The 134841-nt window shown below is 38.2% G+C and overlaps 2 protein-coding genes across 2 annotated transcripts; one reads left to right on the forward strand and one right to left on the reverse strand.

Annotated features, from left to right (window-relative positions):
* The first annotated feature begins 6865 nt into the window (after window positions 1–6865).
* On the forward strand, window positions 6866–9250 carry LOC114250742 (uncharacterized). Its single transcript, XM_089728590.1, has 2 exons — window positions 6866–7063; window positions 7714–9250. The coding sequence occupies exons 1-2, from the start codon at window positions 6881–6883 to the stop codon at window positions 7888–7890; spliced, it is 360 nt and encodes a 119-aa protein (XP_089584716.1). The 5' UTR covers window positions 6866–6880; the 3' UTR covers window positions 7891–9250.
* Window positions 9251–25455: 16205 nt separating this feature from the next.
* On the reverse strand, window positions 25456–107583 carry LOC114250745 (uncharacterized). The gene is made up of 4 exons (XM_028184736.2): window positions 107387–107583; window positions 94552–95228; window positions 74701–74939; window positions 25456–30832 (listed from the first exon to the last, which is right to left on the reverse strand). The coding sequence occupies exons 2-4, from the start codon at window positions 95144–95146 to the stop codon at window positions 30428–30430; spliced, it is 1239 nt and encodes a 412-aa protein (XP_028040537.2). The 5' UTR covers window positions 95147–95228; window positions 107387–107583; the 3' UTR covers window positions 25456–30427.
* Between the last annotated feature and the right edge of the window lie 27258 nt (window positions 107584–134841).

Genomic DNA, 134841 nt, shown 5'->3' on the forward strand with positions numbered 1-134841 from the left:
CTCGATATGTAAGAGCGAGGGAGTATCGAGAGGGACAACGTGCAGGGCCCGCCTATAGTAAATGGCAGTCCCGCCTTTGGAGGCGGTGAGTCTGTCATTCCTAACCATGACGTAATTCGCGACTTTCGGGTCACGACGCGAGGGCTTCAGACAGGTCTCCTGCACTAACAAAATATCTACAAGATTGTCGCGGAGGGATTCGAAAATTTGATCGCGTTGCCGCGCGAGTCCGTTAGCATTGTAGAATGCTAACGTAAGGGAATACGGTTTTTCTCTACCTTTTTGCGCCATTGATTACCGGTAAAGAATTTTTATAACGTGCGAGACACGGACTCGTAGACGTCCATGCCGCGAGCCGCTGTTCGGGGGTTACCGACCTACGGATAGCATCTGCGAACGATCGCAGACGGTCAAAGTTTACCGCGGTGACGAAGTCGCGCACGAGCGCGAAGTCGTTGACGACTGAGGGTTGCGGGGGGCGGTACGCGGGCGCGGGGCGAGGTGCGAGCAGGGGCTGAGGCGCGTGACGTGTCGCAGGCGGGAGCTGGGGTACGTTTTGTGTTCCCTCCTTCGTATACGGCAGCGGTTTTTTCCACGCCGAGACGGTGGGAACCGCAGCCGGTACGAAGGCTGGTTTCGGCACTGAAGGCGCCGAAGTCTTTGGGTCGACGGTTCGGGGGGCTGGGTGGTTCGGGCGTTTACGTGGAGCCCTAGGACATCCGCGGTAGTTTGCCGGGTGCCCTTGCTTAAGGCATAGGACACAGCTTGGGGGTTCCGTCGCGGTTTCCCTAACACGCGAACATTCTGTGGTTGCGTGATCGCCGAGGCATTTCACGCAGCGGGGGCGCGCGTGGCAATTACGCGCTGAGTGGCCATAGAGCTGGCACCTGTGGCACTGCCCGGGAGTACCACGTTTATGGGGGGCTTCGATGGTGACCCCGGAGAGGCCGCATATCGTTTTGAGACATGAGATTCTTTTCTTTGCCTCCGGGGTTGATTCTAGCGCGACGAGAATCATATTGTACGGCTGTCTACCGCGTCCGCTGTGCATCCGGTGCACACTAATTATTGGGAGGGACTGACCGATCAGATCCTCCTTTACGTAGTCTATGTCGAGTTCCTTGGGGACTCCACGTATCACTACGCGGAGTTCGCGGTCCTCCTGAAGAGCATAGGTGTGATAACCTATGTTCTCCTTTCGGAGGTAAGCAGAGAGGGCCCTATGGTCGCCCGGCGTTGCGACCTTAATCTGAATCCCATGCGCGACGTTACGCGCATGGGTAAATTTAATTTTGTTGGCCTGAAGGGCCTGGGATACGCGATTCCACGCTGACTTCTCCTGGAGTATCAGCGGGGGCGGGACAACTGTTTTAGGCGCGGGCGCGGTTTTTGGGCGCGGCGGTGGGATTACGCGGCGGGCGGAGTCCGACTCCGGCGTTACGACTACCTGCGGTCGGGAGGCGGTCGCGGACTTGGTTTGCTTCATCATGGAGCTCCGGGACTCCACGACGCGAGTACGCTTTTTACCGCGCGTTACAGTTTGGAACCCATCCGAGGTTCCGGGTTGAGGGCTAGTCGCGGACTCGAAGTTCATCTCCGATTCGGTATCGGAGCCTGAACTAGACGCTATTGAGGTCGCGACGGACGAAACTGACGTGATTGACGCGGGCGCGGGGGTAGCGGGGGCGGGGGCGTTAGACGCTACGGCGGCGGCGTGCGTACGTGCGCTTGAACACGGACCGGCGGCGGGGCACGCGAGGCATGCCTGCGAGGCATGTTTGGCGACGGCGGCGAGAGATGCGGGGGGAGAATATTGACCAAATGAGGCTTCGAATTCGGGCGCGATTGACGGATATTTTTCCCGAATGAAGTCGATGAAAAGTTTTTCCTCCATCTTTACGTGATTTTCGCCCGGGGGGGGCGGCCCCGGGACTTAAACACGCGCTCGCCTTGCGGCGAGGCCCCTGCGTCGGTAACACTAAATTGGCCGAAGCGATTCTAGGAATTTTAGAAATTTTAGTAAATAGAATAAATAGAATAGAATAAGAGTGAATAGAACCACTGCACAGTTCCCGGGCGGCAATGCCTTGCAATTAGGCGCAGGTACAAATTCCGAGAAACACTTGGGCCACAGATGTGCCACGAACAATGATCTATTATCACCGGTAGTCACTTCCGACAAAACAATGAGCACGTCCACGCGCGTCGGTTGCTCAAATCGGAATGTTACTGGTAGTAGGACCTCGCGTGAGTCCGCACGAATAGGTACTACCACCCCACTTATTTCTGCCGTGAAGTAGTAATGCGTTTCGGTTTGAAGGGCGGGGCAGCCGTTGTAGCTGTACTGAGACCTTAGAACTTATCTCAAGGTGGGTGGCGCATTTACGTTATAGATGTCTATGGGCTCCAGTAACCACTTAACACCAGGTGGGCTGTGAGATCGTCCACCCATTTAGATGCCCCGTTTGCTTAGGCAATAAATAAATAAAAAACTAATTAGTATAATTAGACGGTACCTATCTTAAATTGCCCAGCAACATTTCGTAAGTATCTCATAAAACTAACAAACCCTGCTAATGTGAGTGTAAACTTGACACCGCTGACGTCTCGCGTGACAGCTTCCTGTCAAACTGACACTCCGTATCCTAACACAACAACCGGCCGATGATCTAGTTGACTGTTGTTTCAAGTTTTTGTTCAACCTTTCAAGAAAATACAACTCTGATTAAAAATATGTGTGAATTTGTTCTGTATGCAATTATTGTAACTATTTTTAACGAAGGCCAATCATCATTCTCCTACCCTTCTCCAAGTCACCTGGAGTCGACACATCATGTTTTCTCCTTCCATAATCACACCCCTCTTACACATATCGTCTTTCACGCAATCCATCCATTTCTTCTTAGGTCTACCTCTTCCTCTATATCCTAGTTAACACTCTCTTACCAACCTCATTTTCATTTCGTCTCATCACATGTCCATACCATCCTAAACGCGCAATTTGAATCAAGGCAAATGGGGTCTTATACATGGTCTCAATGGTCTCTGAACATACCTGTGCAATCCTCACGCCATTCACACTCGGGAGAATATAAAGGTTTATAATTGTTGATCTTAGAGTCAAAATTTCAATATGAACTATATAAACGGTGTTTATTGTCTTTGTAGGCAGAAATGCATACAATTCGTCTGTAGGTGATTGAACACTGACCACACACTGGTCATGGGTCATTGGCAATACCAAGGTCAGAACCAAGCTGCTGCCTACTCGGGACCTCATTTGTTAAGGGATATGTCGTAGTGCTCTAGGAACACTAGGGACTTTATTTCAGGGCCGCATGGTATGTGGCCAGGATGATCTCTGGAAACCAACTGTCGAAGAACACAATGGTCCCAGACAGCGGGAGTGCGGCTATAAAAGGAATATGACTGAATGTCTCAAATAACTCCTCAGGGCACTTCCCATGGAACATATTTGACATTAATTTGAAAATACTGAAAAATCAATAAAATGTTATTTATATATTTATTTAAAGCTCAAAATTTATAAAGTATAAAGCTTAAACAGTACAATGCGGTCATAAAATCAGAAACGGACGAAGTAAGAGAAACATCAAAAGAAGAAACAAAGTATTCCTGCCTATGGCGCATTGCATTGGATATACTACTGGAGATATAACCTAAGGAGAGTTGATGTCAGGCAGACGACTGATCATGAAATTCATGCAGAATTTCTGGAGCATGAATAGAGAGCACAATGCGATATAAGGGTGAGAAAAATAAGACTTCCGCTTAAAATACGGTACAAAACGAATATCGCCGAAAGTATATCGAACTAGAATGTCTAGAATATCTATCTAGCATATCTATCTATATAGAATATCTAGCATATCTAGAACACTCGAGAAGTACAACGCCATCTATTGTCAGATAGCAGAAACACTATCTACTATCACTACAATATCTAGGTATAATTATATCGAGTGCACAAGAAAAACCGTGGTACACGAGGAAGGCGACGTGTTGTGAAGAGCACCACCACCCGGACTGATGACCATGACCACTCTGCCAAGAGTGCAAACAATAGCTTCAGACGTTATATGTTAGTATGTTAGCATGTAACGGAATCTTTGCTCATGATTTTGACCCACTTCAAAACGTCGGATTAACTCGAAATTTGGTATCCTTATTAAGGACCGATCACAACTCAAAATTTAAATTCAACTAAAAAATGAAAAATAAATAATAGTTTAAAAAAACTAACCTAATCCGCTTTTATAGAAAATTGAACTAAAAATAGAAAACAAATTTTAATAAATTTGAATAAAAAATTTTGTAAGAAAAAATGATTTTATTGTAAAAAAGCGTGGGGTGCATGGTATCAGAAGTTAAAAACAATTTTATGAACAGATATGAGTAGAAGGGTTATTTTGGTAATATCCTGAAAAGCACCCCTTAGTTGGATTTTCTATAAAAGCGTATTTTGTTAGTTTTTTTAAACTATTATTTATTTTTATAAAAAAAACACTGATTTACGGCGTCAAAGGCCTCGTGTCACCTTAGAAGTTGAATTTATATCCGATTGCGGGCTCCTAATGAATCAGTAACTAACTAACCAGATGAATAATTGTTTTCATTTCCTTTAAAAAACATACGTTAGCCAGACCAAGATCTCCTTCGGTCTGATACAGAGATTTTTTTTTTTATTGCTTAGATGGGTGGACGAGCTCACAGCCCACCTGGTGTTAAGTGGTTACTGGAGCCCATAGACATCTACAACGTAAATGCGCCACCCACCTTGAGATACAAGTTCTAAGGTCTCAAGTATAGTAACGACGGCTGCCCCACCCTTCAAACCGAAACGCATAACTGTTTCACGGCAGAAATAGACAGGGTGGTGGTACCCACCCGCGCGGACTCACAAGAGGTCCTACCACCAGTAAAAGAATTACTTTCATTTAGCTTTGATTATTAAATAAAAAACGAATGTATTTTCATTGTTGATATAAAATAACTATGAAGAATAGTTCTGAAACAATTGTCATTGTATAAAAGTAAAGCTTATAATATGTTATGTTGATGACTAAGCCTCCGCGGTAACGGACGCCACAACATTTAAGCTCGGTTCACATGGTCTATCCTTACTTAGTTAAGCTAAATTAAATATACTAGAGGTCCCGCAGTAGTCGAAATTCGACTATAATTAATTGGAATTGTAAGTTTGTACTCTATTATGATTGTATTTTATACTTCTATAATCACAAATTTCGCCAAGACTACACTATAAAAAAATATTAATAAAGACAAACAATGTTTAATCTATTCTCAATTTGACAACAGACGTCAAGAACAAAAGTTTGACAATAAATAGTATGTCGTGTAATAAAAATGAAACCCGTAAAATTATAATTTGCGTAATTACTGGTGGTACGACCTCTTGTGAGTCCGCACGGGTAGGTACCACCGCCCCGCCTATTTCTGCCGTGAAGCAGTAATGCGTTTCGGTTTGAAGGGTGGGGCAGCCGTTGTGACTATACTGAGACCTTAGAACTATATCTCAAGGTGTGTGGCGCATTTACGTTGTAGATGTCTATGGGCTCCAGTAACCACTTAACATCAGGTGGGCGGTGAGCTCGTCCACACAGCTAAGCAATAAAAAAAAAAAAAAAGTATGCATGCGTGTGTGCGTCAAATACATGGTATGTAGTGTGTGTAATGTTTTCTTTATTGATTTAATGTATCCTGTATCCATTATTTGAAAAAAAAAATTAGCTTTGTGCACTTCTTCTCTGTATTCTGTATAAGTGTAGAAAATTTCATAGTCCTCCGTCCGCGCAATTTTCGTAAAAAGGGTTACAAAGTTATTGCTTCACGTATTAATATATAGATTCTTGAATTTTGTTCAAGGCGCAAATTTTTGTTTGGAACTAATGGCTTGATACTTTAACACGTTCGCAGCGTTCACAGTTCTGTTGTTCAGTAAATCTCTTTCCTACCCTTAAGGAAATTGTAGTTATCGCCTTAGAGAAATCTAGATTTTTCTTAGTCTCTTCTCAAAGGGAGACGAGGCTATAAGACCTCGTTTCGCATTTAATCTTGTGATCTTGCCTGATCCATCATAAATGAAAGCTATCCAATACTCAAATATACGGCACTCAAAATTTCAATAATTTTACTAGAAAAATATTACCTACCTTAAGAATGGACCTAACTAACATTAAAACTACTGTCAACGTATGTAAAGTTGGTAAAATAAGGTAGTTCCAGAGAAGTTTGACAAAACGTTAAGTTTTTTTTTTATTGCTTAGATTGGTGGACGAGCTCACAGTCCACCTGGTGTTAAGTGGTTACTAGAGCCCATAGACACCTACAACGTCAATGCGCTACCCACCTTGAGATATGAGTTCTAAGGTCTCAGTATAGTACAACGACTGCCCCACCCTTCAAACCGAAATGCATTACTGCTTCACGGCAGAAATAGGCAGGGCAGTGGTACCTACCAGTGCGAACTCACAAGAGTACCACCAGTAATTACGCAAATTATAATATTGCGGTTTTTGATTTTTATTACACGATGTTATTCCTTCACTATGGAAGTTAATCGTGAACATTTGCTAAATACTTATTTCATTAAAAAAATTGGTACCCGCCTGCGGGATTCGAACACCGGTGCATCGCTCAACACGAATGCACCGGACGTCTTATCCTTTAGGCCACGACGACTTCAAAAGTCTAGCCATGTAAAGCAATAAAAAGGCCGCAATTCCTAAATACATCGATGACTCACAAGCCTCCGTAATTAGTCGAATTCATTAAAAAAATATGTAACTACAATACACGCTACACAAACATACCACATAATTGACAATATGTGTTTGAAATGTCGCGTATTGTGCCCCAGGCAGTTGACACAACTGAGGCGAAGACAGTTGAGTACATAACTGACAGCTCATTGATGGTGACATTCATATTTAATGAGCGAGCTAGGAAACGACTCAGTGTAGTCCAAAACTTCAACCGACTCGCATTAAAAACAATGAATATTTATAAACATTACTTGCTGGTGAGTTTATTTTCTTTTTTTTATTGCTTAGATGTGTGGACGAGCTCACAGTCCACCTGGTGTTAAGTGGTTACTGGAGCCCATAGACATCTACAACGTAAATGCGCTACTCACCTTGAGATATAAGTTCTAAGATCTCAGTATACATACAACGGCTGCCCCACCCTTTAAACCGAAACGCATTACTGCTTCACAGCAGAAATAGGCAGGGTGCTGGTACCTACCCGTGCGGACTCAGAATATATAAATCGTTCGAGTTACGTATTTTATTATAAGATTAGTTCATGGCTCATCTAGTAGTAAAGAATACTGCATCAAAACATTAATACACCTGAGATATGACCTACCACTAGCTAATAGCGGTAGGCAGCGGCTTGGCTCTGCCCCTAGCATTGCTGAAGTCCATGGGCGACGGTAACCACTCACCATCAGGTGGGCCGTATGCTCGTCTGCCTACGAGGGCAATAAAAAAAATTCTATAACTTTGCATATAAAAAGAAAACTTGACTAACTCTTACCATAGTAGTACCGTGGTGCTATGACTTAAAACAATTGATAATTAGCCTGTTTGTAGCGTTGGCACTAACTTTGGTTATGGCAGTAACCACGTACCGGCCAAAATTAATTTAATATTTTTTTCCATTTTATAGATATGCCTGCTGCTGACTTGGAGTTTAGCAGTGGGATACAAAATATTGGAGCCGAATTACGATTTCAAAGAAGACGAAAAAGATACGAATGCAAACAACGAATTCAGTAGTAATTATGAAGGGAATCCCATACTAGCGGTGTACCCCAACGTCCAGCCCTACGTCATACCTCCATAGACAAACGCAAAAACCCTTCGATCTCCGATCCTGTTTGTTTAACCTGTAATACGGTAGTTTTTCTGCAAATCGAAACTTCGACTTCACATTCCAATGCAAGCGAGTTCCGAGGCATGCTGTCCAAGGGTCTTAACATCCTAACCTACCCGAGTCAAAATATAAGCGCTTGGCAACAGACCACAATTTTTGAGTAACAGAACGCTCGAGTCGCTGTATACAAGTTTTGCTTCAAACCTAATTTTTTTATTAATATCAGACAGGAATTTAATAGCAATTCGAACATTTTGATAAATTTCATGGTAACGTTCTAAATATGCCATCCCGCTTTGGGATGAGCTCCCCTCTACAGTGTTTCCCGAGCGCTGTGACTTGCTTTTCTTCAAACGAGGCTCGTGGAAGTACTTAACGGTAGGCAGCGGCTTGGCTCTGCCCCTGGCATTGCTCAAGTCCATGGGCGACGGTAACCACTCACCATCAGGTGGGCCGTATGCTCGTCTGCCTACAAGGGGTATAAAAAAATAAAAAATAAAAATAAGAAAAAACGTCACAATGTGGTCACTGGTGGTAGGACCTCTTGTGAGTCACTGGTGGTAGGACCTCTTGTGAGTCCGCACGGGTAGGTACCACCACCCCGCCTGTTTCTGCCGTGAAGCAGTAATGCGTTTCGGTGTGAAGATCGGGGCAGCCGTTGTAACTATAATTGAGACCTTAGAACTTATATCTCAAGGTGGGTGGCGCATTTACGCTGTAGATGTCTATGGGCTCCAGTAACCACTTAACACTAGGTGGGCTACCCATCTAAGCTATAAAAAAAAAGTCCAGGAAATGGCGAAGGTTTGGTCGAAATCTAGGCGAGGGAACTGTGATAGACAAGTTTTATTTGTTCATCATAATTTTGATTCTGCTGTTGTAATTTATTGAATAGTATTTAATCAGGTAACATAGTTCTAAGCGCATAAATTTTATATCTAAGACTTTTAAACTGAGCACGTAATCACACTTATTTTAATACCAGTTAGAATATAACAAGCAGTAACATAGAAGCTTTATGTTTATTTATTTGTAGTTTTGAACTTAACTTTATTATTTATTAAATCGCTTGATTTATGAAACCTAAATATTATATTTGTAAATATTTCGATGAGGTCACGCGTTATCAACTATCGTTAATGATTTGAGATTAGCTGTTTATAGAGTATTTACTTAATAAGTCGCGATTGTTCTGAATGACACATTTTTAAATTATATTTTGTGATAATTGCAATGACACAGATAAGATGTTTGAATATTTTGTGTGCATTTATTGAGATTTGTTTTAATTTAGTTCATATTTTCTTTAATATATTAATTTTTCTGAAAAGCGTATATTTTATTTCCCATGTCTCTTCATTGTATATGTGTAAAGAAAGTCTACATTGACTCGAGTTTTGCCGCGCTGCCGCTGTTTGAAAAAGATTTAAAAGATAAAGTGGAATTAACATTCCATAAAGCATCGGTGACAGAAATGCTCTGAGGAATTGTTCGAGATGATACCGGCATCTCGTTTTTACCATCGCACCGCCCGCCACCGGAGTAGAGTTCATCCATACTACCTGGAGCCACTGCGGTCATCCACAGTGCGTTTCCAGAGGTCTTTTTTGCCACGTACCATCCGGCTATGGAAAGAGCTCCTCCACGGTGTTTCCCGAGCGCTATGACATGTCCTTCTTCAAACGAGGCTTGTGGAGAGTATTAAACGGTAGGCAGCGGCTTGGCTCTGGCCCTGGCATTGCTGAAGTCCATGGGCGACGGTAACCACTTACCATTAGGTGGGCCGTATGCTCGTCTGCCTACAAGGGCAATAAAAAAAAATAAAAAAAGATGTCGCTGATTGAAGGACAAAATGAAATTGTTTACTCTTTAAAATTATGACACTCTTATTCAATCCAAATATATTTTAAGCGTCGTCGTTTTGTTGTATCTACATTTTACTGTAGTGTATTGTGACTGTGGGTAATTACTCGTTGCGACATTTTTATTTATTTTTGTAATATAATATAAGAAATGAGAGCTTAAAAAAAGAACAAAACAACCCACAAATCCGTATAATAACTTTTAATTAAATATTGATTGGAACCAATTCTCCTTATATTATTGTGCGCGCGGCACAGTTACATTACCCACAGCATTTAACTCACAAGAGAAATAATGAGGATCACAGAGCCGTCAAATAAAGGGAAATCTGAAGGTAGCGCCAGCTATAAGAGTGGAAGGATATTATACATAGAAAGGAATATGATGTGGCCAAAAAACCCTGAATATAAATGTAGATGATAATTTGATGAAGGGACATCCTAAAAAGTCTTAGAAGGACTGTGTGAAAGAGAATACGTGAGAAGAGGGCGTGAGTGATGACTTCTGGTAGGCCTGAATGGAAAAAGAGGACATGCTAAGCCCTGGGCCCTGAGTGGGATAGGAGTAATTCTATCGCAGATATAACCGCTGTTTCATGTGTTTAATCTATCATCGTATCCAGGACTCTGGCGATGCTCACGTCGAGGACACGAGGAGAGCAACTGATATTAAACAAATCGAAACAAAAAATTTAGTCACTTTTCTAAATGTAAACATGAAATTTTGTTTGCATTAAATAATTATTGCAGAATGTTAATAAAATATGGTTGAGTAATAATAAAATGCAAAATAAACTCGTCTACCGCGACCAGTTGTCCATACAATAGCACGAAGCATCACGTAACCAGTAACATTTTTACTTTTATCGCGTAGGTAACAAGCAATATGAATTAAACTCCCCGATGATGTGTCGTTTCAAATATATTTGTTGAATGTCAAAATTCTCTAAGACTGTTTCCATGAAATGGATAGTTCTGATGACCCGCCGACGAAGTATACTGAATTGGCTAGTGTAACAAATGTCTAATTATAAATAATTGTTTTTCTATTAACACTGTTTTTTTTATTGCCCTTGTAGGCAGACGAGCATACGGCCCAACTGATGGTGAGTGGTTACCGTCGCCCATGGACTTCAGCAATGCTAGGGGCAGAGCCAAGCCGCTGCCTACCGTTTAATACTCTCCACAAGCCTCGTTTGAAGAAAGACATGTCATAGCGCTCGGGAAACACCGTGGATGGGAGCTCATTCCATAGCCGGATGGTACGTAGCAAAAAAGACCTCTGGAAACGCACTGTGGATGACCGCAGTGGCTCCAGGTAGTATGGATGAACTCTACTCCGGTGGCGGGCGGTGCGATGGTAAAAACGAGATGCCGGTATCATCTCGAACAATTCCTCAGAGCACTCCCCATGGAACATACGGTACAAAATACAGAGGGAACCGAAGTCCCTCCGAGAGGAGAGGAGTGTGCAGACCAGTGAGCTTAGTGCGACTTTTTAACGTTTTCGATAGCGTAAAAGTTAACAAAAAATCGTATGCATTCAGAACAGCGCCCCTAGTGGTAAACGTAGACAAACTTTCTAACTACAAATAAATTTGAGTTAACTTTTACGCTATCGACAACGTTAAAAACTCGCAGTAAGCACAATACACGTCGCATCAAATCGACGCGACAGCGACGGTGGTACAAAGGGATGGACGAGCTCGCAGCCCACCTGGTGTTAAGTGGTCACTGGAGCCCATAGACATCTACAACGTAAATACGCCACCCATCTTGAGTTAAGATCTAAGGTCTCAGTATAGTTCAACGGCTGCCCCACCCTTCAAACCGAAACGCATTACAGCTTCACGGCAGAAATAGGCGGGGTGGTGATACCTACCCGTGCGGACTCACAAGAGGTCCTACCACCAGTAATTACGCAAATTATAATTTTGCGGGTATGATTTTTATTACACGACTAGCGACCCGCCCTCGCTTCGCTTCGGAAACATTAAAACACACATGAAAACAAAAAAAAAAAAATAAAAAAAAAAAAAGTAGCCTATGTTCATCAGGGACAAGGTCGGCTTCTAATGGAAAAAGAATTTTTCAAATCGGTCCAGTAGTTTCGGAGCCTATTCGAAACAAACAAACAAACAAATCTTTCCTCTTTATAATATTAGTATAGATATAGATGTTATTCCTTCACCGTGGAAGTCAATCGTGAACATTTGTTAAGTACGTATTTCATTAGATAAATTGCTACCCGCCTGCGGGATTCGAACACCGTTTCATCGCTCGATACGAATGCACCGGACGTCTTATCCTTTGGGCGACGACAACTTCACAAGATATCCATTTGCAATAAATATCAATATATATCTACAAACTTAACTTAAAAATGGCGTTAGCGAGATTCAGGCATCCGTCAAATGTCTTGTATTCTATGATGGCTACTGCCACAGACTTACAGCAGCTTATAACAATAAATGAATGGTATTAAAATACAATGAATACATAATACTACATATTAATTAAATCAAACACAGCGTGACTACGGCCAAAGGAATGCTTAGTGAATGAAACGAATACATTCATAAATCTCATAATAGCCATTCTAACGCACACCGCTTGTGTTCTTTAAATACAAGGCACAAGTTAATCTCACAGAAACATGTTTGCACAATTGTAAAGGAAATGACTCACTGATTTTCATGCATCAATAGATTTGCAATTTTAATTAGCTACTAATTGTTTCTTGTTTAAAATGTATATTGTAACTTGAAGCGTTCCGAACTGATCCATATTTATTATAGATTATAATATATTTTTGCGTACATTTTAAAAGACAAATAACTTTACTCTTATCATTGCATACATACATTATCTCTCTTCAGGTCATAAAATCTCATTTCTGCAGGATAGCCGTCGGAGCGCTGTGGTATGTGAGGAATGTTACTCTTCACGACGACTTATATCTAGAGCCTATACGTAAGTATCTTAGAGAAGCGTCAGAACCCTAATTTGAAAAAGCAGCGCGGCACGATAACCCTCTTATCGTGGCCACCGCTCACTACATATCCGACGCAGGCGACAAGCCAAAGCAAAGCGGCCGTCGCCCAAAACATGTCTTATCGGATACTCCGGATCCACTCTTGGTGCTTTTAGGCTCTTCCATCGCACGGTCACCGTCCTCGTCGAAATCATTGATTACGACGAAGAGTTTCACGTCCGAACTAGCCCATAGACACAACCCACTGAGTTTCTCGTCGGATTTTCTCAGTGAGTCGCGATTCCAACCTGGTGGTAGATTCTACGAAGCACTGTTCTTGCTAGGGCCAGTGCTATCAATTCTCTCAACTTGAGCCCGTGAGCTCACCTACCGGTCAGTGAGTAGTTGAAATAGCCCTTAGGCTACTAACGATTAGGTAAGGGGAAAAACACTGCATAGCACATTAGTTATAAGGAATACAAAAATAAAATGAAATTCGATCGTATATATCAGCGGATGGATGGAGAAAATATCTTTGTAGCTCTCTACAAGACTTTAACAAAATTATCTCTAGGTGCCACCTAAATTTATGATGTTTTTTTTATTGCTTAGTTGGGTGGACGAGCTCACGGCCCACCTAGTGTTAAATGGTTACTGGAGCTCATAGACACGTAACACTCTCTCTACGACGTAAATGCGCCACTCACTTTGAGATATAAGTTCTAAGGTATAGTTAAACTTTGTGTATCAAGGAGGCTTGCGGCTCTACGTTGTCCTGTCTATGAGCTGTGATAACGACTTACTATAATGTGGACCGTCAGCTCGTCCACTAATGCATTAAAAAAATATAACGAAAGGACACTATGTAATCCGACTCTTAAAGGCCAGTCCGCAGTGCCTTAAGTAAACAAATATGTATGTATGTGTATAGATATGAAATAATAACTTTTTATTGACATAATCCGAACATAATTTATTTATAATCAGATTCCATATGAGTGTTCATTTATTATGATGATTCCTTGTTTTGTTTATTTTAATACGACCTTTTAGAAAGTCTCGTGCTGTTAAAGCGTTTTTAAAAATATACCAAAATTATTAAGATTTACTTCAGACATTTTTAAAATGTTTTCACGAAAAATTGTTGCAATGATATAGTAAGTAATACGGTGCCAGGATATTTATATTATATATTCTTAGTTTAACATAAACATTGTTATTGCACTAGAAAGATTAAAGAAAAATTAACGTTTATTTTTGTCTGGTGTGCTGACCAATTCATAAAAGGTAATCGGACTTTTTGGCGGGAACGCGAGGAGTGAAGTTGTGTGATTTGTTTAATTTTGTCTATTTAGTGTTTCTTCAGGTTTAAATGTGTAATAACGGTGGTTTATTAACTATTTAATATCTGTGAAAGTGCACAAATGTGGGAAAATGTGGGAAAATGAAACAAAGTCGCTGGACGTAATTTCTCGGGATCCTCCAAAAAGTCCATTGAAAAAATTTCAGTAGATGACCACCATTTTACTGAGATTATATTTCATCCCATAACATCTCATCGCATTTCATTTCATCCCAGTTGATTAATGTCTCAAATGAATCATTTTATTTCATTTTATTTCATTCCATATTATCATTTTTGATAAAATAAGAATATAAATTAAAATATTTAAGACATGACTTAAAAGTCTTAGCTACCAGGTCATAACATTCCTTAAAAAAATATCCACAACTTATCCACAAACAAGAGTCATATACAAACTGACTGACATCCGATGTCACAGTCGACATAATGTGTTCGATTGACGAGCTGTCGTCTGTAACAGAATGTGAACGACAAATACCAATCCTATTGAATTTGCACACAAATAATATCAATTACAATACAAACCGTACGAACTGCGAATGTTTACTAAAAATTATGAGTTATACAAACAATATTCAATCTTATGTGCTACAGAATTAGAGTGCTTAGAAAAGGTTTTGATAATTTTGGTTGTGTTATCGTATTATTCAATTTGCTAGGGCCGTATTTAGGATATTTTTCGGGTCGATTTTGTGGTGCTGTAAATAAATGTATTTTATTTGGCCAATTTCAAGAAAATAAACTATCCTTTGTTTGTCGTTGACCACTCAGATCTAAGACCTATGAACTTAATCAGAACAAGATTAGCGTTTTAATTCCGTGTTCTTTAAAATTATCATCTTAATGTTTTCGTGATCACGGACGACTAGGTTGTTATTTGTCGACAGCTGAAAATTGGGCTACCTCCTTGTAAGTTTACGAGGTTAATTTTATAAGTTACAGTATTTAAAATAATGACCGTATCTTGGAACGCAAGCTCTAGCGAGATATTTCTAGAACCGAATCGATAAACTCAAATGTCCAGCGCGCCATACTTAATCCCAGTTCTGTTTCACTTGTTTGACGGTGCTTGGATATCGAAAGGCGTAAAGAAGGTATCATCACAGACGACTGACCCCCCACACAACCTAAATCCGGCCTGCAGATAGGACAAGCAGAGTGAAAAGTGGCACCGATCTATTACCGGTAATCGGCTTTGCCAGACGTGGTCTCTGAATGGGATTATATCGAAGTTAGGGATAATGCCCGCCAATATCATACCAGCGTGTATTGCTGTGTACGATATTTGGTATTTATTGGCAATGCATGGAACTACAAAGACGGTTTTTCCGATGATTTCGACCTCATGACTCATGATGGGTCGGCATTTACTTCATTGTGTCTGTGGTACTTTGAGCTTCTTTAGTCTAACTGATAAGACACTCCGTGTATTTATGTCGAGTGAAATACTGTCGGTACCGAAATTAATATCCTAATTTTTTTTTTGTCTTCACTCTCTATGACCAGCATATGATAGAGTATGTCGTGCGTCCATACGGAGCACCACTAGATCATGTAAATTGAGGCTTCTGTCACATTTCGGAAGATGGAGGGACACCTGGTGTGATTTACTCGGTGATAAACTCCAATTTCTACTTAGTACAATGTGGCCAGCTCTGGTTAGCTGGGTAACTCTGCTAATGCCGGTCCCAAGCCCGGATGAGGAAAGAGGAGGGTTGAGTTGGAGTTCAACCTTTCCACCGTAAAACAGTCAACGCCGAATTTCTGGCGGGGGTTAATTATCCGGACCCAAATGAGGCTTCAGTGACCTTGAAGAACTAAATCTCTTCCAAAAGCACTGCAGTGTAAAGAGACGGGAACCCAACATTTTCCCAAGAAAGCCTCATGAGGCCACGACCCCCAGGGTTGAGGACTATCGGTGCAAGGAGAGGCCATGAGCGCGTCGTTTGCTCATCTAAGCCACACAGTACAATAATCCACATATTGTTTACATTTACAACAAAAGTATCAATTTATTATTGAGAACGTAATCCTCAATAAAGTATAAATATGAGTCAAAACGCAGAAATCAACAAGGATCATGGTTTTTTTAAATAGAATCACACACATCTGTCGTCCCAAGTTCGATACCCAGTGAATGTAACGATTTGCGACAATTTGTCGGGCTGTGTGCATTGTGCGCGTCGATTCAGTATTAATGTGCTTACGTAAAGCCAGATATTCATGCTATGATTGAATTTATATCTGTCTGTTAAAACTGAAAGATGTCATTTGTTTCGCATCCTCTTTTATTGTTTTATATGTGTCGCTAGATGCAACGGTTCGAATCCCGCAGGCAAGTACCAATTTTTCTAATGAAATACTTTTTTTTTTCGAGTGTAGGCAGACGAGCATACGGTCCACCTGATGGTAAGTGGTTACCATCGCCCATAGACTTCAGCAATGCCAGGGGCAGGGCCAAGCCGCTGCCTACCGTAGGTACTTAACAAATGTTCACGACTGACTTCCACTGTGAAGGAATAACATTGTGTAATCAAAATTAAGCCCGCAAAATTATAATTTGTATAATAACTCGTGATAGGACGTCTTGTGAGTCCGCACGGATAGGTACCACCGCCCTGCCTATTTCTTCCGTGAAACAGTAAAGCGTTTCGGTTTGAAGGGTGGGGCAGCTGTTGTAACTATACTGAGACGTTAGGACTCATATCTCAAGGTGGGTGGCGGCATTTACGTTGTGGATGTCTATGGGCTCCAGTAACCACTTAACACCAGGTAGGCCGTGAGCTCGTCCACCCATCTAAACTATAAAAAAAAAACAAAAAAAACAGTATCATACACAATATCATTGCATTTAAGTCGTGCATTGAATAGATAGCTTTATTCGTTCTACATCATTGTACGTTGTAAAGGTGTTACATTCAAACACAGTAAGTGGCCCGGAATTAATTAATTGTTATTGCTCTTAATTTTTGTGTACTACTACAGCTATTACACCTGGGTAGATCGGCGCTTCAAGATGCGTTGGATTTCTGAGAGTCATTAAACTTAATTATTTGACTCCCCTTAGATTTTTGTCTATGCACGATGAGTATACGGCTGTTTTTATGGTAAGTGGTAACAGTCGCTTATGGACTTTGGCAATGTCATGGACATAGGCAAGTCGTTTCCTAAGGTGTAGTTGGTAGGTTAAAGACAATGTCAATGATATCACTCACTTCGAGATAAGAGGTCGGAGTGTGTAATTATAAGTCATTCTCGTAACGTATTTCACTACCGATGGCCCTAAGCACGTCATTACGGATCCTCCTGATCCATTAACGGTGCTTTTAAGTACCTCAAGCTCCAGTCACCGTCCTCGCCGAACCCGTCGCTTGCGATGAAGGGCTCGAGGAGTAAATTAACCCATAGACACAGCCCACTGAACTTCTCGCCGGATTTTCTCAGTCGGTTGCGTTTCCAATCCGCTGGTAGATTCTGTGAAGCACTGCTCTTGCTAGAGCCAGTGTTAGCAACACTCCGGTTTGAACCCCATGAGCTCACCTACAGGTTAAAGAGAAGCTGAAATGGCCTCTCAAGGCTATCAGCATAGGTAGGAAAAAAAACTACCGTTGCAATTGTATCGCTCAATGTGCTTAATGCGAGTTTTTTAACTTGTCGGAACAGTTGGAGTTGAAACAGCGGCAAATGAAGGAAAGTTGTTCCAACTCTATACTTTGAGTTAGCTTTTACGCTCTCGAGAACGTTAAAAAACTCGCTCTGAGCACACAGTACAGTCGACATGATGACTACAACTAGAAACCAACATACTACATACGGACGACGCGGCGACGTTTCCCGACGATGCGGTATCCACGTAAATTCACATCTCTCGTTCACAATTAAAACTCAGAATCAACCGTTGGTTGGATAACATACGAGAAAACAAAACGAGTAATTTATGTTAACCCAAGCTATATTATTTAATTAGGGTATCCATGTTGTTTCCCCATTAAGGACGGGGTTGGAGGAGGTCCGAAGATTTACCGGCGTCCGACACCGAACCCGCTAATTGGTCACCTCTTTGTTGTGAATACAGTTTAGAGAGCAACAGCAGTACAACTTTGATAAGCGTTTTAATTTTATTTTGTTTGACGATAGCGGCTTCATTTCGATAAAGCGGCACGGCACGAGAACCCTTTCATCGTGGCCGCCGGTAACTACATACCCGATCCTGCGGACCAAATGGTTAACAGTCGACGTCGCCCAAAACACGTCATCTCGGATCCTTCCGATCCACTAACGGTGCTTTTAGGTACCCCAAGCACTGGTCATCGTTCTCGTCGAGCCCGTCGCTTACGACGAATCGGCGAGTAAATTAACCCTCAGACACAGTCCACTGAGTTTCTCACCGGATCTTCTGTGGGTTGCGTTTGCGATCCGGTGGTAGATTCTGCGAAGCACGGCTCTTGCTAGTGTTCATGTTAGCAACATCGTCAGGTTTGAGCCCCGTGAGCTCACTTACTATCCCGGCGACGCTGACATGGTCTCTCTGGACCATCAGCTTAGATAGGAAAAAAAAAGGTAGTGCCTCATCTCTGTCATTGCTGAGGTCCATGGGCGACGGTAACCACTCACCATCAAATGGGTCGTATTCTCGTCTGCCTACAAGGGCAATAAAACAGTCGTTAAAATATTCTCTGATTGCTAAGTCTAAAACTAAGTCGCTCTAAAGCATGGTCTAATAGATTCAGGCGGAAATTTGCGCAAAGGTATTGGAATCCGTCCATTGCGTGTTCACAACGACACCGTAAATGGATTATTAACTAGGTAATCATTATTCAACTTAAAAAAATGAGGTTTCTTAATTTGACGGTATTTTAAGTAGGTACTCTAGAACTTTTGTCTAAGTGAACCGTTATTGATGATCCTTTTTATTACAAAATTAATGCTCCTCGTGTGGTCCCGTTTGAATATTAATTGAATTAAAAAATATTAATTGGTTAATAATCTTTGGAGTTATCCTTAATACTCTGATCAACTAACTTCGATTGCATTGATGGTATTCTCAATTAGTATTATATAACTTTTATGTGTACAATCACAATGAGAGACCACGTAGACCCACTCTCCCATAACGGACCTTCCCCGCTGCTTTACATTAGACTGTGGAGGTCGACATCACTACCCTTGTTAACAAGAACCAACAATTATTTATCAAGAACACAAACAACAAGGAAACAACAGACATTACTGATATTTGCCTTTAGTTTTAATTTAAACTAATTAATTAGGACGACTGATTAAAATGGCAGAAATATACAAAATGAGTAAACAGTTTAGTTTTTTAAGTACCATTTTATGTGTGTACTTTATCATTGAAGCTTATATTATTTTCAATATTAGTTAAGGAATTGTATGAGGAAAGACGTGAATTAGGGAAAGACGCAGGAAATAGGTGAGTTATTTATCTATTTATTTATACACACATACAAGTAATTAATGTAGTTTTTACTGTTTTCGAAGGCAAACGGGGACCAGACCCATCGGTGTTCTAAGTGCGAGTTTTTAACTTCTCGATTGGGTAAAAGTTAACTCAAATTTGTATGATGTTTTGTCCACAGTGCGTTTCCAGAGATCTTTTTTGCCACGTTACCATCGGGCTATGGCATGAGCTTCCCTCCACGGTGTTTCCCGAGCGTTATGACATGTCCTTTTTCAAACGAGGCTTTTGCAGAGTATTAAGCGGTAGGCAGCGGCTTGGCTCTGCCCCTGGCATTGCTGAAGTCCATGGGCGACGGTAACCACTCACCATCAGTTGGGCCGTATGCTCGTCGCAAACGTAGGAAGACTGTTCGAGCTCCATACAAATACGAGTTAACTTTTACGCAATCGAGAAAGTTAAAAAACTCGCACTAAGCACAGGGATGCTTTTTTTTCCTATCTAAGCTGATAGCCTTGAGAGGCTATATCAGCGGAACCTTAACTAGTAGGTGAGCTCACGGGGCTCAAACCTGACGACGTTGCTAACACGAACCCTAGCAAGAGCCGTGCTTCGCAGAATCTACCACCGGATCAGAAACGCGACCCACTGAGAAGGTCCGGCGAGAAACTCAGTGGGCTGTGTCTGAGGGTTAATTTACTCGTCGAGCCCTTCGTCGCAAGCGACGGGTTCGACGAGAACGATGACCGGTGCTTGTGATACCTAAAAGCTGCAAGCGCATATTTTGGGCGACTTCGACTGTTTACCATTCGATCTGCAGGATCGGGTATGTAGTTTATCATCCGCATCTGACTATTACACGCTGCGTGTCCATCCCTTTTTTTTTCTTTTTTTCTGCGTGTCCATCCCACGACAACCAAACTTGAGGAGTGATGAGAGAAAGCGGGAGACTGTGAAATGATCACAAATTTCTGTACGAAATACGAATTGAATAAAACCTGTTATCCGGTTTGGAAACGAGCTGGATATCTGTTTAATGTCATCGCATTACATTAACGATTATAATTGAGGTACGGTCAGAAAAACACAGCTATTTCAATCAAAAGTTATAAGGTAGGTCCTATTGCTTTTAGTTTAGAAAAAAACTAGCTGTAGCCGTCCGCTTCGCTGGGCATTTAAAATTAACATTATTATTTCTCACCCCCACAAAGATTCTCATCATTAACGCCCCCGCAACTGGTGTAAGGAGTCCAAAACTCTTATAAATATTAGCCTATCCATTAAGTACATGTATTTTCTACATGGATACCAATTTTAAGGTCAATCAGATGCATGGTTCAGTAGTTATAACGGAACATCCGTAACAACCACTTTAGATTTATATATTAGTATAGATTGAGACAAAGTTAAAAACAATGTAAATGTGTACTACGTATCTCTTCACTTGTTGGTTTCTAATTAGTGACAGTAATAAATTGATTTACAGACAAAACTGAACTGTTAAACATTGTGTTCAATAATAGTCTAATTATTATGTAGTAAATAATTTAGTTGGCAATGGAGTTATTGGCCAGTTAATATGCGCATATTGCGTTAACAGCGAACGAACAAACTCTTGGTATTTTCTTCAGCGCTTATCTAACACTTAAGATCCTCTTGTCACGTTAGTGTGAAAATTTTAGTCATACATAGCTCAAGACCAGCCAGACCTCAAGAAACTGGAAAACTATAAAATATTCAAAACATCAGTAATAATATAATGAGAATTAAAAACGCGAAATTAAATCATAAAAGTAATTTTAATTACAACAAGCATTTTGTTTTGCAATTGTTACAAGATATAGTACATAAGCCATGTACAGCAAAACTATTGTGTCTGAAACACTTATTTTATTTTTCAGTAAATAATTTACATGCTTAGTTTTTACGGTTGATTATTATAGCACGGAAGATATCAAAATATTCGGGAAGAGATAGCTATAAGCGATAAAACGAGATCGTCTGATCTGTGTTAGCTTGTGATGTTTCACTAAAGACTCATGGATTCTTTATAAAATCTCTGTATCTTATTATATATTATTGTGTTTTTGCCAACGCTACACGATAAAGATAGATTTTTAAAAATTTAACAAGCTGTCATTCTGGCGAAGATGCGCGAAGACGGTGGGTTGGGGGGCAGTGGGGGGGTCGGGGGTTCGAAGTAATCAACAATTTAAAATTAGGGCTAATCTCGCGTCTTGCTCTAATCACAAGCGATCACTCTCGCTGAGTAGGAACTCACGGACTTCTAGGGGACCTGCTCACTGCCAAATTGAATTTATTAAGATGAAGTTATTTGTTAAGTGAATTTATTAATATACTAGCCGTGCCCCCCCGCTTCGGCGAGCACCCACCTGTCCTGGTGAAACTGGAAAGACCTCCGGACAAACAGTAATCTTTCAATCATAAAAAAAAAAATTGTTACATAGATTAAGACGATTAAGACTAAATAAAAAATCAAGATTGTGCGAAGTGATCAACCGTTTCACTGACCCACTCTCAATATAAAACCCCACATGTATATATATTATTTGTGTAAATATATGTAATTTAATATAAATTTGCACCTACCACTATTTACTCTGCACTACCTTTGGTTGACTGGTAGAGAATGCCTTAGGCATTAAGGCCGCCAGTGTAAATTTTACATGAAGTGTAATAAATCTGTATATATAAAAATGAATTGCTGTTCGTTAGTCTCGCTAAAACTCGAGAACAGCTGGACCGATTTGGCTAATTTTGGTATTGAATTATTTTTGGTAGTCCAGAGAGGGTTTAAAAGGTAGATAAATATGAAAATGCTCGGAATTAAATAAAAATAACAATTTTGTTTTTCCTTTGATGTGTCCCCCGTTGGACGGATTGATTCCTTTTGTTTGTTTTAGTTTATTTTATACAAAAGTTTAGGTATTTTATTTATCGATTGAGGAACTACGAAGTCTGCCGGGTCAGCTAGTAAATAAATAAATAGTCAAGGCCCGTCTGATGTAAGCGATAATGCGAAGCGAAACTGTAGGAAACGAATTGTTTCTATCCGTTTTCACACATAAGTGTGAAGGCTCAATAGATACAAGCCGGTCGTCGTTCTCGTCGAACCCGTCGCTCGCGACGAAGGGCTCGGCGAGTAAATTAACCCATAGACACAGCCCACTGAGTTTCTCGCCAGTTCTTCTTAGTAGGTCGCGTTTCCGATCCGGTGGTAAAAAAAAAGATACAAGTTGTGCTACCCTTAAACCAGAGGTATGGTTCCATCGCGTGATGTCTATGTTTCAGAGGTCCGAGTGGCCATCACAGTGAGGGTTCGGTTACTTCTGACTCCGGACTCGCAACCAAACCACCGACTGGTGCCAGGACACGAGTGACTTCGAACTGTAGTTCAAGAATCTTAAGAATCGTGATCAAAAACGTACATCAAACATTTAATATACAATTACCTATTAAAATTATTTTTATAAGCACAGTGAGTAAGCTCCTTAACGTGTTTGTTTTTCCTTAAAACTTGATGGGACAAATTGACGTGTCAGTCTATACCCGTCCCGCTCGCTCCCGCGCTGCGCCCGACGTGCAGTAGAAGACGTCTCTATCTAACAATATTTCTATTTAATGCGAGCTTTAAGCTTCCATTCGACGAAAATAAAATATTTATTCAAATCGCCTTTGATTACAGGCTATCATTTTATTTTCGTATTCTAAGTATACGTTTAAATAATTCTCGATTTTTTAATGTCTGAAGTTGTAGACGAGCTAGTCGTTTGATTATTGAAGTCAAATGTAATGCTAAGCAGCTGTGGACCGTGAGCATTCGTGAACACACTACCCGCCACATAAATATTGTCTTAGCTATGGCGCAGGATTCGCGTTGTGATGCCTCAGAAATCCGACAACCACTTGACGCTAGGTTAGCCTTGAACTTAATTAGTTCATCGACGTAAATATAAAAATTTATAGATACCCGTCAATGTTATTCGAATTATTTCGAAGATGGTATTGAACCTGACAATGATGCTGCTCTGTTTTTGCTCCATAGAGACGTCTACTAGGTACTTGATAGCATTCCTGTCGGTGCCCGTGTTCGCTCCTGTCCTGAAGAAACTGAAAAGGCCTCCGCAACACCACGAATCCTTCCTTCAAAAAAAAAACTTGATAACATTGTATATAAAAAAACAACCAATGTTTTGTAAATTTAATCTTAAACTATCTACTGACAGATTTCAATTACTCAACGTATTCAATAAATTATTCTTAAATTACAATTAAGCAAAGCTTCAATATTCGAAACTGTCATAAAACTTTCAAGGACAATTTCAAATAAATTAATATACAGTTAATTATTATAGGTTCGTGGTTCGACACTAATAAATGTGAGTAGTCAGTTCTAAGAAACATATTGTTGATGATACTTTCAAGCAACACACGATCTGCAGGAGTAAATAGTTTCTGTTATATTATTATATCGTAATTACAGTTATTTATTTGCGCTGGATGCAGGCAGCGCAGGACCGGTCTTTGTGGCGAGGCTTGGGGGAGGCCTATGTCCAGCAGTGGACGTCCATGGGCTGATAGAATAGAATAGAATTTGCTTAGTTCCGAGTCAAATGATTGGTTAAGAAATATTAAAGGCTTGCTATTGCCATCTATCGGTATAACAACGAACTATACGTATTCTGAGGTGCTAAGGCTAGTTTGGCAGAAAAAAAGTTTAATATAATGAAAATAAAGAAAGAAATAAAGAGCGCATTCAATTTTCTTCCATACCATGTTTTCTTTATTTGATTTCATTGGTTTTAGTTCAATTGACTTATTCTGGAGGACAGCGCCACCTTTAATTTATTCGCCTACCCAATTGAAATAAAGTGAGTTTTGTAATGTTTAAGCTCCATCAAATAGTTTGAAATAAAATCAACAGATGGCGCTTAGATCATAATATCGCATTGGAATTAATTTAGTTGTGAAAGCTTGTTTAAGAGAATACTACCTATCGGTATAAGTAGTTAATATTCAACTAATTTTAAAATCTTCCCTGATTAATTTATATTATGTTTTGTAAATCACGAACTGTTTGACAATTGATGTTATCTCAACGTTAGTATCATACGCCATCTAGAGGCGATAAAACTTTCGATGTTTATCTCACGACGCTATTTATTTATTTAAAAAACTAGTACCTAGCTGCGGGCATCAGCCTCCGCGGGTTGCTTAACGGTGCCCGTGCGGACATTACCGAATGGTAAACAGTACCGAGTCGCTCTAAACACGTCATTACGAATCCTCCCGGTCAATTAACGGTGCTTTTAGGTACCTCAAGCACCGACCACCGTTCTCGCCGAACCCGTTGCTTGCGACGAAGGGCTTGACGAGTAAATTATTAACCCATAGACACAGCCCACTGAGTTTCTCGCCGGATCTTCTCAGTAGGTCGCGTTTCCGATCCAGTGGTGGATTCTGCGAAGCACTGCTCTTGCTAGGGCCAGTGTTAGCAACACTCCCGGTTTGAGCCCCGTGAGCTCACCTAATAGTTCGGTGAATCTAGAATAACCGCTAGAGGTTACTAGAATAGGCAGGAAAATATAAAAATGCGGACTCAAGACTTCCTACCGCGAGTAATGACGCAAGTTATGATTTTGCGCGTTTGATTTTTATTAGACGTTATTCCTGCAACGCGGAGTTCGATACGTATTTCATTGGAAAAATTCGAACATCGGTGCATCGCTACATGGGACTGCACCGGACGTCTTATCCTTTAGAGTAGTTTAGAGTATAGGCCATGACGAATAAAAAAACAACTTTAGCTCTGTTATCAAAAGAAAAGCCGACAAACGGTGTAAGAAAAGGGATACGCCGACACACGGTTTTTTATTGTATAATAAAAAATCAATCACAATGAAAAACTATTTATTTGTCGTTCAAATTCACTATCTTTATAATATAATTATTACAATCTACTTACTCTAGACATCACTCGCCGAAATCGTCTAAAACTAATTTAATTACAAAATTTGGCTCCAATTTACAATAATCTTATATCAACGTGCCTATGTTTATTGAAGAAATGATAACTCGAAATAACCTCTTAGCAAACATCACAATGTTATTATTATGCAGACACTTAAACTTTACTTGAGTTAAAAGATTTATGATTACAAACTTTTGTTAACAATTTTTTTCAAATATCTCGATCTAGAGTAGGGTTGCCACCCGTACTTTACAATAAAATATTATAATTTATGTGAAGAATAAAGTACACGAAAGTATTTTATTTGGAATCAGTTGGTTTCTTTGGGATTTTGAAAAGTTTAGTCATATGTTTATATTTTCGCCACTCGCCAACGCCACATTACCTAAGCACTCGTTTTTATAACAAAAAATTCTGAACGCAACTTAACCTCAAATATCAAAAATGTCACTGTCATTAATTGTCAATTTTTTTTGTTTAATCTGTTGAATTATAATAAAAAATTTCTTTATACAATAAATAATAACCAATGTACTTTACCTGTAAAAAAGAAGGTGGCAACCCTAATCTAGAGACACGCGCGCCGCCACAAATGGCAATGGTGTAGTGTGGTACTGGAGACGTCGAGGACTGACCCAGAGGAAGACCTACCAGTCCATACCGTAGTCAACAATCAAATTACTACGACACGGGACATGAAATAAATAAAATTGCTTCAAATCGGTCGCCCCTTAATCTGCCGCCCAAGGCTGGAGCATACTCCGCCTGAGGGTAAGTCAGCCACTGGACGGACGGTGAGACCGGGGAGCGCTCGTTTGATATAACTCGGATAATGACGTTTTAGTTGACACGACCACTAGAAACTTTGGTAATAATCAACGAAAATTTAAAATTTGTAACCGTATAAATTAGCCTTTCCCAAAGTGGGCGATAACGCGTCCTTGTGGGCGCTGCGATACTAAAGGGGGGCAGTAAGAGACCCATAAAAAAAAATGGGGGTGTTGTGTAGAGGCTTGGTAGGCTATTTGTAATTTCATCTAGGAGGACTCTTAGACACCGGCTGAGCTCTCACTATAGTGGTTTTAAGTAGGTTAAAAAAAGGGGCGCTAAAAAATTATTTATTCCCAAAGTGGGCAGTAGACAAAATAAGTTTGGGAACCCCTTTATACTATAAATTATAAAATATTTGTGGGAGAAAGAATTAACGCCCGCAACAATCTATCACGTATAACATATTATGTTAGTACCTATTCTTCTTAAAATTTTCTTTTAATTAAAAATTTTTAAAGGCTTTTTTGGATCATGTCGTTTTTATACGTATAAGGAACTTATTCGTAATCGCAAACCAACAAAAATGATATGTTTAATACAAAGTTTGTAAGGTACCTATGTATGTACTTATTTACACACTAACTAATTAAAAAATTCATTTATTTCAATTCGTATACTTTTCAGATTAAAGTACATAGTCAGAAAAAAATATATCCATCTAAGTAAATTCTAATTCTACATCTCAGTAAAACTATAGTGAGTATAATATTGAATTATTGTTTGTATATTTAATTTGAAATGTTTGTACTTTTAATTGTTAGTAAATCAGATTCCGTGCTTGAGACGGGAGCGTGTCAGCCACTGACAACGGCCCGCCTGATGGTAATGGGTCACCAAACCACTAAGAGCTATCCTATTGAATTTCATATCACGGTAAGTGAATACGTGAGCTGACGAACATTGAGAATGGACATATTATAGTCTTCTCGCATTAAAACTGTGTAATCTCAAAACTTACTAATTTTACAGGAGAGTGTTTTAAAGGTTTAACATGTAATATTTTTAATATTAATCATATTTGCAACATTTATTTTTTACTAATTACATTTAGGTCTTTTAAAGTAAGACAAAATTATTTATTTATTTTGTTACTAGTAATCAAAACATTAAACGTTAACGTCAAAACGTTAAACATCTTAAGATTGAAGCTCATGGGTGATGGTGGTCACGACCCTCAGACATGAGGAACACGATTCGAGGAGGAATCAAAACATAAGTAAAGTAAAAAAAGGTAAAGTAACTACGCTCTTTGGACAGTATTTATGAGAAAAACACCAAAATGCTGATACCAAATGATTTCGCATATTAATTCAATTTCGAATATTTTTTGGAAATTGTACACTTTTAATGCGAAAAGACGATATGTACCTTATGATACTGCTAATGTGCCCACGGTCAATGTCTAAAATATCTCCGGACATCATCTGCAGCAGCAAAAACTAAAGTCAACATTTGTGACAACTGCTTACTATTAATGTTTTTACGTGTAATGTTTTTCGTGGAAATTAAGTGTTAGCAAAACGCCCGTCGAAGGTGGGACGGTAATGATATAAGCCAGCGAGTCGGTCAGCAAGTCTATTGCCTAAATGAACGTTATTCGATGAGAATTACGAAGCGATTAAAGTAAGCTCTTAAATATAAGTATAGTATGCGCGCGAGTTCATGTCCATCGGGGCCAGAGGAGACGCGCTGTCCCCCCCACCTTCGCCCGCCTCCCCGCATTCGTCTGACGTCGAGTGTTGTCCTTGACGGTTGTGACGCGCGCTTATCGATATCGAAAATTTACGCTAACGCTATTGTGTTATTTCATTGTGAGTAAACCATGACTACTCCGCTTCCAACAAGTTCAGGTAGAAAAAAACCAATTGAAAAAATATACTGATTCTGATTTTGATCTGCCGGTTGTCTTTTCATCTGATAAGTGATTGAATTGAAATTAAATAAATAAAATCTCTATTAGAAATAAATAAGTAATTACTTATCACATTTATTTTCTTTCATAATTTGCAAAATTACCTTATGCTACATTAAACCGAATTGACAGCTGTTGACTAAATCGGTAGTTATTATCGACATTACCATAATTAACTAGGTCACAGCACTACCGCATTCCTCAGGATGGACATGAACTCGCGCGTCTACTGTAGACGTTAACGAATATTGCACACGATTTCAATCGACTACACTATATAGTGTGGTTAGTGCGAGTTTTTAACGTTTTCGATAGCGTAAAAGTTAGCTCATATTTGTATACAGTTGGAACAGCGCCCCTAGCGGCAAACGTAGGCAAACGATCCAACTCCATACAAATATGGGCTAACTTTTACGCTATCGAGAACGTTAAAAAACTCGCACTAAGCACATAGGCCCGCTCACAAGAGGCAGACGCACGCGACCCTAAAGCCTGGCATACGCATGCTACCTAGCAGCAAACAAGCATGCTTTTCTAGTAGCATGTATATTCCAGGCCTAATATTAACCTTCGAGCGCCTTGTCATTGGAACTCGAAAAGCAACACTAAAGTACACAAACATCTGTGGGGCGAGCTGACGGGCGGGAGGGGTGGTGGGGGGACCGCTTCGGCCCAGGAATCAAAGAAATCAAAGGATATCAAAGAATCAAAGATACAAAAAATACCGGCTCCGCTCCAGCTGAACCAAGACCTGGCACCAATCCTAGTTTTGATCTAATAGATGGAATATTTTACCCCAAGATTAAATTATTACAATTATTAACCTGTATTTTTTGTTGTAATAAATATATAAATAAATACATATTATGTTGTTTTTAAAACCTTAATAACATTATGACACAGAGTGAATACTATTTTTGCATGTAAGTGTACCATGCGCAAATTTTCCCCGATTACGTCAACTAATGTTCTAGAAGTTTGCCGGGTGTTGTACCGAGATTGGCTGCATTTATAATAATTAAAAATCACAATACTTAGTTACACAAAACAATACTAGATGGCGCTAAATTAAATTTTAAAGAAAACTTACGGAAATTTGGTAAATATGTCAAAAATCTGTAGAAATCAGATCAGATCGAGCCAATATCATGTCCAATTTAAAGTTACATTGTCGCTGCACCAGGTACTAGTGTGGTTGAAGAAAGGAAAAGACATACGTATTGTAGTCTTGTTACTGTTCGAAAGATGGCGCTGTTAATTTAATATTAACTTAAAACTCGTTAATTCGATTCACGCACCGTTTCGTTCTAATCGCATATAAAAGAAAGAGACAAAACTATTGTATCAGTTACATTCGCAAAATGTTAATTTTATTGAAATAAAATACTTTTATCTTTAAACAGGCCGACTAATTTAAGCAGCAGTATTATGATTACAGACATTAACTTAAAGTGGCGTATTCAATCAGGTCGTATGTTTTTTAAAGGATTACTTAGAAAAATATGATTTTAACTGAACTAATTTTAATAATCGGTTGGAACGCTTAAAAAAAACATATTTTTGTTTGTTTACGAAATACTGTAAAGTATTCTCTCGTTCCTAATGTGCGTAACATTACGATTAATAATAAAATTAAATATGAGTTAGTCAACCTTGCATCAAAACCTTTGGTAAATCTAATTATTTATTTTTTTGCTAAAATGCCTCGTTTGTTTGAATTACGTTCCACTTGCCACATCTAACGCGAGTATTCCAATTTAACACAATGGTTGTTAAATAACTGCAGTGTGCTTAGTGCAAGTTTTAAAAAAAATTGTATGGAGTTAGAACAGCGCCCCTAGCGGCAAACGTAGGCAAACTTTCCGACTCCATACAAATATGAGTTAGCTTTAACGCTATCGAGAACGTCATAGACCACTGAGTTTCTCGCCGGATCTTCTCAGTGGGTCGCGATTCCGATCCGGTGGTAGATTCTGCGAAGCACGGCTCTTGCTAGGGCCAGTGTTAGCAACACTCCGGTTTGAGCTCCGTGAGCTCACCTACATGTTAGGGTGAAGCTGAAATAGCCTCTCAAGGCTATCAGAATAGGCAGGAAAAAAAAGAGAACGTTTAAAAGCTCGCTCCAAGCACACCGGACATCCCGAGTCACGACTACATCTCGACGTCTCGACTGATGCTGTCGAAGCTCATCTCACTGACCTCGTCGGGACTAAAGCTCTTCACGGAGACGCCCCCTCCACCCGAGAGGTCAGTGCTCGATAATTTATTCGTTATTTTAGTTATCGTTATTCTACTCTCAATATCGTTATCACATAATGTTTCTAATAGCACACCCTTTTCCGCTTTCCTCGGCCTCACTTCCACTGTTTTGATGCTCTTGAGTTTCTCGGTGAGTTTCGCGCAAGTCTTTTTGGACATGTCGACGGCGGCGGCGTCTTTCTCGTCCGTCTTTCTCTCGTCTGGTTTGTTCTGCTGTTTTATTTCGGCGACTTCGGCGTTCGTTACGTTGTCTTTCTTCTTCCATTTCGTTCTTCTGTTCTGGAACCAGATCTTGACCTGGAATCAGAGAAGAACGGGTGTGAATGTTATTTTTTTTTGTGATAAGTTTAAAATTCGGATAGTCGTGTTTATGAGTGCTGTTATATTTTTAGTGTATCGATCCTTAAAAGGATAATGAGAGCATAGGGTTACTTTTTTGTTAGTCGATCAGTCAGATACTTAAAAGCGTTTTTTACTGAATCATTTTATGTGTATCGAGATGAAATTGGTATTTTGATCCTGGTCTACGGCGGAAAGGAATCTCAAAATTCTCAGTTGAAATAATCACTACATAGTATAAAACAAAGTCGCTTTCTCTGTCCCTATGTATGCTTAAATCTTTAAAACCACGCAACAGATTTTGATGCGGTTTTTTTTAATAGATAGAGTGATTGAAGAGGAAGGTTTATATGTATAATAACATCCATTAAATAGTGGAGGAATCAATAATAAATTACAATTTCCGAAGCGAAGCGAGGGCGGGTCGCTAGTCAATAGATATAGTCATATCGAGAGGTGAAAGGCCATTTTGTTTAAGCGATATTTCACTTAATAAACTACATTTATCTTTGTAATTAAAGATGCTTTTTATTTGAAGTTGCATTAACAGTTCCATATTTTTAATTGAACTTCACTTAAGTTTACTCCGTGAAAATAGCTGAAGAAGTGTTTTTGTTTTCATAGTTTTTCCAAATGTTAAGTCTTTAAATGGCTCTTTTGTAATTTAGCAAAAATGTCGCTTGATCCAAATAATCTTTTATCCCTCGATATTATGTCACTATATCCTACAGAGCACTTCTCATTCTGACTGATGATTTTTTTCAGGAAGCAAGATTTTATTATTGAAATATATGAAACCGTTTCAAAATAGTACGTTTATAATCACTGACACATATAAAATACATTTGTATCATAGGTACATTACAACTTTAGATTTACTGATAACGCGTCCACTGTTAAATCGAAAATGAATGAAAAACAAATTTTTTCGACCGCAAATTTAAATTTGTTTCTCTAAGTTTCTTTTAAATATTTTATGACTTTTAAGTTGTCTTATATTGTCTTCAGATGTTTTATTATAATAAAATTTGAAAAATAATACGAATCGAAATGAGATGATGAGATTTTTTTATCAGAAGTGATATTCAATGCTTATTTTCTATATCGATAATGGTGGGTTATTTTATCATATTATGATATTTGTAAAATTGCATAAATTTGGGAACATCCAGAAAAAATACAGAATACAAACTTCTCTGTGACAGAGTCCATACAGTTTCATTAAGTTCTGACTGCTTTAGGTTTTAACTCAAATTCAAATTCAAATTCAAAAATATCCACACAATACAAAACCAATGTAAGTACTGGATGGTAGCTTAGTCTCATGTATGAAGAGCCTTAGCTAACGCACGAACCCCAAGCTCTTATTCGGGTTTCCGTTAATCATTGTGAACCGGATAAGAGTCATTTTCGTTCTCTAACACTAAAATAATTACTGCCTTTCCAGAATTTACATTTATTTTTTTATTGCTTAAATGGGTGGATGAGCTCTCAGCCCACCTGGTGTTAAGTGGTTACTGGAGCCCATAGACATCTACAACGTAACTGCGCCACCCACCTTGAGATATAAGATCTAAGGTCTCAGTATAGTTACAACGGCTACCCCACCCTTCAAACCGAAACGCATTACTGCTTCACGGCAGAAACAAGCAGGGCGGCGGTATCTACCCGTGCGGACTCACAAGAGCTCCTACCACCAGTAACTACGCAAATTATAATTTTGCGGGTTTCACTTTTATTACACGATGTTATTCCTTCACAATGGAAGTCAATCGTGAACATTCGTTAAGTACGTATTTCATTAGAAAAATTGGTACCCGCCTGCGGGATTCGAACATCGGTGCATCGCTTTAACACGAATGCACCGGACGTCTTATCTTTTAGGCCACGACGACTTTCCAAGGCATTTGGAAAACTTTAACTGTTACGAATCTGAATTAGGGCTTTCTCATTAGCAGAACGCTAAAAGCGGGTCCCTAACTGGATTTAACTGAAACAAAGCCGGTAAACAATCGACAGAACAATATCGCCGCGGTCCCAGCGCTGTGGCCCCTCGCGGTCGCGGCAGATCGATCGGCAATTAACTGTTTGTTAACCAATACACAAACTTGTCATACACACACAAACATACCTATCATCTACACGGGGCGGGATCGAGGGCACTCTGAGGGGTCTCGGAGTCCCGGTGCATTTCACCTGCAAATTTCATCTGTTGCTCTCTAATGTGAGCGGTATCTAATGATCTGTTTGTAAAGTTATCGATATTTGTGCTAACTAATGCAATAATTACACACAGGACACCAAACTTCACTAGTGGTAGGACCTCTCGTGAGCCCGCACGTGAAGGTACCAACACCGCGCCTATTTCTGCCGTGAAGCAGTAATGCGTTTCGGTTTGAAGGGTGGGGCAGCCGTTGTAACTATACTGAGACCTTAGAACTCATATCTCAAGGTGAGTGGCGGTATTTACGTTGTAGACGTCTATGGGCTCCAGTAACCACGAGGTGGGCTGGGAGCTCGTCCACCCTTCTAAGCAATAAAAAAAACACGGCCCTTTTTTTTCTATTTAAGCTGATGGTCTAAAGAGACCATGTCACTGACCGTGTCAGCGTCATCAGGCTAGGGGACACGGCTCTGCATTGTCGATCTAGAAGAACACGCCAGAGTATTATTGCCAGCGTATCGTCAAAGGTAAAACTAACTAATTTACTACAGATTGGACAACAATAATGTTCAGATTACGCCTCGAGCTGGGCATGAGTGTTCACCTTGTGAGTTTTAAGATGTTAGGCACCTTCTATTCCCAGCGTTAGATCAGAATGACGGTACCATATTAGGCAATTTATACCGTAGATGCCATTTGTAAGCAGCGTCTTGGCTCTGCCTCTGGCATTGCCGAAGTCCATGGGCGACGGTAACTACTCATCATCAGGAGGGCCGTATGCACGTCTGCCTACAAGGGCAATAAATAAATAAAAATAATAATGCATTACCGTTACAAAGACACATACTTCGTAAATCTGATAATGATAGAACAATTTGAAGTATTTAAAACTCACACGGATAGCCGGATAGCCTGTTAGCAGTGTAGAATAACTTCCATATTATTGTAGAGGCGATAGGTGCCCACATCATATGAATGAGCTACCAATGTAATAATTATAGTTTTATGGTTATGAAGTGATTATCGGTAAACGTGTATCAATGTGTTTCGTACGCATCTGATGCATTATCTTTATAGCAAATCGTTAAAACCGTGATGGGTAAAACGAAGATAAAATAGTGTTTAAGCAAACAAACAATTTGGTTTTAGGCAGCTTTTAGAATATTAAGCACATTTGTTTCAAAGACAAAGCTTGCGCTCTATAATCCGTTACTGTCTGTTTGGTATTTAGTATCCAGAATATCTTGACAAGTTTTAGGTTTCTGTAATTTAATTATTATTATTTTGAATCCATTCCAAAATATACCCTGCAGTTGCCCAGTTAAAATCGTTCAACATAAAATATAATGCTAACTTTTAAAACGTGAACATCTTTGAATGCTCCCACGTACCTCTGATGCGACTACTGAGAAGAAGTGTGAGCATTTTAAAAAGTGAGGCGATTTAGACAAGCCCGCCGGACGGGTTTTCCTGGTTTTTATCATGAATATGGCCGTTTTCAGACGGGTCTTAGTACCTATAGAATATACTTATGTATTTACAAATAAATTAAAATAGTTTTGCTGTAATTTTTTTTATTGCTAAAATCGAGCGAGCTCACAGCCCACGTCACAGCCCACCTGTTAAGTTAAGTGGTTACCGGAGCCCATAGACATCTGCAACGTAAATGCGCCACTCACCTTGAGATATAACTTCGAAGATCTCAGTATGGTTACAACGTGTACAGTATGGTTACGCATTGACGCCTTTGAGATGTGGTGCTGGAGAAAGATGCTGCGTATTCCGTGGACAGCATTTCGGACAAACGTATCAATTTTGCAAGAACTCAAAACTCCTCGCAGCTGTCATCCGAGTGTCTTCGCAGAGTCCTTGAATGCTTTAGTCACATTGCACGGAAGGATGGTAGCAATCTCGAGAGGCTCATCGTGACTGGTAAGGTAGATGGGAAAAAACCTCGGGGGCGCAGCCCAATACGTTGATCCGACCAGATCCGCACCGCTCTTAATTCCACGTTTCACAACGCCATCCACACCGCCAGAGACAAGAATAGATGGAGAAAGATCGTGCGTGCGAAGGTCATACAAAAGGGTGGTCACGACCCTCAGCAATTAGGAATACGACGCAAGGAGGAATAGTTACAACGTCTGCCCCACCCTTCAAACCGAAACGCATTACTGCTTCACGGCAGAAATAGGCAGGGTGGTGGTACCTATCCGTGCGGACTCACAAGAGGTCCTACCACCAGTAAAATAAAAATAAAATATGATGAAGATGTGTCATCTCACACGCGCGTACTATTACCACTAGTAATAGTTTGTCGTACATTGAGATGTACACGCACGCAACACATATGTCCATTTGCATATGATAACATGCCTTCATTAGCCGGCCGGTCGTGCATCATGGCCACAATGCTTCCCGGGGCTTCCGTGTAATTGCCTCGCAAATTAATCCGACTAACATGTCACATTTGACTCGGCGCACTTGTGTTTGTAATCATCTCTAAGGTTGGAATTATCAAAGACTAAATATGTATCGCAGCTTTAGAATTGAAGTGGCTTCACTAACACATTTAAAGAAATGAGTTGTATATTTCGAACCACTTATGAACATGCATTCTATTGGGTTATAAAATTAAATTTTTAAAACTAAAAATTAATTTTAATTTTCGTCTAGAAAAGGCAAAACTACACTTTCCGTCGCTGTTCAGTTTCTGAACGTCCAAATGTCAGCTAGCGACATCCGCCATGACACTTTTTCTCATTCAAATCCGGCCGCCAAAAGCGACGCATCAATTTTATATTTATTTTATATTAAGTCTTTGTTATATAGGGACAAATAAAGATCTCAAAACAATAAATACAGTCCACGCTCATTTACCACAACGCAACACTAATTTTTAAATAAATCGCATTTTTTTTCCTACCTGTGCTGGTAGCCTTGAGAGGCTATATCAGCGTTACCGGACGAGGTGAGCTCGCGGGGCTCAAACCTGGCGGAGTTCCTAACACTGAACCTAACAAGAGCAGTGCTTTGCAAAACGCATACTTTAAACTTTAAGGTATTTTCGTTAAGGCTTAAACTATTAAAATAAAAAAATAAAAAAATTACAATTCATCAATTACATTTTTAGCGTTTACCACAAAACAAGAATTTTGGTTTAAATCACTTTAATTCTAAAGTTGCGATATCTGTAAAACAGTTTAGTGGTGGTTATGAGCTCGCACTATCCTGTCTATTTTATATTTATATTTCTGGAAGTCCAGAGAAGGTTTAAAAGTTAGATAAATATGAAAATGCTCGGAATTAAATAAAAATAACAATTTTGTTTTTTCCTTTGATCTGTCCCCTTATCGATTAAGGCACTAGGAAGTCTGCCGAGTCAGCTTATAAATTTAGCACTTATAAATTTTGACCGATCTACGACGCATTTAACATCAGGCGGGCTGTAACCTCATCTAGGTACAAGATAAACAAAATATATGATAATTATAAATTATAAGTATATGTTGCTTGTACCAGAGAGTAGCTTAAACATCACAATGCAATCCGCAAGCAAACATGAACGTAATTATTATTGATTGCGCATTAGTAACGCGCGAACGAGACGGCTGTTGTCGACAGGCACGCACTTGGATATCCGTCATGTGGGTCAAATGAAATTTGATTTTTAATATAAAAAATATTTTATCGCGTTTGGGGTAATACTTTTAGGGGTAAGGGTAAGACTTTCAGAAGTCGTCGTGGCCTAACAGATAAGATGTCCGGTGCATTCGTCCGGAGCGATGCACCGGTGTTAGAATCTCAGGCGGGTACCATTTTTTCTAATGAAATACGTACTCAACAAATGTTCACGATTGACTTCCACGGTGAAGGAATCACGTCGTGTAATGAAAATCAAACTCGCAAAATTCTAATTTGCGTAATTACTGGTGGTAGGACCTCTTGTGAGTCCGCGTGGGTACCACCAGCCTGCCTATTTCTACCGTGAAGCAGTAATGCATTTCGGTTTAAAAGGTGGGGCAGCCGTTGCAACTATACTTGAGACCTTAGAACTTATATCTCAAGGTGGGTGGCGCATTTACGATGTGGATGGCTATAGGCTCCAGTAACAACTTAACACCAGGTGGGCTGTGAGCTCGTCCACCCATCTAAGCAATAAAAAAAATTAGATCAAAGGGTACTTATAGCGTGTAACGGAACTTGTGTTGTGCATGCTGATGTAAAACTTCCTTTTTTTTCCTTAGTAAGGTATTACGTATCAAGGTTTGAGGCTATATTATGTAAGACTTTTTTTTATAAAACAAAGTAATCTGATTTATATCCCTTAAATTGTTTTAGGTATGAAAACCTTTTATATTCCATGAGTTGAATATAACTATTGTAGAATAGTAGCAGTAGAAGTGCACAGCTGTCATGAAGAAAGTCATTATTCAAGAAACCATTTATAAAAGGTCTCCTTTTTTTTTCAAATAAATCTCCTAGTCAAAGTCAAGTCACAAGGTGGGTTAGTCTATATTTCCTGGCTAAAATTGTAGGTACTTTATATTTAATTCCTCAATAATAGTAAATTTTCCCATCCGTATTCGTAATGAGTGTAACTAAGGCAGTACTGCTATTGAAAACATCTGAATTGACACCGGTCAATGGAAAACAAAACGAGATGTTTCCGCGGCCAAGAACCAATTTTGATTGAATCAAATAATAAGCTGTATTAAGTAAAACAACACGTTAAGGACTGCTTAAACTACAATATTGTTAATATTGTGTTTATTGTTAGATTTGTATCGAATCCGTCCCTGTAAGCAAAACGAGACGCAACGCATTCGTGTTACATGTGACATGTCAAAGGCTAATTGCACAATCGACTAAACGATAGTTCATACCGATCGTAAATCGATTTCCATCTAGATCGTTACCGCAACTCGATATCGACCTTTGAGATTCAACTGAGTTCGATTAACTTTAAGCATTCTAGATTAATTCGTTTTTCATAGTTGAACATCTTTAAAGGATTTTTTGTGTTTGTGAAATTTATGTGGGATTTGATATTTAGATTGTCTTTGAAAGCAGACCATGCAGCTCACCTGATGGTGATTGGTTACTGTTGCGCACAGAACAGTCTCAAGCCTCGTTTGAAAGACACGTCATATCACCCACAGTGTTTTTTTTTTTTTATAACATCTAAGAGGCAAACGAGCAAGACGGGTCACCTGATGGTAAGTGATTCACCGCCGCCCACGGTCACCAGCGACGCCAGTGCGTTGCCTACCCTTCAGGTAAGAATATGCTCTTTTCTTGAATAACCCAATGTCGCAGTTGTTGGGGAAGACCGCTGATGGCAACGAATTCCAGAGATTTACTGTGTATAGAGAAAACAAATTCCTGAGCCAGATAATACGTGGCATTATGGATGAAGGTAATTAATCTAATTGTAATTAATGTACATTTATTGTTTTGTTGTATATTAATTGTCATAATAAGTCTTAGCAATATACATTAAAGTGATTCAGATCGACTAGTTGCTCCGATGTGCCAAAATTAAAGATATTATTCAGCAACATACTTGACCGAAGATAATTCCGGTCTTCAATTTATTTGTGCTGTTTATTTTCGGTCCCACCCCCGGGCGCCGCTGTAAGGAGATAACTCTTTTGTCCTTTACTATGTGACCTTTACATGTGAAAAGGTGAAAGTGTATATTCTATTAACAGGTTATTGCTTTGTTGAATTGGCTAATTATAATAGTATTGATGTCATTTTTAGTAATCATTCGGCTTCTTCTGCAAGCGTCTCTTAACTTTATACCTTTCTACCTGAGCTTGAAGACTCAATGGTATTGTCTATTTGGTTCGGTTAGAGACGCTTCATACTAGCAATAAATAGGGTTGTCATATCCATTACATATTAACACACTTTTTTATTAGGTATTCCTTCATAGTTTATTGCTTATATGGGTGGACGAGCTCACAGCCCACCTGGTGTTAAGTGGTTACTGGAGCCCATAGACATCTACAACGTAAATGCGCCACTCACCTTGAGATATAAGTTCTAAGGTCTCAAGTATAGTTACAACGGCTGCCCCACCATTCAAACCGAAACGCATTACTGCTTCACGGTAGAAATAGGCAGGGTGGTGGTGCCTACCCGCGCCGACTCTCAAGAGGTCCTACCACCAGTAAATGTTTATGAAATGCTAAAAAATACTAATGGTTTAATTTGTGGCGGTTAAACTTAATGTTTGAGATTACAAACAAAAACACAATTTTATCTAATAATCACAGAGATACCTAATATAACGTTCATTTCTGAAGCTTTGGAATACAAACGTACAGTCTGTGTACAATCAATATAAGCTACACCGCTTTGTTCGCGGGAGAGATCTCGACATGAACCTAATAGAGACCGACAATGTAGAGATGGGGTAATACTAATTCGTATTTATATCGATATATATTTTTATATACCGATATTTTTAGTTCGATTAGGTATAGATTTAATATTAATTGTTAGATTGGCGACATAATTCATCGATGTATTTTTCAATTTTCATGTTTACTGAAATTAACACACATATCACGAAATTCGATTCAGGACTATGTCCAAATTATATTATCAGAAGAAAATGTTCGAGTGTTTATTGTCATAAATAATACCTCCACCTCCTCTTCAAAATATCTCCTATGCGAGTCTACTTATGATTGATTTACATATAAACAAGGATAAAATAACAGAATCGATAAGATACTAAGTACGTCACTAAAGTTATCCAAGTCGGCGGCGATCGAGGCCGATGACTAAGCTCCGTTAATCTAACAATTATTCATTGAAGATACCCCAGCTCGTCGAACTAATCAACTACATCCGTCCCTTTCGCATCTCAGCGAACGACAGAGACAAAATGCTTGACCTTTATAGAATATTCATTATTGTTGTCTATAGAGCCGCACTGGTTCATTGACGCTCTACATATTTGTCTCAAAATTGTCTAGCGTTATAACGTCTGAAAGGGCGGAATTATCGTGCAATCTACAATAATAAAAATAGCTGTAATAGAATATTTGACTGTTCCATAGAAAACTTTTAACTAAAATACTTACTTGTAGTAGGTACGATAGAGAGAGAACGATCGTATTCGTAACGTCCTGTAATATAAATTAAACCTGCAAAATTATAATTTGCTTAATTACTGGTCGTAGGACCTTTTGTGAGTCCGCCCGGGTAGTTACCACCACCCCGCCTATTTGTACCGTATAATAACAGTAAATTTATTGCAGTTATCACTCACGTCTGTCTCAAAATCCTGTAAAATACCAGCTGGCTGAGCGAGAGCGAGATAGAGAGAGAGAGGGAGAGAGAGAGAGGCCGCCTCGATCGTGCTTACTTCACTATTTCAATATATTCTCTTTATTGAACACTATGTGTCGAAAATTACAAACACACGTAGCAGTTATAAGTAAGAATCGCATAGCTCGTATCCTAAAGGAGTGCAAGATCAAAGCTCCCGGGAGTCTACCTCACGACAGCCTGTGACTGCGATTCTAAATTGTAACACGGAGTTAGAACGAATAGAAATATCTACTGCCTGCAACAGAAATTATTTTCAAATATATTCGACTTTTCAGGTATTATGTGTACACTTTGACACGTGGTCACAGTTCGATTGGTTCAAAGCAATTATTAAAGCCACAGCCGAAGCCCAAGTCGTGATATCTGCGGAGGTTGGGTGGGTACTTATTAACATCATTTAGTTGTACGAACGTTGTCTATTTTTTTTTTTATAGCTTCGATGGGCCACCCTGCCTATATAACCGAAACGCATTACTGCTTCACGGCAGTAATAGGCATGGTGGTGGTACCTATCCGTGCGGACTCACAAGACGTCCTACCACAAGTAAATGTCTAATTTGATCTGTCTAATTTAAAAACATACATGGTTTTTTAAATTCCGGTACTTAGTTCTTTTCAGGCATGTGTTCTTTGGTCATTTTCAATTTGATGAAGTATTGGACGAGTTTAATTAGTAATTACGAACGGCGCTTATTAAAGAAAGAGAAATTGTTTAACGATTTTTAGTTTATTTTCAATCGTAACTAAAGTATAATATTTAAAAACTAACATTTTCTGTTGTTGCGTCTTGTGCTTGTCAAATATTTAAAGTTTGTAATCGAATTTCTATTAACATCAATTGCCAACACTTCATCGAACACAGAGACAAAGAAACTATGGAACAAATGAACAATTTAGTAGATAAAACTGACAGAAAAATAGAACAAGCAACGTTTCCTTAGCTAATCGCTTAATATTTTCTCCAACATTGTCGCTTCCATATTCAATAGATCGATGACACTCAACAATATGCCGGTATCTGCAACGCGCAGTTTTTGGCACACGCCCGCCTCGCCTTGGCACCAAACCAATGATACATTTAAACTTCTATTAAATAATACTTCGCATAATAGTGTGACGGGGCTAAGTGGCAGGTTTACAATCGCCGGAGTGGTTAAATACCGTTTATATTTAGTCATTTTAATGTTCTTATACCGTTTGTAATTAGGCTGCGATGCTGTTGGTGAATAGGTATTTGAACGTTGTTGTGTTATTTGCTGAAAGTACAAAAAAATACCGTATTCACAAAGAATACTTCATTCGCTGATTTTTTTTTGTAAGATACTCAAGCCTGTGTTATTTAAATAAAAAAATACCATAGTTTATTTATTTCTGAGTAGATTTAGTTTTAAGCTTTGCACCTAATCGAGTCTCTGAGAAGAAGGGTGAAACTACTATACTCATTACTTATAATAGAAACCTGCTGATTTTGAGCTAATAATTTTTTTATTGTTTAGATGTGTGAACGAGCTCACAGCCCACCTGGTGTTAAATGGTTACTGGAGCTCATAGACATCTACAACGTAAATGCGCCACCCACCTTAAGATATAAGTTCTAAGGTCTCAGTATAGTTACAACGGCTACTCCACCCTTCAAACCAAAACGCATTGCTGCTTCACGGCAGAAATAGGCGGGGTGCTGGTACCTACCTACCGTGCGTACTCACAAGAGGTCCAACCAACAGTAATTACGCAAATTATAATTTTGCGGGTTTGATTGTTATTACACGATGTTATTCCTTCACCGTGGAAGTCAATCGTGAACATTTGTTACGTACGTATTTCATTAGAAAAATTAGTACCCGCCTGCAGGATTTGAACACCGTTGCATCATCAGATATGAATGCACCGGACGTCTTATCCTTTAAGCCACGACGACTACTATAATTTGATGCAGTAATTAAGTTGCCGTGGCCTAAAGAATAAGACGCCCAGTGCACTTGTATCGAATTATGCCAGTGTTCAAACCCCGCAGACAGACCCGATAAAAGAAAAACATCGTTTCAAAAAAAACTGAAACCCGCCAAAGAGAAAATATACATTTGTAATAAACAAATGAATATCAGCTTCCATCCTCGAGTTTTCCCGAGCGATGACAAGAATGTTCAAACGATAGATAATTATAATAGTATTACGCAATGGGCTGCGGTATTGTCACTCCTGACATTGCCGATGCCCACTTCCTATGAGATGGTACACTTTTGCCCAAGAAATCAATACAAAATCTAATCAAATGTTAAGCAATCACTCATTCTCGGTATAGAGAATGAGAGAGAGAATAAAATATGCCTGCTTCCCTTATAAAAATCCGACAATAAAACCGACATCCGGAAGCCGAAACATTTCCACTGGTGAAACTGTTTCTATTTATTATGTTTTATGGTGTATCCTTCAATAGATTGCACTGTAGCATCCATTTTATGTCGCACATCAATGGCGCCGACTCGCTCGTGTTTTAATGTGACATTTTATGAACAGCTTCCCACTGTATCGCATAACACAACGGACATCAATCATGACATTAAAAGGATCATTAAACATAATCAACCATTTGCCAAACAAAACAGCAATTAGGTAGCTCATTGAATTGCTAGTGTGCGCGTGGGCAGCTCGCCTCCGATTGGCGGGAAACGAGTCGGCCGTTAGAAATCCGGCTCTGTGGTTGGTCAGCGCGGTATCAACGCGCATTTTGGCAACGAATCAAGGGGCGGAGTTTGTATTTCGAATGAAAAATGTTTCGATTTTCGTTCATCCGCCATTTGTAAAACGGTGAAAGTTATTGACGCGTCTGTTGAGGTCGTGTTGATAAATAACATTCATTTCCACATGTTGTATATTTCCAGTTTCTTGTTACGGGCTTGGAGTGTAGACGTGGGCCTCATTGCGTCCTATCCATTGCTTAATTTGACATCACTTTCAAATTTCTCGAACGGATTTTTTTAAATGTTTCAAACCTACCTAAGATATTTATATATTTTTTACAAGAAAATATCATTGACATTATTTTCCAACTGTTTATTTGCATATCGTTTGGAACCTCTGGATCTGCGGAAGGCCTTCGATTCCCTCTGTGTTTTGTATCGTATGTTCCATGGGAAGTGCTCTGAGGAATTGCTTAAGATACCATCATCTCATTTTTATCATCGCACCACCCGCCACCGGAGTAGGTTTCATCCATTCTACCTGGAGCCACTGTGTTCATCCAGTGCGTTTCCAGAGATCTTTTTGCCACGTACCATGCGGCTTTGGAATGAGCTCCCCTCCACGGTGTTTCCCGAGCGCTATGACATGTTCTTCTTCAAATGAGGCTTGTGGAGAGTATTAAACGGTAGGTAGTGGCTTGGCTCTACTCCTGGCATTGCTGACGTCCATGAGCGACGGTAACCACTCACCATCAGGTGGACCATGTGCTGGTCTGCCTATACGACAGCAAAAAAAAAGTCTGTCAACGGTCTAAGACCAAATATGTGGATAGACCAGCTAAGTATACCTAAGTGCTAATTCTTAATTTTAGAAAGGAGATAATACACTTTCATTTATTAGATATTTGGATATTACCTACATATTCATAAATCAAACAACCCTTGCCGTTTTTATATATGTATAAACGACATTCACCTTGAGACATTTGCTCCGAGTCTCCTTTATTGGTATTTTGCTACGATTATCCCAAACATCACCCTGGAACTTCTGCAGCTAGGCAGTAATGGGAATGGTTAATGGTGGTACCTACTCGTGCCACTAGCGAACGACACATGAGGCATACCTGCCAGCAATACCGTCTTTACTATAAGGGCACACGGGGCCCATGCCCAGGGCCCCCATTCTCAGGGGGCCCCGAAGGACCGACAATTTGGTTACCAATTGTAGTCGAGAGTGGTCATTTTCGCAGCTTAAGAGAATAAAAAATTAATTGCGAACAACAATGTTACAAGAACGGCTGAGTAATTTGTCAATTATGGGCATAGAAAGTGATAGGTATCCTTAAAAAAATTGACTTTAAAGATAGAATGGAATATTTTGCTCAACAGAAATCCCGAAAGAAACCATTATCGTAATCGTAACCAAAAACCCAGCAGTATTCTAATATAACTAATATTATTATATCATACTGTATTTGATTACCTATAATAAATGGTCATACTCAGTAAAAAAATGTTAGTATAATTCGCTTTTTTAATTTCCAAAAGGGCCTCAAATTCTTGTGTGCCCAAGGACCCCAGCCTAGTTTAAGACGTCCCTGCCTGCCAGTAAGTCTAAACGTGGTTGTGTAAAATTTGATACATTCAAATTTAACAGGTGCGACATGGTAACATCGCGATTGAATTTAATTAACTGCATTAAATTCTACATCAAGTTTTTTCACGAATACAAAGCTAAGTTTTAATTTGCAGTAGGTGCTATTTTAAAACTGAATTTAAAAGTCTAGTAAAAGAGAAATCGTATGAAAAAGCTTCAGGTGTTAATTGGCTAATTACGCCTAATTAAACAGAGCTTACGTGTCTCGCATAAGCTTTCTAATAAACTAGATGGCCAGATAAACCGGAGTGCGCACTTACGTGACTTCCTAAGGTCTCTAAATAAGGCGGCGCGCGCAGACGGCCGACCGCACGCGTTGATATTGTCAGCCGACGGAAAGTGTGCGGAAGATACCGAGATCAAATTGATCAATTACATTATTTTTTCGATATACATATAATGATATCGAGTACTTCAGAATAAATAAACAATAAAAGACTTAATTGCGTTTTCTGTTATATGTATTTCTGTTTTTTACTGGTGGTAGGAGCTCTTGTGAGTCCGCACGGGTAGGTACTACCACCCTGCCAATTTTTTCCGTGAAGCAGTATTGCGTTTCGGTTTTTTTTTTGTGGGCAGGTCAGGTGACAGGACAGGACAGGACAGGCAAGACAGGACAGACAGGACAGGACAGGTGGGCGAGCAAAGGCTCAGCCAGGAGGGGTGGGATTTGCTAACAGCTTTATTTTTTATATATATTATATTTGCCCGAGCGCTTCCGAAGGAGACCTAAGGCTTTCGGTTGCGGCAGCCGTTGTACTATTAAAATTGAGACCTTAGAACTCATGCCTCGAGGTGAATGGCGGCAGTTACGTTGTAGATGTCTATGGGCTCCGGTAAGCACTTAGCACCAGGTGGGCCGTGAACTCGTCCACCCATCTAAGCTGTAAAAAAGTGTGGACGCTTTCATTATTTTTGTTATTTCTTAGATACCTAGTTAGTTATAACAACGTAAATGTCTCCATTAATTTTAAGACATGATGTTTAAAGATGTATAAGACAACAGCTGCCCCATCTTTTAAGCCGAAACTGCTTCACGAAATAGGCAGGGCGGTATCTACCCGTGTGGGTTCATAAAACGCGCTACCACCAGTAAAACAAATATATGAGGGAAACTGACAACATATTAGAGATTATTAAGAGCCTGATCTTACTAATATATCTCAATACTCGATACTGCGCAATATTTACCAGTGATTCAAAGCTGTTTTACGATTTGATTTCTTGACTAAAACGAATAAAGGAAAACATTATAAAACTTAAGCTTTGGTTTTGCCCCGAACTCATCGACAATTTTTTTATTGCTTAAATGATTAGACGAGCTCACAGCTCACCTGGTGCTAAGTGGTTACTGGAGCCCATAGACATCTACAATCATCCACCATAACCACCCATCTTGTGATATAAGTTCTAAGGTCTCAGTATAGTTAGTATATATATCAGTATAGTATAATTACGGCATAATAGAAGGTTAGTAGGTACCTACATGTTATAATTATTTTCATTAACTACTCCATTAAATGAGGTAATATCTGTATATGTTTCACACAGAGCGCAGTCGCCTCGTCACTAGCGAGACCACCACGGGAGCGAGCGCCGACATTTGCATAAAAACGTCCCGACACGAGCCTTAATTGATTGTCCCCGGGTACGGTCGCCGACAAAAGCTCTAACGAATAAATTAATAAAACGCCTCTAATTAGAACCTTCCAATTAATGGTACGGTTGCTTGTTTTAATCCTTCGCTTTTAAATCGTTTTCGATTTAATCGCTTTTTTGTTTGTTTTATTTTTAAACTATCTTTAGATTTTATTTGCGAGCATACTAGTGGTTATTTTTAATGAAGTTTATCGACTGTCTTTAAAATCATGCTTCGGTTTGTAACTTTACTTTGTCGATGTCGATTTGAGGAGTGCTATTACGGGGAGTTAATAGTTTGAAAATTAAATCACATCGCTTACCTGTATAGTCTAAATTTTTTAGGTGGTAGTAGTGGTAGTAGCAGTATTAGGTTTTGTAATCCTACCGTTAAAATTTAAAACATTTTGAATCTTAAAGCTATGATTATATCCATAACACTGGAGTACTCCTGCCTTATCTATATGAGTCTTTCTGTGGTAGTACCTCGTAATGCAAACCTACTTCTGATATTTCAGAATATCCCTATTAAGAGTACTAATTGAAACAGCTTTTGTATTTTTTCTGGACGTTCTACATATAGAAAAGCAAGCCATGCGTTTCTCGATGATTCTTCTCAGTGACGAAGCTGAATTCTGAATCGATGGTATAGTCATTACGATTTAAAAACGCCTATGTAATGTACAATTCGATTTTGATTCGTCAAAAGAAAGATGTAAATGAAGGCGTCCACATGACTGAATATTACGTATAATTAGATAGTGACCACAATATTCAGAACCGAGGACGGATTATTAAGCACGTTTAAAATAGAATATAATACAAATAAATAAAAAAGTTTTTTTATTTTATTTAAACCGTTTGATAAATTAATAAGTATGTCATATCTTTTTATACATGTTACACTTATGTAAACAGGCGCCCAAAACCATACTCGGTTTATAAAACGGAAAACATATATAATTTTTAAATATTGTAAAGATTGTTGTTGTAACCAGTACAAGAACACTTGACTGTCGCAAAGTCAACGCAGCTCTGTTGGGCTCGGCACACTCGAGCGATTTAATTGTCGCTCGCTACTGGTCGCAAGTGTAACTGCGCTTTATCTTTGTTATTCTATTATTTAATTGTTTATGTTAAGAGTTCTTTTTTAATTGGCGATATAAATAAATTACCTTTTGTAATTTTGAAACCCAAAACCCTTATGCAATGAGTATCTCTATTAACTTATTACATAAAACTGGACATATTTATATTTTACAGTTTCCGTTAATCAATTCACGATTTCAAATCGAACCTTAAAAATCTTTGAGGTCGTCATGGTTCAAAGGGCATGTCGCATCGCGAAATATTATTACGCCTGCCTGGTGTAATCATATTAGGCGATGCGGCTAGGTATGCCTGTTCAAATCTCACAAGCCAATTTTTATAACGAAGCTTGTACTCTGGACATGTTATTTACACTATTCACCAACAAAGACAAGGAAGATTAATGTACCTAATAAAAATCAAAGCCGCATAATTAATCGAGTAATTAGTGACGGTAGGGCTTACTGCACGTCCGCAAGGGTTAAGTACCTACAAGAGTTGCGATTTAAAGGGCGAAACAGCTTTTATATTACTGAATTGTGATCGAGCTGTTCAACCTCACGTATTGAGATGAGTGATGGCAATCACGTTCTGATGATTCGATAATCACTTAACACCAGGTGGGCCTTAAGAATATACAACCATTTAAGCAGTAAAAATTTGTTTTAAGCGAAGTTCACTGTCCGTCTGCTGGTAGGTGGTGCCCTAAACACGTCTTTACGGATCCTCCCGATCCATTAAAGGTGCTTTTAGGTACCACAAGCACCGATCACCGTCCTCGCCGAACCCGTCGCTTGCGACGAAGAGCTCGATGGGTAAATTAACCCACAGACACAGCCCACTGAGTTTCTCGCCGGATCTTCCCAGTGGGTCGCGTTTCCGATCCGTTGGTAGATTCTGCGAAGCACTGCTCTTGTTAGGGCCAGTGTTAGCAAAACTCCGGTTTGGGCCCCGTGAGCTCACCTACACGTCAAGGACAAGCTGAAATAGCATCTCAAGGCTATCAGCATAGATAGGAAAAAAAAGGTAGGTGACTACCGAAAGTGGACGACTTCGAATAAGGTATGTTTACAATCAAAAATCTTTTGTTACGTTAAAATTTATTGAAATTCAATTCATAATGCTAGGAATTTTCGAGATTATAGCTAGTAAAAAAGATAAGCTGTCACAGCAGCAGCGATAAGTTGCTATAAGTTTGCCAGCCGTTGGATTTCTTCAAATCCACGTGCCAAATCCCAAGCCCGCGATCTCTCGCAAGATGGGCATTCGTCACCATCGCATCGCAATCGGTAAAACTGAGCGAAGCACATATATACATATACAGTTTCCCGCACCGCAGTATGTTTTACTCCAAGTATGCAATCACAATGCATTCCTGTCATACATACATTAGATATTATTGCGACCAAGTTGACCGCAGACCACAAGCGGTATTTAGACAACATGCCTATATCACAAGACGGATTAAGGTGCGCTTAGTAATGTTAGTGACTTCGATTGTTTTGAGTATAAAGATTCTACTAGTTATTATTATACTATTCGATTATTTTTTTCGTGCTTTATTACCTAACATGATTTGTAATCAGTTTGGTGAATGACGCTAACACGGTTATTGTTCTCGTCGAACCCGTCACTTGGGACGAAGGGCTCGGCGAGTAAATTACAGACACAGCCCACTGAGTTTCTCGCCGGATCTTCTCAGTGGGTCGCGTTTCCGATCCGGTGGTAGATTCTGCGAAGCACTGCTCTCTTGTTAGGGTTAGTGTTAGCAACGTCGTCAGGTTTGATCCCGTGAGCTCACCTACCAGTTAAGGCTACGCTAAAATGGTCTCTCAAGACCAATAGCTTAAGTAGGAAAAAAAAAAGACGGTAACCTTGTGACATGTTAATGAGGTTGATGTCTCAAGTATAATGTTTATGTAATCACCTGTATGTAACTAAAATGTATGTTTCCTCCACAATACGTTTTGTTACCGGTATATAAATTGTCGTAGCCCGTTCTGTGGTCAATCCTTTAATAGCCTTTTACGAGGAGAAAAGCTATACTCATATCCACCACATCCGTTCGTGTAACGTTTTTTTAAATACATTATTACTAACAGTGATAAAAAGCTGCCAATATAACAGTCAAAACATCCAAATCGACCCTTTCATAAACTAACAATGCTAACAATTATTAATTAAGCACTCGAAAAATGTCACCCCATAGAGCTATGGCGCGGAGTGTTTACCCTGGGGGTTGAGCTTTCTATTTAATTGTCCGGGAAAATAATTGGACTTAATTATGTCTTTGTATTATTTTTTTGATTTTACTGTTTCGCCGGTAATTGTTTAACCTATTCCAGAGGTATGTGATTCAACGAGTGTTAGAAGGCATATATAAGAAGTGGTATATACATATGAACGACGATATTTTCTGAATGCTACTTTCATTGCGAGAAAAGTGAATTACATTTTCAGAATCTGTCATAGAAGTAGTGCAAGATATGCAAGAAATACAGCGTGTTTACATTAAAACAATATAATTAACTATAGTCGAGGACTTTTTGGCGGGAACGCGAGGAGTCAAGTTGTGTGATTTGCTTTATTTTGTCTATTAAGTGTTTCTTCAGGTGTAATATCTGTGAAGGTGCATAAATGTGGGAAAATGAAACAAATCCGCTAGACGTAACTTCTCGGAATCCTCCAAAAAGTCCACTGAAAAAAATCTCAGTAAATGACCACCATTTTACTGAGATTATATATTTCATCCTATATCATCTCATCTAATTTCATTGAATTTCATCCAAGTTGATTAATGTCCCAAATTACTCATCTTCATTTCATTTCATTTCAATTAAAAAAGACATGACTTAAAGGTCTCAGTTACCAGGTCATAAAATCCGTTAAAAAAAACTATAGTCGATTGCGTAAAGGACAAGACGCGGGATGTACTCGTATCGCGCGATGCGAATGTGTTGAAGGACTACAATCATTTTTAAACAGGCTTTTATTGGCTTAACCTTATCCATTGGTCTATGTGTCTTCTTGTAACGTAATTTTCATCGAGATCGCGACGTGCAATTACCTTGAAAATTTGCTCATGACGCAAGGACCGATGACTGTACAAAAATGTAATTAGATTAGCTTGATATCCTGACATACCTTTTGTGTATGTTACAGGGAGTGATGGCAGTACAAAAATGCTATTAAATTACCCTGGCATCCTGACACAGAACATCCGGATCAAAATGCAAACAGACACAAATAAACTAAAGCTCGAAGGACTGAATTCACGCGCCCATCACAGCTAATGAAAAGCATACCATTAGATAAAGAGTTCGGTTTTTTTTTGGTAAATAATGAGCCAACAATAACTCTTAAACGGACATTTTTCGTTTTTCAAAGCACAAGGACCCGCGAAACAATTGATCTGCTGAGTTAACCGCACGCCGGCTCTCCCCCAGCCCCTGTGTAGTACGTGGGCTATCATCCCCGCATCACCAGAGAGGGACTTTCAAGTTTATTACACCGGGCTTTTTTATGAATTGAGTTCACTTCGATCTGTTCAGATTGAGAACTTTCCGTTTACCTCGAGCTCGTGATGGTTTTGATGAATACAATTTGTCGGTGTTATAGAAATTTTAAATGAATTACCAAATTAATTCACTTATAATCTGTGTGTTTATGTCTTGTTTTGTCGTGCGCCCATAACTTATGTTGCAAGCCAGATTTTGTTTCTTTTTACTTGTGTTTTTATGTATCTTTTTAGCTTGTGATGTGTATTGTGAGCCTAATAAATAAATAAATAAAGCAGATTAATAAAAATGTCATTCAGATACACAAAAACCTAAGCAAGCAAAATTCAGAACAAATAAAATAGAAAACCTATGATAAAAAACATCTTAATCTATTACAACGAAACACAACTTAAAATCTGTTTCGTATTAATTCTGTTGAAAGCCGTAATGACAGAACGTCTGCACATTCATTAGAAGAGTGTGGAAGTTTATCCGTACGTGGAAATGTGAGTATTAGTGCGCACGGCGCGCCGAGTGACGAGAGAAAATATTTCAGGCCAAACGTAGAGGAATAAGTTTAAAAGCGTTAGCGGGAGAGGATTACAGAGTACTATTTAATTAGCAAAAAATATTTTAAATGTATATATATGTACTTCGTTCCAATTGTAATCCGATTCAGAATTAAGTGTTTCGTATCGTAATCTAAGCCACGTTGTTGAAAATACCCACCAAAAAAACTTTTGGATCTCTTATAAAAAAAATCAAGTCATTAACAACGATTTTATCAATAAAATTAGATTGCCGTTTCAAAAATAAACTAGTCGTAGCCAAGCTGAGTGAAAAAACGCCAGTTGCCTTCAGTTCCGAGGAACATTGACATTATGAATTCTCGTTATTGTATGAGAATATGCTGACTGAGTATGTTACTGAAACCGTCATTAAAATAGCAATTACATCCCAAAAATAGACCGGTGAAAACACATATTGAAGGAAAGCTTTTGGCAATAGAAACGTAAGGTACTAAATAGATAAGGGAATAAATAATGGAAGGTAATACGTTTCACTATTTATTAAAAAAATATATTCAAGTGTTCTATAAAACTATGTAAACATTTCAACAATAGGATTTATGTGTATAAAGTGTAAACCTTAACCTACAGCAATAATTTGTAAATCAAGATACTGAAAATAGGACCGTACACCAATTCATATATAAATGATTTTTAAAGGAAGTATAAATTATATGAGGCGAATGAACTTTGCCCCTAAATTCGTGATGTTTATTATATAACCCGCTATTTCTTATGAATCGAGCCGCGCACAAGTCACCAAAACGTCGCAGCGATGTCAAATAAACATTCAGAAAACTTCGCCGAAGGATTCTCGTAAAGCAATTTTTCAGTTTACACGTGACATTATTAGTTATGTATTAAAGAGGATTTGTTTCATGGAATTTTCGTGACAATGTTTTTTTTATATATTAATTCGAAGATTTAACGGAGAGAGAGAAAATTCGTGGATTTTAGTGTGAATAGACTTTGATTTCAGCTTGTGGAATTACTACTACTACTACTACTATTCGTCCCTGTTCCCATTATCTGGGGTCGGGTCTACTCACTCTACGGCGCCAGGCTGATCTGTCCTGGGTTGTCGGTTTTGGCAATTGGGCTTTCTTAAGGTCTCTTTTGATGTTTGACCACCACGTCGATGAGGGGCGGCCTCTACCTTTCTTTTGTTCTGGCCAAATGCGACCTTCACCGCATGATCTTCGTCCCGTCTTATGATATGGCCATACCATCTTTAAAGCTCCCCCGTATGTATTCATTCCGAACTCTGTCCAGCTTGTGGAATTATCATTGGTAAATTAGAGCAGCGACCCGTGACCGACCGACCGACCCGGTGGGGTCAAAGCCTCATGGATGATGGCACCACTAGAAAATACAGCTACTCTACTACGACTAAAAAAAAAAAACGAATCGAGAAATTTCGATTGAAAAAATTGGCCCATTATTGTCCGCCCAATCATCGAAATTCGACTAAACCACTGAAACCTCAAGATTAACAAAACTATGTATCTATTAAAAAACAAAAAGAAACTCAGCTGTCGAACAAAAATGTGTATAGTGCTCAGCTGTTTCATATTTGACCATTTGCACCAAGATAACAATGTTATACGTAACTACAGTTAGTCTTATATGTATTACTAGCGACCCGCCCTCGCTTCGCTTCGGAAACATTAAAACACACATGAAAGCAAAAAAAAAAAAAAATAAAAAAAAAAAGTAGCCTATGTTCATCAGGGACAATGTCGGCTTCTAATGGAAAAAGAATTTTTCAAATCGGTCCAGTAGTTTCGGAGCCTATTCGAAACAAACAAACAAACAAACAAATCTTTCCTTTTTATAATATTAGTATAGATATAGATATAGACTAGCGACCAGCCGTCGCTTCCGTTCGGAAACTGTAATTTATTATTGATTTCTCCACTATTTAATGGATTTTATTATACATATAAACCTTCCTCTTCATTCATTAAAAAAACCGCATCAAAATCCGTTGCGTAGTTTTAAAGATTGAAGCATACATACGGATATAGGGACAGAGAAAGCGACTTTGTTTTATACTATATAGTGATGTAGTACTATTCTCGAAGCAGAATCCACTTAGTGTTCAAAGGTCACAAACCCCAATATAAATCTAGCTCAGAATACAGATTTCCTGGAATCGTCTCGAACGAGCACATGGGAGGAGATCAATGGGCGCCGCGTAACGCGACACCGGGACGTTCAATCAAAATGCCGGTAGGACGGAACAGCTCTTAACTCATCGTTCTTAGAAATCATAGCCTTATAAATATATTCATAGAGATGTTTTTTTAATAATTTATTTTTGTGTTGCTATCCAAGATAGACGTGTTGGTGACCAATGAGAAATAAAAAATTTTTTTTTGATAAAGTATTGGACCGAAGTATTTTTTTATTGCTCAGATGGACGAGCTCACCCCCTCCCTACTCATGGCCTTAAGTGGTTACCGGAGTCCATAGACATCTACAACGTAAATGCCGACACCCACCTTGAGATATAAGTTCTAAGATCTCAGTATAGTTACACCGGCTGCCCCGTCCTTCAAACCGAAGCGCATTACTGCTTCACGGCAGAAACAGACGGGGTGGTGGTACCTACCAGTGCAGATCACAAGAGGTCCTACCACCAGTAATTAAGCATATTATAATTTGGCGGGTTTGATTTTTATTACACGATGTTATTCCTTAAATTAATAATTATAAAATGACCTTCTTAAAATATAACACCTAATGATCTCTCAACAGTAGTCCGCAGCATCTGTTCACGACTTAACCTTACCTAATCTATCTTAAGAAGGAGGGAGCCTGGAGATCAGTAATACAGGTCTTTGAACCTAGTACAGACTTCAGCTCTTTCAAAGGCTTACAAAATAAATTATAAGGTTAATTTATTTCCATTTGAATTTGTATGTACCTTGTACCTTTAAGAGAGAAATAAATAAATTATTATTATTATTATTATTCCTTCACCGTGAAAGTCAATCGTGAAGATTCCTTAAGTACATACTTCATTAGAAAAATTGGTACCCGCCTGCCGGATTCGAACACCGTCGTATCGGTCGATACGAACGCACCGGACATCTTATCCTTTAGGCCACGTCGACTTCAAGTCCTAAGTCCCAGCTTTACAATAACATTGTTATAACGCTTATCTATTCATCAAACAGAAATATGTCGAATGCATTTGTTTCAGAAATTTGGTGTCTGTGTCAGTACATAACCCCTGGCATAGTCATATTACCCAATACGACTCTATCGGGGTTTTCCCAACAAGGCCACGGATGCTTGACGAGTAGGTATTAGTATGAGTGTTGGTCGCCTACAAAACGGTAGCGTATGGCTAAAGCTTTCGTGGTAACAAAATTTTGAACAGAATTGAAGGACATAATACTTATTCATGGAACGAACACTGATTCAGGAGAAATACGTATTAATTATTCTGTTTATATAGCTGGAGGGCAAAAGCTTCAACCTCTCTGGATCCTTCACGAATCTATATGTGAATATAATTCAGTTAGAATTTTGTACACCACTCAGATTATAATTATTTCACTCCCGCGTGAGGGTTGTCAACCGTATCGTTTATTATTCATTAGTCCCATAATATCAATATAACGTGATGCCAAATGAATAAAATCTCAGAATTACAATAAAGTTACAATGATTAAGAAGATGGATTTTGGCGTGGTATTTTTTCAAATTTTGATGTTATCGTTGCCTAAAGGATACGGTTTTCTATATGTTTGTATCGAACGTCCAAGTCTCACAAGCAGATACTATTTTATCTAATGACATAAGGTACTCAATAAATGTTCACGAAAAAAAAAGCGGCTATTTTTTGGCATCGTTTAATGCCACATCAATTTACATTCCACATATACAACGGCTATTTAGTACGATTCTCGGATACTTGGCCTCCCTGGCCCATAGAATTGACTTGCCGAAAAAAGTGACGAAGAAATGATGTTGCTGCATGTTCTCAAATGGAAGTAAATTCGCGTCGAATTCTCCCTTTAAAAAAATTTAGTATACGTTTCGTGCTTTAGATGCGCTATTTGCGGAACCACTGTCCTAGGGTTCCAGTTGGGATTTGAAGTTCGAGACGACAGACTTATTCATACTGGAGTAATAGGTAGCCGTGTCATTGACGAAAAAAACTGATAGGACAGCGTCTGGGGATTTCGATAATATTACAGACTGGTCAAAAGCGGGTACAGAACAAAGCCTTACTGGACTCCGGCCGAGAATAGGCAGGAAGAAGTTCGGGAATCCTTAACGCGTTATCAAAACTAACGATATAACAATAACTTTCGTAAGATGAGCACGAAGCCGTCCAGTACGCCCATATTGTACAGTTTATAAATGAAGCCTTTGTCGACGTCAGACTATGCCGAACGCCTATGCAATATCTAAATACAAGGGTTTGAAGTCGTCGTGGCCTAAAGGATAAGACGTCCGGTGTATTCGTGTTGAGCGATGCACCGGTGTTCGAATCCCAGGCGGGGGTGCTAAATTTGTAATGAATTACGTACTCAATAAATGTTCACGATTGACTTCCACGGTGAAGGAATAAAACATCGTATAATAAAAATCAAACCAACAAAATTATAATTTGCGTAATCACTGGTGGTAGGACCTCTTGTGAGTCCGCGCGTACCGGCATAATATTGTATAGTAATAGACCGTATTAACAGCTGTTGAGTTCTTGACCCACGCGTTGCATCTTGAGACGTGATCTCAAAGTTTCAAATGTCAATGGATTTCACTTTACTGGTGGTAGGATCTCTGGTGAGTCCGCGCGTGTAGGTACCACCACCCTGCCTATTTCTGCCGTGAAGCAGTGATGCGTTTCGGTTTGAAGGGTGAGGCAGCCGTTGTAACTATACTTGAGACGTGTAATTACCGTTCGATCTATTGGGCTTAACTAGAAAGTTCTCCAAGCGGTTTGGAGCGAAATCCAAGCTGCTTGTGGATGTTTAATGCCTTTGGAGGATACCAAGATGACAAAGATGCTTGCCAAGCAGAAGCTCGCACTATTTGCTTACAAATATAAGGGAACTGACTAATCGGTAATCCAAGGTTGGTCTTTCGGTTCACTAGCTCTCGTGAATGCCTGTCAATCAATAGAAAGCGTTGGGCAGTATAACAGTTGCGAGCTGTAATTTAGTAACATGGTTAAAAATATCACAAAAAATTTAAACAAGTACCATAAAAATTTATTAAGTTGAATAATTGGTAGATAGTGGAAATGTTTGGCTGTCTTTCTCGCACCTTGCCGCCTTAGTGACGTCGTTTTATTTAATTGAACTATCACGATTGTCGAACTCCAAAAAATTCTTATTTGCCCATACATATTTCAACGAATCTATAAGTATAAGTTTCAGACAGCGTAGTTTTTGAATGAAAGGAAATATAAAAAGATCTAAAATTATTTTTAGTTACAAATTTTGAACGCAAAGAAAACAGAAAGTCCCTTATTGCATATTTTTATTGCTTAATAAAATTGTGTGGCTGTGCTCACTGTGCTCACGGCACACCTGGTGTTAAGTGGTTAAGTGGAAAATGTAACAATACTGGATTTCAAAATCGTAATCAATTATAAAAAAAATACAGTGACAACCCTGCGTGGCGCGCGGCGGCGGGCACAGAGGGGCGCCTTTATTAATCTCTGCTTCACAACATTTTACTTTTCAAATTATCCCGAATTTTCAGATTCGCGTCATTATTTGTTTTCCTATCACAAAATAATGTATTCAATTCTTGCAACTATTACTTAAGGATGGGCTAATAATTATATAATTAATCGAACAAGGCTTAATTATGTACTGACCTATTGAATTAATAGTTATTATAATATTAATGTGAATGGAAGAACATAGTCCTGACAAAAGTGCTCAGTAAAGGTCACGACCCTCAGAAATGAGGAATACGACGCACGGAGGATAATATTAATAGTGAATTAATATTAGGTAGTTTTTTTGACGTTCAACAAGTATGTACTTTCATTTATATTGAATAATTTTTTTTTGATTTGATTTGATTTGATTTGATTTAATTAAACTATTGTAAAAAGCTCTTAAACTGTATATGGTTATTGGGTTACGCATTATTGATTGTATAATTATAGCTTCAAATAAATACATATTGAGAATGGAACGCGATCATTGTCAAATAAAAATTTGTTCAATATAAAGTAATTATGCTTTACACTTTCTACACAACTCAGCGCCCTTATTGCGACCACCTCTAAGTACCTATCCAAGCCAGGCGACGGTACAACGCAAAGCCGCCATCGCCTTAGGACTTGCTTAGGCAAGTCTTGTCGGATCCTCCCGATCCCTTCTCGGTGCTTTTAGGTACTCCAAGCCCCGCTCACCGTTCTCGTCGAACTCGTCGACCGCGACGAAGAGTTAGAGGTGCAACGTAATCCATAAATACAACGCACTGAATTTCTGGCGGGCTCATCTCAGGGGGTCGCGATTCCGATCCGGTGGTAGATTCAGCGAAGCACTGCTCTTGCTAGGGCTAATGCTAATAAGTCCTCCCAGGCTCACCTACCAGTTCACGTGTAGTCGGAATCACGGAATAGATAAATAAGGTACCTTATTTATCTATTCCGTGGTCGGAATAGCCTCTTAGACTACCAATAATTAGATAGGGAAAAAATTAATAATATTACCTATAATAGCACTATACAATAGCGCTACTACACATACCAAAGAATAACTTTAAAGCTCACACGTACCGTAAAAAGTAACTCAATTATCAGACGAAAACAAATCTAAATGGCTACCCCAAATTTCCCCAGAATACGTATAAGTTAAGCCTATCCGTTTGATTGAAAGAGGATATACCTATACTCGGCTTGTTTGTTCCCTAATTCCTTGTAAGAATTAAATTTACAATGTACTAGCAAGCCAAGAGCGCTTTCTAGAGACCTACAAAATCGATAGCTTCCTATTAACGCTCATTTCAGAACATCATAGCGGCAACGTGATTGTCGCGTACGTCATGCACTGACATTAACAAACCTTTGATGTCGAATGTAAACGATAACCGACCTTAACAAAGTACATTTACAGCTCATATTTAAATAAAATCTCTAATTTAGTGAGCATAATTTTACGTATCAAAACGAATCATTTTTCACGGAATTATAACCTTTATGCTGGAGGCTTTAATAACTACATTCGTTTGGGTGTTTATTTTATATTGTGGCAAATTTTAGTACCTTTCAATGACTTATTCCACAGCTGTTAAGGTTTATTTTCGTATGAACCATTCAGCTATATACAGGGTGTGTTTGACAGAAGTATAATTGCCGATCGCTCTGTATAAACGGATACTGTTATTTTGATCTCGGAACTTTGATCGGAGATTATTCACGCTGTGTTTGATTTGGGGTAGGCAGAAACGTACACGGGAGACGCGATTAATATTTATAGGTTTTTGCATTTTTGATAAGTGACTGTAGATTTTCGTATTTTTTTTTATTGCTTAAATGGGTGGACGAGCTCACAGCTCACCTGATGTTAAGTGGTTACTGGAGCCCATAGACATCCACAACGTAAATGCGCCACCCACCTTGAGATATAAGTTCTAAGGTCTCAAGTATAGTTACAACAGCTGCCCCACCCTTCAAACCGAAACGCATTACCGCTTCACGGCAGAAATAGGCAGGGTGGTGGTGCCCACCCGCGCGAACTCACAAGTGGTCCTACCACCGGCAATTATTGGGTGTATTTTGATATTACGCAGTAACTTGTCCTCATAGACACTTGACAACGTGAACATATTACCCACCTCAATGCGTCAAAATACATGAGGTTAAATCTCAATTGCGTCGCCCTAAGCATGTCATATCCAAGAACTGGCCAGCGTTCCCCACGCACATCTTACCGAATTCAATTGAGACCTGATCTCTTAACAGACGCAATCCACTTAGTTTCTCACCGAATTTTCTCAGTGGACCGTGAAGCATTGCTCTTGCCTCAAGATGGACCCCGTGTGCTCATCTACCAAACTGATTTCAACCTATAGGTAGGTAGGTAAGTCGTCGTGGTCTAAAGGATAAGACGTCCGGTCTTTTTTTACTGACTTTACCTATTTATTTCGATTTGACAGCTATGACGTCACAATATGGCGCAGATCCGTGTACATTCTTAATTAAAACGCAATAAAAATACTATTATACCTACGCGCAGGTACTAGGTACCGTTTTGAATGATACTTGGATACTTCCACGTTCCACTTTGAGATCTCTATGAGGTCTGGTGTCCACTCAAAATCGTTTGGCCATCTCAAGCAATAAAAAACCATTAAACATTTCTACATTTTATGAAGACCCATTATAAACAAAACAAAACGATATGCCTCGTTAATAAAAACTTTAAGCCTGTAATTACTTTAATCGATAATTAACCTCAAATGTGATACGTTCATAAATTATTGATAATAATAACAATAATAATGTATTACTGAAATCTGTATAAAATGACGACCATAAATATTTTATTAGCTTTTAGCGGCCACACTTACAATTCGACTGGAGAGGGTTTATAAAATCTTTGTGAGTTAATTGCTTAATGGTTGGGTTTTGTTTTGTGAGTCGAATGGGGACTAGGCGACCGCGACGTTTCTCCCGCATTATATTCACAATTAATAATAGAAACTAGTGGTCCCCGCACTACTCGAAATTCGACTATAATTAATTGATATTAAAAGCTTAAACATTATTATGGTTCTATTGTCAAACACTATTATACTTCTATAATAATACAGATATTAATATATTCTATATAATACAGATTTCGCCAAGACTACACTATAGATAAATAATATTAAAGACAAACAATATTATCTATTCTCAATTTGACCACAGACATGAAACACTAACAAAAGTTAGACAATTGACAATAAACCAAGAGTATATTTATATATATTTGTGATGTGTCAAATACATGGTAGTTTGTGTAATGTTTTCTTTATTATTTAATGTATCTTTTATGCATTATTTAAAAAAAATATTAGCATTGTGCACTTCTCTATAAGTGTGGAAAATTTCATACTCCTCCGTCCGCGCAATTTTCGTGAAAAGGGATACAAAGTTTTTGTTTCACGTATTAATATTTTCTCGTAATTATCGAACGAACAAATCTACAAAATTATCGACGAAAAAAATATTGACGGTTTCAAACGCGTTTTTTTGTTTATAGTCTCTCAACTGTTATCTACTGTAGAGATTTACAATGTCTACAAAGGCGCGCATCGATCTCCATAACGTATGTATTATTCTATCATGTTTATTTTTGTTTGTTTGTGTGTCTGTCAGTGCTTACCTCTAATCGCTGCTTTAACTTTAACGTTTGACATATTCTTATAGCATTAAAAAAATCTTCGTGTCATACAAATCTGCTGACACACAAATTTATCTCAGTTTTAAATTTTGAAAGGAATGTAATGAAAAAGAGAGTGAGAGACAGAGAGTACAATATTCTTCCGGACTTGAAAGATCAGGTCGATCAGGTCCTCACGGTCTCCAACTACTCGAGAACCCCTTATAATTTTGATAGTATTATATAAATATTTTTAATTTATATTACAAAATTTCTTAACGGAGCAGGAAAAGACAGAGTCAGAACTTACTGCAGCGATTCCTAAACAGTGGTCATGCTCCGCTAAACTGTCAGTTAAATAACCTACAATTCTGGCACAAATGTTTGTTTGAATAGCTCCATTTATTTTCTTGTAATCCGAGCGTAATACACATTGGCCTCCAATTTAAGTTGTCATACGGTCGACAAAAGTAAACGTTATCTGCCGTCTCGCTCTCGCATTTAGGAAATTACAATCCCGTCGCTTTTAAGGTTTGTGCGTAAAGTGAAGGGTGTTTTCGAAATTACCGAACTCTTTTAGTGTTGTGAAGAATATCGATTAATTATTAATTGAATTAATATTATAAATTATATTATCACTGTTATCAGATACACATTTGTACATTAATTTTTGATCATATTACAGTTTAACATTTTATTTAGACGTTAATTAATGAAGTCCTTCATAATATTAATATTTTTTTAAGTAAAATAATTAATAAAATATCTGTTAATATACAAAAAAATATGTCATCGTGATTTTAAATGACTAAGAATCTAAGGCTTAGAATCGAGGGTAGAGTCTGTATATCACGATCAGAGTACAACGTATTTCAACTTAAACTTCAATTACATAATCCTTACAACAAAATACCCAATACAAAGTGCAAGAAAATAGCCTAAACACTTCGAGAGGATACGTATTTCTATTGATTGCTAATCGCATCACTTTACATTTGACTATAAGCACTTCAACATCCTTGAACGTTACTACCATTTCCATTACCAACATCAAACGTTTGTGCGCATTTCATTTAAAAGCACTTAACGCATGATACCAATGAAGCTGATGATTCTGCAGAGCAACAATCAAATTTTATTTTTATTTTTATTGCCCTTGTAGGCGGACGAGCATACGGTCCACCTGATGGTGAGTGGTCACCGTCGCCCATGGACTTCAGCAATGCCAGAGGCAGAGCCAAGCCGCTGCCTACCGCTTAATATTCTCCACAAGCCTCGTTTGAAGAAGGAGTGTCATAGCGCTCGGGAAACACCGTGGAGGGGAGCTCATTCCATTGCCGGATGGTACGTGGCAAAAAAGACCGCTGAAAACGCACTGTGGATGCGAAACGCATGTGAAACATGTTTAAAATTACGATGGTTAACGAGCATGTCTTGTCAATACTCCTTCAAGAAGCTTTTCCGTTATTTTGAAGTAACTGAATCACTCCGTTACTGTTCCGTGTCCCTCTTTACTCCAGTTTCAATCCAGGTATGACCAGGAATCTATAGAGAAATACCCAACGGCTCAAATTCAGATAATCTATATCTCATATATTCATATATAACGCCTTAAATAAGGCCCGGCTATCGTCAAGAATGTAAATTGTAGAAGAATTCATTTAGAGATTGAAAGTATAATTTAGATTTATTGATACTCATATCAAATCAATACCATACTTAACAGTAAGACCCATTGCGTAGCGGAAATTATTAAAATTGGTTTGACGTTATCAATTCTCTGAAATGTTTACTGAATCCCAAACAACTGTCTTTCTAACCGCACATGAAACGAACCGTTAAAAAGCAATTAAAGGCACAGCAAGAGCGCTCTGTACAGCGTAAATACAATTAAATTATCATAACTCAATTGTTTTAAGCCACTTTCGTTTCTATTTCTAACATCAAACGCGAAGTTATAAATATCGATACGATTAAATGCTCATATTTAGCGCATCACTAGAACAGAAAGGGCCATTCTATTTACTGTCGACTGGGCATGTTCAATGAAAATTGTACCTTATGACAAAAGTGACAAAGAACTACTTAAATTTTGCTAAATGATAATTTGATTTGTTCTCAGGTACCATTTTGTGTTGCAATGAAACTAAGGATTTTCAAGTAAATTTATGTTTTATGGTTATTGTTTTAAGAGCTCACTGTATTTAAAACGAAGTTAATAAGTTTTTGTTTTTTTTAGAGCTGAATCCTTGTGATTCTGATCGTTTATTTTCATTCTGTCTCACTCTTGACTGTTCCTATAGGGTTGCCAAGACATTTATGAAATATTTATTGACACAATAAGTGATGGGATGTGCTTCAGTTTTATTTTACAGCTAGTAGAACTGCCGTTAACTATCTGTCGAGTGGAATTAAATAAGATAGAGTGTATTCTTGGGGCTTACTACACACCCCCAGTCACCGTCCTTGTCGAACCCGTCGCTTGCGACGAAGGGCTCGACGAGTGAACTAACCCATAGACACAGCCCACTGAGTTTCTCGCCGGATCTTCTCAGTGGGTCGCGTTTCCGATCCGGTGGTAGATTCTGCGAAGCACTGCTCTTGCTAGGGTCAGTGTTAGCAACTCAGCGGTTGAGCCCCGCGAGCTCACCTACAAACGTTAAGGTGAAGCTGAAATAGCCTCTCAAGGCTATCAGCATAGGTAGGAAAAAAAAAACTACACATGAAAAATAGCAAAAAAGTTAATGCAAATTATATGATTGCGAAATAAAAAGCCGTGGTGCGTGTTTTTATCGGCTGGGTTTGGGACCATACGAACATATATTTCTGCTGCGAAGCAATCGTGGACTTATCGGGATATAGTCGGCATAATGCCATATAAGCGCCTTGTAAATTAACCCTGAATTAATTAAATTAAAGTCGCCGTTCCCTAAATGTCTTGGACTCCAGTAATCAGTTAACAGGCGGGCCTTGAGCTAGCCCATTCATCAATCAAGACCATAAAAAAAACAAAATTTCCTTGCTATTAAGGTTCGGCTACATGTCTATAAGTTGGCAGCAATGTTCCTAGTATTATAATGTTTGTCGCAAAAAATTGGGCCTAAATACACCAAAATAAATAAATATTGATTTTATTTAGTAGTATGACAGCCCTATTATAGAAGGATGTAAAAGCTTATACTGCTCTATTAAAGGTTCTGTCGATAAAATGTCGATTCATTTTATCGATATCGTTACGTTAATTGTCGGGTGACTCATTACTTCGTTCATTATACACACCCTTTTAATTTTTTTTATGTTTCAATTTATGTATACATTATTGTAATGTTTATGTAGTTATGTACTCAGTTAAGTTGTTTGTTTAATTGTATTTTGGTTGCTTTTTAGTGCATAAATTTGCTTTTAAGTAACATGACAAACGTATTTAAGGAAGAGTATTTTAGGAGGAGTACGACTTATATTTTTTTGCTTTATATAATTGCTAGTTGCTATTGTTTAATTTTTTATCTGTTGCTATTTGATCATGTAAATTCTAGTGTAGCTCTTAAAATAATAAAATGCGAATAAATAAACTGAAAAAAAAAGATCAAGTAAAAGAAACACCAGGAGTAGAAATAGAAATATCCCTGTCTTTGGCACATTGCAATGGACATACTACTGGAAATGTGTGGTCAGCCATATAACTCATGTCAACTTCCTATGCGGCATGACAAGTAGACATACCGCGCCGGCCCTACATAATGTGGGATAAGGGAAAGAAGACGAGTTGATGATATAGATAGAAGATGGAATATGAGTCATTTGACGAACCCAAATCGCGCTAATGACAATTTCAATAAAACTCTGAAAAATATTTAGAGTATCTGGAACGTTCATCCACAGTGCGTTTCCAGAGATCTTTTCTGCCACGTACCATCCGGCTTTGGAATGAGCTCCCCTCCACGGTGTTTCCCGAGCGCTATGACATGTCCTTCTTCAAACGAGGCTTGTTTTACTTTTACAGTAGGCAGCGGCTTGGCTCTACCCTGGCATGGCTGAAGTCCATGGGCGACGGTAACCACTCACCATCAGGCGAGCCGGAAAACAAAAGCTTGCGATTTTTAATAAATAATGATTCATATGAATCCTGAACTAAATACTTTGCACAAAACTTCAGTTAAATTATTTAATAAAAGTGTTTTAGGTTTTTGGGAGGTTTAACGACAAAGCAAGTTCTTCCACCGCGCGGGTGATATTGCTCGGTAGACCGACGGTCTGAGGATTGTTCGGAACTTGTATAATAATATATGCAAACTTATCTTGAAAATGTCGTAAGCGAGATTCAGGCATCTGTCAAATATCTTGTGTTCTATGATGCATACCGCTACAAAGCTATGTGCATGTTCAAATAACAAAACAATAAACCAATAAAACATCAAACAAAAAATCAAACTAATATATTTTCGTTTTCAGCAATAATTTTTAAATTGTATCAAAATACGTTTGTGAGACTTTCATCTTTATAATTTGGGAGAAACAAAACAAACACAACATAATCCCTGTATAAATAAGGTTTAAATCAAATCGGATTTACGAACTAGAATGACATAATGGCCGTCGAAATTTTCGAATGTCTTTTTTTGATACAGTTCATTAATAACTCAGCGACTACATTAAGTAAGATAGATATTTCGAAGTGGTTATTCGAAATAAGTATGGTTGAAATGGTATGGTGAAGTTTATTTTTTCGTTATTATTACTTAATTGTTTGCAGGTACCAATGCACGACCCATCGGGTGTTAAGTGGGTACCAGTAGTGATATTTGCGAGTTTTTTAACGTTCTCGATAGCGTAAAATATTGCCTACGTTTTCCGCCAGGGGCGCTTTTCCAACTGCATACAAATTTGAGTGAACTTTTACGCTATCGAAAACGTTAAAAAACTCGCACTAAACACACAGACCTCGAGAAAGAAGTCTCAATTGAATTGTTTAACGAATATTCTACCTTGAAATCGAAGGCGCTTCATGTCAGAAACAAATACTCATTCATATACGCAGTGGAAGGAGAAAACCTAAAGTAGAACTAATAGGTTCTTGTCATTGGCAGAGCTGGAATATAAACACGTCTGCAGTACCGTTCTACAAAACAATGAATTTGCACATTGAGTCCTTAGAACTATTGATAGACAAAACATATGTGTTCCATTTGACATATAACTACGCTAAACTTTATTGAAGCTTTTTAGAACAGTAAAAATTGCCATACTAAGGAACTAAATGATTTTTTTTTTAGTTTGATATTCCACTTAAACTTCCACGCAAGCAAAAATTTAACACTTACATACATTTAGAAGATTCTGCTTTTTGTGAAGTGACCAAACTGAACCTGTACCTTCTGTAATCAAAATTACGACTGTGGTTGAATTTTTTTTCTCATTCCGTCCTCTTTCCGGTTCTTTTAAGATCGTAATATAAATTCATTATGTTTTGTTAATAGTCATCGCGGTGGGCTCGTTTCAACCTATTGATAAATTATTTAATTATTATCATGATTGAGTTCGTCGGGGAATCTTTTACGATAATGGTTTGATCGAGGAAAATGCTATAATGCTTCTTCAGAACACGTGGATAGTTTAGAAATTAATTGATATTATAGACCGCAGATGTATACGGCTGCTGCTATGGTAGTCTTTAAGCTGTATACCACCATCATTCCTATCCTGTCGTAAAGCAGTCAAGCTCTCTCGCTTGAAGAACGTACTAGCCGTTGTAAATTACAATTAGGGGTTTGACACCTCTTCCATTTCATATTTCCCCGCGTTCATTTAGAAACACAGTCCACAGCTTCCTAACATGAAGAGAGTGTCTTCCACCGAGTAAGAGTGTTTTTTATGGCTTAGGTGGGTCGAGCTCACGGCCCACATGGTGTTCAGTGTTTACCGGAGCCCATAGACATCTACAACGTAAACGCCGCCACTTACAATGAGATATGAGTTCTAAGATCTACAGTATAACGGCTGCCCCACCCTTCAAACCGAAACGCATTACTGTTTCACGGCAGAAATAGGCAGAGCGGTTTATTTGATAGACCAACGGATTGAATGTTAATATTCGAATCTTGGCTACGTGCTAGTTTTTTTTTTTAAAACAATTAATGCTCTTTATGCGCATGCATGCACTCGAAGCTGTTTCATCCATCAATGTCATGCGCTGCTTGATGCTTCGGCCAGTTTAGCCTAATGTTAACAAATATCAGAAAATATCACTAAAGATATTGTCCGGCATCTAGTTAAATAATAATTCCCCGCTGGTAGTGTTTGTGTACACAGTGTTAATCACCACCCACCCCATTAGTGTCAGGCGCGGTGTTCATTTTTGACGTTAGCGATAAGGACATTATTATCCTTTGTATGACAGAAAGCGGAAGCTCTCAATTCGAACGTGTTTGAAAAAAAAAAACAATTCATCATGGAGCTTTTTTGGAGATTTTTCTTTTATTAGATGGGCAGACGCGTTCGCAGCCCATGTGTTGTTAAAGGGTTATCATAGATCTGAAACCGTATCGTGAATCTCACAACCTACTTTGAAGTACGTAATAATAATAAACGTTAGGTATATATTCACTGAAAAAAAACTATTAGTACTGAGCTGATCGACTCATGTAAAGATTACGCTTGGAACAAATGCGACGTTAAAGCTATAAGGTGGAATTGTACAATTAAGCAATCCCCATCTAAGCAATAAAATAAAAATAAAAAAATTATTGCTTTGATGGCTGGACGAGCTCACAGCCCACCTAGTGTTAGGTGGCTACTGGAGCCCATACACATCTACGACGTAAATACGTCACGGCAGAAATAGGCAGGGCGGTGGTAGTACACCCGCGTGGACTCACAAGAGGTCCTACCACCAGTGATTACGCAAATTATAATTAGGCGGGTTTCATTTTTATTACACAATGTTATTCCTTCACCGTGGAAGTCAATCGTGAACATTTGTTGAGTACGTATTTCATTACAAAAATTGGTACCCGACCTGGTGTTCGAACACCGGTGCATCGCTCAACACGAATGCACCGGACGTCTCATCCCTTAGACCACGACGACTTCGTATTGTGTATGTATTCGACCATTAAGAAACGGTTCTAAAATTAACAGAAAAAGTCAAAATACTGCAAACACGTATGATAATGCGAATAAATGTATTTTTTTTGCAAAAAATAGATTCGACCGGTTGCTCACGCCGAGAAATATGAATGTATCGATCCCCCACAGTCGCGTGCATCCCAAATGTCACTTGTAACCGGATAACGTAAACCATACTCTCTAAACATAGATGCATCCTAACCGAGAATCGCTTTAAAACGAATTGATTTCAAAGAATCGCATATAAACTGCTTCATTAAATTGTTGTAACGCCTAAAGCTCTAAGCTTTTAAGAAAAAGAATGATGCGCATGCAACTTGGTGCACGTGAAAGAAGTGAAACTTCTTTTACGGTGTGTAGTAGTGTGGTTTTCTTCATTTTTCATCTTTAAATCAAATTTCTCTTATAATAGGGAATGCTGTGTATAAGAGAAACGACCTAGGTCGCTTTGTCCTCTCCCTCTGCACGGTCGAGTGGTTCGCGAGACGCTGTGTCTATTTTCTCACTCTCGCTCTTCCTAAATTGTATCTTTTCTCTCTGGCCGTAACGAAAGTGTCGCGAGTTAAATTTTACTCTCAACGCGCCTAAAGAAGTTTCACTTCCAAAAAAACGTATATTGACATTCATTTCATCATTTTTTGCATTAGTTAATTTAAAGCAATGCACACCAGTCTATTTTTGATTACATTCATGACAAATCTCGAAGATTGTCAATTCGTTTTGGACGCAACACAAAACTGCTCTGTGACAAAGTAGGATTATAATGACAGGCCCCGAACAATGGGGATAAGCAAACGTAAAGTAATTGCACTTATTCCTATGGGACAACCGGCGTTCTAATAGTTTCGTTCACTTAATAAGTAACATGGCGTCGATTCCCATTAAGTGAAATAACAATTTTGAGACATTAAAAATACGTATATATTGAATAGCACTCGTTAAACCAATCTAATGAGCCTCAATGAGTTTAATAGTGGTCATATTATTATTGTTATTATGTGGTTTACATTATCCAACATTTCAAATCAATTCAACAATAGATTTAAAGTTTAATGCTTCACTTCTAATATACGAGTATCTTTAGCTATTGAGAAGTATTAATCATAAAGTTGTATATATTTACCAGGTTTCGAATTACAAGATTTTACAAAACAATAATTCTAATTTCAATGAAAGTTACATTACTGAGCAGTGATGTGAGTGATAAAAGGCACTAACAATTTTAAGTCTTAAAACATATTTAAAAAAAATACCAAAGAAAACTTGCACAAATCATAAATCTTAGGCGTTTAAGAGGTACCATCTACATTGTCTAATCTATGCGTGTAATGTAGTATCGTAAAGTCGTAGGCAATAAGTGGAACCGCGCGGGAGACTACAAAAAAGAAACACACACTTCACCTACGCCTGACATAATTTGATGTGAAATGTTAATATGGACTGTTTTTTTAACTAACGTAGACGGGCAGACCGGCCCATATATATATATATATATATATATGGGCGTTAATGGCGGTGGATTTAGACTAGCTTGAAGCTACAATCAAATGTTATTCTTCAATCGTGAAGTCGGGAAACTTCCACGATAACAATAACATGTTAGATACGGATTTGAACAGAGTTATACCTCTCCCAAGTCTGTACAGTGCGGTGCGGGTGTCTTTTTTTTTTCTTTTTTTCCTGCCTATGCTGATAACCTTGAGAAGCTATTTCAGCTTCACCCTAACGTGAGCTCTCGGGGCTCAAACCGGAGGTGTTGCTAACATTGACCCTAGCAAGAACAGTGCTTCGCAGAATCTACTACCGGAAACGCGACCCACTGAGAAGATCCGGCGAGAAACTCAGTGGGCTGTCTCTATAGGTTAATTCGCTCGTCGAACCCGCGGGTGTCTTACTTATTAGACAACGAACGTTTTTTCTTGTATACGTATTTAAGTACTAGGTTGTTGTCTTTCTGTTGTCCCATTAAGTTACAAAACAGGTTATTTTAAAAAGCAGAAAAAGCTATTTTTTTAATGTCAATTAAAACGTAACCCTTAATTTTTTTCCCTACCTATTGGCTGATAGCCTAAGAGGCTATTTCAGCTTCCACTAGCCCTAGCAAGAGCAGTGCTTCGCAGAATCTACCACCGGATCGGAATCGCGACCCACTGAGAAGATCCGGCGAGAAACTTTAATTATAACGTTAATTATGTCAGTAGTGATCGATCAACACGAACAAAATTTAAATAGGTACATATTTTCGAATACGGTACGACATATTTTAAAACGCCCGCCGCGTTTTTTTTGAACGCTCAATTTTTTGTGCGCCTTCGTTTAGGAAAATGTTTTGTGAGTGGTAATTGACTTCTCGTGCTGGATACAGGACACGTGGCCGGTGGATTGGGGCCGTGAAACGAGCGGGATTGGTTCGCTTACATTCATTTGAATGCAACAGCTAAAACCAAAATGAAAAAATGTGAAAACAGTATCTAAATTAACTATAAAACAACGTCTTTATTTTGTTTTAAATTGATTATGTGCATAGCGGAGACATTTCACTGTCTCGCTTACTCTTATCATAATAGTCATGACAGTTAATTGATTGTTTTTTAAATCTAGCTACCGACCCATCTCATTACGACAGCCACTCTATTTTTTTTGGAACGAAGTTCCTTATGGGACGATGTGGAGGGGTACCATCACCGGGAAAAAACGTCCGTAACGTAAGATTTTTATTAGTAATGCACACAGTGTACGACTTAACTTTGTAATAACGTACAAATTAGTAATGCACACAATTTACGACTTAAGTTTGTAATAAGGTACAAAAATAACATTTTTTTATTCATTTTTATTCATTGACCACGATCTCAGAGCGTTCGTTTGGGAAATACACCAACTCTTATACAAACAACCGTGAATGAAGTGTACCACAATAAGTTCGCACGTTACCGAATGACCGTGGGTTGTTGCGAAACCGCCAGTGTTATTTTCTTTATACCTCGAATAAAACTTAAAATTAATATTTTTATAATAAGGAACTTGGTTCCTATCTGGTGTCCCACGTAATCCTACCTAATCTGGTAGCCTAGAGGATTATGCTAGCGTAACCGAGCGAGTAGGTGAGCTTATGGGGCTCTAAGCCTGAGCACGTTGGTAACACTAGCCCTAACAAGAGCAGTGCTCCGAAGAATCCACCGGAACGGGAACGCGACCCACTCAGAAGATCTGGCGAGAAACTCACTGGGCGACACCCACTCAAAGACAACTTCAATATCAAAAGCACAGCGAGGTTACCGTACCTCTGCTCGTTCCAGAGCTAAATAGTATTTCATCCCTTACAAATGCTCTTTATTAAGGCACTGCACACTTTGTGAGACGTTCCAAGTACAGTTACAAAAGCTTCTTAGAGCACCCTCCACGGTACCTTAGATAGGACCCAAAACTCTCCGCAACCCCTAATTCTCCAATCCGCTTTAAGTATTTGGATCTCTAATGATATGAGTGGCTCGTCTCTACCTAGTGTCAAAAATAGAAAGATAAATCAGTATTACACCTGAGGTAGTAAAGTATTTGTTTCTTCAATTATTATTTTTAAATCTCATTAACAAATTTTACTATTCGTCACGACACACTTGTATCGCTATCATTATATTGGCCTAAAAAAACCGGCCAAAATTGTTTAGTAAAAAAATCGCTCGCACTATGGCCATACCCAAGTATCATAAAAGCGATGACGGTTGAGTGGCAGAAAATTAATTTATAACTTTATTTTAGGGTCTTTAAATCGTAATGGACGTCGGAGGTTATAAAAAATACTGATGCGTTATTAATATACCTGAACGCTAAATTTAATTAAATAAATGTTTGTTTATATTAATTAAGTAAATTAGGGTTTTATAAAGTTAATTTGAATTATTCATTCTATAATGGCGTCGTGTGATACCAATAAAACCCGCAGCTCGCTGAGTTTCTCGCCGAACGCTATCAACGGGTCGCGATTCCGAAAAAAAAAACAATAAAACCTACTATATAATATATGATAATATATAAAAAAATTCATTAATTATTATTTGTTGATCATTATGATATTGAAAGTGTGCGCGGGTTTGTAGCACTGACCTGATCTTTCTGTCGCGAAGCAAAAAATGGTTTCGCTTTTGATGCTAGGAAGAATTCACGGCGTATTTTGAGGTAGATGGTGGCATTCCAGTTGTTAAAAGTTACTTTATACTACATAAATAAAATAAAAAAAACATGAAAATCCTTTCTTCATAAACATTTAGTCTCACACATTACGATGTTGACACGATTATTGGTGATACAAAAAAAATCGTGTGGTATAAAAGAAATGTCCCAGTCCATAATGGCATAGTTTTAATTAGTGACGCCATATGTGACGGCTCACGTCGCGGGGGACGGGACCGCCACCTTGGCGATAGTATAATTATCTCGGAACGTTAAACGATTGCGTGCCTGTTATAGACTGTAGCGATTTTTATCTTTTATTTATCTGTTCTTAATCTGAGAATTAAAATTTCGAAACTGGAGCATTAAACAGTACAGTGCTTAGTACAAAATGTTCACAAAATGTTTAACGGCCGTCTGGTGTAGTGGTAAGTGACATAGTCACTACACAAGGAGGTCGCGGGTTCGAATCCCGCCAAGGGAAGATATTTGTATGAAAAATATAAATGTCTTTTCCAGGGTTATGGATTTATATTAAATATTAAATATAAGTACGTGTATAATAAAAATCTTACATTTATTTCCGTTATCTGGTACCTGTAACACAAGTTCTTTACGAACTTAACACGGGACCAGTTAACCTGGCGTGATTGTTATTAAATATTTATTTATTAATTATTTATGTATGTTTTTATTTCACACATTTGGCAATATTTCATTTGTCATCTTATATCCAATGTGGATGGTATAAAAAGAGAGGAATTTTTCTTTTTGGAGAGCAACTGCTATTTCGATCTGCCGACCAGAGATTCTCTCTTTCTCTTGCCTACGTTTTTTCAACTATTTTATTTTGACGACGTATTTCTTTGTAAATGAAGACGAATGCTAGCCATGCAGTAATTGGAAGCATTTGAAAATTTTCAACAAAAAAGTGGCGTGACACAACTTGCTTATTGTGGCCGCCTCTAATTATATCCCCGATTTATGTATAATACAAAGTTGCCGTCGTCCCAAGCACATGCAATCAAATCCTGCCGATCCACTCTCTGTGCTTTTAGGAACCCCAAGCACTGGTCACCGTTCTAGTCGAATGCGACGATGAAACCGACGTGCAGCCTAGTCCAAAGACACAAAGCTCTGAAATTCTCGCCGGATCTTCTCACAAGTTGGGATTCCGATCTGGTAGTATATTTAGTGATGCATTGCTCTTGCTAGGGCTAGTGTTACAAAAGTTGAGCCCCTTAAACTACCAAAGATTAGGTAGGGTTTCATGATAATTAATGTTTATAAAAGTATAATACTACGATGTTTCGAATATTATACATAGTTCTCATGGTCATTAGCGAGTATTTTTCAAAACTGCATTAAATTACACGTTGTTACAACACCCGATGTTCCGCACCGGGTATTGTACCAATATTATGCACATTTGGCAAAAATTTAATTGAGTTAATTAACACAAATATAACTTTTATTTGTAGGTAAAAGACAATACCCTTAAAGGGATTTTCAGTTTAATGTTTAACCGCAATCTCATGTGTACTGCACTAATATTAGCCAGTCAATATTTGATGTATCTGTGCAAGTAAATTTTTGTACCCGCTGCCGCTCGTGACTTGAGCGCGAGCAATAAATGAAAAATGGCTTTGGAAGGCACGTTACTGTGGATCGCTTAATTTGTCCCGCTGTTCGGGGAACAAGGGGGCGCTCAGACCGTAAAGTGATTTGTTCACTTCAAATAACTCACTATTAGAAGATATTTATTTATACGCGTTAAAAGCTAACGATTTGAATGTTATCGATGTACATTTTAGATAAGAGGATCTTTAGAGTTATAGTTTATTTATTAACTAGCGACTCGCCCTCGCTTCACTTCGGTAATTGTAATTTATTATTGATTTCTCCACTATTTAACGGATGTTATTATACATATAAACCTTCCTCTTCAATCACTCTATATATAAAAAAAAACGCCTTCGGGATCTGCGAGTATTACTTTTCCATTCGTCCATAGTAGCAACTTACTCACCGAAATTGCTTTTTTTTCTTTCCTACCTATGCTGATATCCTTGAGAGGCTATTTCAGCTTCGCGTTGACGTGTAGGTGAACTCACGGGGCTCAAACCGGGAGTGTTGCAAGAGCAGTGCTTCGCAGAATCTACAATCGGATCGGAAACGCGACCTACTGAGAAGATTCAACGGGGAACTCAGTGGGATGGGTCTATGGGTTATTTTCTTCGTCGAGCCCTTGTCGCAAGCAACGGGTTCGTCGAGGACGGTGACCGGTGCTTGAGGTACCTAAAAGCACTGTTAATGGATCGGGAGGATCCACCACAATGTCGTGTTTAGGGCAACGTCGACTGTTTACCATTCAGTCCACAGGAACGGGCCGCCATTGCTACTGAACTGCCTAATTTGTATCTCAGCAGTCGGTAGCCGGTGGTATCCACGTGTGTTGGCCGGTAGCGTGCCTTCCCGTCAGATAAAAAACACTTTAAGAAAAAAGAAGATTTTAATGTAAAATGCAACTGACCTGGGTTTCGGTAACATTTAAAAGTTTCGCCATGTCAGCTCTCTCGCCTGAAGACAAATACTTCTTCACTTCAAACAGCTTCTCCAATTCGAAGATCTGTCGTCCGGTGAAGGTCGTGCGAGCTTTCTTCCGTCTCCCGACTTGATCTTCGCCCTCCTCGCTGGTGAGCGAGCCCTCACCTCCGAGGGGAGAACGTACATCATCAGTTGACTTCTTCCTTTTTATCAGCTTTGATGGATCTGTAAGCGATTTTATGTTAGTAGATTTTGAATTGATTAGTATGAATTAATCGCGATGACGTATTTGTCTATGTATTCTATATTAACTTTGAATTCCTGTATTTCAATCAATGTAATTGGAAGGTTTGAGAGTTGAGTAAGCGTAAAGGCTGCGCCTGGTTCTTTGTGAATAGTCCGAATTTTTTAACGTTCTCGATAGCGTAAAGTTAAAAAAAAATGAGTAATTTTTTACATTCGTGTAACGTAAAATATAAAAAAACACCAAACATCTCAATTCCGGAGAAAGAAAATAAACCCGAAACTGAATTGATTGCTCTGCCGGCCTCGCGGCCTCCCTGCCTATCTCGACACATGAGGTATAAATCTAAATAGCCTAATTGGGCGACAAGAACAACACTTGGTGCAACCGACCAGGTATCATTGTCGTATTAAAAGAGCTAGCTAGATCCAAATTCGATCATAATTATTAATTTAAATTATAAGTTTATTATGCTTTTATTGTCATAGACTATTCTTCTATAATCGCAGATTTCGCCAAGACTACACTATAGACAAATAATATTGAAGACAAACGATATTAATTTATTCTCAATTTGACCACAGACTTTAAACAATAAACAAAAGAGTATATATGCGTGTGTATGTGTCAAATACATGGCAGTGTTTGAAATGTTTTTTTAATTGATGTAATGTATTACTTATGGATAATTTTAAAAATATATTAGCATTCTGTACTCCTTCTCTGTATTCTATATAAGTATGGGGAATTTCATACTCCTCCATCGGTGCAATTTTCGTAAATAAAGGGTACAAAGTTTTCGCTTCACGTATTAATATATAGATAGTAGTACACTTGTGCTCTCGCTCAAGAAAACGTTCATACGGTTATTATCTAAAAAAAAGGTTAGTGAATCTATTAGCAACATTCGAAATTTTATTGTGAGATTTTCAATTACCCACAAACCCTCCGCCGTTATCTGCTTTTGAACAATCTAGCGCGGTGGTTTTCAAACTTGCACAAAATGGACAACAGTAGGTATTGTTTATATTTATTACAAAACCAAAATGTTTTTTTCAGCAAATTTTACTAACTCATAAAGTTGTTCTCTCTCTCTCAATTGTCTCTAGAAATCTTAATAATGAAAGAATGACGGCTGTCCCGTCCTTCAAATCGCAGAGATAGACAGGATGGTGGTATCCACTCGCTCTGACTTACAATACTACCACTTGTAAATACGTTTAACTTATATTTCCTCCCTATAACTACATATATAGATTAGAAGGAGATTAAATTATCATAAGTAGCGTATTATCTAGTGATAAAACAAAATATGTATGTAATAAATCCTCCTGTCTGAGCCACATTCTTCATATTGTCTGAAGGACGTGACCATCTCCTCTCATTATCCTTGTCTCTGTCTGGATAATGTTTCGCCATCTTCCTCTGTTCTCGGTGGTGTGTATGGAATCGTAGACTGTATCCAGAGTGGTGTGGATTTCTTCAGACCAGCGCATTAGATTGGATAAATATTGCTTTATATATATCATAAATCTAAACATATATTTTTAATTATAGTTACCATACAATTTTTAGTACCTAACTCCATGTTTTTCTATTATTTTAAATCTGCATAATTTAGTAAGTTTCCTTTTTTCATTGCCCTTGTAGGCAGCGTAGAGCGTACCGGACCACCTGATGGTTAGCAACTACATTCGTTCATGGACGTCAACAGACCCAGGAGCACAGCAAAGCCGCTGCCACAATGGGTTATTTCAATTATAATGTACACAGATACGTTATTAATGCCATTCAATTAACTAAAACTATCTTATTAACAAAATATTACTAATACCTACCATTATTTAAATTACAAGAGTCAATAATTCGACACAGTTTCGAACTTAGTAGCCATTAACGCCCCATTCAATCAAGGGCCCCTGTTAGAGCCCCCGTGGGATTGATTCACAATTTGAGAAGCATCGACCATCTAAATGAATCGTGAGCCCTTCGTAAAATTCTTATTGCGATCTCTTAAGAGGATTTTAAGTTGAGCCTACTAAGCACCAGACAGGATTGATTTCTCTTTTTTCTTGTCTCAGTGTCGAATCACCTTATAACCTTCCTTTGATGCAGGTTTTTGTTCTTTTAATCAGTGTATCATCCAGGCATACCAGCTCATAGTTCTCTTGAAGTGAATGCAACTAATACCTATGGTAACGTAGCATTTTATAATTCTAAGATTCGTCGAAGGTTTAATAGCCAAATATCATTTGATTCAAATTCGTTCTAATATAAAACTGACCCACGCCGAGAACGTTTCGTGAGAAAGCTGCTTTAGCTTGCGTGTGCGCTTTATTAATTAGGCTGCTGTTTCATTAAGCACAAATCGGCGATTTTCATTTAAACCTTTGAATGAGACGGCGTACTGTGCATTAGTTTGCGATTAAATAGGGCAGTAATATCTATCAGAGACAGAGTTCCGTGCACCCACCGCAATAGGTACAGTAGTAGTCGTCAATGTTCCACGTCCAATGTTTGTGCAGTACTGACTTTCGAAAAACAGTGGTCCCTACACCAAGACGCATCCCTTCAAATACGTGCACAGCTTTTTTTTCCCATCCCTAAGCTGATGGTCTAGAAAGACCATGTCAGCGTCGCCGGCCTAATGCGTGCAGAGCACTCCGCGCAACGGCTTATAAAGAACTAATTCCCCACCCGACGATTCGCCGTCTCAACTGTCAAAATGTTTAGCTACTGTTACACATGCTCATTTCAAGCATGAAAGCATGCTTCTATTGAGCAGTTGCTACTTAATAGCATGTGTGTCGGAATGTTGTTCAAAAGTAGCACGCTCATTTCGAATTTGTTTAAAAATCAACAGGCGTGTGATTTTTGAGCATGCTGACTGCGGCGTGGGTGGAAGGGGGCGTACTTTAAGCGCGTCTAAACAGGTTTGCTTATTAAGCAAGCATCGATCAGTCGTTTGCAACAGGTATAATACAAATACATACATAAAATACATAAATAAATAGCATACTTAAAACTAGTATGCCTATTACTAGCAAATATAAACTGTTCACTGCATGCTCGTATTGAGCATACTCAATAGCACGCTTTTTAGGATGCTATTTTAAAGCATGTTGAACAGTACCTTTTGTGTCTTATCTACGTGCTACTAGCGCCATCTAAAAGTAGTTTCTCGCAATTACCAGCACACAATATACGACTACCCGTCATATTATTAACTCCACGTTTATCATTAAGTCGCGCTCCGCTCCGCTTATCACACAACAAAACACAAACAACAATAACAGTGCTGACAGTAATAAAACTCACACGTCGTGCCCGATCGTTGTATCAATTACATTGTACCGGTTATTACTTAGAATTTTATTGGCTTCCATACATCACACTTTAATTGTTTTTTATTTCATATCGCACTTAGTTATTTTATAACGTTTTAAGGCGATAAAGTTGTGTTAATAACTGCGCTTTTTAAATAAGATCGGTTGGAAACTCTGTGAGTGTTTGTGAACAGTTATTTAGAATATATAACGTAATGTGCACACTGCACAGATAATGTGCTTTGAATTTGTAGAGTTAAATTTAGTACATAACTATGGTAAGCTGACGCAACATGATGCACGCATCAGACTATGGAGACCAAACTACCCACCCGTGTTCACTGGTTAATAAAGGTTATGTTACATTATTCACTGTTGAACTAATCTTTCAGTCTTATGGCTAATGGGTAAAGTGAAAGTTGCTTCAAGTCCAAGTCTTCCAAGCCCTCTCAGGACCAAAGGTCGTTTCGTCCCATGCACCTGGCCCACTCCGTCAATTGAAATGACAAGATGAAATCTAGATGTTCCTCTAGTGCTATGTGCAAGCGAGATGGTCACGTAAAATAATGTGAGCAGGTAATGCGGGGAGACCCCGAAAGTTGGAAATTGGGCGCATACTTTTCTTTCTCATACCAATCAAAAGAAGGTATGGACATGTGATGAGACGAAATGACAATGAGGTGGGTAAGAGAGTGTTAGTTATGAATGTGGAAGGCTATAGAGGAAAAGGTAGACCTAAGAAGAAATTAACGGATTGGGTGAAAGCCGATATGTGTAAGAGAGTAGTGAGTGAAGAAATGGTATATGATAGAGGAATATGGAAGGAGAAAACATGTTGCGCTGACCCCAGGTAACTGGGAGAAGGGCAGGAGAATGATGACCAATCGAAAGAAGCAAAATCAGTAAATAAGGTTAAGTATAGCTTACTACTGAGCAATCTTTCTCTTCACTTAACTTCTTTTTCAATTTAGCTTCTTTCAATATAAAAAGCCTAAAAAATAAAGCCTATTTTCTGCAAACATTTCAGTATTAAAAAATGTGGATAACTACAGTGATAAGAACAGCTTACGTGCCTTAAATGCGGCCAATGGAACTCCATCCTTATATATTTGGCGTCTGAGCAGCTTTTGCTGGGCGACGAAAATCTGTAACAGTGCCACGTCGCGTGGTGCGTCGCGTGATATCTAATAATATAGCTAGCTCTAAAGAAATTGATTCCATCTGTGGCTTTGACACATCCAGGTTACCGTAGGTACCCTATGCGTTCTCTGGTTCGTTCAACGAATGTCAGTGCTATTTACAAATGTGCATACTTCCCACTATATGTAAGACAATAGTTTAATAAAAATACTACGATCGAAACCTATATTTTAGGTACATATTTGTGTTTCTTTATTTATGGCATCTCTAAACAGACCAGGCAAGCTGTTGCCTACCTAATTTATTATTTATTTTAATTATATAGTATTACGCGTAATGTAATTAAATTATAAATCAGCTGACGCACGGGGTCGACGACCTTTTATGACACCCCTGTGTTGTGGATCTGACAGCTGCTTTCGTTTTAATGCGGTACCCGCTTTGATTTGTTTAATACAGTTTTGCTTAAAAAATTTATATCGTTTTCATTTCTCTTCGGATAATTTCACTGTTTATCTATAAAAATGAATTAAATCAACTGCCGTGGACTCCAGGACGAGCGCGTAGGGAACGTTGCATTTTATGTGCTATAGAAGGACAGATGAGCTCTAGTATCTATTCGTACAGGCCTAGAATATTCCTTACCACCCATTAATGCGCTTTTATTATCTTCAGACATATTATTTATGTTTGTAACGGAATCTTTGAACATGATTTTGACCCCCTTCAAAACGTCGGATTAACTCGAAATTTTGTATACTTATTAAGGACCGATGACAATTAAATAATAATAAAAAAATTGAAAAAAAATTTGTTGAAATAATTGAAATTCAACTAAAAATTAAAAATAAATAATAATTTAAAAAAACTAACAAAATACACTTTCATAGAAAATCCAACTAAAAAATAGAAAATAAACTTTAATAAATTTGAATTAAAAATAGTGTAAGATAAAATGATTTTACTGTAAAAAAGCGTGGCGTGCTTTTCAGGATATTATTAAAATAACCCTTCTAGTCATATCTGTTCATAAAATATTTATAACTGCTTATACCATGCACCCCACGCTTTTTTTACAATAAAATCATTTTTTTAAACTATGTTTTTATTATTGCTCCAAAAATCAACCACTTCCTATCACTAGTCTGAAATTGACAATACATCTCAATCAAACGCTTCATCTGTAACATCTGATGCTCAAACCGCTCACAAATTAAAGACGCCAATAAAAACCCACTGGAAACCAATAAAGAGCCGTCTAGCGCACCGCGACGCCGACATTAGTGTATTCTAGCGCTAAACAAATATACGGTATAAATCTTATTATATATTTTGTTAATGTCTAAAGGATGTTCAACACCTGCGGATGACTTTTGGCGACTTTTAAAGCCGGATGCTGATGTTATTCGAACGTTTGGGTGTGAAGTTATTCAGCGGTTGCGACTTAGCTAGTGAGGTTTAGTGTGGTGTTTCTAGAAACAAGGATAGAGAACGTTCGGAGAAATCCAGTCGATCCTATACGCAATTTACAACTGAACTAGATGAAGACCGTTTTTTTTTATAACGCCATCTTGTTGTTTCTTTAAAGCTGTTAGTTGCCCTCAATTAAGAAAAATAGTATTATTGTTCGCCAATAGATGTCGGGAAGAGTCGATTATTGAAAACACGAATAAAACATTTTCTGAAAACAAATCGTAGCGTAGCTAGATCGATTTATCGCCCCCGAAATCCCTTGTATAATAAATTTTATGAAAATCGTTGGAGCCGTTTCCGAGATTCAGATTATATATATATATATATGTCGCATCCGGTTCAATAGTTCGGAATATCAACGATACACAAACGTCAAAGTGACAGAATGGCCGTGTCGTGGTTGACGACTTTTAGTAATATTAAGACGGTGGTTTTGATTATTATTTTAAATGATGAAATGTTGTTTTGATAAATATCACAAAATGAAGGGTAGACTCCGTAACGCCACAGTATAAAATGGCGGTACGTGGACAGAGTCGTGGCATTCGTGTCAGACAGTGATTCCGTCCGTTTCAGTCAGTCAGTTGGTCTGTCGGTATGTGCAACGAAACTGTCGGTTTATCCTGTCATTGTGAAAGTTGTGTGTGTTGAGTTTCACTAATTATTATTGAAAAGTTTTATTGACTAAACTGAGTTCAATCGAATACGAGTGATGACGAAACTACCGCTTAGCCATCCCTGCCGCTGCCGCCGACATATATATATATATATATATGTATATACAAGAATTGCTCGTTTAAAGGTATAAGATAAGATAAAGACCGTTACTTGACACAAAAATGTTTTACGTTCGTCTAAAATAAGCACTTGTCAACCAGACATTCAGCCGGCTCGGCACACCAATAAAAATAATAGCCATCAATTACCACTTGGTTGAGCTTCATCCATCTCTCTGCAGTACAAACACGTCGCAGTATTCAACTATGATCGTAAAACGACACTATAAAAATAAAACAAAAGGGAAAATTAAAAATCATGAACGCGCACCGCAGCATTATAATTTTACGGAGTCCATTATAAAAAAGAGTCCTTAGTTGTCATAACAGCTATTGCGGGTATTCAAGGCATAGCACGATAAACTACCACAAACGTTCCTTAAGAAATAATGGTGTAAATAGCCCGGCCGACATCAAAAGGAGCTTCCTAGTTTATAGCGCGAACCGTCAGACATGCCACTTTATTTATTGGGCTATTAACGTTGATTTGGATTCGGTGATGCAAGGAGAAAATGTTAAGTGGGCCTTTGATTGGGTGAATGAGTTATTGTCTGAATAGATCACTAGTTGCGGCAGTTTATATCATTTTGTTCAATTTTGAATGATAGTGTTCGGCTATTTTATTTTAATTTTAATAGATATATAAAGTTTTTAGGTACTTAATCAAAAGTTGCACGGAGGTGAATAGGTACTCTTATGAAGTGATGATCGCAGAGATCAAATGCCGCAATTAGGTAGTTATTTTTGGAGTTTACTACTTAAGAATCAATTTCATTTAAAGGTCTCGGTATGATAATTCGATGCGCAGTAAAATCGAGCTTTAACAACAAAAAAAGCTTTATGAAAATCATTCGACTTTATTACATAGCGCTTAAACATAATTTGCATTGTACTCAACTGTCAGAATATGTAACGCCTATGTGATAATATGTCTATTAAATTTCATTTTTATTTAATGTAAATCTCCTGTAAATGTACCTACCTGTCCCAATATTGTGTATTGTATTGCTGTATGCACTACTGTATGAATCTATCTATCTATCTATATATATATAAATGAATTGCTGTTCGTTAGTCTCGCTAAAACTCGAGAACCGCTGGACCGATTTGGCTAATTTTGGTCTTGAATTATTTGTGGAAGTCCAGAGAAGGTTTAAAAGGTTGATAAATATGAAAATGCTCGGAATTAAATAAAAATAACAATTTTGTTTTTCCTTTAATGTGTCCCTTGTCGGACGGATTCCTTTTGTTTGTTTTATGTTTATTTTATACAAAAGTTTAGTTCTTTTATTTATCGATTGAGGCACTACGAAGTCTGCCGGGTCAGCTAGTACTAAATATATTTTCAGCATAGACAATAAAATGTTTACCTGATTAACCTATATATACATAACACAACTCATCGTACCTATTACGTATATAAGTAAACATAATATGAAATAATTAATCACAGTTAAATTGTGAGCGATATTAATTAATTGTAACAAGATATTGGAGTACGGTAAAGTGAGCGCCGACCGTATTATTGTTACAGATTAAACTCTGGCCTGGCTGTGTCTCTAACATAGCTAAAATCATGACTACTTTAAAATGCATTTTAAGCCATCTTTAAATAAACCAGTGGTGCCCCGGTAGTCGAAATTCGACTATAATTAATTGAAATTATAAGTTTGAACGTTATTATTGGTTCTATTGCGAAAGACTATTTATACTTCTTTAATCACAGATTTCGCCAAAACTATGTACACGATAGACATATTATTGTAATATTAAAGACAAACAATATTAATTTATTCTCATTTTGACCACAGACTTATATAATAACAGATGTTTGACAATAAACAAAGAGTTTAAATATATGTGTTGTGTCAAATATATGGTAGTGTGTGTAATGTTTTTTATTTTATTGATTTAATGTATTTTTTATGCATAATTTAAAAAATTATCTTCTTCTGTATATAACTAACCTTTATAATAATCTAGTCAGAAAAGCTGAAAACCTTGACATATTTGGCGATTCCCTTCCAATATTCAGGAACAAAATTATAAAAAGTTGTTGTTGAACCTTGATTAAAATAAACACATATATACTTATATATGTAGGTTCGTTTCTTTTATCCGATAGAATTGAATTTTCGCGGAGTTATATTTGATATCTTAAGGAAAATTTTCGAATCGTTTTGAAATGTAGCCAGTATTCAAGAATCAATCATCAATCAATCAAATCAATTGAAAAGGATCTTACCGATGTCCGATATAATGATGATTAAAACTGGAGCGAAAAGAAGACCGGGTCGTAATAAGATAAATACATATACGATTAAGAACGGCCGTAAGCCCTCTGGGTTAAGAACACCCAGTCAGTAAGTATCTACAGTCTGCATCATTGCGCCACTTTAAGAAGGCGGCACGACATGAGAACCCTCTTATATATTGGCCGCTGGAAATTACATACCCGATCCTGTAGACCGAATGGTAAACAGTCGACGTCGCCCTAAACACGTCATTACGGATCCTCCCGATCCATTAACGGTGCTTTTAGGTACCACAAGCACCGGTCACCGTCCTCGTCGAACCCGTCGCTTGCGACGAAGGGCTCGACGAGCGAATTAACCCACAGACACGGCTTACTGAGTTTCTCGCCGGATCTTCTCAGTGGGTCGTATTTCCGATCCGGTGATAGATTCTGCGAAGCACTGCTCTTGCTAGGGCTAGTGTTAGTTACACTTTGGTTTGAGCCCCGTGAGCTCAGCTACACGTTACGGCAAAGCTGATATAGCCTCTCAAGCCTCTCAATTTGGATACTGAATGACTATGGACACTGTGTCTACTCAAATCATGGAAATACCAATATACTCTGACGTTAGACACAGAGACAAAACCACACATCTTACAAATACTTTTATGCTAGAACACATCAATCCATTTGAAATATATTGCGATACAACTGATCGATTAGGGCCTGCCTTTGAATCCAAAACTGTTATTTTAAATTAACGCAGTCTAAAACCCTGTAATACTGAACTTCCTACACAACACACCTTCAACACCGAATAAAGAAAACTAAAGCCGTATATTAACCAAGACGAATGTTCCATCTTAAGTCAACATTTCATTAAACTCCAATAATCCTCGGAAGCGCGTCTGATTTATTGTCAATGTCTGCACCGTTGGGAGCGAGGCGTGAAGATTAAAGGTTCTCAACACCCACGGGAGTCGGCAGTACGTTAAAAATCTTTTAGGTTTATGTCGGTCTTCAAATTGAACCGTCAGTACTGAGCTGCGACGCTCCTGACATCGGTCTCGTGAAGTTGTCACTATTGTATTTTACCTAAAAAAATAGCGGACAAACAAACACCGCTAAGCACAAAGGTTCTTATCAACCATTAATATTTTTTATTATTTTTTATTGCTTAGTTGTGTAGACGAGTCCACCTGGAGTTAAGGGGTTACTGGAGCCCATAGACATCTACTACTTCTAAGCAGTCTTTAGTTTTTTGATAGATGGGTATCAAGATTAAAGCCACACAGTGTGAAATGCAATTGCAGGCAGACTTAAGACTAAAGGCGGAGTCTTGTTATTCAATGACACCGAGTTATTTTTGAGTTATAATACGAATGTAGCACAGGCTAACACACGGGGCATAACTAGTCTTCAACACGTGCTCGTCGACGAACGCACGCTTTATTTATTACGCAGGGTATTACGACCAGTTGCAGCTCATCAATTGGAAAGCATCTATATATTAATACGTGAAGCAAAAACTTTGTATCCCTTTTTACGAAAATTGCGCGGACGGAGGAGTATGAAATTTTCCACACTTATAGAGAATATAGAGAAGAAGTGCACAATGCGAATATTTTTTAAAAATAATGTATAAAAGATACATTAAATCAATAAAGAAAACATTACACACACTACATACCATGTATTTGACGCACACACGCATGCATACTATTTATTGTCAAACTTTTGCTCTTGACGTCTGTGGGCAAATTGAGAATAGATTAAATATTGTTTGTCTTTATTGATATTTTTTTACATTATATGTAAAAATAGTGATTATAGTATGTGTACAAACTTACAATTCTAATTAGTTATAGTCGAATTTCGACTACTGCGAGACCTCTAGTAATACTAAATCGCTATTAATTCATAAAGACCTCTTCCACCTGTTCGTTGTGATTATATCGCTCAAGGTAAACACACGTAAACTTAACACACTTACACACTTAAAATGAAAAGCTTAATTTAAAATGCTTAATATAACTATTTACATCAATATTCAATGTTCGTTGCTGATAATATATACTGTAACTATACTGAGACCTTAGAACTTATATCTCAGGGTGGGTGGCGCATTTACGTTGTAGATGTCTATGGGCTCCAGTAACCGCTTAACACCAGGTGGGCTGTGAGCTCATCGACCCATCTAAGCAATAAAAAAAAACTTTAGACTATTAATACAAGGCCCGGCGAGTGGCCAATGTATTCTCGTGCAAACCTCTCAGAATCGTACGGATCCTCCATAGACACAACCCACTGAGTTTCTCGCCGGATCTTCTCAGTGGGTCGCGATTTCGATCCGGTGGCAGATTCTGCGAAGCACTGCTCTTGCTAGGGTTCGTATTAGCAAATTCTCTCAGGTTGAGTCCGTGAGCTCATCTACGCGTCCGGACGTAGCTGACGTAGTCTCTTAGGCTACCAGCGAAAAGGTAACGGAAAAAAACGTACGGATCTATGAATCGAACTTTAAAACTACATTAAACTATAATTTTATAATTATATTAAATTAATTATATTAAACTATAATTTGAGAGTATCTCTACTGCTCCGTCGAGATAACGCCGAAAAGCTCAAAAATAATGACGACCCACTATTTTAATACGCTTTTATTAGCTTCAGACGTATGTATGTTTGTAATGGAATCTTTGAACATGATTTTGACCCCCTTCAAAACGTCGGAATAACTCGAAATTTGATATACTTATTAAGAACCGATGACAATTTAACATTAAAAAGAAATTGATAAAAAAAATGAAAAAACTGAAATTAAACTAAAAAATAAATAATAATTTTAAAAAAATTAACAAAATACGCTTTTATGGAAAATCCAACTAAAAAATAGAAAATAAATTTCAATAACTTTGAATTAATTTATGTGCATTGTATCAGTAGTTATAAATACTTTATGAACAAATATGAGTAGAAGGGTTATTTTGATAATCCCGGCAAAGCACCCTACGCTTTTTTTACAATAAAATCATTTTTTCTTACACTATTTTTAATTCAAATTTATTAAAATTTATTTTCAATTTTTTAGTTGGATTTTCCATAAAAGCGTATTTCGTTGGTTTTTTTAAGCTATTATTTATTTAAAACAGTAATGGAGTAGCTTTCGGAAATACATATAAAGATATATATCGTCCATAGTGCTTATTTTTCAAACAATTACTATTAATTATTTTAAGAAACAACAGAACATGCTATAACTTGCTCTACTTGACTCTATAGTACGTACAACGTATTCACAGAACACATTAAAGTCTTTTTAATCGTAACATCTATTTCAGTGGAGCTTCCAAAGCTAGCGATATAACTTTAACTTCATCACTTCGATGGCCCACAATTATCTTCGCCTTAACATAAATAGCTATACGATGTTAAGGATCAATGCTTAACAAAATTTATCTCTTGCTTTTTTTTTAAACCTATGCTGATAGCCTTGAGAGGCTATTTCAGCTTCGCCCTAACGTTTGTAGGTGAACTCTCGGGGCTCAAACCGGAGTGTTGCTAACACTGACCCTAGCAAGAGCAGTGCTTCGCAGAATCTACCACCGGATCGAAAACGCGACCCACTGAGAAGATCCGGCGAGAAACTCAGTGGGCTGTGTCTATAGATATGTTATTGCTTATTGTTTGGCTGGTGGTGGCATCAAATACGATTTCGAATTCCAAAAACTAAACCCACAGGACAGGTAAAGTATGATTTCAGTTTATATAAATCGATGACGTAACTGAATTGATATCAAAGCACGCCGACGGAGGGCAGCACATTGTATGATCTCTGCCACTCCGCTCTGAGAAGCGCGCACATGTCGTTACACTCATATCGTATGACTACCGACTCTTAGGGCTGCCATAGCCTCGGAATATTTTTAATAATAATAAACAGATCAGTGTGATAAAAGTGTTAATTAATATCATGTTGGAAAGCCTTGGGCGCGGCTTGAGAGCGGAATCGTGAAATTCCGTAACGAAAAAAAACCTACCACCCCCCTCACTACGCCTACTATGTAGCTCGCATTCAACACATTCACACGTTGCGCTTGTGTAGTGTTTAAAGTAAGAAGTCTAAACACCGATTTATATACTATCAAAATATGTTATATAATTTCGTGGGTAACACAACGATAGCGTGATTCAGCTTTTGCGTCAAGCGCCATCTATCGAGGACAAACGGAATTGTACAATAGAAAATTATATCACATTACAATGCGTTGGGCGTGCCATTTTCTATCGCTTAGTCGAATAATTTTATTACTACTCCTACTACTCATTCAGTGATTGGAGTGGCATTAAAAATAAACTAGCTAAACCGTTGATTCTGGGCGAATGACAGTTAGAACTAGCATCCAAAGGCGTGTCTCTATCACATGTAGCGCCCTCTAGTGAGTGCGCGGTCAAAATGGAATACTCACAATGTAGCAGATTCATTGAAAGTTAGCCCACTGAGTTTCTCGCCGGATCTTATTTTATTTTTGTTTTAATATTAAATTATTATTGTCGATTTATAATTGCATAAGTTGATAAAAAATGCTATGCAATAGCTTTACCGCGGCAGTCTCCGAGTGCCACACGTCTTTTTTTTATATTATTGTGAAAATACGTGAACCACCTTACAGCCTATATGATGTTCAGTGGTGACCCTATCCCATAACTATAATAATAATAACCAGGGACAAGTCAAACGTGGTCATCTGGCCTCAAGCTAGTATTCCCTGTAGTATGGGAATCAGAGACTTATATACATAATTATATATATTTATTTATACACACATATGTAGATACTAGGCTACTAGAACGGCTACGGCTACGGCTATGCAGAAAGTCTCGTTTGAAGAAAAAATGTCATAGCGCTCAGGAAACACCGTGGAGGGGAGTTCATTCCAAAACCAGACCTTGTACTATTAACTCTAATACTATTAATTCAAAACAATATCGATCAAATTAAATAAGTGACCACTTAAATAAATCCATCCAATCGATATTGCGACAATTATCTTTCAAGTTCATAAATACAATAAATTTTATTGCACAATTATATTATGATTACAAAAGATTATATACAATAAAAGAATGTCATTCTTACAAAATGTAAATGAGTAATATTTTTGTCTTCACTTTTATTTTTATTATATTAAACAGATTACGACATCATTATCAAAATATATTATTGCGACATCAACGTTTTATTTGTTATAAAGTTTAATGATTTAATGTATTTTTCTAATTATTTTGTGTTTTTGAGATGGTTGTTAATGAATAGGCCGACTGACCCATTAATACCACATATTCCACACATAATCTAAATAATAGTCACATGCTGTTTAATATCATCTAATCACTCAAAACGTGATGTGATGTGTGACTAATCTGTGTATCTTGTACTCTCTCTACAGTTCCATAGTGAGCTATTATTTCGGGGGAATTTTTCGCGGGAACGCGAGGAGTGAAGTTGTGTGATTTGTTTTATTTTGACTATTTAGTGTTTCTTCAGGTTTAAATGTGTAATAAGAGTGGTTTATTAACTGTTTAATATCTGTGAAAGTGCACAAATGTAGGAAAACGAAACAAAGCCGCTGGGCGTAACTTCTCGGGATCGTCCAAAAAGTCCACTGACAAAATCTCAGTAAATGACCACCATTTTACTGAGATTACATTTCATCCCATATCATCTAATCTTATTTCATTTAATTTCATCCCAGTTGATTAATGTCTCAAATTCATCTTCATTTCATCTTATTTCATTTCACTGCATATTATCATTTTTTATAAAAATAAGATTATATAAATTAAAATAAGACATGACTTAAAGGTCTTAGTAACCAGGTCATAAAATCCCTTAAAAAAAAAATTATTTCCGGTCGGAATGACGTCACGTATTTTTTAAATATTAGCGGCAACTTTCAAAAATAGAAAACCCAGTATAATAATAAACCTGTGGCTATTTTTTTTAAATTCCGGCTTGGATGTTGGATGTCCCTAGTTGTTTTTGTGAACTCAAGATTTTACGAAGTCAACAATGAGAGATAGTATGACCAGAGTGTTAGTGTTCAAGTAATCGGGGGCGTATTCCGGAAGTTATTGTCTCTATCAGAGAGAACGACTGGTTTAAGCATGTACATAGGACAGTAGTTCTAAGCAATAGTAATAAACAATACAACGCTAATGTACTTCGGCAACAGTTCTAAAAAAATGACAAATAGATAAATAAAGAGACAGAAAGAAGAAAGGGAAGTAATTGGTTTGTAGCAGCATTTTGAGAATGGCAGGGAGAACATTTAATTCTGATTAAAAGATATTGTTACTTTTAGCTTCTAGTACAAGACAGCCCTAAATAAACAGAATCGTCTGTCAACGAACGAGGACCACGTTCCGTTATAAGCAATAAACATTACATTAACATTGCCAGACTATAATAATCCGTATAAATTTTAATTCTAAAAATAATTTGGCAACCCTTAACGTGCCGCACAGCTGCGTTCGCCGATACCTTATTGGTATTTTCGTAGTGTTTATTTGAACGCTTGCAGCATAGGAAATAAAGTTCATAGTTGAATGGTTTTTATTTTGAGATTTGCAAATAAATCTTGATGTTGTATTGAAAGCGATTAAACGTTCTAAATGCTTTATTCAAATATACAGGGTGTCACAATAATTATGTCTAATGATAGAAAATTTTAAGTAAAAAATTTGTTCCCTTTTATTATTGTCGAAAGTACTGTACCCACCAAATTATAATTGTTTTTCATAGTCTTACCCGGCGCCATTAGCCAATACCTATCATCCCATTATTACCGTTCGATTAACTGTCCAGTTTACTCAACCAAGTTCCCATAAATCCCCGTTTATTTCCAGAATAGAGTGTATCTCTATAGCTCCGCTGGCGTCTGTCATAACCTTTCATATTCTTGAATGAAACATTACTCGGTAGCACTGGATAAGAATTAAGTAAGCAAAATAAGAAGGCTTAAGCAAAATTAAAATTATATTATAATCTGAATATACTTAAATGATATTTTTAGTAAGAAGTATTTGAACTTATTTCATCTCCCATCTCACAATGAATGTTTATTTTATTTTTGTACAGACAAAGGGATTCCATACATACATCATTGAAGCCCAAAAAGTACCAGGCAAAAAATTAAAATTGTCGCAACATTTTTACAGTAAATAATACTGGAAGGCGTTGAGCTCACACGGATCGTTACAATCGGTGATATGTGCCGCGAACCAATGAGTAGATTTGGAGGTTAGCGCCGTTGTTTCAAACACAATCATATTCAGCGGACCACCGACGCTTCCTAATTTAGCCACTATTAAGTACAAATGTACTTAAGACTTGTTCTATAAAAATCTAACATTATGATTTTTTTATTTTTTTTTATTGCTTAGATGGGTGGACGAGCTCACAGCCCACCTGGTGTTAAGTGGTTACGTGAGCTCATAGACATCCACGACGTAAATGCGCCACCCACCTTGAGATATAAGTTCTAAGGTCTCAAGTATAGTTACAACGGTTGCCCCACCCTTCAAACCGAAACGCATTACTGCTTCACGGCATAAATAGGCAGGGCGGTGGAACCCACCCGCGCGGATTCACAAGAGGTCCTACCACCAGTAACGTCCTACCACCAGTATGAAATGAAACAAAGAGCATTTTGTGTCAAACAAACAATAAATCTGTATATTGTGTTTGATCAAAAGTAAAACATTAATTAAAACAAACTAGATCCCAGCATCGCTCTTTAAAACCATTTCTAGGAACAACAAGTGAAATCAATTGACATTTGAAACTTTGAGATCCCGTCTCAAGATGCGCCGCGTGGGTCAAGAACTCAACAGCTGTTAATACGATCTATTACTGTACAATATCATGCCGGTACGAGAAATCTCAGTTGACAGCACTTTATAGCACATTTATTGCGCCACGAATAGAACTAGGAACTTATTCGATGCAAATCGAATAGAATATTGCACAACGTCATTCAGAATAGTCACAGAATATCTTAAACAATTTTCCTTCTTGTTTCTTATAGCAGTCAATGAGCAGACGAAAATTCACTGGCTATCTGTGGTTAAAGAATTACCGAAGCCCATAGATATAACATACCGCCCCACCTTTTTTTGGGCCGAGGCCCAAATCGCCTATACGGACCCCGTGCCTAGTGGGGACCCTATGTGGGTCTGGATGGTGCGCATATATTGGGAGCGGACCGCAGGCCCAAGGGATGGAACATTGCCACCCACCTTACCGGCATAAGACCGAACTGTGGTGCTGTATGGAACTGAACGTTGGGCGACGAAAGTAAAGCATGAAAGAGGAGTGATCGCGGCAGAGATGCAAATGTTGAGATTGATGTGCGGAGTGATAAGAATGGACACGATAAGGAATGAGTACCTATATCAGAGCAAGTGTGAAAGTAGCCCCGGTAATACACAAGCTAAAGAGCAGACGGTTAGCGTGGTATGGACATGTGATGCATAGACAGAAGATGCATGTGACTAGGAGATGTATGGAAATTGTAGTGCAAGGTAGAGGGGGGAGAGATCAACCAAAGAAGACATAGATGGAGTGTGTCAATGACGATATGAGAGACGAGTGAGTGTTGGGATGACGGCTGATAAAAGAGAATGGAAGAGAAAAAATTGCTGTGCCGACCCCACCTAGTGGGACAAGGTGGAGACAAAGAAGATAGATGGATGAACCAACTACTAACACTAGTATCGATAATATTCTATAGAAGCTGTCTTGTCATACAAACCTACGTCATGGAGTTATGTTCATAACTTCAGGTCTCTAGCTCATCGGGGAGACAGTTTATAACTTATTGCAAAATGTGCATTGAATAAAACAAAAATGTAACGAAACAGATAGATGAGACTATTAACCTATTGCCTTCGAAGGCAAACCAACTATGGTTCCAATTGATGATGAATAATCAGGATCGGTAAATCGCAGGCACACCCCAACCCTTTCCTACGACTGATGATCGTGTCAAATTACATTTGAAGAATTATTTGAAACAGCGCGACACAAAAAGAATATCTGAAAACGCACTGTGGAAGAACGATGTTTCTCAAAGTATTCTCCATGAAATATTCAGAACAATAAATAGATAGCATTAAAATCTCTCTGTAGATCAAGAGGTTCCAAACGATACGTAAGAGATTCGTTACATTTTATCGAACTTTATGTGACAGCACATCTAGATAGTACAAACAAAATAAACATTAAAAAAGCGGCAAAGGCAATTAACAAATGAAACGCCAATAACATAGTACCACACGCACGGACAAAAACAAAGCAAAGATTCCACGAAAGCTATAAACCGACCGAGTTGTAAATCAGAGTCAATCAGTCGAAGAGCAATGACGGGCCGTGCTCGTTATGTTGGCAGCATAACAATTAAGTTTATTGCTCGTTGACTCAGTTATGTTGGTACCACGCTGAAATAGTTTTCGTTCAGAATATTCTGTGTCTAAATGCATTCATATTTCATACATTCACAAAACACAAATTAATGTAAATAGTTATAAATGGAATATTAATCAAAAATGTTCATGACTTGTATTGTTCAAGAGAAACAAAAATGTTTACCATAAACTTGTTTTTTGTTTTCATACAGGTCACTGCAGGCTTAACACTTAAACTCTAAAAATAAGAGCTCATCTACTTTAATGATTTTTTGGGTATTTTTAATCCATCTCGAAAAAGGAGATAATTCACAATACGACTGCATTTTTTATTTCAGACTAATTCCTGGATTATTTTTTATTTAAAAGTCGTTACTTCTCATGCGGTCCCATTACATAAACTTTATAAAGATCTGACCAGTAGTTTTTTTGTCCGTAATAAAGATATCCTTAACAATGCACATTTAATTGACCTCCACTAGAAAGATCATATGTTTTTATTTTAAAATTTGTATTATCTGCTTGAGGCATTGATATCTGAATAAAAAATTTAATAACAATTATGTAATAACTCCTATCCTTAAATACCACATAATGATAAATCGAGTACAATTTGAAAAGTTGAAATGTTGGGAGAGATTCAACGTTCCAATTCCTATTAATAATAATAATCAGATCAGGTACACGTCGTTTAAGAATATGACATTTTTTATGTATGAAATTGGCGGATAATAGTTTTCGTTATATTTTTAATGAAGACGCGTCTAGGAGCTCTCAGTCCACCTGGTGTTGAGTGGTGATCGGAGTCCATAGCCGACGAGGATCCGCCACCCCCCTCGACAGCAAGGTTCGAAGTTTCACGTGCGAGCCTCTTCTTCATCAAATGCAGACGTTTAAATACCGTTTTACTCAAACATCTTAGTGCTGCTTCCAAATATCTAAAAACTTACGACCCACCCTCACTTCGCTTCAGAAACTGTAATTTATTATTAATTTCTCCAGTATTTAATGGATGTTATTATACATATAAACCTTCCTCTTCAATCACTCTATCGATTAAAAAAAACCGTATCAAAATCCGTTGCGTAGTCTTAAAGATTTAAGCATACATAGGGACAGACAGATATAGGGACAGAGAAAGCGACTTTGTTTTATACTATGTAGTGATGTAACGTACCTTTATAGGTTTTCTCGTCATCTCCACTCCAGTCCTTGGGCTTCACGGACAAGTTCAAAGGCTCCTCGCTCCTATAGCCGAACACTTTCCCGTCTAACTCACTCTCACTAGTCCTGACACTCCTCTGCAGGAGCTGCTCGTGTAACTTATTCTTGTGCACATTAAAACGTCTCTCGTCAGTCTGTATTTGAATGTTTTTCGCTGATTTAGTTTCGAAATTTCTTTTAACGTTAATCAATTGGCTAACGTGCTTCTCGGATTGGTCCTGCAAGCCTAATATATACTCGATGGTGTGCGGTGTGGGTTTCTTCGGTGGTTTCCCGTAGACGTGCGGATGCCAGGACGGTTCATGAGCTTCCTCCCTTTGAGTTTCCGTTACTTCATTATTGTTCGTTTTCTCTTGCGAGTCGCTGTCGTCTATGATTAGTTCCTCATCTCTGTCGTCTTCGATGTTGATTTTCTCTTCGATTTCCGGAGTCAGTCTTTCATTGCTCGGACAAAAGTCGTAGTCTAGTTTGCTCTCCGCCTGGTCTAAGTCAGGTGTAGTGTACGTGATTACAGTTTGCATTTCCTCTCGTTCTGTTTCGGAGGTCATGTGTTGTGCCTATCAGTTTCCCGCCGGTGTACACATGGTTCTCAACTAGCTGTTTGGTTCCGCCGTTTGGGGCATCGTGAACCTAAAACAAAGGGTTTGAAAATTAGCTAATCGAATAGTCCAATGTGTTACGATGGGTGTAGAAAAAAATATCCGTAAAATTCGCACTGAGCACTTTTTTGGAAGCTTTAATGTTCGTCGCCGATAAAATAGCGTGGTAACTAAAATTCGATTATCTAACTAAAGGCCTAATGTAAATATTTGTCAAAAACAGTTTGTGGACTGAAAAAACCATGAAAGTTAACTCCACCATCATAGGCATAAAGATGGAAACAATGAGAAACTTCTTTGATACAAATGTATTGACAAAATTTCAACATGTACTTCAAAACTAATAAATGAAAATTCATTTAAATGACAGAATGTTCAGTGAAATTTAACGTGAACAGGTGATTTTTAATCAAAAACTATTTCAGTATTGGAGTCAGGTATTCATGAATTCAGACGAAATGAAGAATTGATTTCGAAATTTTATTAATTTCACATAAAAGCTCATATTAAACACACGCGGTATAGGTATACACTTCGAATAGGTTTTCCAACTGATTTAAATGACTTCTACAACAGAACATGTCCGAGCCACACGTGTTCGTGTAACAGTAACGGTGCAATATATTTAACCGGTATCATTACTGAAAACAATTATGTATAATTCTTTATTTATTTATTGCATAGATGGGTGGACGAGCTCGCCTGGTGTTAAGTGGTTACCGGAGTCAATAGACATTTATAACGTAAATGCCATCACCCACCTTGAGATATAAGTTCTAAAGTCTCAGTATAGTTACAATGGCTGCCTCGCCCTTCAAACCGAAACGCATTACTGCTTCACGGCAGAAATAGGTGGGGTGTTGGTACCTGCCCATGCGGACTCACAAGATGGCAAACCACTAGTAAAATATATAGTAATATCACTCGTAGGACGCAGTTCCGACCCTACACGGGATCACCGTCCTGTCTACTTCTAAGGTACTAACAGTCGTCCTTTTTTATAAAGGAAGGATCAATGGTGGACCCAAGGCCTTTCTAGTTGCAACAGTATAGGTGGACGAGCAAAGGCTCAGCCAGGAAATAGTTCTCCGTTGAGAGTTGAGCAGTGGGACCCCAATACAACTGAAGATTTAACCTATCTTAAGGAAGGTGGCGATTTTATGCTGTTATATCTATGGACTATCGTAACTTCTTCCTATTCATACACTCTTGACAGAGTGGTCGTGGTCATGCATCAGTCGGATCCTGCGATACCGATGCGTGGCACACATGGCGTCGCAACATGTGGCACGATGTTTCGCAGAGTGAGAGCAAACATTTATGTTGGAGTGAGTCACAGATTTTATAAGGTCGGTCCATCGTGTTGGAGATCGTCCGCGAGATCTTTTGCCCTCGACTTTCCCTTCGTAACTGCCTTGTGGTATATCGATAAACATTTTTTTTTCGGGCAGGGGGCCGAACCTCTTACGAAATCCCCGCGCCTAGGGGGCGCGCGGGGTATGTGAAACTCAATGATCTGCAGGTGTTGAGAGCCGACTGCGGGCCCAAGGAATTTTAGGGCCCACCCACTAAACGACTCCCCTGCACTCTTACACCCGACGTCCGATCTCCGTCCGGGGTCAAAACCCGGTCAGAGTAGGGGGGTTCCCGTGGTCAACACTACAACCAGACACGCGGCGCCACCCATATCGATAAACATATCTTAACACAAGGCCAATAAAGATGGCTTTTTGAAAAAAAAAAAAAAACTATTTTCGTTCTATATTTGTAGTTTTTCTATTTTGTTTTTTACCTTTAGATTATAACTTTTAGAGCAGATATGTTGCTCTACAAAATGTTCGCATTTGATTTGAACTAACAACGGCTCGCAGCGACTACGCCCTCGGCATTGCAAACGACCAAGCGAGGGCGAACATCAGATACGCTGGTCTGTTGTCATAGGCAACAAAAATGTGTGTGAAATGTTCAACGGATTAAAGTTGAAATCGTGGATATGCGAATATGACTATACTATCAAAATCAGGACTTTTTTTATCGCATTTATAGGCAGAAAAGAAAAAAAAAAGTAGGAGACCCAGCGGCCGATTACCTAGCCGTTGGTGTGATCAAGTAACCGCCATAACTGGGCTGCCAGTCGCGACCGCCATTCGAGAAGCTGAGGACCGGACGAGGTGGAAACAGCTCACGAGACAAGCTACGGTCAAGTTTCAGGGAGACGACTTTCAGCAATGAAGAAAGCGACGAAGAAGAAAAAGTATACAGACAAGCGTACGGCCCACCTGATGGTAAGTGATTACCGTCGTTCATGTCAGCAATGCCAAGGGCAGAGCCAAGCCGCTGCCTACCGCACTTAAAGAAATTGTTCTAAGCAACTGCCAGCTAAAATCAATTGTCATTTACTCGTTTTTAATTAGTCGCGAAGAGGCTTCATGTTTCGTTGTGTTCAATGGTAGCACCCCTCGGCACGCACACACGGGAGCAGGATCAACTCTCATCGACGAACGATGATTGATTTTTATTGGTGCGCAAATTTTAAGGATGGCAATATTAAAGTTCATGATTTATGGCCATTTTGAATGATAACTTTTTTTTATTGCTCTTGTAAGCAGACGAGCATACCACACACCTGATTGTGAGTGGTTACTGTCGCCCATGGACTTCAGCAATACCAAGGGCAGAGCCAAACCGCTGCCTGACTAACTAATAGTTGTTAACTTTTATGTTGGATAATTAAATTCGTTTTATTTGGACAATCTATTAAAAACCAATAAAAAATCTTTAATGATTAACATTGGAATTTGCAGTAGAGCAAATAAATAAATAAAAATAATATTAAAGCACTTAATAAATAAAGCTACCTAAAAAAAATATGAACCCAAAATAACATTTAACATAAACAGCACTTTGAATCCTTTTAACGATTGTATACACAAGTACATTCGTGTATTTATGTATTATTAATAGTCAAACTGCGCATTCGCCATCCCTAACGACTCAATTGGAACAATGCACGGCGCGGCGGTCGGCAAACACATTATATCAAAAACGATACTTCCCACATACACACATCGTGCACGAACGAATAATGTAACAGACAAAACGTTATTGTTTCATTTATCATTTGTACATATTTCCGAATGATTTTTTTTGTGTATAGTTTTTTTACTGGAGCCCATAGACATCTACAACGTAAATGCGCCACCCACCTTGAGATATAGCTTCTAAGATCTCAGTATAGTTACAACGGCTGCCCCACCCTTCAAACCAAAACGCATTACTACTTCACGGCAGAAATAGGCAGGGCGGTGGTACCTACCTGCGCGGACTCGCACATTTCTGCGATCGGTCTAGATAAGTTGACGATCTAAGCTTTCGGCGTGTGTTTTCATTAAAGACTTTCGCTTTCAAAACTCCAGGACGACGCGGCGGCATCCAACTCTGAATACAGTGTGTTTAGTGCGAGTTTTTTAAAGTTCTCGTTAGCGTAAAAGTTAACTCAAATCTGTATGGATTTGGAACAGCGCCCCTAGCAAACGTAGGCAAACGTTCCAACTCCATATAAACTTGAGTTAACTTTTACGCTATCGAGAACGTTTAAAAACTCGCCCTAAGCACAGTGAACTGTTTTGTCATTATCTATTTGTATAAAAACTATTTGATAACTATTTTAGTTAATTTAATGCCCAATATCAATTTTGCTGGATGGCGGTTAATATCAGTGACATTAACAGATATAATTAGATGGATGAGTACACTGCAAAGTGAACGCTACTGTAAATCTTAAAAGATGATAATACCTTTTAATTGCTTTACAATAACCAGGACGCGTGATTCTATTCCAGCAAACACCCATACCCGATCCTGTAGACCGAATGGTAAATAGTCGGCGCCGCACAAAACACGTCATTACGGATCCTCCCGATCCATTAACGGTGCTTTTAGGTACCACAAGCACCGATCACAGTCTTCGCCGAACCCGTCACTTGCGACGAAGGGCTCGCCGAGCGAATTAACCCATAAACACAGCCCACTGAATTTCTCGCCGGATCTTCTCAGTGGGTCGCGTTTCCAGTCCAGTGGTAGATTCTGTGAAGCACTGCTCTTGTTAGGTCAGTGTTAGCAACACTTCCGGTTTGAGCCCCGTGAGCTCACCTACATGTTAGGGCGAAGCTGAAATAGCCTCTCAAGGCTATCAGCATAGGTAAAAAAAAAGCAAACAGGTAGTAAGTATATAGTAACAAATCGCAAGAGCCCATCGCACTCTAACCTACCAGGTTATAAAGGGGTGAGTTAGATAAGAAATAGTCGGCATTTTAATACGGATGAATTGGAAATAGTAGGTAACAGCTATGAATAAATAAGTACTTACTGTTTGTACGTAGGCAATTAATTTTTGTATAGAATAATAAATTCAAAGTCCATATTGTTGTGATCAAAGGTCATTGAACTATTGCGTTGACACAATAAAAAAAAAACTAAATTCAGAACAATGTGTAATTTAAAAGGCATACGAATTTCGCCTTTAAGCCTAAAACCTCTAAGACTCAAACATTTACTTTTGACATTTCGAGCATTTTTCATTATTGACGTAAGTATAAGCTTAGTAAGCGCAAGTACTTAATTTTAGTTGCATACGTAAATGAAGTTTTGATCACTTCGTTGACGTCAGAAAATAGAACGATGGAAAATATTCGGTATTCAATTACAAATGTTTTTATTTAGGTACTAGTGGTCCCCGCAGTAGTCGATATTCGACTATAGTTAATTGAAATTAAAAGTTTAAACATTATTATGGTTCTATTGTCAAACACTATTATACTTCTATAATAATACAGATATTAATATATTCTATATAATACAGATTTCGCCAAAACTACACTATTGACAAATAATATTATAGACAAAAAATATTAATCTATTCTCAAATTGACCACAGATTTTAAACAATAACAAAAGTTTCACAATTGACAATACAAAAAGAGTATATTTATACGTATGTGTTGTGTCAAATACATGGTAGTGTGTGTAATGTTTTATTTATTGATTTAATGTATTTTTAGTGCATAATTTTAAAAAAATATTAGTATTCTGCACTTCTTCTCTATATTCTCTATAAGTGTGGGAAATTTCATACTCCTCCGTTCGCCCAATTTTCGTAAAAAGGGGTACAAAGTTTTTGCTTCACGTATTAATATATAGATTGCAGAGATCGGTGGTTGAACCTAGGCAGGGATGGGTGAAGCGATATTTTCGGTCTTACCATCAACGACTTATCGCAATTTAAATGGCTTATCTATTATTTTTATTTTAGGAACAAATCGGTGGAATACGATAATCGCGACGATTTGCCAGTCTTCATGGCTTAAAGGATAAGACGCCCGGGTATACACGTACTGAGTGATGCGATCATGCCTGAGTTCCAATTCCGCTGCATGTACCAATTTTTCTATTGAAATACGTTATTAACTCATGTCACGATTGACTTCCACGATGAAGGTATACGAAATTAAACGTTAAAAAGGGTCTCTCCGTACTAAATATACAATTGAGACATCTCAAGTCTCAAGGTAGGTGGAGGCAGTCATAATGTGATGTCTATGGAAAGCGATAATCAGTTAAAACCAGATTAGCCGTTGACTAATCAAACAAAAATTTAAAAAAATAACTCAAGCCATTACTCTTTTATAAATCAACTAGCCGTACCCATCCGCTTCGCTAGGCATTTAAAATTAACATTATTATTTCTCACCCCCACAAAGATTCTCATCTTTAACGCCCCCGCAACTGGTGTAGGGAGTCCAACACTCATATAAATATTAGCCTATCCATTAAGCACATGTATTTCTACATGGAGACCAAGTTTTAAGTCAATCGGATGCATGGTTCAGTACTTATAACGGAACATCCGTAAAAACCACTGTAGATTTATATATTAGTATAGATGAATACCATTTTGTTTGACGAAAGGGCTACTCATTCTACACCAGTAAATATTGTTAGTGGTTATAAGACGGAACAAGACCAAAGAAAATTCTAAGTGAGTTTATCAACAAACTAGACAAACAGGGAAATATTCATAATAAAAATGTCGAACACTTTCTTGCAGGGAAAACTTTAGGCAGCTGTCATCAGAAACGTTTTAAAAAAAATAGACGGGACACTCATAAATCAATTTATGATTAAATCAAAGCAGCGGACTTCAAAAAAACACCATTCAGGAAATGTAAAGTTATTAACACATCAAGAAAACTAAAAAAGTAGATTGTCAAACGGCCATCTTTGATTCGCGACAACTAGGCGTTTCCGATACGAAAATTATTTTATAACAAAATTATTTTTTTCCATTCGTCTGTTTGCGCACGACTTTATGGTAATCGCGTAGAGTGCATTTTCGATTGGTTAATCTGTAAGCGTTCGGTTCAGGATGTCGGCCTGATGAGATCAAAGAAGCCCACACACGATGTGTCCACTTCCTCAGCGCAGCACGACTTGTCAATGTGGACGGTTCACGTTGTAATCTGTGCTTTTTAATTCACTATATGATGTCCTTTCCAAAAAATGTCCATTTTATTATTTACTAACGGATATTACACGAATTTTATATTTCAAAATCATCCTCCTGTTTCCTTCTCCTCCTCGTATTTCTGCCGTGAAGCAATAATGCGTTTCGGCTTGAAGGGTGCGGTAGCCGTTGTAACTATACAGAGATCCCATAACTTATATCTCAAGGTGGGTGACGTATTTACGTTGTAAACGTCTATGGGCTACAGTAACCACTTAACACTAGGTGAGCTGTGAGTTCGTCCACACATCTAAGCAATAAGAATAAAATAAAAAAACCAACATGATACCGATTCAATTTTTTGAAAATCTCTTGGCCTGAAACGATCACCAACAAAGATCATCAGTAGACACCAATGGAGAAGGAGATCCTTACGCGAAAGTGGCATTTGATTGGTCACATATTAAGAAAGCCTGATACCCGCCTATCCAAGAGATCACTGACCTGGAAAGTGTTTGGCAATAAAAAGAGAGGCCGTCCCAGGACAACTTGGCGTCGCTCAATAGAACAGGAGCTGGGCGTCTTGGGTATGACGTGGGAGCAGTTAATACAGACTGCCCAAAACAGATGTAAATGGAAGGATTTAATTCGAGCCCTACACCCCAGCAGAGGGCAATAGGAAAGAAAGAAGAAGTACTTACTAATAATAACAACTAATAATTTGGAACAAATCATGCGCGGCTATCTGGCCCCAATTTAGGATTCCCTGTGTAATTAATACCAGAAACTGACATACCTACATACTTATTTACATACATCTAAATATTTACATACTTATAATATATAGATAGGTTAGGTTAGGTATAGATAATAAATACCCAGACAAAGAGCAAACAAACCTGTTCATCACACACTAACCCGACGTGAGAATTGAACCCACGACCCTCAGCGCTACAGTCGGGGCTTACTATTACTGGTGGTAGCACCTCTTGTGAGTCCGCGCGGGTAGGTACAATCACCCTGCCTATTTCTGCCGTGAAGCAGTAATGCGTTTCGGTTTGAAGGGTAGGGCAGCCGTTGTAACTATACTTGAGACCGTGGCGCATTTACGCTGTGGATGTCTATGGGCTCCAGTAACCACTTACACCAGGTGGGCTATGAGCTCGTCCACCCATCTAAGCAATAAATAAAAACCTGCACCACCGAGTCAGTCTTGTACGTATTGCCATGAGGTTTTAACATTTGGCATTTTTTAATTTCATGGGTGATTACTCACCATCAGGAGGATCTTAAGCTTTGTCGACATAGGAAACAACCAATAAAATTAATTAAAAATATTTCTTTAAATGCCGATATTCCGTTTAATACGACGAACAATCAGGTACACCGATCAAAATATATTTTCCCAGTGAATACTGTTAAACCACGCTTTTTTCGTTCGAGTTTCACGCAAACATTACTGTAATTACTTTCATTCTTGTATTTTCGTGTTGTAAACTTTTAATTAAAGTTTAAATTGATATTTTTTATCTACCGCTATGACAGGTGCCGAAGATAGCACGATTTTTCCACAAACTGCAAGATAATGTTTCAAATCAAATTAGGTACCGGGTACCTAGGTATATTATTTGTCGTTGGAGTGCATCATTATTCTTAATCACGTATTTTAATAAACTGGCAAAGACAAAACATTTCAATGATTGTTTTCCTACAGTTTGTCCATCAATTTTATTGTTTTTTAACCGACCTAAAAAAAAAGAACCTTCGAACTTTTTTCGAGGTGAATCGATTTTGACGATTTTTTTTATATTTTAATGTTTGTGGTTCTCATGTGGTCCCATTTAAGCATTTTCAAGATCTAACCGCTAGTTATTGAGTTATTCTTAATAATACTCATTTAATTGACTTAATTTTAATTAATTACATTGATGATATTCTAATTGAATACTGTTGAAATCCGTTTTATTTTTGGTGAGAATTTTGTATTTAATTACTTAGTAGTTCTAATTACGAACAAATTTTTTTGACGAGAATCTTTTTTTTCCACTTATGCAAGAAAAAAATGTCATAAACAAATATTCTAAATCTAGAATTTTCAATGATTATAGTCTAACACTGACCACTGATCAGTGAGCGAACATTATTTCATATCTAATTTCACACGCCGCTGTTTCTCCGTAGAGACTTCTCTGCGTGTGTGTCGTCGAGGTTACTACATTAGTTAATTAATTAATAGCCGCGATCACTGAGAAACCCTAAGAGACACTATTCTTTCAATATCTTATTGTTTCACTGGAGAATTCTCGCCCAATCGGGATTTAAAAAAACATTCTAGACGGGCAGTTGAACTCACGGCCCGTAATGCCCCACGGCATTACGAGAAGCATACAGTGGATCTCTCTGATCCATAAGCTCTGAGAATACGCAGGATGTTGGTACGTAGTCATGGAGGCTTATTAAAAGAAATTGTACCAATGGACTGCATCTCATTTTTTATTAAAAAAAGATATATTGCTTTACCGTGTTCGTATTCATAGTATGAACTCGAACGTGGAATAATTACTGTAATATCCACAGTGTCTTATTTTATTGGTGATAAGGCGAATTGTGAAGGGAAACTGTGAAACGAACCTCCGATTTGAAGGGTTGAATAGACCCTATACAGCGGTGTTTCCCAACGTATGGCCCACGCCCCACAAGGGGGCAATTTGATAATTAAGAAGGGCAATCGCACTGAATTAATATAGAAAATCTGTATTAAAATTATTTAGAATTTGAATTTCAGCTTTTTATGATATGTGTTGAAATATTACTTACTGTCTTTTGATAACAATTACATAGTGACTTTTTCCTAAAACCCATCATTATGTTTCTTAAGTGAACAATAAAATTTTTAATGTGTAATTATGTATGAGGGACAAAAAAATTTAGAAATGTTACAGTGGGTCATGGCACAAAAAAGGTTGGGAAACACTGTTATACAGTATAATTAAGTTTTTTTTTATTGCTTAGATGAGTGGACTAGCTCACAGCCCACATGGTGTTAAGTGGTTACTGGAGCCCATAGACATCTACGACGTAAATGCGCCACCCACCTTGAGATATAAGTTCTAAGGTCTCAGTATAGTTACAACGGCTACCCCACCCTTCAAACCGAAACGCGTTACTGCTTCATGGCAGAAATAGGCGGGGTGGTGGTACCTACCCGTGAGGACTCACAAGAGGTCCTACCACCAGTAAAAAAGATTTCGATTTCAAGTCTCAAGGTGGATGACGGCATTCACTGTTGTCTACGGTCTCCACCACTAACGAATTGTCTGCTAATCTAAAAGGTTACATTACCGATAGACGTAAACATATTTTGAAGTTTAATCCTAATTATTTACTGCGATAAGGTGAAACGAAAAAGAAAGCGAACGGATATATTTAAAGGCAATCGTAAGCTTTGGAATCGGATTTACTGGCACCTTAAACTTGTCACTTGTTTTGTAATGAAACGCAAAGTAATCTCGACTGTGCAATGGCAAATTAACCCAGTCGCTTAATATCAGGTGGGCTGTGAGCTCGTCCACCCAACTAAGCAATAAAAAAAAGTCAAGAAATTGATAATACCCATCCAATTATTCATTGCCTATTTATAATTGAAAAAAAGGTGAAAAATCAACAAATAAAGACTATTTCAATAAAAAATAATCATATAAAGAGTAGTTCCCAACACAAAACACTTGGTCCGTCTGGTTTACTAAGCAATGTTGCAGCCCGGTCCAAGATATTTGGTATTTCCTATTCATACTTAGATATCTGTTTATGATTTTGGAGACGCGTAGCTTAATCAACCGTTACTGAACAGCGGTGATTCGTTTTTCAGGTCGTTATTGGATAGGCAATTTAGCCTTTTCTTCTATCACAATGCTTGCAACATTTCCTAAATAGCTATTAACAATGAAATTGAGTCGTCTATTATCAAAGGTGGCAATCTGTGCATTTGGACAAAAAAATGTTATTGATATGTCAATACAGATTGATTTGAATATAATCGTCTCCTTCAAAGAATACGGTTCAAAACCTGCATTAAATAAAGGTTAATACTTAACCTGTTATTTATCTAAGATGTCGTTTAGAAGAGTTTTGTGACTGCCAATGGAATACAAAGTCAATAATTCTTTTTTTCTGATTTACCAATAATTGTCCAAAAGTCACATTGCCGGCTTTGATAATAGTCGACTCAATTATTGTATCTTGGAATCTGTCTTTATCATTGGTTTTGATCAGCCTATATTCTTTGATATCAAAGTCCAATTTTTTTCCTACCTTAGCTGAGAGCCTTGAGAGTCTATTTCAGCGTAACCTTAACTAGTAGGTGAGCTCGCGGGGCTCAAACCTGACGACGTTGCTGACACTAGCCCTAGCAAGCGCCGTGCTTCGCAAAATCTACCACCGGATCGGAAACGCGACCCACTGAGAAGATCCGGCGAGAAACTCAGTGGACTGTCCATCAGCGACATCGACATTTAACACGCTAGTTTAACTCTCTGTGGTCTAAAATTGTTATGCTAAGTCTAGACACAAATACTTTAAAATTGTAGTTTAGTTAGAAAGCTGTAAGAGAATGTGATTAAAAAATATTGGATGATCACATATAAAGTAGGCAGCGGCTTGGCTCTGCTCCTGGCATTGCTGAAGTCCATGGGCGACGGTAACCACTTACCATCAGGTGGGCCGTACGCTCGTCTGTCCACAAAGGCAATAAAAAAAAAAAAAAAACTACCTTTGAATGTTGTTTTGTTTCATAACTAACACGTCTGCATATAGTTTTTTTTAAACTTAAATCAGCTATTGAAGCATCTCATATCACATAGATAGATCGGAATTTTCAAATGATCATGAATTCCTCAGTCGCCTGCGAAAAAGAGGGTGAGCTCATTTTTGCCCCGAAAAGTTTAGAGTACGAAGATTTCAATTTGATGTCGACCAGACTGATGTGTTTAAAGAAAAAAGAAATGTCTCGAATTTCCAGTTGAAAATATGTGCTTAATACTCTAGCTCCTAAATTCAAACAACTTCCAATAATTTCCACCTACTGGTTAGAAAATTAAATGTCAGATAACATCTGTTGCCTTTATCCAATACATTTATGTTTGAATTTAAATAATATAGAGATGTCTTTTATTAGAAATTGCAGCAACTAAAACACACAACAAATTCTATTTACTTAATTAAAGAAAATCATAACTTCTATAACATTCTCTTGCCTCTCATAGAATTACAGAGATGTATTTATTGTTCATAGTATGTATAGAACATTGTAAAATAATGTCAGACGAATAATGTAAACTAATAAATAAACAAAGACAAACATGTTTTTTTTTAAATAATGTTGTACCGGTATCTGTGGATTGTATTGAAAAAATGGTATTTTTATTTCGCGCTTAAGCGTAGTCAATTCAAATTCTACTTGTGTAAACAATATTGAAATTAAAAAAGCTGTTTGAAAAGTTCTACAACTAAATAGCTTCATTAATATATTTTATGTTACAGCTTTTAATTTACGGTACATACTGTAACATCAAAACATTGCAAAAACGATTATTTCACGTAAACAAACATCACTAAAAATGCAGTAGTCAATTTTTTTAATGCGCATTCACCAAAATTATATGTGTATAACTTTCAAAGATTAAACTCACCTGAAGAGAAAAATCCTTGCACAAAAACACAATTAAACACACAAATAAAACAATATTAACAGTTTATGGCGCGAAAAAACCGTTTACCACAGCTATGTTGCGTGGTGTTGCAAACGCGGACGGTGCGTGAATGTCGAAATCAAATGACAGCCAGCGGACTGTTAGCACACCGATACTCGCAGTTAGACTAACTCACATCCAAATCGCTTAATTTTATGAGTTGTTGCCTTCTCCACCCCCTCGTTCGGGACGCGTGCTTTAACTTTTGCATGGCGTACTTTGTTTTATTTGATTTAGTTTGCGTAAATCTTAAGGCATTCAAATTTTTTATCGAACAAAAGAATACGGGTAACATGGAAAATCATAACTCCTTAATTTACTTCATATATTATATGTCGCCATGTAAATAGTGCGTTAAATGACTTCCTATTTGACCCTCAGTGTAATTATAGACCATCGATATTATAATCCCTATAAAATTGAGATCTTATTATTTATCTTTAGTGACATTTTTTTTATTTTTCTGCCTTTTCATAGATTAATAAGTGATATGAGTGAAATGATTTGACTCCATACATACCATTTGTCTCCATACAGAGGAGGGCCGTTCGGATTGTCGATAATCCCATTCTCAGGGATCGCTTGGAACCTCTGAGTCTGCGGAGGGACTTCGGTTCCCTCTGTATTTTGTACCGTATGTTCCATGGGGAGTGCTCTGAGGAATTGTTCTAGATGATACCGGCATCTCGTTTTTACCATCGCACCGCCCACAACCGGAGTAGAGTTCATCCATACTACCTGGAGCCACTGCGGTCATCCACAGTACGTTTTCAGAGGTCTTTTTTGCCACGTACCATCCGGCTATGGAATGAGCTCCCATCCATGGTGTTTCCCGAGCGCTATGACATGTCCTTCTTCAAACGAGGCTTGTGGAAAGTATTAAGCGGTAGGCAGCGGCTTGGCTCTGCCCCTGGCATTGCTGAAGTCCATGGGCGACGGTAACCACTCACCATCAGATGGGCCGTATGCTCGTCTGCCTACAAGGGCTCACAGCCCACCTGGTGTTACGTGGTTACTGGAGCCCATAGACATCCACAACGTAAATGCGCCACCCACCTTGAGATATACGTTCTAAGGTCTCACGTATAGTTACAACGGCTGCCCCACCCTTCAAACCGAAACGCATTACTGCTTCACGGCAGAAATAGTCAGGGCAGTGGTACCCACCCGCGCGTACTCACAAGAGGTCCTACCACCAGTAATTACGCAAATTATAATTTTGCGGGTTTCAGTTTTATTACACGATGTTATTCCTTCACCGTGGAAGTCAATCGTGAACATTTGTTGAGTACGTATTACATTAGAAAAATTGGTACCCGCCTGAGATTCGAATATCGGTGCATCGCTCAACACGAATGCACCGGACGTCTTATCCGTTAGGCCACGACGACTTCAACCAGCGCAACAATATTCACAGTGAACCTAATTTGAATCGAGCGACTATTATATTACGATCATTTATTGTACTAACTACTGTCAAACAATCATTGTGATTTCATTCTTTTTTACGATTAAAAGGAAAAACTAAATAAATTACTGAAAAACCAAGTGAATTAATTTTAATTCTTTTAAACTTTTAAACCACGCATCCGATCAATTCACAATCGAACGACATTATTTAATTTGAACGATAACATTTTTATCTAACATTAATTAAACTTTTCAAATAAAACATGAATCAATAACGGACAATTAAGATTTGTATCAAATAAAGGCAACAAAACAATAAAATAAATATATACATATGCATTGAGTATTACATCCTAGAATATATCATAAAAATATTTTTCCAATCACCTTAGGGTATTAATTTCGTAAAAAAGTAATTAAAAATGATAAAAAATCAATTAAACCATTCTTCAGCGTAAACGATTACGTTTGATTAATGCAACCTAGATTTATCAAGCGACACAATATTGTATTATCACATTTACAGTTTAAAAAAGATCTAATTGATAAATTTAAAACGATTACGGACATAAATTATGCCATGCTGAAGATAAAAAGAAGTAAATAGTTGTTTTTCCTAGAGATACGATAAAAATATTGGTGCAAAGGTTGTCTTTTCATTTAAGCTCATTCAACCTTCATACAATAAAAACTAAAAAAAATATATCTGGAGGTCTATTTTGAGCCATAGCCTCTTGTAGTTGTTACAGCGATAACGTAACCACGCAATAGCGATAATCTCCGTACAAAATACGTACTGGCAGGAATCATAAGATGTTCCAGTAGATTAACTGCTGTCTGTTTTATGCACCTCCATTAACTGTTTGCAGGTAATTATTCCGCAGTCGATATATTAAAAACTTTGCTATTTACACAGCCATCTATCAAAAAAAGTTTCAGATTGCATTTAGTGAATCCTTATCTAGCTTTGAACACATCCATCACTGCCTACTCAGTTGATTTTCCACGTCACCAAATTCGTGATTAGTGGAACAGTGATAAACCCATTTAATAAAATATCAATTTCTACCTAATCCTAGAGAAAACAATTATTCGTTAAGACTTTTTTATTAAAATATTTTTTAAGATATTTTTTCTGGTCCTGATCGTCATTTAATTTTGGTAAATTCTAAGTCTACGACTACAAGGACGATTAATAAGATTATTAACTTTCAACCAGAGTGCTTGGTGACAACCAATTACCATTACCTTATAACATATACCATATACTATTGCAATGGATGTTGTCGGTTAGAAGAACATTTTTTAAGGTGTCTGTATCTATTTATTCGGAATTTTACATTATGCTTATAGTGAGTTTGTTGATAAATTTTAGATATTATTTTAAACATACTTACTTAGCTATACTTCCTTTGCACATTTGTTACTACTTTACACACCAGGTGGTTCTGAAAATTCATATAACATTTGAAATTATTCTTGGCTACAATTTATATCTTCGATTATATTGATTGTCGATCGCAATGTCAATAAATATGGCATGATAAACACTTATTAGGGCTTCACGAATTCATGCTATGACATATAATGAATGCTATGAAACATTTTAATTTTTTAATTGACTTTTTGATTTCATTGTAATGCAAAGTTTTGTAGGCATTCTAATGGTAGAAGTTTGCTATCAGCCTCCATCAGTCGCAAAGTAACCATGCGTGTGGGTTCGAATTTAATTTGGATTCGATATTATATGCCATCCACTTTGACTACTTTGACCTCATATTTGAAGTGTCCCTGATTATGGTCTCTATATGCACCCGTAGCTACATCCCAATAATATCGTTTTTACTATCGTATCGCCCCCCACCGGAGTATAGCTCATCCATACTACCCGGAACCACTCCATTCGTGTCAACAGTGCATTTCTAGAGATCTTTTCTGCCACGTATCATCCGGCTTTAGAATGAGCTCCCCTCAAGGTATTTCCCAAGCGCTATGACATGCCCTTCTTCAAACGAAGCCTGTGGAGAGTACTCAATGGCGAGGAGCGGCTCTCTGCCCCTCGCTCTGCCCCTGGCATTCCTGAACTCCATGAGTAACGGTACCCACTTACTATCAGGTTGGCCTTGGTATGCTCGTCTGCCTACAACGAGAATAAAAAAAATAAAAAAAAACATAGTGCTAGGTGGGACCATCTGTATTCCGGGACACCAGCGGCACCGTCTGGGCCTGACGGGCCTGACGGGCTGCCGTACCGAGACAGCCGACGTTTCAGAGCCTTCGATTCGCCTCGAAGACTCCGTCGGCCGGGCGTCCTTGGGGTGAGCTGCGCCGTCTGGTTGTAGTGTTGACCGCGGTAACCCCCTCACCTCATCCGGGTTCTGGCCTCGGAGGGGATCGGACGCTTGGGTGAAGAGTGCAGGGGAGTCGTTTAGTGGGTAGGACCCGAAAACATCCTTGGGCCCGCGTTCTTGCAGTCGCGGACCAGTCCCATATACCCCATGCGCTCCCTAGGCGTGGGGACTTCGTGGGAAGTTCGGTCCCGGCCCAAAAAAAAAGAAGGTGGGCCCATCTGACAAATTGTATCATAAATGAATTGATCCTCTTACCATGTCTTCAACTTCACTATAACACAGATAATTTTACTTTTAACATTTTGCAAAACGTATAAAATAAATCATTGTAATTAAAGATACATGGAACGCTTTAACTAAATTATTAAAAGAAAACATTGTAAATTAAAGAAAAACCCTATTACTGTAACCACACATAACAGCGTCGACTATGCTATCTTCATGATAGCATACTACGGAACCCCATTCGGAAATTACATTTCGCGGTTAACCAGTTAATTATCTTAATCAAAGGCGTGTAATAATTTTTTTTTGAAGACTCTAATCTAGCGATTAGTGTATATTAACAACATAATTGATGATTTTTATAATTTTAAATTTAATTGTGTCGATAACAAACCATCCTAATGACCTCATGTGATCGATTTCGTGTTAATTGATATTTTTAAGGTTATTTTAAACTGATTCTGATATCTGAACTCCTTTAGTGTAATGGTTTTACGTTGTCATAGACATTTTGGTATTTCATAACATCATATTCATACACAGTACGCAGTAGTATCGGAATATGGGCAGTCCTTAACCAAAATAAATAAGAGAGGGCTGTGAACCAAAGTTGTTGCCTGCAAATTACTCAGCATCGAAGATATCAAAGAGGAGAAAATCAAGAAGTCACTTCAGAATAGACAATAAACTTTGGAGTAAAGTAAAATTGTAGGTAATATTTCTTTAAGATCTAGTTCATTGTAGTGGAATAGGCTCAAAAATAAATAAATAATAAATATTCCCCCGCGACAAAGTCACAGCACGCGAACCATTTAGCGCCGGTACAGTAGCAATAACTCAGCGCAGGAAATCACGTCATCGCTCTATTACAGGGCGCACACATGTTGACGCACTCACACTGCTGTAAGGAACGATTGTAGGATGAACAAATTAATTGTGCGCTATTGTACTGTGCGTTTTTTCAACCATTGACATGATTTAAATTAATGTTTTCATTTGTTTTCGCAGTTCCGCATAAATATTGAAAAAACACAAAAACAAAATTCAATACAGAAAACTTCAATACAACATAACGTCAAACACAAGTCACCTGCAATTGTTATTGTAATTACATTTGTAATCAACAGATAAATCGCTAATTTGCGTCATAAACAGAATATCTGTCAAAGCTTAAGTGAATTTGGGCCTAAATCGCTGTTTACAATCTACAAAACCAATTTGCTTATTGTCGAAGTCCATTTTTAGACTATTTGAATATCTAAGTTACCGACCCACAGTGCACATGTCCGCGTAGAATACACGTGCTAATTAAATTTAGCTCAAACCGATGAGTTGATGCTTAAGGTAGATGATTTTAGTAATTAGATAAATTTATGTTATTTATCCTATGTTTTTGTTAGTTTTTCCTTGTTGCGCCAAAGCTTGGAATTTTCAGATTTAATTTCGGCAATTAGGGAAAATTCTTTTCTATACATTAAAGACAATTACTGGAATACCTACGTCATAAGAACAGTGAATGCTATGCTTATACGTAGCAACACAATATTCTGTACTATATATGCAATATGATGTTTGTTTTGATGTCTTGAATAGGTAACAATTTTTCAATTATACTGAGATTAATTTGAGTTTTCTAAATCAGCGGTGGGATTTTGGTGCTTTGCTCAAATGGAGTTAGCTATAAACTTTTTAGAATAATATGCGTGGAATGTTTTCGTAAAAAAAAACGAATCAAAAGGCTCAGCGTAATTGGTCGTATATATTGTAAGAGCTAATTGAGTGCGACGCGGACGCCATGAGATCGCATTGTTACTGTATGTATCCATTCGTAATATCAACTTTGCGTAATATTAACCTGTTATTTTGTTAGGTACGTACGTTGTATTATGTTATTACCAAGACTGAGGATATATTGGCCCCGGCCATGTGCGGGTTAATCGGGATATTGTTCTGAAAGTACTTTACAGTAATTGAATGTGTATTCATTTTAGTACTTATTCATAAATTTCATTTATATTAATATTTATATTTCTTCTGTGCGTGTTTATCACTGAACTCCTCCTAAACGGCTTAACCGATTTTAATGAAATTTTCTGTGTACCTTCAGGTGAGTTAGAGAGTGGTTTAGATTTACAAATCAGCCCGGCAGATGGCGCTGCAGTCGGTATATAGGTTATTTATCTTTCCTATAAATAATTTACATGGCAAAACAACGTTTGCCGGGCCAGCTAGTAAAGGTATAAGCTTTTTTTAAAAATGACGATTCATAAGCTCTCCCTCTGAGGAAAAATATTTCGAAGTACATCAGAATAGCCTATAATAAACTATAATATACAGTAAGCTCAAAGTCCGCTTACGTTTTAGACACAAATATTATAAACTCAACCAAATGTTATTAAAAGATATTATTTACAATACTTTGAACTTTTTACACGTCTTAGATTGTAATGAGTATCGCGCATTTAAGGTAATCAATAGTTAAATAGACAAACGCAAGTAAATTATACCTAATGAATGTCTAAAAAAAATTTACGACTTTCACTTTTTATTTTTTTAATAACCTAAACCGTCATGAGCAATACAGACTTAGGACAGATACTACGAATGTATTAATTGAAGTCTTCACACTACTACGTAGGTGCTATTGAATTCTAAAAATAAAACTCAGGTCGATTGGCGAACGAAAAGCTTCAACAAACATAACTACTCTTCTATGAAAATGTAAACAATGTCTAAAGAAATGTTTTTAAATAAAATATAAAAAGCTTTTTTAGGTAAGAAAATTGCAGGATTAACGTTAACGATCAATGAAATTAATGTAAAACTCCTACTTCTCCACACTCTTTACTGGCGGTAGGACCTCTTGTGAGTTCGCACGGGTAGGTACCACCACCCCGCTTATTCCTACCGCGAAGCAGTAATGTGTTTCGGTTTGAAGGGTGGGATAGCCGTTGTAACTATATTGAGACCTTAGAACTTATTATCTCAAGTTGGGTGGCGCATTTACGTTGTAGATGTCTATGGGCTCCAGTGACCACTTAACACCAGGTGGCCTGTGAGCTCGTCCACCCACCAAAGCAATAAAAAAAAACTATTTTTTAACATCATATTTTATAAATTATGTCTTCATGATCATCATATATCATGTCTCCAATGAAATCCATTTTAGATAACTTTCAAATTAGTGGGACGAATCTTATACCGTCATGAGTTACATTAATGTTTCTATCGCATCAGAAACTGCACAGTCACAGATACAGTCCAACACTCTATGTGTGTTCTTTCTGGGAGCTGATACCTTCGTCACACAGACTGTTTTGAACTAAGACAGAGAAAGAGAAACTGAGCCATAGAGCTTAGAAAAAAATCGCCTACAAAGGGATTATAGCATTAACTAAACAGTTAGGCATCATTCTAAATCTATTCTATACATCTATTTATTAATAGCAGTATAAAATATTCTACATTTATAGAGAATATAGAGAAGGAGTGCAGAATGTTAATATTTTGTTTTAATTATGCATAAAAAATAGATTAAATCAATAAAAAAAGCATTACACACACTACCATGTACTTGACAAAACACACATATATAGCTATATATACTCTTTATTTATTGTCAAACTTTTGTTATTATATAAAGTATGTGGTCAAACTGAGAATAGATTAAAATTGTTTGTCCTTAATATTATTTGTCTATAGTGTAATCTTGGTCAAGTCTGTGATTATACGAGTAAGAACCATAATAATATTCAAACTTATAATATCAATTAATTATAGTCGAATTTCGACTACTGGGGGACCACTAGTGTTTATAAATACGCAACTACCTCCTAATTCTCGTGTCCACGTTGCTCTGGAATCGCATTTTTTTAAATAGTAAAGTTTATATAAATCTTGCAATTTTTTTAATGATTGGTATTCCATCTTTTTTTTTTAATTGCCCTTGTATGCAGACTTCATGGTGGAAGTGGTTCAAGAATGCGTTTTTTTTTATCATCTATGCTGTTAACCTTGGGAGGCTATTTCAGCTTCGCTTTGACGTGTAGGTGAGCTCACGGGGCTCAAACCAAAATGTTGCTAACACTGGCGCCGGCAAGAGCAGTACTTCGCAGAATCTACCACCGAATCGGAAACGCGACTCACTGAGAAGATCCGGCGAGAAACTCAGTGGGCTGTGTCTATGGGTTAATTTACTCGTCGAGCCCTTCGTCGCAAGCGACGGGTTCGGCGAGGACGGTGACCGGTGCTTGAGGTATCTAAAAGCAACGTTAATGGATCGGGAGGATCCGTAAGGACGTGGACTTTTCTAGTGCGTTTACGTGTACATAACTGATCCTGTATCTGTGTACCTTTGTTAGTGTATAAGGCGACTGTAATGATAATTGCAAATCGTAGCACTTCGTAGACTCGGCGCTACGCAAGGCCTCGTAGATCTAACTTTTTAAATATATGTAGTACGTATTTCTATTCCTTTTTGATATTATTCCGTTAACACTAATAATACCAACACTTACTGGTACCTATTTCTACGATAGCGGGTAGATAACGGTATATGACAAGTATTACTATCAAAAACAAAAAAAAAGATGTGTGGTGTCGTGGGACACCGGATAGGAACGAAGTTCCTTATTATAAAAATATTAATTTTAAATTCTATTCGAGGTATTAAAAAAAATATTATCCGTGTATACATTTTTTATTGTGATTTTTTATTGCTAAAAAAAACTACTTTACAAAGTTATCAACTTTATTTTATTTACAATTATTTATAAAAAATATATAATAATAATCTACAAAGAAACAGCTATTTATATGAATAATAATAATAGCCGTCATCACGTAGACTATACATTAGACACTGTATACCCATCATACTAAGACTATACATAAATAATAAAAATCTTACGTTACAGACTTTTTTCCCGGTTAGGGTAGCCCTCCGCATCGTCGCATAAGGAACTTTGTTCCAAAAATAGTATAACAACTGTAGATTAATTGGTAAGAAAAATATATGTACAAAAGCAATAAGATGATACGTACATTTTCAATGCAAAAGTTCGCAATGGGTCATTTGCCACATTATGGTATGTTTACTGTTAAGCGCGTTGTGAAAATACTGTTTTCATAGTAAATAATGCAACAAAAGTTTTAAATCCCATTCGGCTTCGTACAATAATTATTGCCAATTTAATACGTTATCGTGTTGTCACAGAAATCATCTTTGAAATACTTTGAATTGTACGTACAGAGTATAACTAGAATACAAAATCTATAATTAAACTACAATAAACAATCGAAAATGCACGGCGGGAAGTCGTTGGATGCGGAAGGCGGAGGACCGCATTATGTGGAAGGCATTGGGGAACCCTATGTCCAGCAGTGGGCAGATAAAGGCTGATGATGATGATGATGATGAAACAATTCGAATTGGTTCGGTCAATCTAATGTTCTCTTAATCGACAAGAGTGATCTTGTCGCAAGCTGTTTGATACATTATCAATCAGCACGCCTATTATCTGTAATTCAAATGAACATAGAATTACAAAACATTTACATTAACGAGGCAAAAATGTCCATAATAATGCACACTCTACACTCCTATATGTGGATATAGGCTGCGAGTACACACGTTGTCAATAAAACGAATCCATTAAGAGACTTTATAGTGTAGAAATGCCTCAATAAAATACAAACGATAACTTTATGCGCATAGATTAAGGAAAATCGATAGAGGAGACAGTCCGTTCGATTACAAATAATGATACTTTGAGTTCTTCAATTATTTTAAGTTGTTTCGATCTCTGTCTCGCTAACAGCCTGGCCACGGGACATTCGCCGATACGAATATTCGCGCGGTGCGAACGGCGAAGCGTCTAGCGACTAAAATAAGAGCATAGAAATGTACCTAACAAGCCACGCGCACGGGCGACCGGCGAAGCGACCGGCGAAATGTACCGAGCGAATCGCGCGATGCGGCGGGCGAGCAAAACAAATGCATGAATACGGACGGCGCGAGCCACGGAGTCGAGCGGTAGTCGCGGCGAATAGTACAGTGATTAAATGAGTTTAGTTGTTTTCGCCGCGAAAAATTAAAACCGAAATTTTTATATTTTTTATTTATTTTTTATTTTATATTTTTAAAGTCGTCGTGGCCTAACGGACGTCCGGTGCAATCGTGTTGAGCGATGCACCGGTGTTCGAATATCAGGCGGGTACCAATTTTTGTAATGAAATACGTACTCAACAAATGTTCACGATTGATTTCCACGGTGAAGGAATAACATCGTGTAATAAAAATGAAATCCTCAAAATTATAATTTGCGTAATTACTGGTGGTAGGACCTCTTGTGAGTCCACACGGGTGGGTACTACCACCCTGCCTATTTCTGCCGTGAAGTAGTAATGCGTTTCGGTTTGAAGGGTGAGGCAGCCATTATAACTATACTTGAGACCTTAGAACTTATATCTCAAGGTGGGTGGCGCATTTACGTTGTGGATGTCTATGGGCCAGTAACCACTTAACACAAGGTGGGCTGTGAGCTCGTCCACCCATCTAAGCAATAAAAAAAAAAATAGCTGAAATACTAGCTAGACCAGCTATTTGGAAGTCTAGCCACCCAAAGTATTTCTCGTACTTCTTGTGGAATTCTCCATCTATAGGTACACTCCGATTCTTATTCAAATCATGTACTTCACAATCTTTTCCAAATAATAGGTCCTGAACCAAAAAACTATTAATTTGTAAGCAATATCGAGATAATTTCGATATAGACATTTCGCTGTCGGACTTCCTTACTAGTCGCGGCGGCGAACGTGAGTACCCGTGGCCTGCAAACGGTGCTGCGCGAATGGTCGCCTCGTCCACCGCTTCGCTGTTCGCACCGCCGATCCCCGTGGCCAGGCCGTAAGTCCTCTTTACAGTGTCCCACAGTTCAGTTGTGCTCCTAAAATAACTCACGACTCGATGGGCCGCTACGATCCCTTTCTTTGCAATAATACCGTGACTTAAATATAAATAATAGTTTAAAAAAACTAACAAAATCCGCTTTTATAGAAAATCCAACTAAAAAATAGAAAAGAAATTTTAATAAATTTAAATTAAAAATGGTGTAAGAAAAAATGATTTTATTGTAAAAAAGCATGGGGTGCTTTTCAGGATATTATCAAAATAACCCTTCTACTCATATCTGTTCATCAAATATTTATAACTACTGATACTATGCACCCCACGCTTTTTTTACAATAAAATCATTTTTTTTACGCTATTTTTAATTCAAATTTATTTTCTATTTTTTTGTTGAATTTTCTTTAAAACGTACTTTGTTAGATTTTTTAAAACTATTATATATTTTTAATTTTTTAGTAGAATTTCAATTTTTTAAATTTGTTTTTTTTTTAATTTTTTTTTTAAATCTTGAATTGTCATCGGTCCTTAATAAGTATGCCAAATTTCGAGTTAATCCGACGTTTTGAAGAGGGGTCAAAATCATATTCAAAGATTCCGTTACATACTAACATACATACGTCTGAAGCTAATAAAAGCGTATTAAAAACCAATACAAACATTACGCGACATCTACCACGTAATGTTCTGTGCGGGTCGCGAGGGAAAATGAAGCCTTAACGTTAATTGAAGCAATGAAGCGAATGTAATTAAACCTGGTCGTTTATTTGGCATCTACCCCGTGTGCTCTAATACCTAACGTATTATATTTGCAACAGCCAAACATATGTAATGAATCTCAGTTCGCTTTATTATTGAGCGATTAATAGATTTCAATTTCGTGTATATTAAATGTACTACCACTAAGTACTCGAATTTGCTACTACTTTTAAAGTATATAGTTATATATGGTATATAATGTACATACCTACATATTGTGAGCTGGCACAATACCATCATCCTGCATATCTCTGCCACGAAGTATACATATACATTTTTTTATTGCTTAGATGAGTGGACGAGCTCACAGCCCACCTGGTGTTAAGTGCTTACCGGAGCCCATAGACATCTACAAAGTAAATGCGCTACCCACCTTGGGATATAAATTCTAAGGTCTCAGTATAGTTACAACGGCTACCCCGCTCTTTATACCGAAACGCATTACTGCTTCACGGCAGAAATAGGCGCGGTGGTGGTACCTACCCGTGCGGACTCACAAGAGGTCCTACACCAGTAAGATGTTGTTACCAGAAGGAATCGTCGCCGTAATGACGCTGGTGGTATTTCGGCCTCATGTCGAGCTTAGTATTTTGGTACCTCTGGTAGTCACTTGACATCAGATCAGTCTTGACTTTGTCTAAAGCAAAATACTAATACTCTAACTAATACGGAAGGTTTTTGTGAGCCCGCATGAGTAGGTACCACTATCCTATTTCTACAGTGGTCATAGGTTCCGTATAGAATAGTGGGTTCTCTATAAAATACTTGAAGATGGCGACCACGAGCCAATGGACTCAGGTTACCACTTATCACCAGATAGGCCGTGAGCTCGTCAGCTCATCCAGCAACAAAGTCTTTGACCGCGGCAATATAACTAAACACTACTAAAAACTAAAAACAACTAACAAAATAACTAAACAAAAACACAACACACTCGATCACCCAAACCAGTTATTAAGCATTCAATCAATCTAAAAAGATTCCTTATTAAATATCTCTCAAAAAAAGAAAAGAAAAGAACATGAGAATTTTTGTTGTAAATACTCTGACGATTTCAGATTCGGTCGTAACAATAAAATATGCATTAAGAATGACGCTAATTACGTTTAATGCTGTCCTCGGACAACGCCGCCTCCTTAGATTTATAACGATCATTAAATATTGTTTATAAAGGCTCCTTGTATGTGATACGAGATCTAGGGTTCTGTAGGTACATTTGAGGTTGAAAAATTTTAATACAACAAAAAATAACAAATGGTTTCGCCGTCTAAAATAAAGAATTGATTTTACAAATACTTTTGTTTTTCTTTGCCAACAGCTGATTTAGGGTCTGAACGGTCGAATGACTACTTGAACGGTCGAAGGTCACTTGAATATCTTATATAAGAACGGTCAATTATTATTCGTTCTGTTTCGTCTTTTTGTATGTCTGTCTTTTCAGAAGTCAAAAAATGTACTGCCTCGCTGCTGGTCACGTACGCCCTCGTTCCATTTATTTTTGAATTATTTTCAAATGTTTGTCTTAGTCTGTCTATGTGTAGTCATTATAGGTCTTATGTCCTGTCAAAGAGGTTGCACGCCACGACAGGGTCTATATAGAAGCAGTTATGGACCAGTCCCTAGCTAAATAAGTAAGCGGTTATTATCAGTTGTGTAGTAAGTCGATCTTGAGACTGAAAACCAATTTAATAATTATGTAATTAATTAATTTCTGAATCAGACTTCCTCGATAGACCATTTGGAAATTACATTTATTTATTGCATTTGATTTTTTGGACGATCTCATCGCGCACCTATTATGGACAGCACAACATTAAAGACGTCAGAGATCTTGAGACATGGGGTCGAAGTTACAATTATACGTCTCAGTTATAATATACTAGCTTTTGCTCGCGATTTCGTCCGCGTGGAATAGTTACTTGAGCATAACGCAAAATTTTACCCGATTTTGAAACATTATTTATTGTTGCTCCGTATGTATTGGTATTAACGTGATGTTATATAGCCTATAGCCTTCCTCAATAAATGGGCTATCTAACACTGAAAGAATTTTTCAAATCGGACCAGTAGCTCCTGAGATTTGCGCGTTAACAAACAAACTCCTCAGCTTTATAATATTAATTAGTATAGATGTCGTGATCGGACACATCAAACGGGTGTTGTGCTTTAACAGAGTCGAGGTTTCATCGCTCGGGTTGAATTGAAGCACATTCGTTGCCTGACTTAGAAATACTTCCATTCTCAGTGCTCTTAGAGCCACTATCACAGCTAGCAGCAGCTAATCTATAGACCATGTGCTTGTCGAACTCCTAGCGTTCGATGTAAAACTTAAGCCCCTGAAATTCTCAGCTGGTCCCCCGAGGCGACAAACTTCCTTCAGAGACGCTAGGGTATTTGTTAGTAAGCCCCTACCCTGTCAACTGAAAAACCTTTAAACACGGGAACCTATCCTAGTGAAGCTCTGTCTTTGAAAGGAGAACCTTTCAATCTAGGGGCCGCGAAAGAAGAGCGACATATGCCCCCGTGACCATCACAACATACCTGAGAAAAACTGAGAAATTAAACAAATGAAATTCAAAACCAATTTTTAAAATTCCACCAGAACCACATTCTATGGCATTCTACAAGGTATACTTATTTCCGCTACCTGCGTTCTCCATCAATGATAGAATACAATCTCATCGTTTGTAAAGCACTCGCGGCTCTGTAAAATCGTGCACGTCTGATACATCTTTAGGTAGCAGATTCAAGTCTACAAGTATCACAACTTCACGTAAAGTGTGCTCACGAGTGCTCAAAGTCGATAGGCAATATAGGCAATCTATAAACAATCACATGGACGACGAATATGTCACTACACTTACAATATTTAGTTCAGACTGAAGCTAATGTACATATTAATATGAATCAGTTGTTTTTCCATTTTTATTGTCACTGAAAGACAGAGACTTGGAAAGCAATCTCTGTTACTGTGCGTGAGTGACCCTGAGCACACGCTATTGTGGCCCGTGATATGATCGTCTTCCTTTGAAGGAATTAAAGATGTGGCATAAACTGTACACACGTATGCCAATTAAAACATTCCTATCTTAAAAAAAACCCCAAACATGACAACCATTAATAAAGTACAACAAGAAAACAAGAATTAGAAACCTCTTAATTTTATTGGGACTCATAATAAAGACATCCACGATATATTTTTTTAGAGATCGCCTTTATTTAATAGCCTCATCTTAATTGTTTAAAAGGGAACTTTAGGAACTATTGCCGGAGTAGGTAGTCCGAAAAAGGACCAGTTTTGAAGTCTTTTTACGGGCTTGTGGAGAAGTTTTTTTTATGTTTTTTTTTTTCGTAGAGAACGCTGAGTTTTTGATGATCGATACGAAGAATTAGCCGCTTCGTTTATTCTTTTTTGAACTTCGTTGACATTAGATCAGCGGAGATTATAATGTGGCCCTGATCAACTTCTAACAAATAATACTTTTTTTTTATGATTGAAATATTACTGGTGGCCCGGTGGCCTTTCCAGTTTCACTAGGACAGGTGGGCGAGCAAAGGCTCAGCCAGGACGGGTGGAATTTGCTAACAATTGCCCGAGCGCCTCCGAAGGAGACCTAAAAAATCAAGAGCCATTGGTTCGCGAACGAATCTACTACCGGATCGGAATCGCGACCCGCTGAGAAGATCCGGCGAGAAACTCAGCAAGCTGATGCATAGATATACTCAAAGATCGTACAACGCTCTCCGTGTTCAATACAATAACGCGTTTAGGGTGCTGGTGGTGCTGCCCCGCTTTTGTAGCGCATCAGGGATGTTTGCAGACGCGCACATAGATTGTTTTTACACTACCATGCGTAAGAGGTGTGCATCTCTGGTAAACAGAGTGAGGGCCAGCTCCAACAGTATCCTGAGCATGATCGCAAGCAGGCTGAACTGTATATACATGGGTCGCTGTGGTGCCATCTCCCATGGGATGTTACGACAGTAATTCTTTGTGATGTAAATATAACTACTAACATAGGTCTAAGTCTTATTAACAATTTATATGAGTCATGGTTACTTGAAATAAAAACATTATTATTATTATTTTTTTTTTTTCTCAGCTAATGCCGGTAAGTGTGAACCTAGCACGGGCTTACGCCAAGTGAGTTGGTTCATTGTGTAGTGTTGTAGGGGTTTGAGTAGTGGATGTAAGGAATCGTCGCACTATGGAACAGGTGTCGATTATTACAGATTTTTGTAAAGCGATGTATGAATATTTATTAAGATGAAGTTCTGAGAGCGATGTGTGTAATGATTTTGGAATGAGTCCGGTTGATGAAATTATTATGGGTATAATTTTAACGGTGTGTTGATGCCACATTTGTCGTATTTCATCTGCTAGTGGTATATATTTTTGTATGTTCTCAGTGTATTTTTTCCTTATATTTTCAGAATTAGGTATTGCAATATCTATTAAGTATGTAATTTTTCTATCTTTTAGTGTTAGTGTAATATCCGGTCTATTATTTGTCGTGGTTTTGTCGGTAATGATGTCTCGGTCCCAGTACAGTTTTACTGACTCATTGTTGAGTACACTTGTAGGTTTATATTTGTAGTATGGTTCTGTTTCATCTAATAGATTATATTTAAGTGCTAACTGTGAGTGGATTTGTTTTGCAACGTTATTATGTCTTTCTGTGTACTGTTTATTGGCTAAAAATGGACAACCCCCTGTTATATGTTCTATTGTTTCTTGATTTGAGTTGCATAGGCGGCATCTATCTGAGACTACTGATGGATCTTTAATAATATACTTCTGATAGTTTCTAGTTTATTATTATTATTATTATTATTATTATAGGTTGGGTTGCACTTCGACCTCTTTGTCGAGTTCGACGAGTACGGTTACCGGGGTCCGTAAGCCTGCTTGCTAGTGCCTGCTAGTGTTAGAGCTGAAGGCGTCTGATGCAAAGCTTAATACATTGTGGTATTGTGCATAAATTGATATTTTTTTCGTAAATACCTTTATCTAGTTTTGTACCTGACCCTATGATTGATAAAATATTATTCCTACCTTATGCCTTCGCAAGCGCATACGACCCGTACCATAATCATACCTGTATCTCTTTTGAAGGTTAAGACTTTAAAAATTTCAGTGTGCCCCACGTGATCGCCGAATAAAATTTTGAGTTACTCAATTTAATAAAATTTCTCAATTAAAATCAATAGTTTATAATTAAAATGTATTTGTATGTTATCGTATAACTGATTCGTAATACGATATGACGAAGGGTCACAGAACTCAGGTACTGCGCTCAATCAATTTAGCGAAGGGTCGGAATATCAAACGGGTTAAGGGTCTTGTTCTTGCCATGGTAAACATCGCTAATCTCCCGAAAATAATAGGGTGTTTTATTATTTATGAAGCAGGTAAATGAGGGCGGTGTATGTCGAAGAGAAGTAAGCTTTCACGTGCTTAGTAAGATATTATTTTGAAAGGTCATCCTAGGGTCATTAACGCCCGATTGCGACCGGAATCGATTCCCGGATAGAGCCACTGTCTTAGTTAAAGACATATCGCATACAGAATGCACATACCCGATCCTGTGGACCGAACGGTTCACAGTCGACGTCGCCCTAAACACGTCATTACAGATCCTTTCGATCCATTAACGGTGCTGTCAGGTACCACAAGCACCGATCACCGTCCTCGTCGAACCCGTCGGTTGCAACGAAGAGCTCGACGAGTAAATTAACCCATAGACACAGCCCACTGAGTTTCTCGCCGGATCTTCTCAGTGGGTCGCGTTTCCGACCCAGTGGTAGATTCTGCGAAGCTCTGCTCTTGCTAGGGCCAGTATTAGCAACACTCCTGGTTGAGTTGAAAAAAAACGGAATGCACTTTTTCTTGCTTCGGTTGTGAATTTCCGCCACGGATTTCACAGAAGACAAGCCTTATAAATAGATGAATGTGCATAATTTATTTACTTTTTCGTATTTTTTAGATGAGTGAGCGAGCTCATGATCCGCCTGGTATCAAGTGTTACCGCAGTGCATTGACATCACTATGTGAATACCTCCCCCACCTTCACATATGAAGTTTAAGTCTGAACAGAATTCTTTTGAATTGTATTGGCTTGCAGCTCTGCCATCGTTGGAGCACGAACGCATAACTACCTTGCGGCAGAGATAGGCAGGATGGTGGTACCTACCCGTACAGACTTAGAATGCGCCCAACCACAATTAAATACCGAATAACGATCGCACCACGTCGCCATAGTGCTCAGGGTATAATACGATTCAAGGTCAGATATTTTCCAATTCCAAAATGTATGAAAAGTGAATCTATGATTGAACATAATAATTCAAGGCAGAAGGTGAGTTCTGGTCCGATGGCATGTGTTGGGAATGGTAATGGCACAAAGATGACAACGGAATCGGCACAAGCAATTCTTTACACCACTCCGTGAAGCATTTGGCATAATCTAGAGCGAACCAATGTTACTCGTTAGCGTACACTTAAAAACACTTTAACTACACTTTTCGGTAGGCAGCGGCTTGGCTCGGTAGGCAGCGGCTTGGCTCTACCCCTAGCATAGCTGAAGTCCATGGGCGACGGTAACCACTCACGACGAGGTGGGCCGTATGCTCGTCTGCCTACAAGGGCAATAAAAAAAAAGCAATAACTGTACTTCAATAAATACTACCTTTAAGCAATTTATAACTTCGAAATAATAATCGAAACACCAAAAATCACATCTCAATATTAATATTGCAGTACGGATATAAAATGCGATCGATTCAAAAAGGTCAGCACTTCGTAGATAAAGCCTAAATGCGGAATGACGTTTCAAGTCGTCCGGGTTTAGCGAGCCAGGTGGCCCGGAATAAAAATAGACTCAAAATCAATACAGTACTTGCCGAGATAGCCTTAGTGATGGGCGAATTCATTCCCGCGCCATTATCGATATTCAGTCTTTCTTTTAACACGCTTTTAGGGCTTGACCTGTTTCTATTTATATATATGAGTAACGGAATCTTCATAAACTTTTAAGTTATTGCATAGCTTTTATCGCGGGCTATGAGCGCGGCGACCGAATCAAGAAATTCCGTAACGAAAATAAAACCTACCTACCATATAGCTCGCGTTCAACACATTCACACGTTGCGCTGGTGTAGTGTTTGTGAACAAGCGCGTGGCATGACGTAGCACTGCATGCGCATCGTAAAAAGTCTGCCCATCTCTCTCTCGCGCGGTCTAGCTTATGAGTGTGAAGGGGACAGTTAATATTTTGCTTTTGTAAATGTTTATAAATATAGCATGGTCTTATTTTATTATTGGTTTAATATTAAATTATTATTGTCTAATTATGATTGCATAAGTTGATAAAAAATGCTATGCAATAGCTTTACCGCGGCAGTCCCCGAGTGCCACACGTGTTTTGTTTTGTTTTTTGTTGCCCGTGTAGGCAGACGAGCATACGGCCCTATCTAATGGTGAGTGGTTACCACCGCCCATAAACCTCAGCAATGCCAGCGGCACAGTCAAGCCGCTGCCTACCGTACTACTACAACTACAAGACAAATTTAAACATTGAAGAAAGATTTTTGATTGCTATTAGTTTTGCAGCTCTATTTGACTAGCTATGATAAACAAACGAATTAATAACGCCTTGTTTAATGTTCTGCGATCGTGATATGTATTTCATTATCAATTTTTTTTGGATCGAAATGATATATTTAGTCTTTGGTAATGTAAATACTATGGACCTTAAAAATAACAATAACGAAAACAGTCATACATTAAGTTATAAAACTTACTGAATTATGGAATTTTCCGTACAATATGTTTCTTCAGATTAATTTTACATGTCCACATCACTATTTTTGTAAGGTGTTCCTTTAATTAATATCTAAAAATAATTCCTAAAAAATAATTATAGTTAAATATACAAAATTTTACGTCTTTTTATATTATCTTAAAATGTGCCAATTAAGTTTTAGTAGTACAATACAAAGTACTTATATGTTTAGAGATGATATTTAATTGAAAAAATAATAATAACTAAACACGTTATCGACTGCAAAACCAATTTCACAACACTACAAATCCCTTAGGGTTGTCAGCTCGCTAAGTAATCGCCCATTATCTATATCGATTCGGAACCGCTACTGTCCGAATCGGCACCGTGGTCTACCCGCCTTCATTTTATCGCCAACTATTAATACATTGCCGGTTCGAAATCGAACTCATTTGTTTTGAGGAGAACCAAAACGACAATGTATTATTTTGAATAGAATATAGTTGTGATTGTTTAGATTGCGTAGTAGAATGCTTCCGAACATCGTTTGACCTGTAAGGGCGAGCTAATGAGGCGATTGACGATAATTGATTCGATCCTTTTTTTTTATTCTCTTCCTTTTTTTATTGGTTTTAAAACGTTGGCAGTTCTCTGATTTCTTCATTGATCTGTTTAGATTTTTTGTGAGTTATTTGTTTTTGTTAATGTTAAAAATGTTTTTTAGGGAATAATTGTTTTAAATAAGTTAGTAGTAAGTGTAGGTATAATACTCAAAGAATGCTAATGCTGATTTTTTTTTATAACTTCGATGCGTGGACGAGCTCACGTCCCACTTGGTGTTACGTGGTTACTGAAGCCCATACATTGAGTTCTAAGTTTTATAGCACAACGGCTGTCCCACCTTTCAAACCGAAGCGAATTACTGCTTCACGGTAGAAATAGCCGGGGTGGTAACCCTATCACCCTCCTACCCGTGCGGGCTCACAAGATGCTCTACCACCAGTATTTACGAAAATTATAATTTTTGCGGATTTGATTCTGATAAAACTTCGTTATTCCTTCCCCGTGGAACCATTATTCGTGAACATTCTCTCAAGGATCGTTTAGTCGGCTTTTTTGCGAGACACCCAAAGGAGAGATGGGGTGGTGCTAATCTAAGCCACCACACAGCCATCCACGGAGCTCTATTAAAACCGACCATAATTCGGAGAGGCCATTTATTTGTTCATGTAATAATACATTAATATAATTGTTACGCTTGTCTGTCCTAAATCCGTAGACAATCTATGATATCTATGGGCTATCAGCTAATCCTTGTTAACATTGAAAGAACGTATTTAACTTCATAATCCCTTCTTGCAGGACATAGAGCACACTGTGCTTCGTTTTTATAAATAATTGTATTATGGCGTATTCATTTTCTACCTAGTACCATATGGCAGCTACTCCCATGTACCTACTTCGTTTTTGACGGCCTGACTTCGGAAAGCCCTTTGCCTCCCCCTCTAGTCTCACGATCTACACGAAGTGAGTTTCCTTCCATGACTGAGCTATACTGCAACTAATCATTTGAAGAGTTTAGAATGGAACTATTATATACATACGTATTGTTCGAGAACATCTTGATACTGACTCATACCCGATCCTGTTGACCGTATGGTAAACAGTCGACGTCGCCCTAAGCACGTCATTACGGATCCATTAAGGGTGGTTTTAGGTACCACAAGCACCGGACAGCGTCCTCGCCGAACCCGTCGCTTACGACGAAGGGCTCGACGAGTAAATTAACCCATAGACACAACCCATTGAATTTCTCGTCGATCGCGTTTCCGATCCGGTGGTAGATCATACTAAATTAGACTGCATGTTTTGTTGAAAAACCTATTACATTGTGAAATTTCATCACAATCCGTTCAGTATATTTTGTGTAAAAGGATAACGTGCTTCCATCCATACGCACAAACTTTCGTATCTAGTATCAGTGGGGCTGTCAACCGCCTCAATAGCTCTAACAGATCAAAGGTATTCTAAAATATTCTAGTACGAAACTTAAATTACAGTTACAAGTATTACCAGAATATGGTTCTGCAAGATACATTTCCGTTCTTTTATAATTGCATCATACATTGCTGATTCTTTTGTTCACGAATCTTTAATCCACTAGTAAATCTAATTATCCTTCTTGTTCCTCGCGTAATTGAATCATATATCAGATTAAGTTAGGAAAATCAAGCTCATTTACTAACTACTAAAAACACTTTCGAATTGTTTTAATCTGAATTATTTAGCGTCCGTTAAAATAAATATTTTGATGGATCGCGTCAAGTATTTTTTGCAATTAATGCACATCATCTATTTCCAACATCTTCGACCTGAATAAGGTTATACTAGGAACACATATCTCACCGAACAAGTCGAAAGTATTTCACAGTACGAGGTCAGTCAGTATCTTTTTTTTCCTACCTAGGCTGATAGCCTTGAGAGGTTATTTTAGCTCCTCCTTGACGTGTCGTTGAGCTCACGGGACTCAAACCGGGAGTGTTACTAACACTGGCCCTAGCAAGAGCAGTGCTTCGCAGAATCTACCACCGGATCGGAAACGCGATCCACTGAGAACATACAGCGAGACACTCAATGGGCTGTGTCTATGGGTTAATTTACTCGTCGAACCCTTCGTCGCAAGCGACGGGTTCGGCGAGGACGCTGACCGGGGTTCCTATGCCTGCTCCTAGTGTTAGAGCAGAAGGCGAATGCAAGGCTTACTGGATCTGATAGATTCGTAAGGACGTGTCTAGGGCGTCAACGGTGACTGGCTCCTGCATGATCAGGATTCGGGGAGTAGTAAGCAGCGGTAACGATAAGGCGATTATCATGACGCATAGCCTTATCGAAGTACCATTCCGTCGCTGACCTCATGTATTTCCGGATTGATTCGAGGCCCAGGTCGTTGTGTAGTTCAACATTCCTCACGAACCACGGAGCCCCGACGGCTAACCTGCAAATGCGGGACTGTAGGGATTGGAGGGTGTCTATGTGTGTGCGGGACGCGTGAGCGAACACCACACTCGCGTAAGTCATGACGGGGGTTCCTTCTACTCGATATCGAAAAGGGCGGTTCGACAACAAGTCTCGTGTGATGAGCACGACACTGTCCGGTACGCCCATGCTGAAAAGTTTGGAAATCAAACCGTTGTGACAATACAACTATAAATAAACACGAACGAACAAAATTTTTAATGCGCAAAATCGTTCGCTTAATGAATAACATGAGCTAGTTGCCCTCAGGCGTGGCTGTCTAATCCGATGTAATTATTGTTTATTAACACAATTTAACGATTAGATTGTAGATTCGTTTTTAATTTTTCAATTTAATAATCAGGACTGATCACTTTTTAATCCTCTATAGACAACGTTTTCAAAACGTGTTAAAGATTACAAGCATACGACATGGGTAGTACAAAAATGGAACACAAATAAATAGGTATGTAAATAATTTGGACAAAAATTGGACTAACTCATGCTCTCTGCACTTTGAAGAGTGGAGCATATTCTAAAATACAATTGAGAATTCGACATCAAGGCAAAGGTTCGTAGTTAAGATCAGTGGTGATAATGCCCTTTGAGTTTCTCGCCGGATCTTCTCAGTGGGTCGCGTTTCCGATCCGGTGGTAGATTCTGTGAAGCACTGATCTTGCTAGGGCCAGTGTTAGCAACTGGTTAGATTTAAGCCCCAAGAGCTCACCTACACACTAGGGTAAAGCTGAAATAGCCTCTCAAGAATATCAGCCTAGGTAGGAACAAATAAAAAAAGGTGATAATCACCTTGTATTATTTAAGAGCTCTAGAAACAAAACACTGTGAGCTCGTTCCTCGGAAGATATGTAAAACCATTCAGCGGGAACACATTTCAGAGGCTATTAGATACCGTTGCGCTTCTACTGACGCTCAGACGAGATGGGCAGCAAAAGTACTGAAATTGATCTACTGAAATTGTAACGCCATCTATCCGCAGTAATTGGAAACTTTTGAAGCAGGCTACGAGCACACTGATTGGTTAGATTATACTCAACAATCGATAGACCTTATTAATTTAAAATTGGATAATGTAATGGAATGTAATACGGCTTTACAAATTATCATTTAAGACGCATTGCCAATAAAATTCTGAGGAAAATATTTAATGTTTTTGATAGGGATGTATAGTGGTTTGAACGCTTTCACACAAATTGAGTGTTATTATAATGTTTTTATTATTGCTTAGATAGGTGGACGACCTCACAGCCCACCTGTCCAGTAACCACTGGAGCCCATAGACATCTACAACGTAAATGCCGACACCAACCTTGAGATATGAGTTCTAAGGTCTCAATATTACAACGACTGCCCCAACCTTCAAACTGATACGCGTTACTGCTTCACGGCAGAAATAGGCAGGGCGGTGGTACCTTCCCGTGCGGACTCACAAGAGGTTCCACCATCATTAATTACGCAAATTATAATTTTGCGGGTTTGATTTTTATTACACGACGTTATTTCTTCACCGTGGAAGTCAATCGTGAACATTTGTTAAGTACGTATTTCATTAGAAAAATTGGTACCCGCCTGCGGGATACGAACACCGGTGCAACGCTATATACGAATGCACCGGACGTCTTATCCTTTAGGCCACGACGACTTCCACGTCACCGCTACGACTGTAGCACACTTTGTCTTTCATACGTAAATTGAAACGATTTTAACTTCTTGATTGTTTTGACCGGTATTAGTTTTCATTGAAACATGATTCACATTAAACAGGATAAATAAAAATATACCATTGGAAAAAATGCGCTAGTTAAATAATACTTAAAAAAATATTTTAATTTTTCATATCTCTCTCTCTCTCTTGTGAGTCCGCGCCGGTAGGTACCACCACCCTGCCTATTTCTGCCGTGAAGCAGTAGTGCGTTTCGGTTTGAAGGGTGGGGCAGCCGTTGTAACTATACTGAGACCTTAGAACTTATATCTCAAGGTGGGTGGCGCATTTACGTTGTAGTTGTCTATGGGCTCCAGTAACCACTTAACACCAGGTGGGCTGTGAGCTCGTCCAGCAATCTAAGCAATAAAAAAATAAAAAAATCCACATTCGAAGTCACTGTTTCAGTGATTACACCTCCAATTAAATTCTAAAAATGTTATTTCAGTTCAGTTGAATTTCGTAAGAGCCAACAGTCCCCCAAAGGGCAGCTCAATTAATTAAAGGCAATTAGCCGCCCTTCCGGCTTCAACAAAAGGTAGAAAAACTCTGATCATTAATAAAACGACAAAAGGGTATTTCTAGGTGTAGTACTTAATTTTAAAACTCCCTTTTGTTTCAGAGATGTACCGAAAATCGGGGGTAAATACTGAGGGATGTTTTCGTGCATCTTTTTTTTTAAATGATGCAGTAGAATAGATGTTTTCGCCACGATCGATTTTTGAGTCGCGTGTAGCTAGAATAGTCCCTTAGGCTACCAACGAATAGCTAGGGAACGAAAAAGGGCACGCAGTTTAATGCAAATAATAATGAATATTCTTAAGATAAATTAAATTCTAATAAAACAAAACTTGGGTGCATCAACTTAACTATTGTACTGGTGGTAGGACCCCTTGTGAGTCCGCGCGGGTAGGTACTACCGAAGCAGTAATGCGTTTCGGTTTGAAGGGTGGGGCAGCCGTTGTAACTATACTTGAGACCTTAGAACTTATATCTCAAGGTGGGTGGCGCATTTACGTCGTAGATGTCTATGGGCTCCAAAAACCACTTAACACCAGGTGGGCTGTGAGCTCGTCCACCCATCTAAGCAATAAAAAAAACAAAAATCTTAATTAAGCTATTAACAATAACTTAAAAGAACACTAGTCTATTGGATCCCGCACGGGAAGGTCCCAGCGTCCGATCTAACTCTGCCGAGATATAATCTCTTTTTTAGGGTTGAAATAACTTTGAGGCTCTTCATGTCTTAAGGTAGTGGCGTTCAAGTTTCGAAGTCCCTCCCAGTGGGTCCCTTAGCACGGATGAGCTCTTCTGCTCACCTGAAGAGTGATTAGTGATTCTATTGCTGCGATGGCTGCTCCGTCATACAATCTTTATGTGACGCCTGAACAAATACCATCGCACCGCCCGCCACCGGAGTAGAGTTCATCCGTACTACCTGGAGCCACTGCGGTCATCCACAGTGCGGTTCCAGGGATTTTTTTGCCACATACCATCTGGCTTTGGAATGAGCTCCCCTCCACGTTGTTTCCTGAGCGCTATGATATGTCCTTCTTCAAACGAGGCTTGTGGAGAGTTTTAACAATAAGCAGCGGCTTGGCTCTGCCTCTGGCATTGCTGAAGTCCATGGGCGACGGTATCCACTTACCATCAGGTGGACCGTATGCTCAACCGTTTACAAAGGCAATTAAAAAAAAGGTTTTCGAATTATATTTTATTTTTGTAAATATCCGTTTCATTTTCATAATAGACCAATTTTTTTTACAGATCTAGACTATGGGTACAACTCTACCAATAGTCGGATTTGTTTCGTGATGTTTTGATAAACGTACGCTGTCTACCCTAGTAGCGAAAAAAGTCGAGTCGCGGTATTCAAACATTTTAATATAATAACGTAATAATAGTCGTTCGTACAGGCACTTTCGCTAATTACAAGCTTTCAAAAGCACAGATTACGTTGACACTCGCTTATCCGGCCGCTACATCATTGGAAAAACGGGCGAAACTGTCATTTGTTACCGTTCGATTGACTGACAACGAATTTATTGGATTTTTTGGTGTTCATTTTCTAGCAACTTGTTTTTGAGGGAAATTACCTAACTGATATCATCATGGTTGGTGTTGTTTGTTCACCCACTTTGTCGTATTTAAATAATAACGTGGATAGTTTTATAGAATTTATTAAACACTAGCCGACCCGGCAGACTTCGTAGTGCCTCAATCGTTAAATAAAAGACCTAAACTTTTGTATAAAATAAACTTAGAACAAACAAAAGGAATCCGTCCGACGGGGGACACATCAAAGAAAAAAAAATATGTTATTTTTGTTTAATTCCGAGCATTTTCATATTTATCTACCTTTTAAACCTTCTCTGGACTCCCACAAATAATTCAAGACCAAAATTAGCCAAATCGGTCCAGCCGTTATCGAGTTTTAGCGAGACTAACGAACAGCAATTCATTTTTATATAATATATAGATTACTTTAGTAGACACAAAGAATCTTTTTAAAATTTGCAGCAGTAATGGAATGAAAAATGCAATGACACAGATTATACCGATAAAATAGATTAAAAAACTCAACGGGTGTTGTGTGATTGAAAAAGTATATTACCGGACATCTTTACACCGGAATCGATGGCAACTACAGATGTAACCAGTAGATTTTTGAATTCGTTGGAGTACAAGGAGGTTAAACAGATTATTATGAAATCTAACGTCTATGTCGTTGATAAATGAGAGCATGTTGATATCATCTAAGATCCCTGGTACAGTCCCCGCTAAAATTCGGGGGTAATTCTGAGACGTGGCAGAGTATGAATCCAAAAATTGCTCATTGATCTGCCGAATAACATTTGATTGCCAACGGTAATGCCAAACGTAAAGACGTTGTGGCCTAGTTTAGAACTTTAAGGAGGACACTGAAGAAAGGAGTATAGATACTTTAAGATTTACATAAATTTTATGTATAGCTTTTTCTTTTAATTTATGTTATTTAAAAAATGATATGTCTATTTCCAAGTTTTTAATGATAACACAAAACCGAATCAATAAATATAACGAAGTTAAGTCATATTGAGTTGATCCATACTACCTGAAGCCACTGCGGTCATCGACAGTGCCTTTCCAGAGGTCTTTTTTGCCACGCACCATCCGGCTATGGAATGAGCTCCCCTCCACGGTGTTTCCCGAGCGCTATGACGTGTTCTTCTTTAAACGAGGCT

The sequence above is a fragment of the Bombyx mandarina genome, chromosome 07 (assembly GCF_030267445.1).
Source record: "Bombyx mandarina strain Sakado chromosome 07, ASM3026744v2".
NCBI lineage: Eukaryota > Metazoa > Arthropoda > Insecta > Lepidoptera > Bombycidae > Bombyx > Bombyx mandarina.

Excerpts from the sequence above, each read along its gene's own strand:
- LOC114250742 (XM_089728590.1), top strand. The coding sequence starts at position 6,881 with ATGTCGCGTATTGTGCCCCAGGCAGTTGACACAACTGAGGCGAAGACA. Across the intron at positions 7,064-7,713 it reads TTTATAAACATTACTTGCTG|ATATGCCTGCTGCTGACTTG; the intron begins GTGAGTTTATTT and ends TCCATTTTATAG.
- LOC114250745 (XM_028184736.2), bottom strand. The coding sequence starts at position 95,146 with ATGACCTCCGAAACAGAACGAGAGGAAATGCAAACTGTAATCACGTAC. Across the intron at positions 74,940-94,551 it reads TGACGAGAAAACCTATAAAG|ATCCATCAAAGCTGATAAAA; the intron begins GTACGTTACATC and ends AATCGCTTACAG. Across the intron at positions 30,833-74,700 it reads TAAATGTTACCGAAACCCAG|GTCAAGATCTGGTTCCAGAA; the intron begins GTCAGTTGCATT and ends CTCTGATTCCAG.